Here is a 144,179-nt window from a genome sequence, read left to right on the forward strand (position 1 = left end):
ATTAAAAAAAAAAAATCAGGGTACCAAATATTTGAATTACAATTCAACAACAGTAAACAGTTAATGTCATCTGAAGTTCTATTTATTACCCTCAAAATATTACAATTTATGGTTAATAAGTAAAGAGTAGTGCAAACTCCACAGTTTTAGATCACAGATATAGGAGGAAGGAAAGTACATCAGTGCAAACGTTCCTATGATTAACAGATTCTGAGGTCACTATAGAAGACCTAAAACAAGAACTGCAAAAAGCCAGCTACACGATAGGGTGCTGTGATGACACTTATTTGCCCAGTTTAACTGTCACAGCCGTCACTACAGGTCCAGGCTGTCTGGAATGCCATCACACAGTGTCATGGGGAGCAAATTATTATCCGTGATGGCTGCCATGTAGGGGACATCATGCTAATTACAAAAATGATTGATTATGACATTAAGAGTCATGACCTTTAGTGTTAAGTCAATGTGATAAGATCACACACAGGCCTATATGCAATTCACTTTTTCACCTGTGTTTTCTCCTAGGAGATAATCTTTCATTTTCTATTAAAAAATCATTTTTCAGCACTTTGCAATTGAAAAAGTACCGAAAAGTAGGTGAAAAAGTACTATTAAAATTTTGAGTATTTTCTTGGTTGCTGATATTTTTAAATTTGTCAATAAAAAATGGCTTTGAAACTATCACCTAGGAGAAAACCGAGGAGAAAAAAGGGAATTGCATATGGGCCACAGTGTTTATCATTATTGCCTGAGGAAAGCTCATGTAGCCCAATATGGACTTGTTCCATCTAATCATTTTTTTAATCTATGCTGTATTATGTCATTTTAGAGCAGACCTAAACCACTTATTCCGTGCTCTAAAAGATTAGCAACAGAATAGCCTTTACAGAAAAACTCTTTGTTACTGCTTAAAGAGCTCCTTAGAGATGCTGCAGTGTAGTTACTTCTTGGCTTTATGGAAGCACATACTGATTTCATGGAATAACCTCCTGTGTTTACATATAGCATGTCTGAACAGCACAAACCTTGGCACAGATCAGACAGGGCTGGCAGCTCAAATTACAGTTGTTCATTACTTCTAGATAAGGGAGAATAAGGCAGGCTGTTCTCTCTACATACAAACAGGGTGGGATTCTCTGTGTTTTCTTTCTCTCCAGTGGAAGACTTTGGGTCTTTAACCACTTGAGGACCGCAGTGTTAAACCCCCCTAAAGACCAGACCATTTTTCATTAAACTTGCCACTGCAGCTTCAAGGCCAAGCTGCAGGGCCACACAACAGCACACAAGTGATTCCCCCCCCCCTTTTTCTCCACACCAACAGAGCTCTTTGTCCTGACCCCCCCCCCACCAACCACCACCCTCATCTTACTCCCAACCCCCCCCAATTGTTTGTGTGTGTGTGTGTGTGTGTGTGTGTGTGTGTGTGTGTGTGTGTGTGTGTGTGTTCTTTATTAAGGGTTTGTTTTTTTTATTATTGTAAACCCTCCTACCTTCTGACGGCGGTTTTGCCGTCTAACAGGCTCCGCCCACCAAGCAGGAGATGCAAAACAGAGCCCTGGGACATTACGCTGATTGCCGTTAGGAGGTCCTGGGGCTGACGGCGCGGCCACACCCTTCAGCGTGACACGGTCGGCTAGTAGTTAAGGAACGTGAACCATCTAGCAACATGGTGTAACACATTTGTACATGTTCAAATAAGACGATAAAATCAAAGTATATGGTGATCACTATAAATGGTGAAAGCATATGTTCAACATGTAATATTTAGTGTTTCTGACTTGATTATTTGTACTGTATGCAGATACAGAACTTAAAAGAAACCTGTTAAGTCCTGTGCCAGGACAAAACGATCCCCCGCCCATGCAGGTGCAGTCGTTGTCGACTTGAAACTGAGCCGCAATGGGGACTGGAGGATTGTTATGTCCCAGCATGGGCACAGAATGTCTGCAGGAGGCTGGCAGAAGCCCCAGGTAAGTAAAACTTTAAAGCCCTTACAGGTTTCCTTTAAAGGGGAACTGAAGTAAGAGGTATACGGAGGCTGCCATATTTATTTCCTTTTAAATCAATACCAGTTGCTTGGCAGCCCTGCTGGTCTATTTCTCTGCAGTAGTATGTGAATAACACCAGAAACAAGCATGCAGCTAGTCTTGTCAGATCTGACTTGAAAGTCAAACACCTGATCTGCTGCATGCTTGTTCAGGGGCTATGGCTAATAGTATTAGAGGCAGAGGATCAGCAGGGCTGCCAGGCAACTGGTATTGCTTAAAAGGAAATAAGCATGGCAGCCTCCATATACCTCTCTCTTCAGTTCCCCTTTAGGGCCCGTTTCCACTAGCGCGAATTCGCATGCAGACAACGCATGCGGATTCGCATAAGCAATACAAGTGGATGGGACTGTTTCCACTTGTCAGTTTTCATTTGCGTTTTTATGTGCAGGATTTTTCTGCACGGTAGACCCTGCAGAATTCGCCTGCGTGTGGAATGCAGGCGAATCGCAGGCAATGTATTTAATAGGGAAATCGCATGCGTTTTTTGCATGCGTTTTTTGCCGCGATTTCGCATTGAAAGTAATGTAAATTGACACAGGCAGTGACATGGTTAAAATCGCATATACCCTGCCTATGCGAAATCGCGGCAAAAACCGCATGCGGAATCGCATCCGCATGCGATTTTGTCAGCGGTGATATGCGGCGATTCCGCACCGCACTAGTGGAAACGGGCCCTCAAGCTTTATTTTCCCTATGGAAGCATTTCTTTTAATATACTTAAGTAAACATACATTTACATCCTAGTCAGAATTAGTTGCATCTCCTTGACCATTTCTAGTGATCACTGCAGGGCTCCTGATAACCAAACTGCACCAGCAATTTTAATCCAATGTCACAGACAGCACCTTATGGGGGCAGCTGTAGTTTATTGCAGCCAGCAGTTCTCTCATTGTGACTTCACAGTCACTTCAGTACAAATGTCTAGGTTTGCATAAAATTAGATCCTTTGTTAAGCTGAAGTCTCCCATTAGTTTTCTATCTCAGTGTCACTGCTGGTTACAGTTTGCGTCTGTCCATTACAGTGGCCATTACTGATGCCCTGATGATGGAAACCGTTGATCTGGCCAGCTGCCTTCTTACTGGCTATGAGACAAGGGTTCGATACTGCGCTTGATCTTTTGAGGCTTACAAAACTTCTCTGCATCTTGTGCTCCAGCATCATGTGATTTTGAGGAGGGAGACCCAAGCAAGCCCTAGAAAAAAAAAATATATATTTTAAGCAAGTTTTACATAAATACATGACGTAATTAGAGATCCTTGAGTTGGATCCAGATGAATCTAGAGCCCACTGTATACTAAAAACAAGTAGTCAACACTAAGGTTCTACAAGAATGCTATGCCATGATAAATAAAATTGCATAAAGATTAGACAAAAAAAAAGTAATTAAAGTTATGACTCTACCAGACCAAAGGGAGAGCCACCAAGACTTGGAATGGTGGGGAATTTTCCCAAGAGTGTGCAGCTTAAAGGGATACTGTAGGGGGGTCAGGGGAAAATGAGTTGAACTTACCCGGGGCTTCTAACGGTCCCCCGCAGACATCCTGTGTTGGCGCAGCCACTCACCGATGCTCCGGCCCCGACTCTGGTTCACTTCTGGAATTTCAGACTTTAAAGTCAGAAAACCACTGCGCCTGCACGCCCGTGTCCTCGCTCCCGCTGATGTCATCAAGAGCGCACAGCGCAGGCCCAGTGTGGTCTGTGTCTGCGCAGTACACTCCTGGTGACATCAGCGGGAGCGAGGACACGGGCATGCAGGCGCAGTGGTTTTCTGACTTTAAAGTCAGAAATTCCAGAAGTGAACTGGAGGCGGGGCCGGAGCATCGGTTAGTGGCTGCGCCAACACAGGATGTCTGCGGGGGACCATTAGAAGCCCCGGGTAAGTTCAGCTCATTTTCCCCCGACCCCCCCTACAGAGTCCCTTTAAACTTATTTTACTCCCCTGGAAAGTATGCCTAAAGAGCATTCAAGAAATGAAGCGCTCTCCAGCATGAGCTAAGACAATGGGCTTGATTTACAAAAGGGTGCTAACTAAGTTAACACACCTAAAAAGCCCCTTAGCATGCCTAAAGCCCTTTAGGACACAAGGTTTTGCACGCTAAGTTAGCACGCACAAAGTTTAGCGCTGCACAGTGCGCACAAAACATCGCACCGGGTGCGCCTAAAACGTTGCACCAGGTGCGCCCGAAACATTTCGGGTGCACCCGGTACGACATTTTGCGCGCTCCACGTTGCACTACACTTTGCGAGCGATCAATAGAAGCTTTGGGCGTGCTAACTGCTTTGCACCCTAGTTAGCACGCCCAAAGCTTTTAGGCGTGCTAACTGAAATAGCACCCTTTTGTGAATCGAGTCCAATGAATCAAGCTCTCATTGATGTGTGATGAAAAGTATAGGACTGGGTGACCACACAACATATTTTTTTTTTTAGAATTCAATTCAAGAATTACAATCATTTTTACAACAACAACAACAACATTGCTATAGGGCTTGTCTCCATTAGGACTCAAAGTGCTTTTTTCTGATTAATTGTAACATTAGAAAAATCTGATACATATGTATCATCTATTGAAAACTCGAAAAATGTGGTCTATAAATCAAGAAATTGACAATCTACCTACATAATTACATTCTCTACCCTACACCATTTAATTTTCATAAAAATAAGAAAAACCACCACTCCCGAACTTTGTTTTCTTGAAGAATAATCACAATAAACAAGCAGTTTTAAATTTTTCTACATAACCAATCATTTTTATCAAATTGCTATAAAAGTGGACCATTTTATTGCATTGTGTGTGGCTACCTTAGAGTGAACCAGAGATGGTTCACTAGCGCTAATTATACTTAAAGAATTTGGATTTTTGCCAGGGAGCTGTGATCCTGTCGTGCAATCACCCTTTAATTCTACAAACCTGTGAGTCGGTGCAGCCAGTATATAGTACATAAAAAAAATCTAATCTGCCTTTCCGTGCTTTGCTGGCTAATACAATAATGCTGCAGCTTGATGCAAATATTTAAAGAGGACTAATCCCCTTTTTGGGGGGGGGGGGCAGCTGCTGTATGTATGGTGGTGTGCTGTTGAGTGACAACTAGGTGGCCTGGGTTTGGGTGCATGGAGCGCTAGTGTCTACGGACGGACTCCATGCACGCAAACCTAGTGAATATCAGGGGGATATGTGGGTAGGCTCCGGTGGTTTTAACATTAAATTTTCTGCGCAGAAAAAGTTTTTAATTGCTAACTGTGTAATGGTTCCTTAAAGGAGCCTTTCTGTAACCTGATTCCTGAAAGTGCAATAAAGATATTATTGATTGAACCAAGATGAAATGGAGCTTAAGGCTAATTATACTTACCTGGGGCTTCCTCCAGCCTCATAAGTACCGTGGCCTCCCTCGCCATCCTCGGACAAGCAGTCACTTCTGCGCATTCCCGGCTGCACACCTTGTCACGCTCCCGTTCCCTGGAGCATTGTGTACCTGCGTAGTAATACTACACTGGCGCAGAATGGTCCAGAGGACCTGAGGGCTTTGGGTCGGTGGGGGTGTAGAAGGCCTCCACTGGCAGCGACTGACCGGATTACCGGTAGTCATAGCGCCAGAACAGAGGGGCTGAAGAGGATGGCGAGGGAAGCCACAGTGCTTAGGTTTCCCTCTGTCTACACTACACTACGCACAGCTAAGGAGATACAAAACCTAATCTGACTTGAACTGTGAGACACACAATTTTGATCAAGCAATTCATAAAGAAATATTTAGTAAGGTTTTCCTTCAGGCCCTTTTTACACTGCACTGGTGTGTCACCTAGCAGTACTCTCATCTCCCTTGCAAGGAGCTGCAGCGAGGCAAAGTCTATAGAGATTTTCATACTTACTCGACACAGCGGTGCAACGGAAGTTTTGATTGTGCCACAATGCTGTACAAAATCAACAGCTACCCCACGGATAATGCAGTAAAGCAAGTCAATGGGCGACACAGTCAGCATAAACAGCAGAGTGCGATGCGCCGGGGACAAACATGAATACCAGTGACGTACTTCCTGCCCAGTAAGGAGTTGCTGAGTGGGGGGTGAGCCTATGCATATGATGCTGTTGCTGCACCGTGCTGCCATCTGAAAGAGGGCTAAGCAGGTGGACTGGAAGAGAACATTGGCATTAACAGCATCAGCTATGCACCTAACCTACACCATATTTCTAAAAGTAATAGAAAGTCTGCCTTTACTCACACATGAACTTCAATGAAATGGCATTGTTAATCCATAGGCGTAAAGTTGAATCAACCTTTGCAGCTATAACAGCTTCAGGTCTTCTGGGATGACTTTCCACATGGTTCATAAGTGTTAATCATGAGGCCTGGCTCACAGTTTCTACTCTAAGGGAGGGTTCACACTTACCTCTTAAGGCAAGTGGTTTATCACTATTTTTCACTTGTAATGCTTCAATGTGCACGTCATCCGACAACCAACTGTTGGCTATGGGACACTGATGTGTAGGAACTGCATTAACATGTAAACAAGCCAAATGACTAAAATGTGTGGTCACAGCTAAAGCACTTCTGCATGCACGGAAACTGCATGTGATTCCCTCAAGTGTGACCCCTGCTACTTCATTCCAAAAGTGTTCTATACAGTGGCGTAGCTAAGGAGCTGTGGGCCCCGATGCGAGTTTTACAATGGGGCCCCCCAGGCACTCTATGCATAACAATTGATACGGCGCACCAAAACCTGCCAATGGCAACTACAGTGTCAAAGGTGCAAGAAGGGGATGGGGAAGAGCTTGTTAATGTTTACCACTACTCAATGTATATATAGAAGTGATTATTATGAGCACAGGACCAATAGAGAACTAATACTGTAGTTGAGGAAGGGCCCTTCGGGGCCCCTCTGGCCCAAGGGCCCCGATGCGGTCGCTACCGCTGCACCCCCTATTGCTACGCCCCTGGTTCTATAGGTTTGAGGCCAGGGCTCTGTGAATCCCAGTCAAAGTTTCTCCACATCAAACTCGCTCATCTCTATGCTTTGCTTTGTGCATTGACGCACAGTCAAACTGTTCCCACAAAGTTGAAAGCATGGAATTGTCAAAATATCTTAATATTCTGAAGCAAAGGAGTCTGTATCAAGGGCAAAAATTGGCACTACCCAATATAACAAAATGTTCCTAATAATGCACCCCGTGAGCATAAAAAAAACAAAACACAATAATGCTCATATGCAACCTCCTGGCCGCAATAGCAGCATAGGGGGCGATATACAGGCTGGGAACGCGAAGAATCACTCGCGTTCCCATGCCTGTCGGCCGGTGACGGCCAAACCGGAAGTATTCGCCGGCGGGTGCAGAAGCATCTGAGCGGGGCTGCGAGGGCACCGATCGTCTGCAGGGGGCTGAGGGAAGCCCCAGGTGAGTTAATCTCATTTTTTTTTTTGTTCACTTTAGGTTCACTTTAATAAATAGACCCTGAACTATCATGCAGCAGATCAGGTGTTTGACATTGTCAGATCTGACAAGATTAGCTGCGTGCTTGTTTCAGGCGTTATTCAGACACTGCTGTTACTCAGACACTGCTGCAACCAAATAGATCAGCAGGGCTGCCAGGCAACTAGTATTATTTAAAAGGCAATAAATTATGGCAAAGCCTCCATATCCCTCTCACTTCAGTTGTCCTTTGAAGCAAACCTGAAAGAAAAATAAAATAAAACTAAGATACTTACCTGAGCAGAGGAAAGCCACTGGATAGTTCAGAGGCCTCACATGCACTCAGTGATCTAGCACTGGAACCCTCTGTACATATCCAACAAGTGCTTGTTGGATTTGTTCTCGTGGCCTCGCTCCCCTCTGTGTAGTGATATAGGTTTTAGCTAAAGCATGGTCATATCTTGCTCATATGCACATACACCCCTTGCATTAAATCACATCTATGGTTTACTTTACTCTTCTCATGTAAGTAACTTTTTCCTCACAGGTTTGCTTTAAAATAAAGCTTGAAGAGAATCTGTACTGGGAAAATCTTACATAAATAAAAGTACCAGCCTTTTTGTTGTCTTCTCCTAGCCCCCTCTGACATTTTCGCTGCTCCCACTGCTTTCCTGGTGATAAAATCACTGTTTTATTCATTGTTTTTGTAAACAATGTAGATGGCCGCCAAACAGGAAATACATCATCAGAGCAGGTGCCCGTTTGCAGAAGCTGCTCTGAAATGTGACTTAATTGCTGGAATGTTACTCCCACGTGTTGCCTTAGCTGCTTGTCTGAGCTCTGCACTGATCTCTGCACTCACAGCTGTTTGAAATGTCTCCGCTCCACGAGCCTTGCAGAGACGCTGGCTTTGAGCAGAGACAAGCCTGTGACTCACACACAGGACAGCCTGCAGGGCGCGTGCATAACTTCTCCCTATCACAGCAGAGACAGTGCATTCCTCTTTGTCTTGACAAGCCTTGACAAGAAAAGAAGATTAGATCTATTACAGAGACAGTGCAACTAGAAAAGGCTGCAGTAATCCAGACCATATTAGAACAGGTATAGGAACTTATAGGATAGAAGAAATGAGGCAGAAAATTTTGTTACAGTCCCTATAAAATTACCAGTTTGTACCAGACTCAAAAACAATTTTGAAAAGACTTGTAGTGAAAAGAATGATTACCTTAGAATGTTTTCTATACAGTTTCTCTGCCTGAAAAAGGCATTTACGACTGGCGTTCCCTCTGGCACAAGGGGAGCCTTGCACAAGAAGCTGAGAACACATAGGACGCTGTGGAAAGTCTGAAAGGCTTGATCTTGCTCAGTACAGAAAGTTATTCTCTGACAGAGTTCAGTGAGGATCACCAAATCTAAAATAATCGGACTGGCAAGCAGAGAGTCCTAAAAAAGAAAGAAACAGTCATAGAACATATATTCAGCTGTATTGTTAAGATATCACATGGTTACAGAAATTACATGTAACAGGTCGGAAAGAAAATATTTAACTAGACTGCTGGTAAAGTGGGCTTTTGTTCAAAATAAACACAGAACATTTATATATTGCGCTTTTCTCCTGACGGACTCAAAGCGCCACAGCCGCAAGGACGCGCTGTATAGGCAGTAGCAGTGTTAGGGAGACTTACCCAAGGTCTCCTACTGAATAGGTGAAGCTTACTGAACAGGCAGAGCAGAGATTCGAACCCAGGTCTCCTGTCTCAGAGGCAGAGCCCTTAACCATTACACTATCTAGCTACAAACAACATCCTTCCCAGGGGTAGGCAATTTATGGCCTACTGGCCGTATCCCCGCCAGGCTATTTCATGTAGGTGAACTGGCGTTGTGGTGTCCGATGGACACCATGCCAGTTCACCGGCCATGGGGTGCCGCCAGTTCCCATTCATTGATCTAAGTCCCCGTGTGAATGACGGCAGCCGTCTATGAGATGGCGCCGCCATTCACAAAACCGATACTTACACATCCATGCATTACTTCTGCTTTGCGTACAAATACTACGCATACGGAATCTGTGCGCGAGGACATCTTGTGGCCAAATAGTAAGAATTACATCAAAACCCTTTTTTTTAATGAAATGACGAGATAGAGATAGACATACAAATAGTTACCTTAGGGACTGTCCCCAGTACAGTGCTGCCTTAGATTGCAGCGCTGTACTATGTTAATACATGGCGACGGTTTCGCCGTCTAACAGTCTCCTGTGGTGATTGCCGCTGGGAGACTGAAGGCGGAGGAGAGCTCCGCCTCCCAAGCGGAGATGCACACGCTGCGGCAAGCGCAATCTCCTGTAAACCACTGCTCCAGGACCTTACGGCAATCGGCGTTAGGTGGCCCTGGGGCTGCCGCCGCGTCCACGGCCATCGACGTGACCCGCTCGGCATGTGGTTAAAACCGCTAATCTACACAATCGCTGGCAAAACACTTTACACTTTTAAAATTGCTTCCAAAATCGCCCCGAAAACTTACAAAACGCTCATTAAAAACGCTCGCGATTAACGATAGCGTTTTGCAGTGGGTTCCAGGCCTAAGTTACTGTCATTTACTTGTTGGCCTCCAGGAAACAAGAGGCAGAGTTAAGACATACGGCCTAGGTGGAGATTTAATCAGTCACTACCTGGGCTAGAAAGGAGAACAGCATAATTCAGTTCATAATGATATCTCCAAAGAGCTCTAAGCAGTTTTGGAGATTTAAAATAAATAAATAAATAAATAAAAAAAAATGACCCATATATATATATATATATATATATATATATATTTTAAATCTGCGAGTTATTGCATTGTCATAACTATATCAAAACATAGCATGGGTTGTACAAGGGGGGGGGGGGGGTTACATATTTACTGGGGGACATCTGATTATTAAATCCCCCCCCCCCTCCCCTTAGTTAATTTGGCACATCTGGTCACCTGGGGGGAGGGGGGGGGGGATAACCAAATACTAGGGGCACATTTGGCTATAATGAGGGGCAGCGCTAATCCTGGGGGTACATCTGGCTATAATGGGGTAATCCTGATCCCGGAGACACATCTGGCTATAAAGTGGGGCACTATTCCTGGGGGTGCATCTGTCAATTCTGGGGGAGGCAAACAGGGGACACATCTGGCTATGCTGGGGGGGCTGATGTTGGGGACACATCTGGCTATACTGGAGGGGGGGTTGATACTGGGGACACATCTGGATATCTATACTGGAGCGACTTTAACTGGTAGCACAGTTTATATGTCAGTAGCACTTTTTATTTTTAAACAGGAATTGGTCAAAATTGAGACATAATGCAATTTTTAATATTTTTTTCCACTTTTTCCCATTAAAATGCATAGAGAAGAACATTTTACTTGGGACCAAATACCCCCTAATGAAAGCTTAGTTTGTCTTGAAAAAACCCGATATATAGATCATTTAAGTGGCACAAGTACCGATGAAGTGATTGCTGATTAAAAAGGGACACCGCTAAAGCATCAAAAACTGCTCTGGTCCATTAGGGGAAAACAAGGTCTGGATGCGAAGTGGTTAAAATTAATTTGACTTGTAAATGTATATTTTTCTTTGAGGCATTTCACTTCTGGATCTACTTCAGAATTAGTATTTACTAATTTAGAAGGGCACTTGAATTGCATCATATTATCTTTCATATAAACAATCACCCACAGCCTACACTGCACTCAAACTGTGTGGTAAGATTGCTGCAGTACATTGTAATGAAGTTTGCAGAGAGAAGGACTTAGATTTGGACTCCTAACATAGCGGTTTGTCTAAAGGCGCTTATTAACGGTACAATTTTTTCACTTAATGTGATCTTTCGATGCAATTTGTATGATCGAAGCTAATCTGAAGGCAGTAGTGGATTGTTCACATTTACTGAATGATTCTCTCTGAAAGTTGGATTTTATGATTGAATTTGAAGATTGATTTTATCCTATTAAGCAATCGACCAAAGAATCGTTCCTTATCGATTGCCTTCATAAATGGCAAATTTTCTATACATCCAAATCACATCGAAAGGTTGTATTTGGTGAAAAAATTGTACCGTTAATGGGCACATTTAGTGAATCCTCTGCATGCGATATAGGCTACATATGCCTGGTTTACAATGGCATAAAAAAACGGAAGGTTTAGCGGACCGTAACGGAAGTGATCGGATCCAATGTTAACCAATGGATCTGTTCACATTGGGGCTTTCAAACAGACCGCAAGTATTGGTTCTGCTCCGATTTTTCTGGACCAACGGATCCAAAGCATTGACCCTGCGCATCCGTGACCCTCTGGATCGGAGGGTCACGGATGGAAAGCTGAGCCTTTTAAAAACTGCCACTGATCAGTTTCTGCACAGATCAGTTTCCAATCCGTGCCTGTGGGAACTGAGCCTTACTAACAGCATTACACATTTGTTCTCTATGAAACTGCTTACTTTCCCAATCTTTTGTTTGGACTTTGCTGAACGTCTAGTCCTCTGTGTACCGGCAGAGGTGGATCCAGTGTCAGATTTCCTTTCAAGGGAAGGGATCAAGACCTATTTCACTCCTCCTATTTCTTTCTCCTGCATGGCTCCAGCTAAAATTATTTGTATGAACATTTGCATGTGAGTGTGCAAAGGGTTAATTTCTTTTTTTTGCCATTTTTCTGGCCACACTCCCTTTAGCACCTCCCTATCCTTAACAACTTATTTAAATATCCTAACTGGAGGGGACGTGAAAAAAAAAGAGTTAATTTTACTGAAAAATAAGGGTGCAGAGAAAAAATGTATATTCTGTGCACAAAAGTTCTGATGACTGCAACTGCTGACCACTGATAAGGAGTTTAGTAGACATCGATTTCCACCAAGTCCCTTTTCATTGTTATCTGGCGATCTCCTGCTCTGTGCACTTCTACTGTCCCACCCCTCCCTGTGCCAGAGAGGAAAAGAAAACACAGCTGAAAAGGATGTCTGTTGGAGGAGGTAACAAGGCATGCAAGACATGCCAGGAGTGCAGATCTCCAAGCTAGAGAAGAAGATCAATCCCCAGACAGTTACATGTTACTTGCCACTGACCGTCTCCCCTGCCATGCTATCTGTCCTTTGCAGCACTTGGGATATTTGTATTTCCTCACCAGACCCTGATCACCTCCTGAATGTGATGGCTTCCAGACTCTTCTGATAAGATGCTGTGTGAATAGCAGGAGGACTGGCTAAATTAAAAGCGGAAGTCACTGATGCAGCACACAAAAGGTTAAATTCTGGCTGCAGCTCAGGGGGGGGGGGGGGCACGTCAGTGGGAGAGCAGGTCATCAGGATGTGAGTAGAGTGACGTGCTGTATAAGGGGTTGCTCAGGCTGCCTACAGATTGTTTGTCAACTATCCCTTGACCAAATCATAGACTGCACTCTGGGGAACTACAGGTACCAGCATGTTCTACTGTGATTATGTATGTGTCATGTATGGAATTATAGTTCATCTTCACAAAGAAATGATGGTAATTGTAGATCTCCCAGTGGGTTATAAGGTTCTTCTATAGGTACAATAATGGATAATTGTTCATATACAAGTGATAATTATTACCGTATTTTTCGGAATACAAGACACTCCGGCATATAAGACGCACCTAGATTTAGAGGGCAAAATTCAGGAAAAAAAAATAAACTAAACCTAGGTGCGTCTATGGTGCAGGGGCTTCTTATGGACCTCTAACTCCCCCAAAACTGTTTTTATCTAAGCTACACTGCCCATCTATACTAACACCTGCTACACTACACTTTACTTACCCCTGCTGCCCCCACCAACTACACATTACTTCACTAACCCCTACTACCACCACCACCAACTACACTACACTACTCTATACTACACTTCCCTCACTAACCCCTCCAGCCAACCCAAACTACACTTCACCCCTGCTGCATCTCACCTGATCCTGTCGCCGCGATCCTCCCCTCCTCCATCTGCCTATCACCCGAGAGTCGCAGCAGTCGTCATCTGAGGGTCCCATTAGGTGTCATCAGAGGGTCCAGCAATCCCATCCAGTATTCCAGCTCTTTAAGTGTCCAGGTTGCCGGCTCCTCTTCGCTGCAGTCATGCTTGAATGCAGGCTCGCGGTGATTACGCGCTGCCGGGGCAGACTTCCTCCATAGTTACAGTGTCCTTTTCTTAGATACAGTGCCCCCTTCTGCGTGACGAGCGATGCACGTGCGCCTGACGTCATGCGTGACCCCGGCGCACATGCGCAGCTCGTCACACAGAAGGGGGCACTGTATCTAAGAAGAGGACGCCGTAACTATGGAGGAAGTCGGCCCCGGCAGCGCGTAATCACCGTAATCACCGTGATCACCACGAGGCTGCATACAAGCATGACTGCAGTGAAGAGGAGCCGGCAACTTGGACACTTAAAGAGCGGGGATACTGGATGGGATTGCTGGACCCTCAGATGACACCTAATGGGACCCTCAGATGACGACTGCTGCGACCTTGGATGACGGCGGACAGACGAAGGAGGCGAGGATCGCGGCGGCAGGATCTGGTAAGTATGTTATGGGGCGAAAATACTGTACCTTTGGAATATAAGATGCACCCACCTTTTCCCCCCAGTTTTGGGGAAGAAAAAGTGCATCTTATATTCCGAAAAACACGGTAAATATTTCTATAGCACTGCTATCTCCTGCAGCACCATCTGTCCTCAGAGGAGCTCACAATCTAATCCTACCACAGTCGGTTTAATATCCTACCATATTATTATTACTACTACTAGTGATTTAGCCCGTTTAGCCCACACACGCCTCTTCTGGCCCCCGTCCTCCTCCGGCTCTCCTCAGTGTCTCAGTGCTTTTTTGCACTGCGCATGTGCAGCGACAGACACAGGGACGGACGCAGGGACATTGGGGTTTTATTATATAGGATTATTATTATTATTATTATGTATTTATATAGCACTGACATCTTCTGCAGCACTTTACAGAGTACATAGTCATGTCACTGACTGTCCCCAGAGGAGCTCACAATCTAATCCTACCATAGTAATAGTCTAATGTCCTACATTATTATTATTATGTATTTATATAGCACTGACATCTCTGCAGCACTTTACAGAGTAATGTCACTGACTGTCCTCAGGGGAGCTCACAATCTAATCCTGTCATAGCCTAATGTCCTACCAGATTATTATGTATTTATATAGCAGTGACATCTTTTGCAGCACTTTATGGATCACATAGGTATGTCACTGGCTGTCCTCAGAGGAACTCACAATCTAATCCTACCATAGTCATAGTCTAATATTTTCAATATAGGAATGTTTTGGGGAAACCAGGTGAAGTTTTAGGGATGTTGGGGAGTATGAAGTGGCTAAATGAATTCTGGGGGATGATAGTAACTCCACGCAGATTTTGCCCTAGCCAATGTTCAAACCTAGGACTCAGCACTATAATACAATAGTGCTATCCAGTATGCGTCTATTCTGTTCATATCTATCTGCTCATGCAGGTCATCAATTCTGACCCTCTACCACCCTTCCTCCCTCCATTCTACTTCTCTTATCTTGTCTCACCACTACAAACACACTGTTTATTTCCAGAATGGGTTATGAATTACTAAAATATTGTACCATATGACTATGATAACCCTTTAATGTTATGATATACCCACTCCAGTCCTATCCTAACAGGCGGTAACATATCTGCATATCCCATAATGTTTGTGAAAAAGTATGCTGGAACCAGGGGCGACTGATCCACCAGGCCATACAGGCTGTCACCTGGAGCGATGTGCGGGGGGAGGGGACTGGGCCACCACCCAGCCAGATAGTGTACCCCCCCCCCCCCCCCAGTTGGTAAACTGGTTTGCGCCATCTGATAGACACAGCACCAGTTCACCGGACGCAGCCCGCAGCTCACCTTCAGCCTGCGGAGTCTGTGGCAGGCAGAACAGGGCAGGCAGCCACATCACAATTATTTTCATGAGGAGGCACCACGGGTGCCATGGGGAGGGGGGTCCACCACAGGTTTTCTCACCTGGAGTGACCAGATGGCTAGAGGCGCCCCTGCTTGGCATCTTAGTTTTCATAAAAGAATGGTGCTATGGCAACTAAGGCATACTGAAAATTATTTGACTTTGTGTGTTGTAAGTGTTGGTTTCCTAAAATGAGGCATCTGTGACTTATAATTATTTTCAGACACATCAAGTAACAATCTTTATTTTCTTCCAGAAATGATCACTGGGTGAGTTAGATCAGGGGAAATGCTACTGGGTAGGTTGGAAAACTTTGTTGAATTGCTACTGTTTGATAAGCAGCATTAGCAGTCTATACACTAGTTTTCTACTCCCTCTCCCATTAGTACAAAGGAACCACAAGGCCAAATTCATAATTACTCCTGGGTAGTTCCATTCTCACTGAAACCAGCCACAGATGTAAACAGACATTTGGACAATCAAAACGAGCTAGCATCTGCTAGGCTAAAACAAAAGGATATACATATTTCCCAATGTATTTTTAAATACTCTTTGGCCTTGATTCATAAAGGGCTGTGTGATTAAAAAAAAAAAAAAAAAAAAAAAAAAAAAATCAAGTCTACCTGAATACTGTATTCTGTATTTTAGACTTTTGTTTGCCAATTCATAAAATGTTCACATGTGCGGTAGAAGTTCTGTAATTTACTGGCTTCAATTGACAAAAACCTGTTCAGTAACAGCAGTGCAGAGTTGCCTTTTTTTTTACATGCTGTTCCCTGTAGTGATGGCATTACACAAGTAAAACAATTTCCCAGAAATCCCTTTAGAATGTACACGTTTGTTATACCTCTATTTTTTCTTTATATCCTTGTTATACCTCATGTTTGTTTGTTATGCTTCTGCTCGCTCGGAATCTGTCTATTAGTCTTTCTTAACATTTTATTTTATTGCCACAGCTTACATGAACTCGAAGGAGCATTAAACATGCCATGCTTAGGCGATTTCCACACCAGCTCCTCTGCATCTTCAGATGTTTAACCCTTTAGGTTCCTGTTTGAAGGATAGCAGCATAGTAGGGAACGTGAGGAGCAGTTCCATTTCTTATGTAATCTAATGTTACACTTTTGGCATCTCAATCTCTCAGGCTGTTGCTGTGCAAGTTTTGCAAAACCGTGAAAGAAGAGTCACTGCTCAGAAAAAACATTTTGCTAGAGGTATTTATAGGTAGCAATCTTTTTCTCATATATGTACCTGTGCCAATTCCCCCGAGAGAGAAAGTCTCGGTCGGGCATCAGAGGCTGCTGTTGCGGAGGACTGCTTCTGCTCCATGGCAGCGTCGCTGGCGTCCCATGTGTAGAGAGCGCGGAATCCGCGCTTCTCTTGGCTTTTGAAGACACCGCCCCACTTCCTGTCCTCATTGGCCAAACAGCGGCTAGCAGAAGTGACACCTGTGGGACCAGGAGATCGTATGTCATAACTTCTGACATCTCTAGCTGCTCTGTAACACATGGACGCAGCAAGAAGGGCGGTAATGGCGGCGATCCTTTTGGACAACCTGCAGCCAGGTAACATTCCGCCCCCACCGCACACAGGTTAAAACTGGGGCATCCTACTCACAGTTTCCACCGCCATCCAGGAAAAAACCCTGCCTAACAACATAGGCGCCCCAGGCCAACCTATGCCTTAAAACAAGAAATGTCTACAGGTGTATCCTCAGGTGATGGGAAACAAACAAAAACTGAGTTGGTGAGGGAGGAGGAGTCCTTATATAAGGGCGGGTTCTTTTAAATTGATTACTCTTACAGGTGTTTCCGTTTGGGGAGGGGACAAGCAATGTCTCAGCAGCAGCAGCCATCCTGGAGGACGATGGGAGAAACCTCTATTGTTCCGTTCTCTCTCGTCTCTGCTGCCGGGGGGGGGGCAGCTGGACTTGCAGGAGGCAGGGATGGTTTCTATTGGATCTCTGCTTCTATCAGTCATAGGTAATCCCTCTCTGCTTCCGTGAGTCGCGGCTCCAGCACAGTCTCCGCACTGTTTCCCACATACCAGAGTAATGTTTCCGGGCTTTACCGCATGTTGTAGTCTTTATGAATTGACATTTACTGATGTGTTGAGGTATTTACTGCACAAGTCGGTAATTTACCTCACTGCTCAGTAATTTCAGCTTTTAATGCGGTAACAGCCTTTATGAATTGACATTTTAAGTGCTCAGTAAAGTCATCTGTTTTCTGCATTACCTCATGCAATAATAATTTATGAATTGAGGACTATTTGGGAAACTGATCACCAATCTAAATTAACTATAAAAGATGTGCACAATTTTAAACCGTACTCCTAAAAATGATCAACTATGAGGAACAACTGTCGTGCTAGGTACACAAGATACAATTTCCTGGCAGATTTACCTGTCAGATCGATTTTTACCAACATGTCCGATCCGAACTCTATTTTCCGATCGATTTCCGTTCACTTTTATGGAAAACCGGTAAAGAAAAAAAAAATTGATCTGGAAGGTAAATCTGCCAGAAAATTGTATGATGTGTAATTAGCATCAGTTTTACTCACAACTATTGGACCTATCCAGGCAGCCTTTGCCTTTCTGCAGAAGTTTGTCAGTCCCCACAGCTTTGATTTTAATTGTTTTTATGATCTTTTGGTACTTAATAAAGCAGTTATTAAACTGCAAATTGTGGACTCATTGGAGCATTAATTCCAATATGGATGTATTGTCATTTTGTGTGCATATTTAACTTTCATCCATGGCGGCACTTAGAGACTATTTTGTTAGTTTATTGGATCTCATTTTTGGTGGTTTTCTGCAGAAGTTCTCGTTGTGTAGTTGAGCAAAGATCTGCAGCACTGAGAGAAGAGATTGACCTCGCTCTGTTTTTGAGTATCATATAATGATGGCCAACAGCAATCAACAGACTTGGCTATGACATGTTCTAGCTCTTTCGATATAAATTTATCATTTCTCGCCCTATAGCCCTCCTTCCAGAAATCAACTTTACTTTCTCTCCAGAAACTGCTAAATAAAGAGAAAAAATACAGACCAGGAATATGACAAATGTTTACAAGCATGGCAGAAGTGACACCTGGCAGTAGTGGCAGTAGTATGGGTGCATTTAGTAAAGATTTGAGGTATTTAGGTCTATAGTGTTCTATTAGAAGTACAGACTTTTATACAGGAAAAAGAGAAACAGCATTTTAGCTTGTACAGTTAAGAAAAAAAGACACAAATAGATTGAACATAAAAGAAAAAAAAGCAGTTGTACCTCACAAGTATTGTGAATAACAATAGTGTTGGTTCCTCCCATCATTATTTCAGATGTGTACTCATCCATTGCTCTCTTACTGTCTCCCACATATGGGACATATTTAATAACCACCTGAAATAAAACAAACAAAAAAAACATTTAAAATTGACAGAAACCAAAATAAGTCTCAGATTTTAGGTTTTTAAATGTAAAGAAAAATTAAATCATGGTATGCCATTGTTGCAGTAAACTACTGTAAAAATAAATAAATAAATAAATAAATTAAAAAATAAATAAATCAGGATTAACATTAAGGCCCATACACACGTCGGATTTCCGTGAACGATGGGTCGTTTGAACGTCCCGTCGTTCACCCGCTAAATCAGGCGTGTGTACAGACTGTCGTTCGCTTGATAAGAGTGAGTTTGAGCGATCCGCCGGGAGACCATTGTTCTGCCTGGTCATCCACAGCCACCAATACAATACCCAATACCAATACCTCACTCACAATCTGCCATTTGAATACAAAATGTAGTGTGTATTTTTTTTAGATGGCCTAAAGGTAGCCATACACTGGTCAATTTGCCATCAGATCCGACCAACAGATTGATCAGATTCGATCAGAGAGGGATCTGAGAGGGATCGTATGGCTGCCTTTACTGCAAACAGATTGTGAATCGATTTCAGCATGACACCGATCACAATCTGTAGAGCTGCAGCCTCCCGGGCCCCCGCATACATTACCTGATCTGGCCGGCGCGTGTCCCCAGGCTCCGCTGTCCCTTCTCCGTGCTCGACTCCAGCTTCACTGAACTTCCTGCCGGGGAAGTTTGAACAGTAGAGGGCGCTCTACTGTTTAAACTTCCTGCCGGGACAGGAAGTTTAGTGAAGCTGGAGGAGCCGAGCACGGAGAAGGGACAGCGGTGACACGCGCCGGCCGGAGCAGGTAATGTATTGCCGCTAGCGTCGGTCATTCGAGCGCTGCTATTGACACACTCCCGACCCGCCGGCGATCGAAAGTCGATCGAATCTGCTGTTAAATCTTTGCGCAAATGCTGACAGAACGATCACAGTGATCGAATCTGCTGTATATCGGCGGGAAAATCGTTAGGTGTATGGGCCCCTTATTAAAGATTTGTATACCAGCTCCACCAGCAGTGGAGGTTGCTATCCTGAAAGGCAGTTTATCAGTAAATCACAGCAATGCGTTTCCTGATTTAAACACCACTTCCTCAGTTCTGAGCCTAGTAGATATGGCGAGGCACTAGATATGTAACTAGTATATACAGTACATGTACACATACACAAAACTATAAGCCCTTCAGTGTTCTCTCTAGTGGTTTAGCCAAGCTTTGATTTATCTTATTTTAACTGGCCACGGCTGGTGTCACTCTCTACCGCGAGATGTAAAGAGACAAAACACATGGTCAGCAAAGAGGAGAGGGGAAGGTGTGGCAACAGTGAACACACTTAAGTCATCTGACACGTGGGGAGGAAGGGTGGTGCAGGTTGGGGTGGTGAGGAGATCTGTGAGCCATACTGCTGAAGCCCAGAGTTGCAGCCTATGGCTGGTCTTTCAGCACATCCCTTCCTATCTGTTGATATTCTGGCCTTTATGTACATGCATGACAAGATGGACTGGGAGTGTGCCAGCTGGATCAGATGAGAGCTCCTGCACTTGTAGTTACTGTAGCTAGGGGTGCAGTAAGGGTTAGTGGTGGGTTAGTTAGTGTAGCTGGTAGGGCAGAATGGGCTAGTTTAGGGTAGTTAGTGTAGCTGGGCAGTGTAACTTAGAGACAGCTGGGGGGGGGAGGAGGGGAGGGGGGAAGCTAGTCACAGTAACACAAGATGCTCCTGCACCATGGACATACCAGGCTTACTATATTTTCCCCTGGTTTTCGTCCTCTAAAACTAGATGCGTCTTATGGCTAGAAGCGTCTTATGGTCTGAGTGTGAGAGAATCTACAATTATGGGGGGGGGGGGGGGGGGGGGGCTGAAAATGTGTCTTGTTGACCCTTTTAGGAATATAGTATTGGAGTCTGGAGGAAAAGTAGTACTGGAGAATATGTGTATCTCCCATACCTCTAGAGCCTTATTCTGGCCATATACTGATAAAGCCATGAGGGCCTCCTTGGTACTGCAATAATGGTAGGTCCATGGGTTTAGTCAATTTAGTGGACTATGTGCTCTTGTCTATGAGAGGTTAAGCAAAGTTAATGGAGACCAGCTAGACCAAGAATTGTCATTCTTATTGCACCAGAGACCAGCTTTGTGGAAGTCATGGGTGATCACCAGTAAGCATTTCTGTAAAGTAGGTCTTTTCTTTTATGAAGGCTCTGAAAGATACTATCTTTCCTAGCCAGCTTTCTAAGCATCAGATTGGTCAGATGCAGTCCATTAGTACTGGCTGTAGCATGCTTCATAGCCAACCATAGCAGCTGTGGCTCTGAACATACTATTGAAAGCTCTAATTAGAAACCAGATGATAGGTCTATTAACCACTTGCCGACCAGGGCTGTATTGGCTGATCTGTGCTGCGTGAGCTCTCCAGCCCGCAGCACAGATCAGTATTATGCCAGGGCGATCAGACTTTCCCCTTTTTTCCCCACTAGGGGGATGTCCTGCCGGGGGGGTCTGATCGCCGCCGGCCATCTGCGTTTTTTGCGGGGGGGGGGGGGGGGCTCCTCAAAGCCCCCCTCCGCAGCCATTTCCGCCCTCTGGCTCCTTACCTCCCTCCCTCCCTCTCTCCGTAATGCGCAGGACGGAGTTCCGTCCTGCGCATTGAAGGATAGGCTTCCGCCTATAAGATGCCGGCGATCCCCGGCCAATCAGAGGCCGGGGATAGCCGATCTGCCTTACGGCGCTGCTGCGCAGCAGCGCCGTATGATGTAAACAGCGGGGATTTCTTCCCCGCCTGTTTACATTTTGCCGGCGAGCCGCTATCGGCGGCTCTCCGGCTGTTCACGGAGACACCCTCCGTGAACGGACATGGAAAGGCCGCTCGATCGAGCAGCCGTTTCCATGGTAACCCGCAGACGACCAGTTTACGCCGATCGGCGTTAGCTGGTCGTCAAGAGGTTAACAGAAGGTGAGTTACATAATTTCAAGCAAAAAGGGAGATGAGCGCTCCGTAGTGTGATATTGCTTAATGGATAAAAAAGCGCAATACAAATGCACTTACTGGATATATGATAAAACAGGCAGAAAAAGACATGAAGCCCTGTAGTAGTCATCCAGCAGACGAGCGCCCTGTGAACTGCAGTGGCCAGCAGCAGTAGGCGTCCCGATGGTAGAGTGACCCTAGGTGCCCTCTCTGGTGCAATCGTGTGCCAGGGACATTGTGACATGTTTCGGCGTATCCACGCATTCTTCATAAGTTGAAACACTGTGCCATCTCTGTCCCCTGTAACTTCTCTATGTACCCCTATGCTTCCAGTGTCCCCCTCTGTCACCTCTGTTTCCCCATGCCTTCAGTATCCTCCTCTGTGCCACCTCTGTCCCCGTGTGCCCTCAGTGTACCACTGCAAAATGGAATTTTACCCAAAGAAAAAAAAAAAAAAAAAACCACAAGGTCTTTTCAGAATCTTCTTTTTTCACATTTCTCAGCATCCAAGATCAGAAGAGCAGATCTTGGATGCAGAGAAAGCTCTGTCACACAAGTATCCTCGAGTCTCACTTGAATAATCTGATATACTGATGAATGTGCTGGTGCAACCATGTTAAAATGGTCACCAGCATTCCCCATCAGCAAATGCAAACTACTAGATGTAACAAGCTGTAAATCACAGCTGTAATAATTAGGCATAGATTATGTGCAGGGACACATCTATGGTTCACAGGGCCCCTCTGCAAAGCTTTTGTGGGGCTCCCCTTCATTCAGACACCCCCGCTGGAGCTCTCATCTCTTCCTTCCTCCGCCACCAGGGCCCTCCTCCCTTGCTCCCCTAGCTGTCTCCGCTCAATCCTCCCTTTACAGACCCACAGATCAGTGCAGTGGCAGTGACGGGTCTTACCTCTTCTACATTCAGGTTTCTCCAAAGCTCCAGCTGCAGCCACTAGGTGTCCACTGCCTTCCATTTTCTTTGTACACACCATGACTTCACGTGATGTGCGGTAGACTAAGAAGCTGGCAGAGGAAACCAGGTGGCTGCAGCAGCAGCACCAGAGAGACTCGACGGTGGAAGTAGTAAGCCCTGTCAATGTTGCTATGCTGACCTGTGGGTCTTTACAGAGTAAATTGAGCAGAGACTGCAAAAAGAGCATGGGAGGGGGGCCCTGGTGGAAGAAGCAGGAAGAAGTCCAGGCACTCCCTCCCTGCCTGGCCCCCATGTGGGGGCTGCCTCCCCATAGTTATGCCACTGGGTTTTGGAGCCATTGCACAGGAATATTTTTCCCATGCTGGCATAATAGCAGGCCTTAGTTGGTTCAAATTGATCTAATACTTCCATCAGCATGTTGGACAAGGAAACCTGGTTTCATTAGAACAAGTAATCTTTTCCTACTTATCAAAGTATCTAATTGCAACGTTTCTGGGCCCACGGCAGAGAGGAGTTTCTTTAATTTTATGATATCAAAAGCACCCTCTATCCCAATCTGGGACAATGTTTTTACACGATTAGTTCACATATGCTTTTTGGTGCTCCTGTTACCTCTAAGATTTGTCCTAGACGATGATGGACATAAGACTAGGGTAGGAATAAGATTATGAGCCAACCTGAGGGACACTTAGGCTTCAATCCATAAAGCATTACCGCATTCGGTAATGCAGAAAACAGCTGACTTTACGGAGCACTTAGGAAAATGTCAATGCATAAAGGCTGTTACTGAATCCAAAGCAGATATTACCGAGCAGCGAGATTTTGTGTGGTACCGATTTGTACCGATTTACCGATTTGTGTGGTAAATACCTCAACACGTCAGTAAACGTCAGCAAATGTCAATTCATAAAAACTAGAACATGCAGTAATACCCACGATAATTACCGGCACCTCTGGTGTGGCCTTAACAATGGGAAGTTTGTGTGAGTCTGTGCAGGGAAGCGTGACTCACACAAGCAGAAGCAGAGACAGTTGCTGACTGACAGGAGCAGGGGGCCAATGAGCCAATATAAACAACCCGTCTCCTGATTTTGAAAGGACCCGCAGGCTTCTCCAGCGGGACAAAAAAAACTTTTCTAACCCCAGGTAGCCAGCAGAGAATCTGAACAAAACAGATTTCCCCAGATACCCTTCAGTGGTGTAACCCATTCAGTTCCTGTTTGAATATGCGGAGGAACTAGTGGGTAAAATCACCTAAGTATGACATATGTAAAGTCTCTTGGAGTTCATCTAAGCTGTGGAAATCAAATAAAATGCTAAGAAAGACTAATGGACAGAGATTCAGAGCAAGCAGAGGCAGTATAACAAACGTGCATTCTAAAGCGATGTCGGGGATGCCGCTTACTAGTTTAATGGCCTCTCTGCATGTAACAAAAGACAGACAGCTCCACACTTCTGCTGCTCAATGGGCTTTGGTAATTTACCAAACTTCAAAGGCACCTGTGAAAATCTTTATGAATTAGCACACAAAAGTCTAAAATACCGAATGCGGTATTTTTAAACGACCAGAATTTATCGCACAGCCTTTTATGAATCGACGCCTTAGTGTTAAGAATGAATATATATATATATATATATATATATATATATATATATATATATATATATATATATATATATATATATATATATATATATATATATATATATATATATATATATATATATATATATATATATACATATACATATACACACACACACACACACACACACACACACACACACACGCACACGCACACGCACACGCACACACGCACACACACACACACTCTCTCTGTAAAAAGTGCTGTGGACGATGTCAGTGCTATATAAATACTAAATAATAATATGATCAAAGGAGCATTATTCTGAACTGATACCGATGATTTAGCAGCAAGTAAATGTGAACAGTTAAATAAATGCAGAATATAAAAAAAAAAAAAAAAAAAATCACAATTATACACTTGTCAAATCTGGGAGCACAATTTAAAATACACATTATCAGGCACTTTAAAGTAAAAGAAGCAAGCCCACCAAGTCTATGTAAGCTGTACTTACACAGTGGTCTGGTTTCTCATCTATTCCATAAAGAATGTGGTTAGACCGAACCATGTCATCTACCACATTACTTTTGGAGATCTCCTTGGAGCGGAATTGCTGTGGAGCAGAGAGATTCTTCCCATCATTATTGCCCAGGTGGTTATAACTTACAATAGAGGTTGTCTGGGAATAAAAAAAAAGCAGAGGTCACCTAACAGGAAATAAAAAGGGTTACCATATCAAAAGCCTTGCACACACACAGTCAATAAAAGTCTTCGGGAATCATCTGCCAAGATTGATCCTTAACACAATGTCAAAGGACACACTGTGCTGATGCTACAGTTTTGTCTGAGACTACTGTATCATAAAGAGAGCTTCCAATGACAAATGTCTAGGGTGTTTACTAGTTAATAGGAGATATCTTTAAAATGTGCTGTCTGTCCTTGCTTTATAGGGAGTTTAAAATGAATGAAACATCTCAGTGTTGCAAATATATGATGGGATTTAGCTAACAAACAGTTAACTCTCCTGCCGGGATATGCATACTGGAGACTCAAAATAGAGGCCTGCAGTGGATCGGGTACCCACAGGTTACCCGAAATGCGGATCAGATGCGGGTACCCAAATTGATTCGAGCTGTGGGTGTGGGTCAGGGGTAGCGAGTTGCGGGTCGGGTGTACCCGAATGGATTTGAGCTGCGGGTGCGGGTTGTGAGTTGCGGGTGACGGGTTGGCTCGCGAGTAGTCAAAACAAGCTTAAGAAAATGGAGTATCTTTTGCCTTCCCAAAATCTGTGATGAATGCTGGCACCAGAATACTTTCTTGCTTACTTGTTTGCTGCTTCTCATCTTTAAAGAGAATCTGTATTGTTAAAAGCGCACAAAAGAAAACATACCAGTGCGTTAGGGGACATCTCCTATTCCCCTCTGTCACAATTTCGCTGCTCCCCGCCGCACCTCTCATGCACTGAATAGTGACAGCCAGGCTGATCATTTCTTCCTGCAGACAGCTCTGCCCTGTCTAATTCCTCAGTGTGTGTCAGCCAGCTCCTTTCACAGCCTAACAGAGGAGGATTTTTATCCAGCTCTCTTTCACTAAGAGAGAGCAGAGACGCTGCTGGCTTATGTAAATAACACACACACTGGAGTGTGCATAGAGGGGCCTGGAGAGGGGTGTGCATAACAGATCAGTACGGAAGAGTTGGCAGCCTTCCAGACACAGCGCGACAAGTCCGACAGGGGAAAGGTACATTGATTTATTACAGAGGCGGTGATAGTAGAAAGTGCTGCAGTAAGCCAGAGCACATTAGAATAGGTTTAGGAACTTATAGGATGGTAGAAAAAAGGATGACATTTTTGTTAGAGTCTCTAATGCCAGCAGACTCTTTCCTGCTCTCAAGCCGACACCTCCCCTCCCCTCATACTAGTGCATATAACTGCGAACAAACCAGTGTGAGAATGAAGATGTGTTTTTCCTAGATGGCCAGATATCACTGGGGCATGCTCTGTTACAGGAAAAGGTTTGATAGGAAAGCTCTGTCTGTTAGTGAGGGCTGAGACACACCAGAAAAGCTCCCCAAACGCTAGAGGTTTCAAAAGCTCTTCCAAATGTAATGCTATGTTTGGTTTTTTTTTACAAAACCTCATCGCTCCAGTGTGCATAGGAGAATATTAGCAGTAGGTTTCAAAAACTCAAAACGCTCAGAAAAACTCCTCTGCTGTGCACCAGGCCTAACTGGGGATATTTGATAGGACAAGAGCTAGAGGATGTTCTGGCATGTTCTCTAAAGCTGGAGGGAGGAGGCAAAGCAGCACATGGCAGATAGAGAAGCACATGCCACATGTGACAAGATCTGCTAGCAGACAAGTGTAGCTGCATCTACAGCCACCTGGCACACAGATATGCCATTGCTGCATATGACTAGAAAAATTAAATACAGGATTTTATTATCAGACAGGTACAAGACAATGGGGCAAATTTATCAACACAAATGCATGCAAAATGGAGGGAAATCTATTGCAATAGTGAAACAATTGAGTTGTGTGCTGCTTTGTTTTCTTTTGGTTGTGATAAATCTGCTCCAATTAACTTTGATTCTGCGTGGTAAGTCCTGAGTAGGTGTGGATATACAGTATATTTGTTCTCCCTGCTTAAAAGCCTTGTTGTACTCATGCAATTCCGATTTTCTTAATGAATTATCGTTTATTTTGCTGTTAAGTTACTGTAATACAGAAAAACGTAATTTAGGATGTACAGTATATACACATCCAATGTGGATTGGCCAATTATCTCCCAATTTTACATCTCCCATGTAGTATGAGGAGGGGGTACAATTTCACTAGATGTAGTGTAGATGGGGAGCAGCCTACAGCATACAGGGACAGGGATGTGGGTGCTCTGCTATTTGTTGTTTGAGCAGGACTGTTACTTCTCGGTTTTCATTCATTTAAATAAGGGTTAAAAAAAAAAAAAAAAAAAAAAAAAAAAGGGTTTTATTTACTTTACAGCTCCCCAATGTTGCTTTAAATGTGTACTTTAGAAGAAAATAGAAAAGTGGGTTGCGGGTCGGGTAGCGTGTTTGGGTTGGGTGCTGGTAGCGGGTCAGCGGGTGTGGGTCGGGTATCAAATTCACCTGGAAGCAGGTTGTGGGTCGGGTGTGGGTAGCGGGTCTGCGGGTGGGGGTTTGAAAAATTGGACCCGCGCAGGCCTCTAACTCAAAATCAAGTGAGCGCTTACCTACATCCTGAGAAAGCCTGTGGTGGGCTATAGAATCATGTAGGTGGGTGGGGCTACAATTCACATCAATGGTGGAAAGGCTGCCTGATTGGTGTGCCCAGCCACCTATCTGTTTTACTACCAAGCAGTATGCTTGATTGCCTGAAATGGTAGAGCAGACCTAAAGGGCTTAGAAAGCACTGAGCTCTGGCACTATCTAGTGTGTATATAGAACCATTGAGACCCTGAATTTATCGGGAACCTGAAGTGAGAGGAATACAGAGGCTGCAACTTTCATTCTCTTATGAACCATGCCAGTTGCCTGTCATACTGCACTTTCGGCTTTAGCAGTTTCTGAGTCACACACCTAAGCATGCAGCTAGTGGAGTCAGGCCACATGCTCATTCTGGGCCAGAAGGGACGTGTGACATGATGAGAAAAACAGTAGGTGTATATAGTACTAGTTCTATGTAATTATCTGAAGTCCCTTTCTGAAAAAAACAAACAAAAAAACATTTGTAGGCTCTCGGTGGTATATAAAGCAACACTGGTTATCGAAATTTCAGATCTCAGTATGCAAGGCAATGACACCGATCTACATTCACCAGCACAAGGACTAGGAGAAGATACCAGTCAAACATCACAAACTGACCGACAAAGAGGTCAAAGCTGGGCTGGTTTACACTGCAAAAGCCTTTTCTAAGTGCTTGTAATCACAAAACCTCTTGGTAATGTAATGCTATGAGTTTGTTTTCACTTGACCAAGATCTAGATCCTGGTTTTTGCTTTCTAACCCAGGTGCGGCTTAGATTTCGGAGCGTCTTATATGGCATCAAATACTGTTCTTTTTTACCGGATTTTAATAGTTTGTTATCCCAACCTTATATACTCTGGGATAGTTATCCAATTTGGTATGTTTATTGGGAAAAGTTGTGTTTTGCTTAACAGCGGTGTTCATGCCAACAGAACTAAGCAGAAAGTTCTCATGGAAACAGGGCTCAGCTACTGTAATGAGAATATCCAATTTATTTCTGCATGAAACAGTACTAGTGTCAGCAAAACATAACAGAAGTTTCAGGCAAGTAGCTTTCCTTTAAGTGCCCCTTTAAGCACTATAGGAAGGACTGCGTTCTTAATACATCTGCTTTGTGCCACAGAAGGATACACATTCCATGCCAGTTAATCGGGCAACAAGGTAATTCCCATCATAGCAATAGAGGTCTACTGTCTCTTATATTTAGTAATTGCACAGTTGTTCATTCACATTTCTAGAGCCAGTGTGTGAGGATGACCTCCCTAGGACATTCTGGATAAGCACTCATTCAGACTTACAGTAGTAAGCACTAGTGTACACACACACACACACACCTTACTTAAATACTGATCATCTGTCTTCTGATATAATACAAGTTACCTTTAAGCCAGCACTGACAAGAAAGTCCACCAGCACTGATTTAATTTTAGTCTGTCCAGACTTAAAGTCATCCCCTCCGATGAAAACGGATTGTCTCACTGCCAGCTCTATAGCTCCAGGAACAAAAGTATTCTGCGGGGAGCCATTGATATATGCACAACCTTCCAAGATGCTAGCCACTGCAAACATTGTGGATGGAGACACTTCAAGCCCGAGCTGTGTAGAAGAAATGAAAAAAAAAAATGATAAAAATGTACTCATTTGTTGCACTAGGCATGCCAATGCTATTGATCTACTTTATTTGTATGCAACAAGACAAACAATCTAAGCAAACTTCTAGGCAACAGTAAAGAAAAAAAATATAGATCAGAAAGTTTTGCAAAACTAAAGCTATAAATACTTATAATCCATAAAGAAGCTTCGTACAAAATACAGTAAACAGGAACAGAAAGTGCAGTCATGAATTATGTTGGGTGACTGCAGTTGGAGCCAGAGATGCTCATCTATAAAGAAAGGCCTCGAATCTCAGCATCAAGGGAGCCATCACCTGTTACACTGTCAGGAAAAAAAAGGGAGCATAAACTTGTCGCCTCTGGCAGGTTTTACATTTTCACCAGAATTCTACTTTTATGTGACAATTTGTAAAACAAAAATACTGAAATGTGCCAGCTGTATAAGAACTGATTTCATCCCTTAGCAGCACTTAAAAAAAGGGACTCAGAGCACCTCTCATGGGTATGCCTTTAAGCCAGACGACTTCCAACAAAGTCGTGCTATGACCCCTCTGGAGGAGCCTGTTGCAATGGCCATGCGTGTCACTTCCGCTTCCTGCTTCATTCAGTGATGCACTTCTCTAACAGAGAAGACAGGGGAGGTTAAAACATAGCCAAGATGGCAGACACGATTTTTATACTGAAATCGAACGAAAACTGGTGTAAAATGGCGATTTAGGCATCAAATGAAAGAGGAGAGCACAAGCTACAGAAAGGTATGCATCTTTAAATACTTTGCAGTACTTTGGAGTCTCTTTAAAGGAGTTATCAGGCTAAATAACAAAAATGAGGTTTACTCACCTGGGGCTTTCTCCAGCCCCTTGCAACCGGCTGTCCCACGAAGACCGCTCTGCTCCCAGCCGCTGTCCCGGTCTCGCTGCATTGGGTCGGCCTTACTGCGTCTGAGCGACCCGCCGCTGGCAATCATCGCCACGTGGTCCGCGGCGCATTGTGCTGTAGTTCTGCGCCTGTGCAGTGCGCCGAGGACCACGTGGCGATGATTGACAGTGGCGGCACGCGCAGGCGCAGTAAGGGCGACCACGCGGTCGGCCTCTGCACCGTGCAGCGAGACCAGGACAGCGGCTGGGAGCAGAGCGGTCAGCGTGGGACAGTTGGCTGCAAGGGGCTGGAGAAAGCCCCAGGTGAGTAAACCTCATTTTTGTTATTTAGCCTGATAACTCCTTTAAAGAAATACCTGAGAGGTGCTCGGAGTCCCTTTAAAGTAACAGCTTTAAAAATTTGTCTTGAAAACCACATATTGGAAGTTGGTACTTAGAAAATCCAAATCTCTTGATCAAGGCATTCACCTTCAAAGACAATTGGGGCAAATATCGTATTTACTGGAGAAAAACACCCCAAGGAGTGTCCATATGTAAAAATAAATAAATAAATAAATAAAAATAAATAAAATATGATTCAAGAACATATTTTTAAAAATCCCTGACAGAGAAGGGGAAAAATAAAAATAATCATCCTTAACTGTCAATATACAACAACACATTTTTAAATTATAGGTTAAGTCCCACAAAGTCATTTTTTATCACTTGTGAAAATTCTGCTTCAGATTATCAGATTATATTGAATGGGAATGTTCTGCGCCCCCTTCAGCCCATTCTCACTGCACATGTTCCAATCCACATTTTGGATCTCTTGAGATTAGGATATGCAGGGCCGGATTTGTACATTTACTGCCCAAAGCCCACTGTCACCAACTCCCCCATAAAAATTGTTGCCTTAATAAATCCTCCTGATGCCCACTATTCCTGTGCGGTGACCCTCAGAACATTTTCAGACCCCTCACTGCTGCTTAGGACCCTCTTCTTCCTTTTGGCTGGAAACTCATCTCTGTGCAATCATACTAGGTCTGTGAGCATATGGTCCGCACATGCCTAGTAGCACGAAGCCTTTTGTGCAGGTTTCCTCTGTAGACAAGTGACTTTGTGCTAATGGAAATGTGAGGACCATACTTGTGCATGCCCAGTACAGTTACACTTGTACATAGGAGCACAGGCACCAGAAAAAGTCTCGGGCAGCAATGGGGGGCTGACCCCCAGTATAGGTAGCCAGATGCTATGCCCCCTTTAGTATAGGTAGTCAGGTGTTCTCCCCCTCCACAACTTAGTGTAGGTAGGCAGATGCTGTCCCTGTTGCCCCCCCCCTTTAGTATTGGTAGCCAAATGCTGCCCCCCTCCTTAACATAGGTAGTTAGAGGCTGCCCCCTGTGCTCCCCCCCCCCCATTATGACAGGGGGGGGGGGGAAGCTATCACTCCCCCCCCCCCCCATCATAAGTGGCCAGATGCTATCTCACTCCTTTTGAATATAGCGGGCCAGATGCTGTGGCCCCGTACCTTTTTAGGGAGACAGATGTTGTGCCACCCCCTATAGGGAGACAGATGCTGTAATATGTCCCGCTCTATAATATGAAGCGGCTCCTCTCGGGGCTGATGACAGGTGCAGTCAATCTGTCACCACCCGCCCCTCAGATTCATGTGGATTATGGCGCTCTATGTACGGGCCTTGGTGCCCCCCCCCCCCCCCCCCCCCAAGTCCAGCCCTGAGGCTTTTAGCTAAGTGTACTCCCCAAGTTTATCTTCTGCTGTACATGTCCCAATGTGAATACTTTCACTGTAGAATAGAACTGCAGTACACAAATAGCCTTAACAGTGTTTTTCAGCTTTCCATATATCAAGAGACCGATGCAGCTAGTTTCTCTATATCGTTATTTGTTAGAATACTCAGAGACAGGTGCTTTTGCTGACTTAGTGGGACTAAGCTTTGGTATTCCTATTTAGTTTGTAATTAGATTTCATAAGGGACACAGCACACAGGTGAATATATAACTACAACGATCTTCATTGGAACATTCTAAAGTTACAATCACTTATTCCTTAACAGGAGGCGATTCACCTTGCTACAGAAAAGTAACACTGCAAACAGAATAAGACATATTGGGCTAATAAGCTTTTATGACAACTTCCTATTTACCCTGGGATGACTTGTGCTTTCATTTGTGCCAAGTACTGATTACTCTGACAACTCTGATACTTAACTCGGTTAATAGTCTAAGTGGTTACTATATAAAATCGGGAATGCTCCTTCCACAGGGAAGGGCAAAAACAGAAAGTCCTTTTACGGGTGATCCACTACATCCACATTCAATACTTGTTTCTATAACCAGTTTCAGACCGCGTCACGCTGATGGTCGTGGATGCTGCGGCAGGCCCAGGACGCCCAATGCTGATCGGCGTGCAGTCCCCCCAGGACTGCACCCAGCGTTGTTTGCAGGGGATCGCGCATGCCGATGTGCACGCATCCCTGCTTGAATGACGGAGCTCCACGATCGCCACTAGGAGACTGTTAGTCCGCGAAACCGTCGTCTAACAGTGTACAGCGCTGTGATCTACACATGTGACACGCTGTCCCCCTGGAAAGAAAAAAAGTGATCCGCTGTCATAGGCTGAAGCCTATGACAGCTGATCTTGAAGATTGGCTGGCGGGGAAGCACAAAAATTAAAAAAATACACCAAAAAAAACAACCAAACAAACAAACAAACAAAAAAACGCATTGGGGGAGCGATCAGACCCCACCAACAGAAATCTCTGAATCCCTTGTGTGCAGAGTTGTACGGCCCTGCAGCGAGGCCTTAAAGCTGCAGTGGCCTATTTAGAGAAAAATGGCCTGGTCTTTAGGGGGGTTAAACACTGCGGTCCTCAAATGGTTAAAAAAAAGACAAATTTTCAATTAGATGCTGTAGCACAGTCTTGCAGTACAAAATTTGATACAACTTTATTGCCATAAATACAAAAATTTATGTATTCAGAAAAACAACAACTTTGAGATCATAGTATTTCTGTCCTCACTCCCGCTGATGGCACCAGGAGCGTACTGCGCAGGCCCAGTAGCTCCTGGTGACATCAGGGGAGGCGAGGACACGGCTACGCAGGCGCAGTGGTTTTCAGACTTTAAACTCTGAGATTCCAGAAGTGAACCGGAGGTGGGGCCGGAGCATCGGTGAGTGGCTGCACGGGCACAGGATGCCTGCGGGGGACCATTAGAAGCCCCAGGTAAGTTCAACTCATTTTTCCCCGACCCCCCTACAGTATCCCTTTAAGGCTCGTACACACGCCGTACTAAAGGGAACGACGGGTCCGTCAGACCCTCCTGCTGGGCGGGCGTTCCAGCGACAGTACAGCGTGTGTACAGTCAGTCTGCAGACTGATAAGGCTGTTTCTGAACGATCTGCTCAGCGGATCGATAGGAAAAATGATTGAATTCAGAACGGACATATTGGAAATAATTGATCTGGCAGGTTAATCTTCCAGAAAAATTGTATGGTGTGTACCTAGCATAATACTTTCAGCCATTAATCCTGAACGCAGATACTGATAAGGTACACTGACATAGGTTTGATCATACTGTCTGCATTCTTGTTTTAAAGTGTACTGCAGCCAAAGCTAAGAGGGAAGCCTCAGGATCCTGTAAAGGTTTTCCACGGCGTCCTCCAGTTCTCAGATGCTACCCCCCCCCCCCCCCTCGTCCAGAGATTTCCGAACAAGGGCTTGTCCGTAAGCTGATCAGGTTTGCACTTCTCTTCACCATGCCTGCGCAGTAAGTCGGAGCCGCGTGTTACGGCATAGGCACAGTCATGCTCACGTGGGTCAAGCACAGCCCTGCTTGTGCTTGAAGAGGAGCAGGGCCTGGATCTTCTGGAAGGTGATAGGGAACAGCGAGAGGAGCGAGAAGGACCCGGGAAGCCTCTATAGCACGGGTGCCCACACTTTTTCGGCTCGCAAGCTACTTTAAAATTTTCCGAGCCCAGGAGATCTACCAACATTTAGGTAGCTAGGTATACGTGCCTTCAGTATAGGAGGATAGGTATAGGTGCCTGAAGTATAGATAGCTAGGTATAGGGGCCTTCAGTATAGTTAGCCAGGTATAGTGTAGTTAGGTGTAGGGGCCTTCAGTATAGTTAGCCAGGTATAGAGTAGTTAGGTGTAGGGGCCTTCAGTATAGCTAGCCAGGTATAGTGTAGTTAGGTGTAGGTGCCACTGACCTCCCTCCAGTTCCAGCGGCGGAGTCTGGGGCTCCTCCTGGTCTCCCCTTCTTCGGCCGCGCTGGATAGTGTCAGTGCAGATGCGCGGCATAGAAGAAGTCCCCGGTGAGCGAAGGGGGCGGCAGGCAGCGTGCGTTGACGCATTGTGCCCAGCGCCGTCCCCAGCTATGATGTCGCCGTGTCCTACATTCCCGCTGCGCGGCCCCTCTCCTCTCCGCCTCTTCCGATTGGCTAGCGGCCGGCAGCAGAATCTGACAGCTGCCGGCCGCAAAATTTAACATGACGCGGCGGCGGTCGCGATCTACCGGTAGATCGCGATCGACCTATTGGGCACCCCTGCGCTATAGGATCCAGAGGCTTCCCTCTTCTTATGTAAATATTTTCTATTTGACCAGAGCTTAAACTAAGGTTTATTATAAACATATGATTCAGACACTACTTACGGTAAGTCAAAGAAATCTGCAGGACAGAAAGTCGATTGGCATTGTTGAAAAGGTAATATGCAGCATTCTAGATCCCTCACACTCCAGGGTCACTTTCAGGGCTCGTTCACACCTTGGGCATTTTTGCCCTTTTTTCAAGCGTGGGCAATTTAGAAAGATCGCCCTAAAAAGCGTGTGCAATGAGTCCCTATGAGAGTGTTCACATTTGAGCGGTTTGTTTCCGATCCGCTCAGCAAAGCACTGCCTGTACCATTTTCTGAGGGTTTTTTTGCCAATGGAAGGTATAGGGAAATCGCAAAGAGCTTGAAAAAGCGCTTTGTATAGCGATTTCCCCAGTGCTTTTAAGAATAAATACATTGTATTTATTCTTTTCCGGGTCAAAGACTTCACTTCCTGACGCGCAAAAGCACTTTATACAAAAATCACAGCGCGAGGCTAAGCGCCAGGAGGAGAGAAAAAAAAAAAAAAAAAAAAAAAAAAAAAAAGAAAATCGCTGCTGTTAGCGAATTCGATTTTAGATGTGAACAAAGCCTAAGGGTTAAAATACTGAACGTTGTAAATCATGCATGTTCAGTGCATAGTACTAAGACCACACACAAGATAGCAAGAAAACAAAAAACAAAAAAACAGCAGAAGTCAGCTATGGGAAAGTAGTAACAGTAGAAAAGCATGCCTGTTACTTCACGATATTGATGTCACTTTTACAGTACATGAAATATAACTTAATTAAAAGTTTGCATTAAGCTTTTCTAACATAAAACAATATCACAAAACCCATTTTAAACCTACGTTTACATTTTCCCATAGATTTCCTGTTTAAAATGCATCTGAAGTTGCTATATGAAAATGCGCAAGTGAAGCAAATCTGTTAACTGTTTCAAGGTAACACACTTGCATAAAACAAAGCAGACCTTTGACCAACTGCCTCATACGTAAAGCACACAATGTACAAATATAACATTTCTATACTGGTTTTTTTGTTGTGGTTTTTTTGTTTTGAGTTCTCAGTCACCTTTACTTCATGCATTCAGCTGTGACTCAGCAGAAAGTGACATGTTGGAAGGTAAAGGATGAGAAGTCCAGAGTACTGTGCTATGAACAGGATTGCTGACAAAAGCCCTTTGTAAAAAGAAACTCATATAGATAAGTGGATATGGTGTCATCACTGTGAACCAACCTGCTCACTGAAAACCACCAGGTGAGAGGGATGGAAGAAATGCTCATTCTCGTTACACAATTGCCATATCTAATCTGGCCAAACTCTCTCTGTAGCTTTGGAAGACATGCAAGTAGTGTTACCTAACTTACTGGTGCAACAAAATCAGAGCTAAATATACATTATGTGTATAAAGTTTATTTGTTTCAATTGAAATCCCTCATCTATTACTGCCTCTCTGCAGAAAATGAGATTAAAGCAAGAAAACTTGGAAAGCGCAAGGATCTGAGCGATTTTGACAAGTCAAATTGTAATTGCTAGACAGTTGGGTCAAAGCATCTCTAAATAGCTGCCTATCAAAAGTCATAGGATGAACAAACTGGTGAACCAGCAAAAGGGGTACAGGTGACAAAAGCGCATGGTGCAATGTACTAAGGTGGTGAGCAAAAGGCAGCTGCCCTGCTCCCATCCCACAGAAAGGCTGCTATAGAATGAATTACTGTCCCCCCCCAAAAAAAAAAAAAGAAAAAAAAAAGATAAACGGAAACAAAACCTGAGAGAAGGCTGACATAACAAACGGATTTCTGCATATGGGGCTACCTGTAAAGTTAACATTAGCAGTGCAGAAAAATGCGTATTTAATGCTAAGATGTTGTAGCATGTTTCCTGTTAATTTATCCTTGTTAATTTATACAGTACTAATACCAACAGGATTTTGGACTGAGACTTCAGGTATTTTAGTCTGTTTCCAGAAAAATTCATTTAGGTTTTCAAGCATTTCAATCCCTAAATATGTAATTGCTTTTATGGCACCAGAAAAGGGAAGGCTCCTTGTGCATTAATGTGGGATTATGTTCCATGTTAAAGTGTACCTGAGACCAAGTACAGTACATAGAATTTATATACTTACTAGGGGCTTCCTCCAGTCCCATGAACTCAGTGGGTTCCCTCGTTGTCCTCCTGGGCGGCTCCATTTGGACGAACAAAGCCCCCCGGGATGACGGTGAGGAAACCCACGGATTTCATGGGGCTGGAGAAAGCCCCATGATGTGCATGAAATAAAGGCGTGAGGATAAAAGGGTGCAGCTCGATAACAAATTGGCACAGCTCAATAAAGCTCAACACACACCATACAATCTTGGTTGTACAGATTTACCAAATGTATGTAGTATAAGGGCCAACAGATTGAAAATAGCTTGAATGACTGATTGAATAAGGTCTTATACTACATGAAAGTGGTAAGATTGAACAACCAAGATTGTATGGTGTGTGTTGAGCCTAACGGAATCTCATTAACAAAAAAGTTCATTTTCAAGTGGATGCAGAGTGAAACGGAAAACATGTAAACGATAAGTACCATTTTAAAACAGATGGGAAATCAAAACGAAAATATATTTACTATAAAAACCGTTGCATAATTCAAGAATACAGCTAACCCTAACCCTACTCTCACACAGAACCCTCCCCTGGTGGTGCCTAACTAAGACACCCCCCACCCCCGATGGTACCTAACCCTAACGGGGGGGGGGGGGGTGCCTAACCCCAACCACCCCCTTGGTGGTGCCTAACCCTAACCAAACAAAATAATATGAAAAAAAACTATAACGTTGCAAGTTTCTAAAACGATTACATATTTCAAAAACTTTGAGGCTCCATGCACACTGCAAATCCGATTTGCAATTCAGATTTTCCCTGAGTGCAATCAACAGAAAAACGGAGTCAAAAACGCAGCATGCAGTAACAATTAAAAATCTGATTGGATGTAAAAAACGATTAAAATAAAATCGGAATCGCATGCAGGGAGCCTGAAACTGATCTAATGTTGAAAAAGGTATTTATTGCATGACCATTTCTCTGCTTTGGGCACCGTATTACCGATAAATGCATTAGAGTCTATGGTGGCGCCCAAATCATCCATTAGCCACCAGCCCCTTTTCTCATGCTACTTCCAGGCAAGTATAAATTGTTCTATATACATGGTCTCAGGTACACTTTAAGAACTTAGAATAACCTGTATTAAGAGTTATGCCACTTGAAAAATAAGCTTTTCTCATAGCCGAGGTAGACATAGTGCTAAACAAGTGTCCATCTAACTCTTGTCTCCTGCATCTAGCCACTGCACTGTTTTAACAATAGAGAGATAAGTAATCTGTATGTACACATCTATATTCTCACTATTAAAATCAATAATTTTGAGATATCAGAAAGGTTTTCTCTCTCTTTTTCCTGAAGTTCCATTCCCATCTGATTGATGGAGTTTAGTATCACGGATTTACCTGCAGCTGGCACTGCAGATCATATGTCGTTTTCATTGTGAAATATACATGGCAGAAGGTAACTCTGCTACTCCGCTACAATAGACTCTGTCCTAATCTCTTCCATCCTGGTATGGTACGCCAGCTCCTCTGCCAGCGACAGACTCAAACTGCAGAGGGTCATCAGATCAGCGGAGAGGATCATCGGGAGATCCCTTCCCTCACTGGACCTCCTTTACCACTCCAGGCTGTACTCCAGAGCATTAAAGATCACCAGCGATCGCTCACACCCAGGCCATTGCTTCTTTAGTCAGCTCCCCTCGAGCCGGAGGCTCCGGTCCATCTTCACCAGGACCTCAAGGCATAAAAACAGTTTCTTTCCCTCGGCTGTTAACCTTCTGAACTCTCTCCAAGTAACTGCCCATCCCCACACCACCACACCATGTCTGCACTGAGGCACTGTGCACATGGATAGACGGCACCCTAGCTCAAGCTGAGTTTTTTTGGGTGTTTGAGTTGTAGCTATGTTCTGTTCCTTTCTGACTGCTTGACTTGTCCTGTATCTATATCCTGTATTAGTACCGTGTACGTGCCAAGACCAATTCCAGGCACGACCCAGTCGTGCTTGGTGAAAATAAAAGTTTCTGATTGTCAACCACCGGAAACAGCAAAATTACTTTAAAGCATACCTAAAGCAAAGGATGGCCATAAAGTTAGATACTTACCTCTGTAGAAGGAAGTCTATGGATAGTCCAGATGCTTCCCAGATTATCCTGTTACCCACCTATCAAGCACTGAATGTCTAAACATATATTTAACAAGGGCTTGTGGAATATACCGTATTTTCCATCGTATATAGAGGACACACACACGGAGACAGGGGCACACATGGGGGAGACATGGGGCGCACAGGAATCAGGAGGAAACCATGAACAAGACTCCTGGAACATGGACGCACCATGTTTAGTATTTTTCCCCTGGTTTTTGCCCTCTAAACCTAGGTGCATCTTATATTCGAGCGTCTTATATGGCAGAAAACACAGTACTTCTGTGGCCACACATTAGTTTATGTACAAGCATGACTGTACTGCCCATGCAGGAGTGCAGGAGTACAGGAGTACAGTCCATGCAGGACCAGTAGCATGAAGCCACTTGTACACAGCTTTTTTTCTCTGTACAGAGGAAGTGCTAAGCTTTCTGTCCCTTGTCTTCTACAATGGAGAAGGGGCATGATCTGCATGTGGGGGTAAAAAAAAAAAAAAAAAAAAAAAAAGTTTACCCTCTCCAGTTTTGAGGAAGCGATACTTAACAGTAAGAATGGTTAAAATGTGGACTATCTTACTACAGGAAGTCGTTATGGCAAATTCTATAGCTGTATTTAAAGGCTTGGATGCTTACCTTGCACTGAAGGACATCCATAGCTACAATTACTAGGTAATTACTATCAGAGTTGATCCAGGGTTTTTGTGTGACTGCCACCTGGAGTCAGAGGATTTTTTTCCCTTAGAGGGCTGGTGCACACCAAAACCCGCTAGCAGATCCGCAAAATGCTAGCAGATTTTTAAACGCTTTTTTTTATTTTTATGAGGCGTTTTGCGGATTGCTGCTGCGGTTTTCAGTATAGTAGATTTCATATATTGTTACAGTAAAGCTGTTACTGAACAGCTTCTGTAACAAAAACGCCTGCAAAACCGCTCTGAAGTGCCGTTTTTCAGAGCGGTTTGCGTTTTTCCTATACTTAACATTGAGGCAGAAACGCACCCGCAATCCAAAAAATGCCTCACCCAGGCATTTTTCGTTTCTGCAAAACGCCCCCCGCTCTGGTGTGCACCACCCCATTGAGATACATTGACCAAGCAGATCCGCAGCCGCAAGCGGATCTGAAAACGCCCAAAAAGCCGCTCGGTGTGCACCAGCCCTAAAAGTGAATTCGCCAAAGCCTTGTAAGGGGATTTTATTTTATTTTTTGCCATCCTCTGGATTATCTGGTATACTATACAGGTCCTTCTCAAAACATTTGCATATTGTGATAAAGTTCATTATTTTCTGTAATGTACTGATAAACATTAGACTTTCATATATTTTAGATTCATTACACACAACTGAAGTAGTTCAAGTCTTTTATTGTTTTAATATTGATGATTTTGGCATAAAGCTCATGAAATCCCCAAATTCCTATCTCAAAAAGTTAGAATATTTCATCCGACCAATAAAAGAAAAAGTGTTTTTAAAACAAAAAAAAAAAGAGTCAACCTTCAAATAATTATGTTCAGTTATGCACTCAATACTTGGTCGGGAATCCTTTTGCAGAAATGACAGCTTCAATGCGGCGTGGCATGGAGGCAATCAGCCTGTGGCACTGCTCAGGTGTTATGGAGGCCCAGGATGCTTCGATAGCGGCCTTAAGCTCATCCAGAGTGTTGGGTCTTGCGTCTCAACTTTCTCTTCACAATATCCCACAGATTCTCTATGGGGTTCAGGTCAGGAGAGTTGGCAGGCCAATTGAGCACAGTAATACCATGGCCAGTAAACCATTTACCAGTGGTTTTGACACTGAGCAGGTCGTGCTGAAAAATGAAATCATCTCCATAAAGCTTTTCAGCAGATGGAAGCATGAGGTGCTCCAAAATCTCCTGATAGCTAGCTGCATTGACCCTGCCCTTGATAAAACACAGTGGGCCAACACCAGCAGCTGACATGGCACCCCAGACCATCACTGACTGACACTGGACTTCAGGCATTTTGGCATTTCCCTTTCGCCAGTCTTCCTCCAGACTCTGGCAGCTTGATTTCCGAATGACATGCAAAAGTTGCTTTCATCCAAAAAAAAAAAAGTACTTTGGACCACTGAGCAACAGTCTAGTGCTGCTTCTCTGTAGCCCAGGTCAGGCGCTTCTGCCGCTCTTTCTGGTTCAAAAGTGGCTTGACCTGGGGAATGCGGCACCTGTAGCCCATTTCCTGCACACGCCTTTCTGGTTCAAAAGTGGCTTGACCTGGGGAATGCGGCACCTGTAGCCCATTTCCTGCACACGCCTGTACACGGTGGCTCTGGATGTTTCTACTCCAGATTCAGTCCACTGCTTCCGCAGGTCCCCCAAAGTCTGGAATCGGTCCTTCTCCACAATCTTCCTCAGGGTCCGGTCACCTCTTCTCGCTGTGCAGCGGTTTCTGCCACACTTTTTCCTTCCCACAGACTTCCTACTGAGGTGCGTGGATACAGCACTCTGGGAACAGCCTATTCGTTCAGAAATTTCTTTCTGTGTCTTACCCTCTTTTGCTGAGGGTGTCAATGATGGCCTTCTGGACAGCAGTCAGGTCGGCAGTCTTACCCATGATTGCGGTTTTGAGTAATGAACCAGGCTGGGAGTTTTTAAAAGCCTCAGGAATCTTTTGCAGGTGTTTAGAGTTAATTAGATGATTCAGAGGATTAGGTTAATAGCTCGTTTAGAGAACCTTTTCATGATATGCTAATTTTTTGAGATAGGAATTTTGGGTTTTTATGAGCTGTATGCCAAAATCATCAATATTAAAACAATAGAAGGCTTGAACTACTTCAGTTGTGTGGAATGAATCTAAAATATATGAAAGTCTAATGTTTATAGTGAAGGACAAAAATGTACCTTTATTTTTTTCCCTGGTTGAACTTCATGGATGGGTGTCTTTTTTTCAAGCAAACTAAATATTTAACTATGCAACCAGCAGAAAAAAAAAAAAAAAAAAAAAAAAAAAGAAGTTTACTAAGAAGTACTGCTGCCATTTCTTGCTCTATAAGGCTGGTTTCACAGTGGGACGTTAAAGTCCCACGTTACAGCAGCCAGTAACGCAGCCTAACTCACAGCACTGTAAAATCAATGTGCTGTTCACAGTGCACACGTTGCGTTACATAGTAACGTAGCACGTTTAAACAAAGTGCTGCATGCTGTACGTTATACTGGGCTAAGCCACGTTAGACTGTTTGCACATGCTCAGTAATGTTGGAGAAGAAGGTCTCCCCTCCTCCTCCGCGGCCAGCCGCAAGGCTAATTAATATTCACTGCACTGTGGAGACTCGTGGTGGGACTGTAGTGTTGTCCGGATCATGAACGAATCGTTCATTTGATCCGGATTTTTTTGGGGAGTCGAATCATCCAGATCTCCACAATGAAAGATTCGGTTCAGGAACATACAGAATGTACAGTGCAGGGAAAGTCCTGTCCTGCTAGTCATTTCACCCAGTCTGCTTCCCTAGTAAAATGATTCAAATGATTTGGTTCAAAGATCCGGATCTTTTCAATGATCCGATTCAAATGATCCGAATCCTTAAAAAGATCCAGACTTCCTATCACTAACCTGGAGCGGCTGCTTTGAGAGCTGCATAACGCAGCTCAATCTGACGTCCAACTTCAACACCACCATGCGTTGCTTTAGGGGCACGTTATGCGACCATAACGTCTTCTAAAACGCAACGTCTTGGTGGGAAAGTAGCCTTAAGGTTTTCTGCCTACTGCAGCCAGCTGAAAACCATGTTATTTTAATATTCATGGCAGGGTTGGAATGCAGCTCTGCCTAGCCTCTGGTGGTAGCACCCACCTCCCTCTCTGGTGTGTCAATGTACACACAATGTACAGCACAGAGAAAGATATGAGCAATTACAGCACTAAAATGCAGTGCACCAACAAATCTCAGGATTAAAGTCAGTTTTATAAAGCACTCCATGAAGGGAGACCACAGCAGAATGTAGAACTGTTCATCTTCCTACTGCATTCAGTGCAAGGAATTTTGCCAATGTTTGTCAATTGTTAAGTGGGATTTTGACCAAGACGCACTTCACATACCTCAATTGCTTTTAGCAAATTATCTGCAGTGTCATTTACTCCCTTGACAACATCGCAGAAACGTTCTGTGTTTGCAGTCCACAACACAATAACCTTTTCCACTCCACTCGTTCTCTTGAAATCTTGAATATCTTCACGAATTTTCTGAACCTATAAAGGAGACAAAATAAATTCTTTCAACAGAAGCCATATTGGTAGACTGACATGGTGCCAGCAAACATGGTCGTATCAGTGAATCTGAAGCAGCATCTATGAAACAAATACAGATTTTTGATAATAAAAAAAAAAAAAAAAAAACACACCTTGACTGAAAGTTATTTTTTAATATAACAAATGCTTTTATTCAACTTAAGCTGTTTAATATAGTTAAAGCTGTTTGAAATATCAATGTTTCAACACAGTTTTGATTATTAATAGTATTAGCAAAGGAGAAACTAAAAGAAAAAAAAAGGGACACACTAAGCACGAGTGGTAATAGTCCCCTCCAAATGGTGCTATAGGAGTTAATTGTTGGGGAAGCGAACTAGCATGATGGTCTCCAACACAGGGTTTTCATTGTCTCGTTGGTCAACCTCTTCAATAAGCTTCCAAAGTGGAGTGTGGGGTGTGACGCCTTCGATGTGTCATATCGAACATGTCATATCAAATGCGTCATTTGAGTCACAAATGTACACTTCATTGCAAATACCAAAATGACGACATTTTAAATTAACTATGTTTCTCCTTCACCAAATGGCTGGAGGAACCTTTGCATGCAAAGGTATTTAGGAATCCCTTAGCAGAGGTTCCTCCAAGCGCCCAAGTGTGAAGCGCTTGCTCCTAGTTTACAACGCTCCCAATCTTTAGCGTTAGTCTGCTCACTGTATTTCTAGCCATCGGATGTGACTAATTCCTGAATGATAATGGTAGCAGATTAGACGGAATTGGCGAGCTTTGTCACGTTATCATCTGTGATCCAGCATCCGGTCTTTTTAACGTCATTTAGACGGGACCGCGGTACTGGATTGTCACATGGGGTATGTCAGCTAGGATAGAAGCAGCCTCATTTTCTAGCCCTACAGCTTGGACTACATCCCGCGACAGATAAAAATTGTGTACAGCTCTGAGGGTATAAATATGGCGCCGTATTGACTTACAATATATAACGCTATTTAGCGTTATAAGTGTTAAAAAAATGGTGCATGCAGTGCGACTTACACTTGTAATGCTAAATAGCGCCATAAGTGTTAAAAAATGCAGGGGGCTGGTGTTAGGCCGCAGGGGGGGGGGGTGTTTAAGCGCATGCGCAGTAGCGAAAAGCACAGACCCAGCTTTACAGGAACAGCGTGACACAGGGGGTTTTATTATAGAGGATTAATAGCGGTTTTTATAAAATGGCGCACAGTTCCACCGATGTGTGATAAATGTATCTAAAACGCAATTTACCATTTTTATGTAAATGCATTAATATTGATACATTAAAACGATAGTGTTTTATGATCCATTTATCGGCGGAACGGTGCGCCATTTACAACTGTATGCGTACATCTATGCTATTTGTTGGTGCCCCTTTTCCCATATACTACCACTAGATGAAGAAAAAAGCAGTTCAATATTAATTAAGAAAAACAAATGTATATTAGCATGAGGTAAAGCTTACAATTCAAAAGATGTGGATTCAGTTTTGTATTGTTCAGTGATCACCTATAGACATACCTGTTCTGCTTTAGTTCCATGGATGACATGGTCAGCTCTATCCTCCTGATTAGCAGCAATAAATTCAGGTATGTAGATCGAAGGTCTAGGCTTCATCTTCTCCATGAAGGGCCTAAGCTGTTCCTGGAGTTGCCAGTCTAAAACCTCTGCTCTTCTTGTAGCATCCGCCAAGTTCATAGAGGAGATATCCCACCCTAACAAAATGGTACGAAACTTAACAATGCATCATAATCACAACAGTGAAGTTATTTTTTATGTTCTTCCTATTGCAAAGTTAAATAGGCCAGAAATACCTTCCTCCCACTTCTGGCATGCATACATTTCAATCAACTAGTTTAATAAACCAAAAACCAGCAAAAAGCATATTAAGTGAATAATACATTTAAAGTGAACCAGAGACGAAGCACCCCCATGTATTTTACCATATATATCAGTGGGAACATTAGAACACCTACCTGGCTCTCTGTTTCACTCTTAACTGCTCAGCTTGCTCTTGTTATCAGCCCTGATAAAATCCCCGACTGAGCATTCATTCTGGCTTTGCTCAGGAATTATTATACAGAGTCTGTCTTCTCTGATGTCTTTTCAAGCCCGCCCCCTTCTGGCTTTGCTAGAATGACTCCGCTATAATGATTCCTGACTCCGCTATAATGATTCCTGAGCAAAGCCAGACTGAATGATCAGTTGGGGATTTTATCTGGGCTGATAACAAGCAGGCTAAGTAGTGAAGAATGAAACAGAGAGCAGGGTACGTGTTTTCTCGAGTGAGAGTGTGTGTGTGTGTGTGTGTGTGTGTGTGTGTGTGTGTGTGTGTGTGTGTGTGTGTGTGTGTGTGTGTGTGTGTGTGTGTGTGTGTGTGTGTGTGTGTGTGTGTGTGTGTGTGTGTGTGTGTGTACACACACACACACACACACACACACACGAGGGCGCTTCATCTCTGGTTCACTTTAAAGAGACTCTGGAGCGTATAGAAATTGCTATTTTTACCTGGTACTTCGCTTCAGGAATCTCAGTAGAGGTAAACTGCCGCATCCCCGCGGCAAAACGAGGGGATTATAACCCCCCCCCCAAATCCCAGGGCAAACATCCACGACTTTCAAAGCCGTGGATTTTGCTGCCCAGGGAGGCAGAGCTTTGAGCTGTAGCTCTGCCTCTACTGACGTCAATCGCCATGCGGCTCTCCACCACTCCCGGCCCCTCTCTATGAAGGAAGACCAAGAGGGGCGGGGAGAGGTGGAGATCCGCTGCGATTGACTTCAGTAGAGTCAGAGCTACAGCAGAAAAAAACTCTGCCTCTTTTAGGAAGCGCTCCCCAGATTTTCCACAGGGATTTGGGGGGGGCGCTAAAGACCTCGTTGTGCCGCGGGGATGCAGAGGTTTACCTCTGAGACTCCTGAAGCGAACTACGAGGTAAAAATAGCAATTTTTATTCACTTCAGTCTCTCTTTAAAGAGGCACTGAAGCAAACTAATTTTGCCCAGTTCACCTTATAATTCGCTTCAGTACTCTCACGACAAGTAAACCGCCGCAAAACGAGGGCTGCAGAGCCCCCAAATCCCCGGGGGACAATCCAGTCGGCATTTCTTGGAAGGGGCAGAGCTTTCAGCTTCAGCTATGCCCCTCCTGATGTCAATCGTGGCGGATCGCCACCTCTCCCCGCCCCTCTCACTCTTCCTTTACAGAAAGGGGCGGGGAGAGGCGGCAATCCGTGCGGCGATTGACGGCAAGAGAGGCAGAGCTACAGCTTATAGCTCTGCCTCTCGGAGCAGCAAAATCCACGACCAAGTGGGTCGTAGATATTTGCAGAGGGATTTGAGGGCTCTGCAGCCCTCGTTTTGCAGCGGGGACGCGGCAGTTTACTTGTCATGAGAACACTGAAGCGAATTATAAGGTAAAATGGGCAAAATTTGTTCGCTTCAGTGTCTCTTTAAGACTGGATTCACAGTGGTCAGTTGCATAATGCTAGTGTTATAATATGCGTGAACTGCAATTGAGACTGGACATAGACGTTCATACAAACTGAGATAGAGTAGGCAAAGCAGAAGAGAACTAATCACTACTCAATCCTTTTCAGATTAGGAAACTGGTGGGGATGGAGGCACCCAGAGTATTAAAAAAATAGTTTTCTATTGGCATAAAAAAAAAAAAAAGCAAAATTTTCTCTTACCTCTCTAGAAGACAGAACACCAGTTCAACTAGAAAACCTTTTATTCAAAACACAGATAGAGACCACGTTTCAAGGGTACATAAAGTTTCAAGTGTGCATAAAATATGGGCACCTCTGATCAGAGGCACCCATACTCTATGCACATTGTTAGAAGACACTGTGTATTGACTTGAGAAAACTGGCTAGTACCCGTGAAATGCATTTGATCGATTGCTACATCGGATTATTACCGACTCAGTTATGACAGGCTCAACCTCCCTGGCGGTAACCCAGAGCTGAGTTTGGGGTAGGAAAAATAGCCAGGAGCGGTAATCCTGAGCTCAAATAAGGTAGCTAAAAAAATTGCAGCTAATAAGGTAGCTAAAATTGCAGCTGTGCAGCCGTAGCTGGGTCCCGTGTGCGATCGGCACTGTCCAGCAGGACTCCACGCTCCTATTGCCGGCCACCGGGATTCCCATCTCTTCTCTGCTTCCTGGATCCCGGTGGCCAAAATGGACCCGATCTCTTCCTCAGCATAGAAGGTAAACAGAGAGAAATGCACCCTGTATGTAGAGAGTTTAGCCTGTCTAATTCCTCCTCATTTGTCTCTAATCACAAGTTGTAATTTGATCTCTCCCCGTGTTACATGACTGCCATGGCAGATCAGCTCATTTGAAAGTACAGGATGTCAATATAGCCATTTGGTTCCCAACTGCTTCTGAGCTAAGTGCTTTTGCTGATCTGCCTGACTGTTACTGATTTTTGCATGGATTTTGACTACTCTCTGCCTGCCGCCTGCACCCACCTCTGCCTGCCTCCTGCACTGACCTCTGCCTGGATTTTTACTCTCTGCCTGTTGTCTGCACCGACCTCTGCCTGAATTTTGACTACTCTCTTCCTGTCGCCTGCACCGTCCGCTGCCTGGATTTTGACTATTCTCTACTAGCCACCTGCACGGATCTCTACCTAGATTTTGACTACTCTCTGCCTGCCGACTAAGGTCTCTATTCATAAAGCATTCCCGCATGCGGTAATGCTCAATACAGCTGACTTTCCCGACCATTTAGCAAAGTGTGCATTCACAAAAAGCTGTTTCCGCATGAAAAACTACAATTCCTGAGCAGCGCGGGAAATTACCGCCTTGTGCGGAGATTATCACAACACAGGTGACTGAAGGTTAATTCATAAAGATTAGAGCAGGCGGAATGTGAGCGGAGAAACCTGGCTGTTTAGATATTGCGATAAGCCAGCGGAAACAGCAAAGCTAATGGAGAGGCAGACCTCCCAGGCAGCTGCAGTGAGAACAGAACAAAAAAAAATGCATCCCGGAATACCAAGGCTGTGTTTTTTAACGCCTTGGGTACCGGTTTTCAGATATATTTCACATCAGAAAGCCTGCATGTGTAATATTTCTTGAAATTCTTCTAAGCTGCAGCAATTAAATAGATGGTTTAGAAGACTATTAAACAGATTCAGCGCAAGGAGAAGCAGTTTTAAAAAGAATGCACATGTAAAGGGATGCTGGGGCTGCCTCCTTTATACTAACTGTCTCTGCACAGAGAAATGTATTAACTCAGCCAGCAAAAGAAGTACAACTTTTAGACCCATAAATCCAGACAGGAATGAACCACCAGGTGAGGTTAAAGAATGTTACATGCAGCAGAGATTTTTTTTTAAATGGGAATGAGCTTTAAAAAAACCTTTAGCTCAGTCTGTATACAAAAATCTGTATAGAAATGTAAATGTCTGTGCACTCACAGACTCTAAACATACAAATTTGTTCTGTTTGAGTAGTTGAAAAAAATTTAAATTATTATTCATTAGAGAAAATTAAACAAAGGTTAACATTCAGAATATCTTCATTTAATCCAATTTTCTTAAAGTGGTATGAAACTTAGCATTTCTTTTTTGCTCTAAGATTCTTTACAACACAAACCATAAAATTAGTAGCAGAACAACATTCAGTTAGTCCTCGTTCCTATCATTAAGCGCAGATGGCCGTGTGAATGGGGCAGTGCTACGATTCCCGAAAAATGCATGCAGCAGCGTAATAGCGCATCGCACTGCTGCACATCGCATATGATGAGAACGGCTGAAGAGCAGTTTATGTACTTCACCCATTCTTGCATGTTACACACTATACATGCTGCTGAAATGCGCATGGCAGGGCGTAGCATGGGAACTAGGCCTTAAGCCTCATCTACATGCGTAGATGAGGCTCCGATGCGGCAGCTCGATTAGCCGCCGGATCGCCTCTTCCGCGTCCCCGCTCGCCGGATTCAATGCCCGCGCCGCTTATCTTCCGCTCGATTCCCTGCCATTGTCCCCTCGCTGGGAATCGGCGGTAGCAAGATCCGACCTGTCGGATCTTATCAATCAAGCCGCATCATCGGCTCGATTGATAAGGCACATTGGAGCCTCATCTACGAGTGTAGATGAGGCTTTAAACAAACCTCTTGTTCAGTGGGAAACTTAAATCTAAAATTGAGGAGGTGATTAGATTGTCTTGTTTAAAGTTTCCTTATCTGCCACTATTTGTAAACATTCCTGGCAGTGTTTTAGCTGAACACAAGCAGAAAGTGTACAAATAAGACACATTCTCAATGGATACACTATAATATATAAATACAGCAGCTATGCAATAAGTTACAATGGCAGCTTTCAGAGCAGATAAACTGTACTTTGGGGACATGTACCATAATTTGTAAACGGACAATACTACTTGTGCACAAAAGCAAACATGAAAACTGTATGGGTAACAAAGCGTAAGAAAACACGTTTTCATTGAATGTTATGTAAGAGAGTTTAAGCCTATTCAGTAGTTGTACTTCAACCTTATGGAGTATATTACCAACTCAAATTTTAAAATGTGTGGCATTCAGATGGGTTGGTTAGAATCTGTCATTTCCTCTGCAAAATACTGGCATTCAAATATTTAACCAAGTCTTACCATCAAAGACAATATCATTTGGATGGACCATAGGAATAAGATCACGAAAAGGAATATATACATCTCCGTCAGGTCCAGTACCCAAACAGACTGTGGATGACTGAAACAACGATCCATAATAGTTGGCAACCTGCAATGTTAAAAGTAATAAATACGTAAAGATATTTATGCAATGCTATGCACTCACTAACCCTGTGTAAAACATGATAACCTGTATCTTGGTGGAGGGCTGCTTTCACTTCACTGCTGGGAGATTGTGAGCTCTGATTATATTATATTGCTGTTGTTTGTAAAGTGTGTGTGTTGCTGCTTTGATATCTGGGGCTTGTGCATAGCGATTCATCAGATATCTAACAGCAAGTGCTTGTTTTAAAAGTACAATTTTTTTTTCTCTGTTTGCAGCAGGCTGTCAATCAGCTAGGGGGAGGGATTAGCTGTAACACGAGGTATTTGGACAGCTTCAGGTCTCAGTACTGAGCTTGCTCAGTCTGTGGCTTGCTCACTAAGTGGCTTCGACACAAGTGGCATAGGCGTTAAAAAACAGGCGTTGAACACAGGCACAAAGAGAGAAGGGAGAGGAAACAGGTAAGGACTAAAAAAAAAAAAAAAAAAAAACCTTCAACCAATATTGCGGTTTTTTTGCATTGGTTAGAATGTGCTAACACGTTGTGGTGTAGTCTTTAAGTTTTGAGGACTCCACCCCAGCTTCACTCACTCCCCCTCCCCTCCTCCCCCTCCTCCCCCCCACCCCAACTTTACTCACTCCCCCTCCTCCACCCCTCCCCCTCTTCCACCCCAGCTACACTTACTCCCGAACGTCACTCACTCTCCCGTTTCATCTTTTACCACCATAGTTTACTTTAAATAAATTTTCCCCACACAATAGTCATCATGTTGGACAATGCAGTACAGTGTACATCCTGCAGCATGTATGCATGCCTTGATCAGCGGATTGAGGGTGTTTACTGTTGCCCTGGATGTGTGCGTGTTGCTCGGTTAGAGGCGGAAGTCGCAGAGCTAAATAAGCATCTCGCAACACTGAGACGCATACACAACATGGAGATGAGCTTGGATCTCACGATCCAGACACTTGATGGAACCCTTGAAGATGAGGTGGGTGGAGTAAAGCCGGAGCAAGAAGCAGAGGTAGCCGCTAGTTGGGTCACAGTTAGAAGGGGTAGGGGAAAAAGTGGCAGGGAGGCTAGTCCCGAGTTGTCCCTCACTAATAAGTATGCTTGTTTGCGTAATATTGGTGAGGACGACTCTGGAGTAGCAATGCTGCAGCAGGATGTGCTCCTTAGCAACCAAGGGGCAGACTGCTGTAACGAGAAAGGGAATAGGAGTGCAGCTAAGGCTAGACAGGTACTGGTGGTAGGGGATTCAATTATTAGGCGCACAGACAGGGTAATCTGTCGAAGAAACCGTGAATGCCGTACAGTCTGTTGCCTCCCGGGTGCTCGGGTTCGGCATATAGCGGAAAGAATTGACAGATTATTGGGTGGGGCTGGGGAAGACCCGGCTGTCATGGTACACATTGGCACCAATGACAAAGTTAGTGGGAGATGGAAGGTCCTCAAAAATGATTTTCAGGTACTTGGAGATAAACTTAAAGCAAGGACCTCCAAGGTGGTGTTCTCTGAAATACTGCCAGTGCCACGTGCTACATCTGAGAGACAGAGGGAGCTTAGGGAGTTAAATAAGTGGCTGAGAAATTGGTGTAGGAAGGAAGGGTTTGGGTTCCTGGAGAACTGGGCAGACTTTGCAGTCGGCTACAGGTTCTACAGCAGGGACGGGCTGCACCTTAATGGGGAGGGTGCAGCTGCATTGGGGGAGAAGATGGCTAAACGGTTGGAGGAGATTTTAAACTAGGATCTGGGGGGAGGCGGGAGGATAAAGTCTCAACATATAGACAAGATAAGGTAAAAAGACAGTGGGAGCCTAACATTATGGGGGGAGGAGAGGGGGGTGGGGACAGTGTAAAGATTAAGGAGGTTGGTAAAACTTCAAGTAGCCCATTTCAGGTAAACAAAATTGGTAAATGTGGTGGTAAAAATATAAAGTGCATGATAACCAATGCTCGGAGCCTTGCAAATAAAATAGATGAACTAGAGTTCATTCTGAATGACAAAGGCTATGACATTGTGGGAATAACCGAGACATGGATGGATGAAAGTCATGACTGGATAGCCAATTTAAAAGGATACAATGTGTTCAGGAGGGATAGAACAGGGAAAAAAGGTGGAGGGGTTTGTCTCTTTGTTAAGAATTCTTTTACAGCTGTCCTCAACGATGAGATGGAGGAAGATTGCGAAGATGTGGAGTCCGTTTGGGTAAATATTCATGGTGGAAATAAAAGTTGCCAATTGCTTATTGGGGTATGCTACAGACCACCTCATATTAATGAAGCTGCAGAACTGCAATTACTACAGCAAATTGAAAAAGCGGCAAGTAAAAATGAGGTCATAGTTATGGGCGACTTCAACTTTCCAGACATTGACTGGGGTATTGAGGCTACCCATTCTGGTAAAAGCAGCAGATTTCTGGCAGCACTACAGGACAATTACTTGACTCAAATGGTAACGGAACCAACTAGGGGGAATGCGTTACTGGATCTGATCATTTCTAATAGACCAGATAATGTATCAAATGTGCAGGTTCAAGAACATTTGGGAAATAGTGATCACAACATGATAACGTTTGATCTGGTGACTGATAGGCCACGGGGCAGCGGGACCACTAAAACTATGAATTTTAGAAAAGCAAAGTTCAATCAAATTAGGCAGGCACTAAGTTTGGTGAACTGGGATAATGTACTACAAGGGGAGGACACTGAAGGGAAATGGCAAGCTTTTAAACGTATTCTCAATCAATATTGTAGTATGTATATCCCATATGGAAACAAAATGTCTAGGAATAAAAAAAGGCCTCTATGGATGAATAGAAAGGTTAGAGATAAAATGAAGAGGAAAAAGAATGCCTATAAGGTCCTAAAACAGGAGGGGTCCGAGGCTGCACTCAGCAATTACAAGGAGTGCAATAAAAATTGTAAAAAAGAAATTAGGCTAGCAAAGATCGAAGCTGAAAATCAAATCGCTAGGGATATCAAATCTAACCCAAAAAAGTTTTACAAGTACATCAACTCTAAAAAAAGAAAGGTTGACTGTATAGGACTCCTAAAGGATGAAGGTGGAAACTCAATGGTGGATGACCAAGGTAAGGCAGAGTTATTAAATGCTTTCTTTGCTTCTGTCTTTACAAAGGAAACAGCACTGTTGCAAATTACAGAGGCGGAAGAGTCTCAATCTTCTAACTGTAATATTAAATACTTAACGCAGGAAGAAGTAAAGGCAAGACTAAATAAATTAAAAATAGACAAGGCACCTGGCCCGGATGGCATGCATCCTCGGGTCCTAAGGGAATTAAGTTCAGTTATAGATAAACCCCTTTATCTTATCTTTTGTGACTCTCTTGCAACTGGCAGAGTCCCAGTGGATTGGCGTACAGCCCACGTTTTCCCATTATTTAAGAAGGGCAAAAAATCAGATCCAGGAAATTATAGACCTGTAAGCTTAACATCAGTTGTATGCAAACTATTTGAGGGGTTACTAAGAGATACTATACATGACTTCATAGTAGAAAATAATCTTATTTCTCAGCATCAACATGGGTTTACTAAAGACAGGTCCTGTTTGACTAACATGCTCAGCTTTTATGAGGTAGTGAATGCTAATATGGATATTGGGAATGCTGTAGATGTGATATACTTAGACTTTGCTAAGGCCTTCGACACTGTTCCCCACAAAAGTCTGGTGCAAAAGATGAGGATGCAAGGACTGGGGAAGAGTCTGTGTGCTTGGATAGGGAACTGGCTAATGGACAGAAAACAAAGAGTTGTGGTCAATGGATCATACTCAAAATGGGAGACTGTTAGCAGTGGGGTCCCACAGGGGTCTGTACTGGGTCCAGTGCTCTTCAATTTATTTATTAATGACCTAGTGGATACAGTAGTGAGCAATGTTGCTATTTTTGCAGATGATACAAAATTGTGCAGAATCATCAACTCTAAGGAAGATAGTGTTATATTGCAACAGGATCTGGATAGGATGGCTATATGGGCACATACATGGCAGATGAAATTCAATGTTGACAAATGTAAAGTCATGCATTTTGGTCGTACCAATGGTCTAACACCATACAAAATAAATGGGATACAGTTGGGGACATCAAACTTGGAGAAGGACTTAGGAGTACTCATCGACAACAAGTTAAATAATCGTACTCAATGCCAAGCCGCTGCAGCTAAAGCTAACAAAATTTTGGGATGCATTAAAAGGGAAATAAAAACTCGAGATGCTAGCATAATATTGCCCCTGTTTAACTCTCTAGTAAGGCCACATCTGGAATATGGAATTCAGTTCTGGGCACCACATTACAAAAAAGATATTGCAGTTTTAGAGCAGGTGCAGAGACGAGCAACAAAATTGATACGTGGGATGGAAGGTCTCACTTACCAAGAAAGGTTAGATAAACTGGGTTTATTTAGTCTAGAGAAAAGACGCCTTAGAGGAGATCTAATTAACATGTATAAATACATCAGAGGGCAATATAATAGCTTGGCGGATGAGCTTTTTGTCCCTAGGCCTTCTCAAAGGACTAGAGGACATGATCTGCGCATGGAGGAAAAACGTTTTAGCCATTTATTTAGGAAAGGGTTCTTTACAGTAAGAGTGATTAAGATGTGGAATGCATTGCCACAGGAAGTCGTTATGGCAAACTCTATACCTGCATTTAAAGGGGGCTTAGATGCTTTCCTTGCGTTGAATGACATCCATGGCTACAATTACTAGGTAATGCCAATGATGTTGATCCAGGGATTTTATCTGATTGCCATCTGGAGTCGGGAAGGAATTTTTACCTTGTAAGGGTTTTTTCGCCTTCCTCTGGATCAACAGGGATATGTGAGGGAGCAGGCTGGAGTTGTACTTTGTACTGGTTGAACTCGATGGACGTATGTCTTTTTTCAACCAAAGTAACTATGTAACTATGTAATCAGTGATGAAAATGTATCGGAAGTAAAGAAGTGAATGACAGAAATATATGGGTGTGATAACTTTCTTCAGTCAGTAAGAGCAATAGAGCAGATCACTCCAATGTGATTAAAACTTAAAATAAATATATGATATAATGAATTGGTTGTGCACTATTGCTAGAAGATTAGCAGCAAAGAAAATATTCTCATATTTTTATTTTCAGGTATATAGTGTTTTTTCTAAACATTGCATCATTCTATAATATGCGCAGATTACACAACCCTCAGCATTCAAAATGATTCTTTCAGAGCAGTCTGAACTAATGACCTCTCCTCTGGGAGAGAAAAAGAAAATTGTTCACTAAGGCTTCTTGCACACCAAGACGTTGTGTTAGGTGCCACGTTAAGGTCGCATAACGTGCACCTAACACAACGTATGGTGCTGCAAAAGCCGACGGTAGAGTGAGCCGCGTTCGGCGGCTCGATTCCTATAATGTCTCCCAGAGTGGCGCTGATTGGCCAGCGGGACCACGTGATGCGGAGCGAGACACTCCGCATCACGTGGTCCCGCCGGCCAATCAGCTACCGCCAGTGCAGTGAATATTAAGTAGCCATGTGCGCGGCTACTGTAGCTGGCTCTCCCCGCCTCCTCTCCGCCCCCCACTGCGCATGTGCAAACAGTCTAACGCGGCTATAGCCGCTCCAACGCCGTAGCATGCTGCACTTTGCACCGAACGTGCAGCGTTACATGTAACGCAACGTGGGCTGTGTGAACAGCCCACTTGTGTTACATTGCTGTGCGTTGGGGGAGCGTTACAGGCGCACTAACGTGCGCCTGTAACGTCTTGGTGTGTAAGCAGCCTAACAGTTGAGATAATAAAAAAAGTCAGAAGACAGCCCTCTCCACCACTTTGAAAGTCGTGGAGCTCAATGGCTTTTTTGCATAGAGATAACTGGAGTTTCTTAACTCTTCCTGTACTGGAAACAATTAGACTGATGTATCTGATCTTAATGTTTTATTTATTAGCTGTACTACACATAGAAATCATATCATCATAATTTTTTTTTCGCTTCAGTGTCTAACCTTTAATCTTTATAGCCACATAAAATACAAATATTGATAAAGCACACAAGATGACATATACAGTACTTAACTATACATATCACTGCATCAAGAGGTAATGAATTTGCATTATTTTCTTTGGTAAAGAATACTTTACATACTGGTTTTTAAGTTTTGATTAGGGAAACTTCTGCTCACTTCCTGTCCCAAGGACAAGGACACTGAAAATCGAAAATAGGTGAAATATGTCCAAAAGGAATGCAGACAGTAGATTAAAAAAAAATACTTTAATAGTGTGGAGAAAAATTTACAGGAGGGGCAGGGAATTTAAACCCTGCATTCTCACTGTTTGGATGCTGTCACAGCCACAGCTTTCCACCACCGTTCCCCCTTCCCTTCCAAGTCGTTCCCCTTTTGGATTCTCTTTGGCCCAGGATCCCCTCCTGGATTTCCCCTGGTGGCTTTCCCTATTGCTACACATTGCCTGCATGTCTGCAATCCTGATTATACCTAATCCAGGATCCCTGTCAGTCAGCATTATCCATCCCTGATCCCTGCCTGGCTGATCCCTTCTAGGGATCTCCTCATTAGTTCCGTGCCTATCACCTCCCTGTCCGCTGAACTCCCGGGATTTCCCCCAGCCTGCCAGTTCCCCTCCTGGGAACTCTCCAGTCATCCGAAGCCATCCTGGGCATTCCCCCTGCCTGCCAGTCCCTCTGCTAGGAACTTTCCACTCATCTGCAGCATTGCTAGGTTTCCTCTGCCTGCTACTTCCCCTCTGGGAACTCCCTCCAGTCACAGCAGTATTCCAGGGTTTCCCATTAGCCTGGCTGTTCCCCTCCCAGGATTCCCCCTGCGTCCAGCAGTCAGCTGCCTTCCCAGGTGTATCCTCCTGTCTGTACCCATTCTGGGATTCCTATAGGTTAGGCCTTCCTGCCCAGCAAGCCTGTCCTGGCCCTATAGCTCAACGGTCTGCTCAAAACCCCTCCTATCCTGTCAGGTACCCTCTCTGTTCTTCCCATCACTGGTGCAGTACAGGGCAGCAAAGTAGTCAGTCACCCACTAGGGGTGACGGCCCATCATTCCTTGTGGAGTGCGCTGGTGAAAACCCGTGCTTGCTTAGACCCCACGCCCTGGGGCTGCTCGCCCCTTGATAGTAGTGGCGGGATCAATAGAATCCCGATGATTCACAAGAACCCTGACACTGGTCAATGTAGACATTTCAGTTAGGAATGTGAAGGGTGCTTGTCAAAGAGAATCGCCTGCAGAATCGAGCGGGGAATCGATCGAGGGGAAGGAAAAAAAAAATTAAAAAAATAATATTGGAGCCGTGTATGTATGATCAGTTCAAAAGTTAACACCTGTGGGGATGGTTAGGAGGTCATAGTTTTGTAGAATATGCTTTGAGGAATTCTGTATAAGTGATACATGTGCCAACTATTAGAATATGGCCTGTTACACATGTAATTACACTTCAGTGAATGAAAAGTTAGTTTTGTGAAATGTCAGTGTGATGACTGAAAAAGGTTTACCTTCTTTCCGGTCTTGGTCATCCACGAAAGACCCATTTGATTGGCCAGCACTGCTGCAGTTACAGTGGTTCCATTGTTTCCACCCCAGCCAACCAGCATAACTCCAAGTTTGGGTACTTTTCTCACTGTCCTGAAAGTGAACTTGGTGGAACATGGTTTAACCTTTGGGGCCAGAGGAAAAAAAAGAAAAAAAAAAAAAAAAGTCATTCAGCAATGTATCACTTTGTCTAACAAATTAAATTTCAAGGTAAATACATCCTTAATTTGTATTGCGCATTTTTCTGCATATTTACAAATCTTAGAAACACTTCACAAGTACTCATCATATAAGAATCCAGCAGACTTCTTCACCCGCTATAGGCTAGAAAGCTGACAATGCTCAACTTTTTTTTTTTTTATTATTCAATGAACAATATCAGAAACAACCGATTTTGTTCAATGAACAATATCACTGAATCTGGTTTGTACTTTTCCCCACTACTGATGGCACTAAGGGCTCTTTCACACTAGGAGCTGATCCGAGCGTTTTGATGGATTGCTCCTAGTTTGCGTTTAGAAAGGTATTGAAAGTCTATTTGACTTTCATGTTAACTTTCACATTAGATGAAGCGTTCCAGAGCGTTATGTTACAACGCATCTGGAAGCTCCGTAACGTCCATAGTTATTTGGGTTGAAAAAAAGACTTACGTCCATAGAGTTCAACCAGACATAGAGTTCAAGCAGTCCAGCTGCGGCGTTTTCCCGTTGGGTAAATCAGAACTCCCGCTGCTAATCAGCATCCCACCGCAACTTCCCAATGTCATGCCGCAGGCCATTAACGCAGGCAGGAAATCGGCTCCTGCACGCGTTTGGTAATGTAAAAGACCCCTTAGGCTCCTTGCCCACTAGGTGCTGTGCCGTCCGTTCTGCCGAACCGCACACAGGATATGACAAATGAGGTAACATAAAAGTCTATTGACTTTCATGTTACCGTTCACATTAGTTAAAGAGTTACAGAGCGTTATGTTGTAACGCCATCGGGAAAATTTAGTCGCATGACCCCAGCGTTTTACCATCAGATGAATTAGAACTAGTGCTGCTGACAAGCGTTGAAGTGCAACTGCTCAACATCATGCCGTGCGTTGTAACATGTGCACGAAATCGGATGAGTTAGCTAGTGGGAAAAGGCCCTCAGACAGTGTAGCAGTCCTCACAGCTCAGTGAGCTGGGAGTTATATTCAGAGGTTAATTGCAGACTTTTCTTACCACCTTGCTCTATTCTGATGCAAGCACAGAATCTCTAGCCAGGTCACTGATTAATATGCACCACATGATGCAGACAACCCAAAAGTGGGGAGCACAATTTCAGCCATTCCAGTGGCAATCACATTATGCAGGGCAATCTTTCAGCCTTGTCCAGAGAAACGCAGCAGAAAGCAGCACAAAAAATAACAATTTTATGGCCTTTGATAAAAATAACCCCAAAGGTCTTAATCACACATCTGAACTTTACAGATGTGGTTATAAGCAAGTTATCATAATTCATATGCATCCTACACATAGTAAAGCAAATTTAAAGTGAAAATAAACCGATAGTCTAACTCCCAAATCAGGACTTTCCTGGAATTTCATGGACATATTTTGTATATAAAGGTTTCAGATCCTTTCACACTAAATACAGTCTGTTGTGGTACTATTGTTCTACAATCGTAGTGCAATGGTCCCGAAAGGTCACACCACACATTACCGCTGCAGTGTGACCATACAGTGAGTCATACTATACAATGAGAGTATGTCTCACTTCTGGGTGAAACACACACAATGCACAAATACTCCATCATCCGGACAGCACCCACCACTCTGCGATCAAATGTGATAGCCCTATAGGGCTATCACTACTTCTGTAACGGGATGCGGTGTATAAGTGCGACACAAGGCAAGGAATGTGGTAAGTGTGAAAGGACCCTTAAACCCACATGCAAATGTTTGACTGACTGGTATATGAAGGCAGTTTTTTTAAATGACAACTGTAATGAGAGGCATGTGAAGGCTACCATATTTATTTCCTTTTTAAGCAATACCAGTTCCCTGTCAACCCTGCTGATCCATTTGGCTTCAGTAGTGTCTGAATAACACCAGAAACCAGCATGAGGCTAATCTTGTCAGATCTGACAATAATGTCAGAAACATCTGATCTGCTGCATGCTTGTTCAGGGTCTATGGCTAAAAGTATTAGAGACAGAGGATCAGCAGGCTACCCAGGTAACTGGTATTGCTTAAAAAGGAAAGTAGTATGTCAGCCTCCATATACTTCTCACTACAGTTATCCTTTAATGTTATCCAACTCCTATACAGACTAGGGTTGCAACGGTATGAAATTCCAAGGTATGATAGTCGTTTAATACCACGGTATTATACAATTATTTGGTTCCAGGCCCCGCCCTTAAATTAAATAATGCCCCCCCCACACACACCGCAGTGTGGGGTGTCCCACTCCCTCTGCACACATATGATTAAGCCACCAGGAGATTTGGGGCACTAGGTAAACCGGCTCACCCTGCTCCTGCAATTTAATGAGCTTAGCTAGCTGCGCATGCGGTGGCAGTCAGCTGACACGGGCAGAGATCAAGTTTGCGGTTGTGCTGCTCAGTCACAGAGAGGGCATTAGAAAGACAATTTGCCTCTAAATACATGCAGGGCAGCAGGGAGCATTTCTCTTTTTTTATTCTCTCCTCACGAAGGGCTGGTGCACACCGGGCGGCTTTTTGGGCGTTTTCAGATCCGCTTGCGGCTGCGGATCTGCTTGTTCAATGTATCTCAATGGGGTGGTGCACACCAGAGCGGGAGGCGTTTTGCGGAAACGAAAAATGCCTGGGTGAGGCATTTTTTGGATTTCGGATGCGTTTCTGCCTCAATGTTAAGTATAGGAAAAACGCAAACCGCTCTGAAAAACGGCACTTCAGAGCGGTTTTGCAGGCGTTTTTGTTACAGAAGCTGTTCAGTAACAGCTTTACTGTAACAATATATGAAATCTACTATACTGAAAACCGCAGCAGCAATCCGCAAAACGCTAGCAAAACGCCATAGAAAAATAAAAAAAAGCGTTTAAAAATCTGCTAGCGTTTTGCGGATCTGCTAGCGGGTTTTGGTGTGCACCAGCCCTTAGTCAGGTCACAGGTGGTGACACAGGGAGGAGATCAAATTACAACGTGTGCTGCTGGTCCAGCTGTGTGAGGTAGAATATTAGATAGGCTAAACTCTCTCTATACATACAGGTAGGGCGCAGTTCTCGGTTTTCCTTCAATCTGTCCCATGCAAGAGTTCAGGTGGTCCACTTTAAAATTGCAGGTGGCTGGTGCAGTGGTGTGGCCCCCTCAGCTGTGCCTCAGGCAGGCAGGTAGGCCTTCAGTGTAATTGTGTCAGACTCCTCAGTGGGGGAACTTAGAGGTCGCTGAGTGGGGGTTGGATATACTAACCTTATGGCATGACGATGGTGCTTGCTTTCTGCCTCCTAATCCGCAGCATATATTGGCATCCCTGCCTCTGCTTTCCCCTTGTACTCCTCTCTGCCCCCCTCCAGGTCCGTTATTGTTAACATGGCAGCGGCGCTCATGCTTCTTCTTGATCTGACTTGGAGGATTGTAATGTGCGTGCTTACCGCCGGGAACGAGCATCCCTGATAACACGACACACCACTACGTTTGCGCTCCAGCCGCGGCCAGGAGCGCTCTGTGTATGCGCTCGAGCCGCATCTTCTCAGGACGTGCGTCACTATCTGGCACCTGCTCAGACTGTTGGCAAGCCGCCGCGGCTTGCATCTGTAATAGAGGGGGACAGAGAGCCGGGAGCAAGGCAGGGGGGGGAAGCGCAAAACCAGTATTTTGAAAATGTGCATGGTACGATTACCATGCACATTAAAACCGTGGTATACCGTGGCAAACCCTAATACAGACCAATCTTGGATACAACTTGTCCTTTGTAAAACATGATGTGCAAGGCATTCATAATGCATAACCTCAGATCAGTGAATAAATAGGTAGATCTTTCCCTGTCCCGAAAAGCCAGTTGTGCATCAAGACATGTTGGTTTATAGCATGCCTATTCATTTTACAGGGCCTCAACCCAATTTGCAGACAGCTTTTTCAAACTTTTTTTACCTTTGTCCGTATAAGATAAGGACTGACAGGACTCCCTGATATTCATTCCACGTAGAAGAGGAATCACTTCCATTAAGGATGCAGGCTTTACATACAACACTGTAACAGTTGACATCAGTACCTATGCAGTCCAAACATGGCCCATTTTAGTCCATAACTTGCACTGAAGACTAAAACAAGACTTAAACAGCTGTCTATAAGGTGGATTATATGGCTAATTAGATACTCAACCAATGACAAGATATATATATATATACTGTAAAGCGCTGCGTAATATGTCGGCGCTATATAAATACTAAATAATAATAATAATAATAATAATAATAATAATGTAAGGGTTTTTCGCCTTTCTCTGGATCAAACAGGGATATGTGAGGGAGCAGGCTGGTGTTTTACTTTGTTCTCTGGTTGAACTCGATGGACGTATGTCTTTTTTCAACCCAAATAACTATGTAACTATGTAGAGGGAAGGGTCTGGATCTTATGGGGCCTTCTCGGTCATATCTCCATGACCTCCTGAAAGGTTGTAATAATGTGCTGCTTAAATCACCCCGATATTAAAATATATACAGCACATCACAATTTCTTAAAAATGACATCATTGCTTCAACTAGTCAGCAGCACATTCCTCCAGACAGTGCTTTACAGATACATTAATAATTAACACTCTAGAAGTTCCAGGCACCTGAATACAAAACCTGTATTTCAATACCCAGTTGGTATATTACCATACAAGCCACTGTGACAGAGATCTGAAGACTCAGACCTATTCATGCATTGTTGTTAAAAAACCTGGTCTATTGAGAAATTAACACATGTAACAAAGTCTACCTCTGCCAGTTGTTTACAGAATAACAAATCCTATTGTCTCTGCTGTCTGTACCATGTCTATGCTATTGTTTCAAATATTTTCTATGTGCACTCCGGTCTAATCTGGTTTTTCCCCAACATCAGTGGGTATATAAGATTGACCTGTAAATAAAGATTTCAGATGCTGTTCCACCAATTTAAGTGTTTGTGGTTCTGTATCTCCCAGCTGGAAGAGAGGGTATTCACTTGGATTGGGGGAGAACTTTAACCTGGGTTGCAGATTATTCTGCTAAGTCATCTTGTAGCTGCCTCCGCTGAAATTGAGCTAACAGTTTGGTGTCGAGAAGTTGGATCCGCCATATACAGTATCGGGTGAGTAATTCTATTTTTTGATTACCACCCTATACTGTCAGAGCGGATTAATAGAACCCGGAGGGAAAGTGCTTCTGTAGCGCCTCTCCCAGGAATCTGATATTCCTAAAGTAAATAGCGGGTCTGATGCCCCAATTAAGAAAGCAGTACTGTGTGTCTAAGTGAATATTCTCTCTAAACCTTGTATATTGTTGTATAGTCGCTTAAGTGAATTTTAGTTATATAAGATTGCATGTTACTGTATAGATTTGTGTAGATTGTATGTGAGGTTAAGCTGAGATTGAAGGTATAAACTTGTCCACAGAGGATAGTTAAAATTCAAACCATAAATCGGGTGTAGATAAACCTGATTAGAAACTATAGAAGAATCACATAAGCTGGAGACCAGGTTTGCCAGTAAAGTCTAATACTGACGTCACCATCCCTAGATAAACCTTCAAACTCAGCTAATCTCACTCTATTTTTTTTTAGCTTAGCATAATGGGAAAGTCTCAAAGGTAAGGGGACTCCCAAGGGTTATTTTTGATTTATGATGTATTATATTCTGTGATGCTGTTTAATGCGGATATATAGATTTGTAAGTTTTAGAAAGAATCATGTTCCACAATTTGCTTTGAATCTTATTTCTGACTAACTCTATTTAGGAGTTTCATTTTTTTTTTCTCGGAGACACTCAGCAGTTGCAGGTGTCTCTCTGGACCAGGACATTTTGAATGGGCATTGCGGCCGCAGGATAACTTTTTTTATCAGTCCCTCCAAAATGTTCTGGCCTGGCTACTAGTTGTTTCTGAGCCTTTTCTTCTAATTACTATAAATGTGTTTGTCTATCTCCTCTCACTGTAGTTTCTGTGGAACTGTGATTTAAATTGCTTGTGTATGACTGGTTGCACTTTTTCAGCTAGGTTGTACTTTAAATATGCATCTCTGGACATCTGCTCAGAGTTGTTGCAGGTTTCTACCCCCTCCCTCCATGTATTGGGAGAGACTTGTGTTAATGCTTTTGTTTTTTCTCTTTCCTCTTCCCTGAAAAGACTGGGGGCAATGAGGAGAGTGTCAGGAAACAGAAACAAAAGAAGATCCCAGCTATTTGTTGTTTGTCTGTTTGTGTATGTGTCTGTGCACAGAGAGTATCCAAATATTTTTTTTAGAGTTAGGAATAAACCTCTTAATTTAATTGATCGTTTTTTCTACAGTCAGAAAAGTCAAAAGCTAAATTATTGTTGGAGTCTAAGGTATGCGGACTGTGGTTATGTAAATGTGCATGTGTTGTCTTTCTTTGTCTACTATAGGAGAGGGTTTGTAAATTGTCTTGAGGCAAGGCAGGTGAGATTGAATGTGTAATTGGTTTTCACCTCATATAATGAATGACCCATGCACAAAGTTGCTGGCCATTGTGATGTTTTGAATTTAGTGTTTTGCAAAGGAAACAATTTATTTCGGGTGAACCAGATGTAACATGTCTTAAAATTTGTAATTTAAAGTTGGTTATAAAAAATTAACATACGGAAAGGCATGTTCCATCTGAAGTTTTTTGTTTTTCATGTGGGTTTTTTTTTTGTCAGGTATTTTTGCATATACCTGAGAATTCAAAGCACACAACAGTTTTGCTGTCAATGGGTGAATTAGGTTTGTAAATCTTCCAGTAGGAATTAAGTTGCTGTGAATGAAATGTAATCATTTTAACTTGAGCTTGCACTCATGCCGATATGAATGTAATGTAGAGATTGTGTCCAAAATCATATTGCTCAAATTACTAGAAGTTATGCTCATGCCAGGTTTTCTGTTCATATTGCCAAGAATAATGCAAACAATTGTGTGAATGTTTGGGTACGTGTATAATATGAATGGTGATGAGTCCCTTAAGCAAAGTGACATACTTATATTTTTTTCACTTGTAATTGTGTAAAATTCTAACAAATGCTTTTACAGCAATTTCTTTGTTGGTTTCTGGTCTGTCTCTGGTTACAATCTGAGGGGTGTGGGAAACAAACCCTGGTGTTGGTGCATTTGGGGAGGGTTTTGAACAGCAGACGTTGACCCCCTGTACCACCTACTGTGCACGGGGTGAGATGGGGGGCCAACTAAACCTGCAAGTGGCTGAATCACACAGCCTCATAACCCGGCCCACATCAGTGTTCTAACATGCCTGGAGAGGGTGGAGACAAATATGTCATGTAAAATACTTATTGGTTGATTTGATTGTAATTGTCTCCATATGTCTGTTTGTATTGATACTGTGCTGTATAAAGCAAGGTCAGAGAAATGTGTTTAAAGGAGTACTATCGATTGAAACGACTTTTTTTTTTAATACTGTATATTAGTGTACACATTACCACTAGTGCTAGGGGCACTTTATTTATTCACCCAGGTCTCTCTTTTGCTATCCCTGCTTAAAAATTCATTTCTCACACAGCTCATAGTAGTTTGGGTGACCCTGAGCTGCTTGGTTACTCTGTCACACAGCTCACAAATATATTTCACTGTGTCACTCACAGCATGCAGCAGACATGAGGAGAAATAGGCTGATCTGAGGTGGTAACAGGTAACCAAATGAGCTGGAATATTGCTGGAATATAACTAGCTATACCACGACTCTGTGTTTACACTCAGACTGGCTGCCTGCTTGAGGAGATTCACTCCAGGCTGCATCCACTTTACAAGCTGCTGAGAGGGGCAGACCACTGTCTACAATTAGCATTATTAGTATCTTTATCAGTCAAGAGAAGCAAAGATAATAAACACACATTGCTAGAATCTTTAACCCCTTACCACCATATCAACAAGATTCTTTCAGCAAGGTGATAATTAAACTAGAAACTGAGGAGTTGATAGCAACTCCCCTGTGCAGACATGGGCTTAGCCCTCTGGGAGCCCTAAGCATATAGATACATTTGTATCAAACACTGACGGCCAAAACTGACGGAGGATTTTACAGCTGAGAGGAACAGCTGTGTGAGGAATCAAATTGCTCCTAGTACTTGTCCTAATGTGTGCTACAACATACAGCATTTAAAAATAAATGCATACATCGATAGTATTCCTTTAAGTGTCAGAACTCTATAGTACTAGGATTTACAGACAGTATGATGTTAGTAAAAGAAATTTGAATAGAGAGAGTAACCTTTGTCAAAAATATTGTTACATAGCTACGCATGTGGTAAATAGGTTGCACACACCCACTAAGCTGTTTAACTTCTTATTACCATTGAGGACCTCTACATAACTGCTTTGATTGAGACTGAGCTATCAATTACTTGGCTCATGCAGTTTGACAAACCTTGAACTCTTGTCTGATTCATCTTTACTAATTTGCCTGCACAAGTGTTCTTTATTACCTGTTCACTTGGAGACCTGCCTGTGATATCACCTGATTATGGAATACTTTGGAGATCATCTGATATGATTCTCCTGCACTGATGCAGCCCTAGAAGGATGACCCTCTGCTGTAAGGATGAGCCCTTCCTGCACCTGCCCTCCTCCTGTGTTGGTGATGGCTGCTTCAAGCCTTTCTTTTGTGTCATCCTTTGGGAAGAACTCCGCCTCTGCTGTTGCAACTGTGAGGTTTCTCAACTGGGATGAGAAGTTGAGTCTGCCCTTCCCTGCCTTCTACAACCTGGCTGCAATTGCTACATCCTTGTTATAAATCTGTTTCCATTTCTTTTGTGGGTGCCCAATGCCATACAATGAAACTGCTAACAAAAAGGCACTGGGTGTAGCCACGGTGATTACACGGCCAGCTCTCAGCCGCCACTGTCTGTTTGCCCCGAGACAGTGAGAGCTTGGCAGAAAAACATCTGCATTCATCATGAGGGCTTGTGGTGATGAATTCACCGTCCTCCTTCACCCTTCGAATGAACAATATTCTACTCTGCAATAATGAACTGACATTTCCTGGACCCACTCGAGGATCATTTTTTTTCCAAAATGCATTAAGGAGTTCTAACCTTATGGGTGAGGTGTGGCTTTAGGCAACCTGTTACAGTTTACCACATTCAGTTTTCCATTAAGTTATGCAGGGCTAGATTAGGATGATATACTAGCAAAGCTAACTACTGTTAATTCATCGTGTAGTTGTGTAACCCTTTAAACTGTATATTGTATTTGTGTACCAATGACAACACTAACTCATTGATCTCTAACATACATAGAGCTGTGCATAGTATCTAAGTGATCCCGCCCTTTCCTTTAGAAAAGGTTGGGATCAAAGGTTGGGTTGAAAGGTTGTAATAATGTGCTGCTTAAATCACCCCGATATTAAAATATATACAGCACATCACAATTTCTTAAAAATGACATCATTGCTTCAACTAGTCAGCAGCACATTCCTCCAGACAGTGCTTTACAGATACATTAATAATTAACACTCTAGAAGTTCCAGGCACCTGAATACAAAACCTGTATTTCAATACCCAGTTGGTATATTACCATACAAGCCACTGTGACAGAGATCTGAAGACTCAGACCTATTCATGCATTGTTGTTAAAAAACCTGGTCTATTGAGAAATTAACACATGTAACAAAGTCTACCTCTGCCAGTTGTTTACAGAATAACAAATCCTATTGTCTCTGCTGTCTGTACCATGTCTATGCTATTGTTTCAAATATTTTCTATGTGCACTCCGGTCTAATCTGGTTTTTCCCCAACATCAGTGGGTATATAAGATTGACCTGTAAATAAAGATTTCAGATGCTGTTCCACCAATTTAAGTGTTTGTGGTTCTGTATCTCCCAGCTGGAAGAGAGGGTATTCACTTGGATTGGGGGAGAACTTTAACCTGGGTTGCAGATTATTCTGCTAAGTCATCTTGTAGCTGCCTCCGCTGAAATTGAGCTAACACCTCCCTCCATCACTGTACTCCCTGTTGAAGTTATTTGAACTGCAGGTCAAATACAGTGATGTGAAAAACGATTTGCCCCCTTCCTGATTTCTTATTCTTTTGCATGTTTGTCACACTTAAATGTTTCTGCTCATCAAAAACCGTTCACTATTAGTCAAAGATAACATAATTGAACACAAAATGCAGTTTTAAATGATGGTTTTTATTATTAAGCGAGGAAAAAAAAAAAAAAAAAAAAAAAAAAAAAAAAAAAAACTCAAAACCTACATGGCCCTGTTTGAAAAAGAAATTGCCCCCTGCACCTAATAACTGGTTGGGCCACCCTTAGCAGCAATAACTGCAATCAAGCATTTGCGATAACTTGCAACAAGTCTTTTACAGCGCTCTGGAGGAATTTTGGCCCACTCATCTTTGCAGAATTGTTGTAATTCAGCTTTATTTGAGGGTTTTCTAGCATGAACTGCCTTTTTAAGTTCATGCCACAACATCTCAATAGGATTCAGGTCAGGACTTTGACTAGGCCACTCCAAAGTCTTCATTTTGTTTTTCTTCAGCCATTCAGAGGTGGATTTGCTGGTGTGTTTTGGGTCATTGTCCTGCTGCAGCACCCAAGATCGCTTCAGCTTGAATTGACGAACAGAATTTTTTGGTAGACCGTGGAATTCATGGTTCCATCTATCACAACAAGCCTTCCAGGTCCTGAAGCAGCAAAACAACCTCAGACCATCACACTACCACCACCATATTTTACTGTTGGTATGATGTTCTTTTGCTGAAATGCTGTGTTACTTCTATGCCAGATGTAACGGGACACGCACCTTCCAAAAAGTTCAACTTTTGTCTCGTCGGTCCACAAGGTATTTTCCCAAAAGTCTTGGCAATCATTAAGATGTTTTTTTAGCAAAATTGAGACGAGCCTTAATGTTCCTTTTGCTTAAAAGCCGTTTGCGCCTTGTAAATCTGCCATGCAGACCGTTTTTGCCCAGTCTCTTATGGTGCAGTTGTGAACACTGACCTTAATTGAGGCAAGTGAGGCCTGCAGTTCTTTAGATGTTGTCCTGGGGTCTTTTGTGGCCTCTCGGATGAGTTTTCTCTGTGCTCTTGCGGCAATTTTGGTCGGCTGGCCACTCCTGGGAAGGTTCATCACTGTTCCATGTTTTTGCCATTTGTGGATAATGGCTCTCACTGTGGTTCGCTGGAGTCCTAAAGCTTTAGAAATGGCTTTATAACCTTTACCAGACTGATAGATCTCAATTACTTTTTTTCTCATTTGTCCCTGAATTTCTTTGGATCTTGGCATGATGTCTAGCTTTTGAGGTGCTTTTGGTCTACTTCTGTGTCAGATAGCTCCTATTTAAGTGATTTATTGATTGAAACAGGTGTGGCAGTAATCAGGCCAGGGGTGACTACAGAAATTGAACTCAGATGTGATAAACCACAGTTGTTATTTTTTAACAAGGCGGGCAATCACTTTTTCACACAGGGCCATGTAGATTTGGAGTTTTTTTCTCACTAAATAATAAATAATAAAAACCATCATTTAAAACTGCATTTTGTGTTCAATTATGTTATCTTTGACTAATAGTTAACGGTTTTTGATGAGCAGAAACATTTAAGTGTGACAAACATGCAAAAGAATAAGAAATCAGGAAGGGGGCAAATAGTTTTTCACATCACTGTAACTTTTTGGGACTCCTTGGAAGGGTTCAGAAGTATTTGTGTCCTCGTGCACTTCCAAACATGAGAAGATCCCTACTGAAGTCCAGCCTCATGCATGTGCAACACTAATGTGCACAAGTTTGGAAGCACTTGGGGACGAGAGTGCCCAGAAAGCCTATCCGAGGAATCCTGAAGGTGAAACATTTGAACAGGAGACAGCGGTGTAATGAGGGAACATAGCAAGGAGTGGGAAGTCTCTATGGAATCCAAAACCTTCCCTCTCCGTAGGCAAGTATCTTATTTTTTTTTCACTCATTTCAAGGATGCTTTGTCAGCTGTAAGTGTGCAATAAGCTTTAATAATCTTTAAGTGTGCAATAAGCTAGTAATTCTACAGGTCCTTCCAAAAAAAATTAGCATATTGTGATAAAGTTCATTATTTTCTGTAATGTACTGATAAACATTAGACTTTGATATATTTTAGATTCATTCCACACAACTGAAGTAGTTCAAGCCTTTTATTGTTTTAATATTGATGATTTTGGCATACAGCTCATGAAACCCAAAATTCCTATCTCAAAAAATTAGCATATCATGAAAAAGGTTCTCTAAACGAGCTATTAACCTAATCATCTGAATCAACTAATTAACTCTAAACACCTGCAAAAGATTCCTGAGGCTTTTTAAAAACTCCCAGCCTGGTTCATTACTCAAAACCGCAATCATGGGTTAGACTGCCACCTGACTGCTGTCCAGAAGGCCATCATTGACACCCTCAAGCAAGAGGGTAAGACACAGAAAGAAATTTCTGAATGAATAGGCTGTTACCAGAGTGCTGTATCAAGGCACCTCAGTGGGAAGTCTGTGGGAAGGAAAAAGTGTGGCAGAAAACGCTGCACAACGAGAAGAGGTGACCAGACCCTGAGGAAGATTGTGGAGAAGGACTGATTCCAGACCTTGGGGGACCTGCGGAAACAGTGGATTGAGTCTGGAGTAGAAACATCCAGAGCCACCGTGTACAGGAAATGGGCTACAGGTGCCGCATTCCCCAGGTCAAGCCACTTTTGAACCAGAAACAGCGGCAGAAGCGCCTGACCTGGGCTACAGAGAAGCAGCACTGGACTGTTGCTCAGTGGTCCAAAAGTACTTTTTTCGGATGAAAGCAACTTTTGCATGTCATTCGGAAATCAAGGTGCCAGAGTCTAGAGGAAGACTGGGGGAAAGGGAAATGCCTGAAGTCCAGTGTCAAGTACCCACAGTCAGTGATGGTCTGGGGTGCCATGTCAGCTGCTGGTGTTGGTCCACTGTGTTTTATCAAGGGCAGGGTCAATTGCTTGCTATCAGGAGATTTTGGAGCACCTCATGCTTCCATCTGCTGAAAAGCTTTATGGAGATGAAGATTTCATTTTTCAGCACGACCTGTCACCTGCTCACAGTGCCAAAACCACTGGTAAATGGTTTACTGACCATGGTATTACTGTGCTCAATTGGCCTGCCAACTCTCCTGACCTGAACCCCATAGAGAATATGTGGGATATTGTGAAGAGAAAGTTGAGAGACGCAAGACCCAACACTCTGGATGAGCTTAAGGCCACTATCGAAGCATCTTGGGCCTCCATAACACCTGAGCAGTGCCACAGGCTGATTGCCTCCATGCCACGCCTCATTAAAGCAGTCATTTCTGCAAAAGGATTCCCGACCAAGTATTGAGTGCATAACTGAACATAATTATTTGAAGGTTGACTCTTGTTTTAAAAACACTTTTCTTTTATTGGTCGGATGAAATATGCTAATTTTTTGAGATAGGAATTTTGGATTTTCATGAGCTGTATGCCTAAATCATTAATACTAACAATAAAAGGCTTGAACTACTTCAGTTGTGTGTAATGAATCTAAAATTTTTCAAAGTCTAATGTTTATCAGTACATTACAGAAAATAATGAACTTTATCACAATATGCTAATTTTTTGAGAATGACCTGTAGATGTACATTTAGCTTTTTAGGTACACGGTAGATACAGTGATTTGCATATTGATTCATCAACTTAAAGTGATGCATTACAGGAGTACTGTATTGGTAATTTGAATGCTTGCAAATGCCCTTTGCTTTAGGAAGGAAAAACTATACTAAGCTGAAAGATATGTTGAGAATTCCGGCACCCAAATGAACCGCCTAACCTTTACTGAAGAGTTATGCAAGTTTGATGACTCAATGTTTGTTTATAGAACAAGGCCACAGATCATACATAAGGTATGCTGTTAATAAAAAAAAAAAAAAAAGAAAAAAAAAAAAAAAGAAGAAGAAGAGCACACCCTTTAGCACCTGAGAAGCCTAGTGATGCAAAATAGTAAAATATGTAGCTGAAATAAGTAGTAGCAGTAGGGTATTGTACAGTGTTAGCCATCAGTAAAAGCTGAAATAAGGTTCTCATTACTCTACTTTTATAACCACGGGTATAAAGTCAAATGAACCAGCCCAAAAAAAAAAAAAAAAAAAAAAAAATTGTAAAGTTGGCCTTTTTGCATTGCCCTTACTACTTTACCGGTTCAATTGCCTGGTGCTAAGATTATGCAACCACATCCTCAAAATCTGTGCAAAGAAACATTTCCATTGCCAACCAGCACTGGTTCTGGACTTGCCCAGAGTTCCCATGTCTGTGTAAGTTACCAAATATCCAGAGGATCTCAATCTACTAGCTCTTAAGGCATCACCATGCTAATGTGGATATTGGGAATGCTGGAGATGTGATACACTTGGACTTTGCAAAGGCCTTTGAAACTGTTCCCCCCCCCAAAAGTCTGGTGCAAAAGTTGAGGATGCAAGGACTGGGGAAGAGTCTGTGTGCATGGATAGGGAACTGGCTAATGGACAGAAAACAAAGTTGTGGTCAATGGATCTTATTCAAAATGGGAGACTGTTAGCAGTGGGGTCCCACAGGGGTCTGTACTTGGTCCAGTGCTCTTCAATTTATTTATTAATGATCTAGTAGATGCAGTAGAAAGCAATGTTGCTATTTTTGCAGATGATACAAAATTGTGCAGAATCATCAACTCTCAGAAAGATGGTGACATATTGCAACAGGATCTGGATAGGATGGCTATATGGGCACATACATGGCAGATGAAATTCAATGTTGAAAAATGTAAAGTCATGCATTTTGGTCATACCAATGGTCTAGCACCATACAAAATAAATGAGATACAGTTGGGGACATCAAACTTGGAGAAGGACTTGGGAGTACTCATCGACAACCAGTTAAATAATCGTATTCAATGCCAAGCCGCTGCAGCTAAAGCTAATAAAATTTTGGGATGCATTAAAAGGGAAATAAAAAGATGCTAGCATAAATATTGCCCCTGTTTAACTCTAGTAAGGCCACATCTGGAATATGGAAGTTAGTTCTAGGCACAACATTACAGGAAAAATATAGCAGTTTTAGAGCAGGTGCAGGGACGGGCAACAAAATTGATTAGAGGGATGGGGAGGTCTCACTTACCAAGGTAGGTTAGATAAACTGGGTTTATTTAGTCAAGAAAAAAAAAAAAAAAAAAAAAAAAAAAAGGCCTACAGGGGATCTAATCACATGCCAATATAAAAGCTTGGAGGATGAGCCTTTTTGTCCCTAGGCCTTCTCAAAGGACTAGAGGACATGATCTGCGCATAGAGGAAAAACCATTTAGCCATTTAGGAAAGAGTTCTTTGCAGTTAGAGTGATTAAGATGTGAAATGCATTGCCACAGGAAGTAGTTATGGCAAATTCTATACCTGCATTTAGTTTCAAAAATGTTATTGAAATTTTAGATAACAATATAAATTATGGAATAAGGTTGCCCTTATAGGACCAAGATTACAATGATATGCTTGGAAGATAGGAACTAAATGAAAGTAAAAGAAGGTTGACATGGGAAAGAAGTGGGATTGCTGGGGACAGAATCAACAGATATAGAAGCAATCTTATGCTGGGGATACACGGTACGTTTCTGTACCGTGTATCGACCAGCTGATCTGGCCAGCTGATAATATTCAGCTGGGCCGATCAAGCTGCTCGACCCGCGCCCGCTGATAAGGACCACTGGCGCGGACGAGCGTGAATCGATCCGCGCGAACGAGCGGGGATGCGGCGGGGGTCGAGCCGCCGGATCGACCCATGTATGCCCAGCATTAGTCAAATACAGACATTCAAGATAGAGGCTTATATGCTTAATACTGAGGCTCTTAATTGTTGGGTTTCGGCCAGGGATAGCCATGGCTGCCAGGTTCTGATGAAAGGTAGAGTAGAGTCATTAGCAATTGCCAAGAGGCACTCATTGATTAGGAGATCATTTATAATTTCCTTGGTTTGGGCTAGAGAAAGAGTTGGTTGAAGCCATTGTCTGACTTAATGTATTCTGGCAGCCTTGGCTATGTGCTGAGCCAATCGATGTTGAGGATATTTCCAGCCTTTTGGTTTGTGGCCCAGTAGGAGGAGGAGCGGGTCAGTTGGTAGTGCCTTTTCAAGCACAGTTTATAAGGGCCGATACTTGGTCCCAGTAGTCGCGAGCAAATGAGCAAAACCACCATATGTGGGCCATGCAGCCAATTCGACCACAGTTTCGAAAACAGTATTTGGACCTGGATGGGTCAAAGTTATGGATTTTATTTGGAGTTTGGTAGGTACGGTGAAGTATTTTCATGTTGGTCTCAACGGGAGAATAATAGCTACTTCCTTTTGTGAGAGTCAGACAGCATTTTGACCATTGTTTTAAGGATAAAGTTACGCCCAAGTCTGATTCCCACTGTGCCATGGTGTTTAACATGGAGGGCTCTAAAGGCTGTGAGAATATTGAGTACAAGTAGGAGATTAGACCCCCCTCTAGTGGTGTATTTAGACACCAGAGTTCAAATATGGTCCTGGGAGGGGATCCTGACAGTGGCGCACGTAGAGATTTTATGTAATGGAAAATTTGGATAGGGGAGAAATATTCTGAAGGTGGGAAGGAAGTTTTCTCTTTAAATTGGTCCCAAGAAGGGCATTTATCATCTATAAGAAAATGATTGATTAGGAAGTAGCCATTATTCTTCCACCAGCGAAATGACTTGTGCTCCAAGCCGAGGTTGAAGTCTGGGTTCCCATATAATGGGTTTAGTTGTGGGAGGTCAGATTTCAGTCGTTTAGTAGTTTTAAGTTTATTCCAGAGTGTTAGGGAATGGACCGAGAATGGAGATGCAGATTTGTAGGATGAAGGAAGTTTTTTAGTTGCCCACATTGCGCTTGTAATATATCTGCATTTAAAGGAGGCTTAGATGCTTTCCTTGTGATGAAAGACATCCATGGCTACATTTACTAGGTAATGCACAGTGGTGTTGATCCAGGGATTTTATCTGATTGCCATCTGGAGTCGTGAAGGAATTTTTTTTCCCCTTTTGGGGCTCATTGGACCATGCCCTGTAAGGGTTTTTCGTCTTCCTCTGGATCAACAGGGATATGTGAGGGAGCAGGCTGGTGTTGTACTTTGTTTTCTGGTTGAACTCGATAGACTGTCTTTTTTCAACTCAAATAACTATGTAACTATATGTAACCAGAGAACAGATAAGCCAGTAGACTAAAGGTGGCCATACACTGGTCGATTTGCCATCAGATTCGACCAACAGACAGAGCCCTCTCTGATCGAATCTGATCAGAGGGGGATCGTATGGCTGCCTTTACTGCAATCAGATTGTGAATAGATTTCAGCATGAAACCGATTACAATCTGTGGTGGTGCTGGTGCTGCCTTCCCCCTCCCCCCCCCCCCCCCCCATACATTACCTGCTTGGGCCGGCTAGCGTCACTTCTTTCTGTCCAGGGAAGTTTAAACAGTAGAGGGCGCTCTACTGTTTAAACTTCCTGCCGGGACAGGAAGTGAAGCCAGCCGGACCGGAGTGCAACACCCAGCGGAGAAGACGACATCGGTGACAGCGGGGATACGTGCCGGCCGGAGCAGGTAATGTATTGCGGTCGTCAGGCATTCGAACGCCACTATCGATGCACTCCCGACCTGCCGGTGATCAAGAAAAATCTTCTGCACGGATGGCTCAACGGAAACGACTTTGGACGGAAATCGATCGTTCTGTCAGTGCAACGATTTCACAGCAGATTCGATCACAGTGATCAAATCTGCTGTATAACGGCGGGAAAAATCGTAGGTGTATGGGCCCCTTAACACATTAATTCCATCTACCCCTGTATAGAAAACCAGGCGCCACACAGGCCTTCCCTACTATCAGAGTGCAACTGTAATGATCCGCCCAGCTGTCTGCACAGGCAGACAACTGTTTGACCATTCCTCAAGTCTGAAGGCTGCGGGTCTCTGGAAAGGAGACCTGTCTTCACTTTGCAAGGTTCGGACTTACTCTGCTACTGAGGAATTTGCATACACTTGTCATGCAAATTGCCTAGCTGCCTCCTTTGAAAGAGAGTCTGAAGCGAGAATAAATCTATAGCGAGAATAAATCTCGCTTCAGACCCCATAGATAGCAGGGGCATGTGTGCCCCAGCTAAACCGCCGCTATCGTGCCGCTAAACGGGGGTCTCTTCACCCCCAAATCCCCCTCCGTGTAGCGCATCCCCTGTTCCTGGTTGGGGCAGGGTTAACCGCTGCAGCCCTGCCCCACGCGCGTCTGTCAGCGCGTATCTCCGCCTCTCCCCCGCCCCTCTCAGTCTTCCTTCACTGAGAGGGGCGGGGGAGAGGCGGCGATGCGCCGCTGATAGACGCGACTAGAGGCAGGGCTGCAGCCGTTAGCCCTGCCTCCAGGAACGACCAATTCTACGACTAAGGTTTGCGGGGGGTGGGTTTGGGGGTGAAGGGATCCCCATTTAGCGGCGCGATAGCGGCGCGATAGCGGCGGTTTAGCAGGGGCACACATGCCCCTGCTAACTATGAGCTCTGAAGCGAGATTTATTCTCGCTTCAGAGTCTCTTGAAGGCTGGCAGTATAAATACCATGTTCTCCCACGATCCTTTGCTGGTCATGATGGTTTGTTCCTGCTAACACCTGGAAAGTCAGCCTTTGCTATCGTTTGCTAAGAGTATCTTAGAGTAATTCCTCGGGACTGCACTAGGCATCCCTTCTAGTGCAGTCAGGTTGTATTATCTGTTTTGTCTATGCGATTGCATGGTCGCCAGCGGTTGGCGATTGTGAATCGTTCTGTCTTGTCGCCAGCGGCGGTCGACAGGAAATCATTCTATACTCTGTCTGGGAGTGTAGGCCAGCGCTGCAGTTGCGACTGGCCTGCTCCATCTGTCTGGATTGCATTCGCCCTAGTGGTAGTGGCAGTGCTTCCTTCTGTATTCTGCCTTAGGGGTGCTAACCAGAGCAGCGGTTGCTACTGGTAGCCTCATCTGTTTGTCTGTCTGGATCGCATCCGCTCTAGCGGTAGCAGCGGTGGTTCCTGCTATTCTCCCTTAGGGGTTCTAGCCAGAGCAGCAGTTGCTACTGGTAGCCCCATCTGTCTGTCTGTCTTGTCTGGTACGAACGCTTGCTGTAGGCTCGGTGAGGTAACAGTTTAGCAAGCGCCCGCGTTCTCTATTTCGTGTTTGTGTTGTGTTGTGTTAGTTAGTTAGGGTGGCACGGTTATCACTGGGTGCCTAACGCGCGGTGATCGTGCTTAAATGCGTTCGCTGTTGCGAATGAGTGCGGTGTTCGCGTTTAGCTAGCGTTATTTTCCTTTATGTTCTGATCATTGTTGTTAGGTCTTTCCTGCTACACTTGTGCTCTGTCTGATCTGGTCTTGTGTCTATTGGCAGTCGCCACTCTTGCGATTGCGTTCCCACTTCGTTTCCGTTGTTTGTTCACCGTCGCTGGGTGGCGACTGGATTGGTGGACACACATACATTCCTTCTCTGTGCTTATTCAGTCTTGCGTGTTGCTGTTAGCAATCGCCATCTCTTGCGATTGCTTGCCTACTTGGTCTTCACTGTTGTGTGTTCATCGTCGCTGGGTGGCGACTAGATTGGTGGACACACATGCATCCTGTCTCTGTGCTCTCTCTCTTTAACCTTCCTGGCGGTAAGCCCGAGCTGAGCTCGGGCTATGCCGCCGGAAGGCACCGCTCAGGCCCCGCTGGGCCGATTTGCATATTTTTTTTTTCCTGCACGCAGCTAGCACTTTGCTAGCTGCGTGCAGTGCCCGATCGCCGCCGCTACCCGCCGATATCCGTCGCGCCGCAGCCGCCCCCCTCCCCCAGTGCCAGGCAGCTCTATGGGGTGGATCGGAATCCCCTATGACGTCACGACATCGTTGACGTCATCCCGCCCCGTCGCCACGGCGACGGGGGAAGCCCTCCAGGAGATCCCGTTCTTTGAACGGGATCTCCTGATCGCCGATGGCGATTGGAGGGGCTGGGGGGATGCTGCTGAGCAGCGGCTATCATGTAGCGAGACTTTGTCTCGCTACATGAAAAAAAAAAAAAAAAAAAAAATGATTTGCTGCCCCCTGGCGATTTTTTAGCAAACCGCCAGGAGGGTTAAGGGCCCTGCATTGCTACCCCTCGTACAATTCCTATCTGGCATCTGTGGCAGTACAGAGGGGTTGTTCCTCTGTTCTCCACAGCTCCATCTGCCGGCAGGAATTCCCCTCTACAGGTGCATAGCACCATTGCTGGGTTCTCTCAGATTATACGTTTGTGGAGGATTTCCGTAGTGTCAGCGCGCATCCTGTGCGCTGACCACGGAAATAATTACACAATCGTTACAGCAACATATTAATTTTTTTTTTTTTTAAAGTTAATAGTCCCGTACAAAAGGGGAGTGCAGCTTGCATCAGGTAGGTATAATAAACACAAAAAGACTGAGGCCAGGGTGGGCCTCTTTAAACTTGTGGCTTGTGTCTCCATGGAAGAGAGAAATAAAGCTCACTCCATTTAGGCTGTCCTAGAAGACAATAGGAGAAACAATCACTAAAGATCATTTCAGCCTAGAGAACAACAATATGGACTTGCAAATGTCTCAACTTTAAGGACCTAATTGATCTCTAGTGCACAGACCGTTAGAGCCAGCAGAAAAATACATTTCTGACTTCCATATAACAAGTCTGGATAACCAGTTAAATAATGTTGGCACCAGTTCTGCATTAATATTCCAGAACTAAATAAGTGGGCCTGGCTAATCCAGCTCTGGTTCCACTGAGGACTGAGGCCCATTGGTAAGATGGAATCTACTCAGTCTCCTCAACATTGTTCTGTTTCAACTTTCTCAGCTCTCATCTCTTTATTCCTGCAGAGCCAAGAAAGATCATGAAAACCTTGGCCATGCACTCTGGAGTCTGCACCTGCTTCCTCTATGTTACCACATAGATGCCATTCAGATTCAGAGGCGTTCAGATGCCATTCCAAAACTTGCTCTCTGTCTATTCAATTCACCAGCTGGTCAGCCATCAAATCTGGGCTAATTACCAAAGAGATCTACACTCTGCTTAAAACTATCCTAAACGCTCACCAAGAGTTACGTTTCTCCAGAATTCTATTCCATATGATGATAACTGTATCCTTGCGAGAGGTGCACAATCCCATAATAAGCTTGTCATCCAGGAAAAATTGCTTTTCATGTAATTCTTGACAGCAACTCTCCAATCCAAGAACCTTTCTTTGAATGTATACAAAACTAAAGGACTCGATTCCACGACCACACATGTATTCAACAAGGAACACAACTTGCTTTAGGAATATGCCAAACATTACTGCACAGGAAAAACTTCTGCCTGGAGAAAAGATACTTTTTGGCCAAATCTACCAGCTATCCCAACCAGAACTATCTATCTTCAGGGATTATATTAACCTCCTTGGCGGTAAGCCCGTGCTGAGTACGGGCTATGCCGCGCAGGAGGATTTCTCAGGCCCTGCTGGGCCGATTTGCATAATTTTTTTGCACCACGCAACTAGCACTTTGGTAGCTGCGTGTGCACTCCGATCGCTGCCGCGCCGATTAGCAGCCGCTCCCCCCCCCCCCAGACCCCATGCGCTGAGGGGTGGATCGGGACTCCCTTTGACGTCACATCGATGACGTCATCCCGCCCGTCGCCATGGCGATGGGGGAAGCCCTCCAGGAAATTCCGTGCCCTAGGCTCGCTACTTGATTTACAAAAAAACTGCTGCGCTGCCCCCTAGCATTTTTTAATAGACCGCCAGGAGGGTTAAGGAGAATAGAATAAAAAGGTCATATTTGTCCCTTCAATTCCTGTACTAGGACCATACACTGCATCTTTGCAGGGCAGCCATCGGGGGGGGGGGGGGGGTATAGGCAGCCAGATATAGGTGGTGCCCCAGCTACCTATGCTGGGGCACCACCTATACCTGGCTACCTATACTGGGGCACCACCTATAATTGGCTACTTATACTGGGGAGCCAATAGCTTGCTACCTATATTGGGGACACATGTACCTGGCTAACCTGTACTGGTGCACCATATACTGGCGGCCACTATACCAGGCTACCTATACCGGGGCACCACCTATAGTTGAATACCTATACTGGGGGCACCTGTATCTTGCTGGCCTATACTGGGGCACCAGCTATACCAGGCTACCTATACTGGGGCATCTACACCAGGCTACCAATACTGGTACTGGGGAACCACCTATAGCTGGCTACTTATACTGGGGGGAACCTATACTTGGCTACCTATACTAGCGGCACCTATGCCTGTATACCTATACTGGGGGCCCCTATAGCTGGCTAGGGCAGGGGGATGAGTTGAGACAGAAGGGGACAAGAGGTAACACAGGGGGATAAAAGAGGCACAGGGGGAACAGTGGCAGACAAAAGAGGCACAGGGAGAAAAGAGGAGAACATGAGGTCACACAGAGGCACAAACTGAGGTGAGAGAGGGGGACACAAGAGGCACAGGAAGAAAAGAGGGGGACAAAAGAGAACGGATAAAGGATAAGAATAGACCTATAAGTCCCTATCTCATTTGTTAACCGGGGACTACCTGTATTTTGCTAGTATTTGGCACCACCCACAACATGCCATGGTCACGCCTACCTTTTGCCACATCACGCTGTGCATGCTGCTTTCTTCAGTGTCTGAGCCATGCACATTTTTCGCCACAGTGCACTTCGTGCACGGACACGGAGGTGGGGTGGCTAGTGGGTGGGCACAGCAACCAGTGGTTGGGCCCAGGCCTGATGTGTGAGGGGCCCCAAAATTTCTAGTGGCGGCCCTGCATCTTTGTATCAACTATCAGGATCTTAATAGGTTAACAGTGCAAAATCATTATCCCCCTTCTATTTCCCTATAACTCTTTCATGCCACTAAGATCTTCGCTAAACTTGACCCCAGAGGAGAATACAACCTTTTAAGAATTCAGGAAGGGAATTAATTGAAAACTGCCGTTTGGCCCATGTCAAAATGAACACTAATGCTCCCGTATTTCCTGGATAACATCTTCAGAGATTTCCTGGTCTTATTTATGGTGGTATGTTTAGATACTCTATTTTAATTTTCTCCTGTAAAAAAAAAACCTTAAAACACAGAGAACATGCAAGAAAAAAAAGTCAGGGGCTTCCTCCTTTTTCACAGGTTGACTGCCGCGACGGAGAAGCTAATTGATAAACACAGGATGTTAACAATAGGTCTGCTTCCATGAAAGCAGGAAGTAGACAAACTGCAGATTTATTGCAGGATTTGTATCAGCTGTAACAAAGAAATGTTTTTCTTTAAAGGTTATTATGCTGTTGCATATCTTTTAGAGCAGAGAGGGTGTTCTGAGTTCAGGACCACTTTAAACGAGTACTGTGGGGGCGGGAGGGGGGGGGGGTTGTCAAGAAAAAAAAAAAAAAAGAAAAAAAAAAAAAAACCCCTCGCCTGGGGCTTCTAAAAGTCCCCCACAGACATCCTGTGTCCACGCAGCCACTCACCAATGCACTGGTCCCCGCCGACTTTAAAGTCGGAAAACCACTGCACTTGCGCGGCCATGTCCTCGCTCCTGCTGATGTCACCAGGAGTTTATGGCGCAGGCCCAGTACAGTCTGCGCAAGAAGAAGAAAAGCAAGAACGTCTGGCACTGTAACTTTAATAGAGGCAGCGGGTGTACAGCAGATGAATCAAACATCAACACAAAAACACATGTCCGTGCAGTAATGTGGTACTTATCGAGCTCTGCTGGAATGGGGAGGGAGCCGTGGGCGCCAGAGGGTGCACGGCCTTACGACCGTTTCGCAATGGGGTGAGCCCTGCTTCTTCTGAGGCTGACGTGCACGTCAGCCTCAGAAGATTTTTCGGCTCAGTTCCAACAAAGTAGTTGGTGCCCTCCTTAATATAGTAAATGGATTGCCCTGTGTTTTTTTTTTCCTGTGCTTTTTTTTCCTGAAGTTATAACTTCCAAGGGTATTCCATTATGTCATCTCTCATTTTAAATTTGAGTTGATTTGTTGACATTCTTTAGATTTCATATATTGTGTTGGTTCTTATACAGTATGTTTTTTCCCCCTAATCTTCCCTTTCATTCTGAATCGCATTCCCCCTTTTCCTAATTTTCCAGAGACTTCTTCTGGGCTCTCGGATTACAGAACTTTTGATTGGTTCAGAGACGGCCTTAGAGTACACGGGGCGTCATATGTGGGACTTGGGAACAGGTTGCCCCCTCTCATACAGGTATCCAGGAGGATAGGCAGCCAGTGTATTCACTCTCCTCCCCTTCCATATAGGAAGCCAGAAAGTTCTTTACACCCCCTCCTGCCTCCTCAGAGCCTTGGGCGATTGCGTTACTCGCCCCCCTCAAAGGCCGCTACGATTAGCTGATGTGTAAGCTTTCTTGCACTATTCTATTATATGTAGTTAGGTATGTTTAATCTACTATACCTGTGGTTTTTGAGGATGTCTTCATAAGGCTATAATGGCTATCAATATCCATGTTGCAATTGCATCAATTTCTGAAAATCTGTTTTGTCATGATACCTTTTAGATACCTTTTAGTATTATTAAATACTAAATAATAATAATAATAATAATAATAATAATAATAATAATACCTGCAGAATAAAGGCGCACATTTCGTACTGGCATGTGATTTTGGTGCAGGGGCAAGCTAAAAGATGGCTCACCCAGTTTCTGAATGAGCTCCTGGCTCATGCTAAACACTATTCCCCCTCTGAGTGGTAGCAACTCGAGGGGGGCACACGTACCGTAATTCAGGCACTGGCTATTGCCAGAAGCCGAATTACCCTTTTTAAATTAATCTGTGCAGCGCATGTCTGAAACTCCGGGTGCCCAAATCAATCACGCTGCACTGGCATCAAAACAATTGGTGCAGAGCTGCTCCAAGATCAGGAGCTTCAGGAAGAAGAGTATGGTCTCCTTGTATTCATTTATAGAGATACAGTGACTTTATAAAAGTGTGAAGTTGCAAGCTGACGTTTTTTTGCATCATTGTTGACAATACACCTATAAAAACCCTAAATCCTTGACAGAATGTCCTTGAGCAGTTGATCAGGTATTGGCTTTAAAGGATCAAGAAGATTACAGTCCTCAAATACTGCATAACATACAATTCTATATAACGATGTGCTCAAACTAAAAGCAGGTGTGCATTGCTCTGCACTACCTCTTCCCTATCACTCCAGTGACTTCCAGTTTGCTTATATGGCAGTGTTCACACATGGCCTGAAATAAAACCATGAAAAATTCTGCAGCAACGCATTATATATATATGAACAGGCCTTAAAGAGAAACTCCGACCTAGAATTTAACTTTATCCCAATCAGTAGCTGATACCCCCTTTTACATGACAAATCTATTGCATTTTACAAACAGACCATCAGGGGGCGCTGTATGACTGATATTGTGGTGAAACCCCTCCCACAAGAAGCTCTGGGTACCGTGGTACTCTGGGCAAACTGCCACAATGTAACAATGTTCACAGACAGGAAATAGCTGTTTACAGCTGTCTGTAACAGCCAGAACAGCTAGAAACAGCTACATAACCTGCCCACAGTAACAATGTCACCATGTAATACATGTCAGAATGTGAATCTGGGAGAGGAAAGATTTTACAAGGAGCAAACACTGACTAAATCATTTATACATAATTATTGTAAAAATGAAGCACTTTTTTTATTACATTATTTTCACTGGAGTTCCTCTTTAAAGTGAACCTCCAGACTTAAAAAAAAAAAAAAATCGACTCAGCAGCACTGAAAAGGCCTGGTGTTTCTTTAACAGTTTCACAGCATCAGAACTTTGTTTCTCTTTTACAAGGCTCATTTTTAGCTGCACAGAAGAAAACTGCCTGGGCAGTTTCCCCCTTATGCTGTGCAAAGCATGATGGGATTTCTGATGTTCTCGTTCTGCTGTTTTGGTGCAATTTTTTTTTGACATTTTGAATTTGACATTTGAAGCCTAGTGTGTGCAGCTGGGAGGGGTTATTAGGACACAGGACAGTTGTAACTGTGTCTCATGCTCCCTGTCACCTCCTTTCAACCAAAAAGATGGCTGCCCCCATGACAAAGATGGCAGCCCCCATGAATCACAAACATTTGCCTGTTCTTTTAAAACAGGGTGGGTAAAAGATTATATTACCCATCTATTCTAATTAACATAACTAATGTAACTTAATAACAGTATGTTTGTTTAGGCTGAAGTTCCCCTTTAACATTTATTATACCATCAAAACTGAGGTAAATTGTTTCAGCATTGCTTTAGGAGTATTTTTCAAAAGAAAAAAAAAAAAAAAAAAAAAAAAAAAAGCTATAAAAAGAAGAAAAAGCTCTTTTACTGTCACTCCTACATTACCTTGGTAACACCATTTTCTTCATATACTTGTGTTGTATTGTAGTTGTAATCAGCTTCTATTACATCCTTTAAATATCGCACATTAGGATTCTCGACCTTGAAATTTACAGCCATGAGTAAACTATGGAAAAATACAGAAGTTGATATTTAAACACCTAAAATAACAAATAAAACGTTTTTTCCAAGCAAAAAGAAACAACATTGAGAAAAAGAGGTGGATATTGTAGGTTTGTTGCTATGCAAATGAACTAATAAATCTCATGGGTGGACTAGGCTTCACACAAGTTGTAAAATCTGCTATCCACAGAGGAGGGCATACGCTAGACTTACTGTTCCACCTTGGAATGGACATTAGTAACATAACAGTAACCCCAGTGGTGTGGTCAGACCATCACATAATACAGTTTACTATTGAACATCACCCTATCAAGCAGCTCCCTAAAGAAACAATCAAAATCCGCCCCCTGAAAAAATTAACACCAGAGAGGATAACTGCCAACCTGGATTTTACAAATCTGCTCCACAGTCAAATGGACCCAAACACTCTAGTAACCCAGTACAACAACACGATATATGAAACACTGGACAGTATTGCCCCATGGCGCACCAAATCGGCAACCAAAAAGCAGAAAGCTAATTGGTTTGACAAAACCATCATGGATCTAAAAAAGAAAGGGCGCAGACTTGAAAGACAGTGGCGTAAATCGGGGTCTGAGGAGCACAAATCTAGCCTAATGCAACACCTCAGACAATACCAACAAGCAATAACCAAGAAAAAAAATCAGACTTTATCTCGCAAAACATATCTACAGCCAACAACAGAGCTGGTCAACTCTTCCACACAGTGGAATCACTCTGCAATCCTTCCTGCCTAAAAGCCCCAACCACATTTTTTCAGGGAAAGGTGTGAAGAATTCTCTGCCTTCTTCACAAACAAGGTGTCTACCATCCGTGCCAGCATTACACCAACATCAATTGACCACTGGACTTTGCATCTGCCTACTACCGTACCACCATGGCAAGTCTTTGAAAATCTGAGTGAAGAAGATTTTGGAATTCTCATTCAAAGTCTCCGCCCCACTACCTGCGACCTGGATCCTGGCCCAACTGGATCCTTAATGCAGTGCCCAGAGCTGATCAGGCCAGCACTTCACAAAATCACTCAGTGCTCCTTGCAAAGTGGACTTTTCCCAGAAGAACTAAAGCAAGCGATCATAAAACCCCTCTTGAAGAAACCATCACTAGATCCTGATTCTGTAACCAACTACAGACCGGTGGCGAACTTACCATTCTTATCAAAAGTTATCGAGAAAGTAGTCGCCAACCAGCTGGAAGCCAGGCTTACAGATAACAACATCTTTGATACTTTTCAGTCAGGATTCAGGAAAAGGCACAGCACTGAAACGGCATTAGTCCGAGTAATGAACGATCTACTTACTGCAAGGGACAAGGGTGATTGCTCAATTTTGATTCTTCTTGACTTGTCTGCAGCATTTGATACTGTGGATCATGAAATACTAATCCAGCGACTGAAGAATTACTGTGGCCTAAGGGGTACTGTTCTTAGCTGGTTTCAGACCTGCCTATCTGGCAGGACACAGCAAGTATGTCTGGGCACACACTACTCTAATCCAGTGCCACTTCCCTATGGAGTTCCACAGGGTTCTGTACTATCACCATTACTCTTTGCAGTCTACATGCTCCCACTGGGCAAAATAATACAGAACTATGGCCTAGGATACCATTGTTATGCAGATGACACACAACTGTATCTGTCCTTCAAGCCTGGCACCCAAGACCCATCAGCATCCATAAATGCGTGTCTAGTGGATTTACAAAATTAGATGAACACCAGCTGGCTGAGGCTGAACTCTGACAAAACAGAGGTGTTGGTGGTAGGTGGTCCACACATGATGGATAAAGTTCAAAACGCTCACCACCTCAAACTAGCAATTGGGGGAGATACTGTACAGTATAAAGACTCTGTGCGAAACCTTGGGGTGATCCTGGATGGAAATCTAAAACTCAAACAGCAGATATCAGCTGTCGTCAAGTCTTCCTTCTTCCATCTAAGAAATATAGCGAAAATCAAACACCTTATCCCAGTTGAAGACCTACCTGCCCTGGTTCATGCATTTGTATCCTCCCGCCTAGACTACTGCAACGCCCTGTTCATCGGATCTACAGAAAAGGTTCTGCACCCCTTACAGCTAGTACAGAATGCTGCAGCCAGACTCCTAGCCAATGCCCCCCCCCCCCCCCCGCAGCTCACACATCACCCCAGTACTGCAAACTCTTCACTGGTTGCCTGTAAAATGGAGAATCAATTTTAAGATCTGCCTGCTGACATTCAAGGCTCTACACCACATGGGACCCAAATACATAGTGGATCTATTGGAACTTTATGCCCCTCCACGCACCCTCCGCTCTGCCAACAAGATGAAGCTGGTTATTCCCAGGGTACACTTAACATTTGGTGCTCGGGCCTTTTCCTACGCAGCCCCTACTCTATGGAACTCACTTCCACAATCAGTACGAGAGGCTCCCTCTCTGGACAGCTTTAAAAAAAGGCTAAAAACTCACCTCTTTTCCCTAGCCTTTGAGACTGCATAATGCAGGGTCACAGCGCTTTGAGTCCCCAGGGAGAAAAGCGCTATATAAATATTATTGTTATTGTTGTTATGCTATGTCACAGTCCAGCTGTGCTGATAATCCTAGATCAAATAATCCCTGGGTTGCAGAGTCTGTGCCAGTCCATTTGTTAAATGCCGCTGCTCCTTAAGTGGACCTGAACTTTTGCACAGGACAGAAGGAAAACATAGAAATGCACCCTGTATGTATTTAGATAGTCTTGACTGTTTAATTCCCCCTCATTTGTCTCTCAATCAAAAGTTGTAATCTTATCCTCCCGTCAGCAGAGATGGCAAATAACCCAATTTGAAACATGAATCAGGAAGTAGAAATAGTGCAGATTTATTTTAGGATTTGTATCAGCTGTAACCAAAAAATTATTTTTGTTTTAAAGGTTATTATGCTGTTGTGAATTTTTTAAAGTAGAGAGGAGTTCAGGTCTGCTTTAAGACTCTGGGGTTCCTGACTGGCTGCCTGGGCAGAGGGGGGCCGCCTGGAGCCACTGAAGCAGACTGTATGTGTGGGGGAGGAACTGCCACACGTTCTAGTGCCTGTTGTGGTAATGGGTCTACCGTCTAGTTCTACATAATGGTGTGTATCATCTGAGAAGATGATAGCATTAAAGTGTACCTGAGATGAAGGAAAGACAAGCATTTATACTTGCCTTGGGTTTCCTCCAGCCCCCTGTAGGCCGTGGGCGGTCGGTCACATACCATCCATTGTGCATCTGGTTCCACTTGGTTTGCCACCCTATCTGCTTCACCTGTCGTTGTCTATTTGGATCCTTTGCTGCTGCAGGCACCTCCACTTGGGTTCTCTGCATGGGAGAAGGGGAAGTATACATAGCCCCATCAGAAGCATCAGGCTCCCATTGGATTGCAAAAGACTAAAGGAAGTCTTCCCTGAGCACCGGGAAGGATTCTCATTGGTCACATTTTAGGGAACCAAAGAGAATCATCCCTGGGGAGAGAGGAATCCCATTGGTCTGTTGCAAACCAATGGGAGCCTTATGCTTCTGATGTTTTCGGATGTGTACACTGGCGCTTCTCCCGTGCAGAGGACCTGAGTGGCAGAGCCAGCAGCAGAGGATCCGCATGGATGGCAGAAGGTAAGCCATTTGCAAAATGTATGTTGCAACTAGCCTAATAAGAACTAAGGTGGATGGGGGGGTAATTTGCGTATCTTTTATAGATGGTAAGTATATGGACCATTAGGTTACAGGCAGAGGGCCCACTTGGGTTTAATGAGAGGCTGGATATGGCTGTTTTTTGTAGAGTAGCGGTGGGATACCAAGGATCATATACAGGACACAAGTTGTGTGTACACAGCTTGCAGTAGCCCAGTGGTGAGGTTAATACCCCATTTGGCTCTTTGAAATTTAGGAATTCATAAACATAACCTTTCTGCCTGTCACTGTTCTTCCTCCCCCCCCCCCCCCCCACACACACACAGATCTTGCATTTGATGTTCCTCTCTAATACTGTTCAGGGTGAGAACTTGGATGTACAAGAAGATGGGAGGTTACCTGCGATCAATTTTGTCTATGGCAGTTATTTGAACAGTTTCTTTGGATGTTGGTGAGATGACCTACCTTATACTTAAGTGATTTTTTTCCCCCCAGGTTAGGCATCTTATCTCTATTGTTAGTGTACAAGAGGTAGAGTGGTAAATCTGGATGGTAACTGAAGTGGGGCCTTTGTTCATAATGGCAGGTTTTAGTTAGGAAAATCTTCCACTAGAAATCGCAAATCACAAACGCCAGCGATTGCAAATTTTTCATAATTTTGTTGTGTGATTGCGATTTTTCTCATTTGCATTGCATTCTTCCAAAAAAAAAAAAAAAAAAAAAAAAAAAAAAAAAAAAAAAAAAAAATCGCTCCAGAGAGCAATTGCAATTTGCGATTTGCAAGTCAAAATCACTATAATGGAAAATACTCACGATTTTTCTACGATAAAGTAGCAACCCTAGTGATTTAAAAATCACTAGCGATTCAGCTGTGCAGTGGAAAAAGGACCTAAGCCAGTACAGAGTCCTTGGGTAATACTCCCTAACACTGCTACTGCCTACTGAGTGCTCCCGTAGACTCAAGTGCTTTTATTGAGGATGTTGGAATTAGTATTATAAATTCTCCTGTAATAGTACATTTTTGATGTAATTTAATGTAGTAATAACGAGGAGAGGGCCAGCGCATACCACAAAGGCTGCATCTGAAATGACAACCACATCATGTGTGCAGCACCTCTAATAGGCTTTCTGCACACTTTGCATTCAATTCAGATGCAAATCATATGCAAAACTGCTACTACTTATCATGCAAACAGGAAAACCAGCTGCTCCCAGCCCATCCTCCTGAGTTTCCTGTTTGCATGATAAGTAGTAGCAGTTTTGCATATGATTTGCATCTGAATTGAATGCAAAGTGTGCAGAAAGCCTATTAGAGGCGCTGCACAAATGAGCTGGTTGTCATTTCAGATGCAGCCTTTGTGGTATGCACTGGCCCTCTCTTCGCTGTCCAACAAAATGTAAGTTACACATTATTTTGCTTAGCTGCTCCCAAGGTTTTACATATGTTTTAATTTAGGTTAGGTCACTTGCCCGGAGGTTTGCCTCACCGTGGCGCAAGTGTCTAGTACATTATACTTTGCATGCAAACCATATTGGAAGCTAAAGTTCCTCCTAGTGTAATAAATGTTAGCACTTGTTTTTGATGCAGGGCATGTATTTTTCAGTCTAATAGAGGTAGTGTATGCCTATGCGATTAACCATTCAATTGCAGCATATGTTTAGTGATGCGCAGCCTTCCCCCCACTTTTTCTTAAAGGGGAACTGAAGTAAGAGGTATACGGAGGCTGCCATATTTATTTCCTTTTAACCATTTCATCCCGCAGGGGTTTTTCACCTTATGCATCAAAGGCATTTTCACCTCCCATTCATTCGCTAATAACTTTATCACTACTTATCACAATTTATTGATCTAGATCTTGTTTTTCCGCCACTAATTAGGCTTTCTTTGGGTGGTACATTTTGCTAAGAATTTATTTATAAATGCATTTTAACAGGATTAATAAGAAAAAAAAAATGGGAAAAAAAATCGTTATTTATCAGTTTTCGGCCATTATAGCTTTAAAAATAATCCATGCTACCATAATTAAAACCTATGTATTTTATTTGCCCGTAAGTCTCGGTTATTATACCATTTAAATTTAGTCCCTATCACAGTGTATGGTACCAATATTTTATATGGAAATAAAGGTGCATTGTTTGTGTTTTGCGTCCATCACTATTTACAAGCTCATAATTTAAACATTTTTTTAGTATACCCCCTTCAAATGCATAATTAAAAAGTTCAGACCCTTAGGTAACCATTTTGTCTTTTTTTTACCATTAAAAATTTTATTTGGGTAATATTTTGGTGTGGGACAAACAGTTAATTTTTAATGTTAAATGTGTAGAGTGTAATGTAAAAAATATGTAGATGTAGTTTTACTATTTGGTCACAAGATGGCCACCTTCATTTTTGTTTTCCCTCCTTGTACTTCTCGCTAAGCGGAATGCACTATGTTCTCAAGCTGACCACAACTTCTGCTGGCATTTTCTACCAAAAGATGGTAGTGCAAGGGTCTGGAGGGCTGAAGTGCAAGCGTGCAATTCCACCTACTGGATGTGGTAGCAAATCAGGGACATCAGTGACATGTGTTTAGCTCTTATGACGTGGAGACGCCATTGACTTTTTCCCCAGCACATGCATTGGATTTTGGTATGATTACCTCCTGTCTAGGAGGAGTAATGTCTGTATACATATCCACCCATTTAAACTTATCGATGGGGTGGTAACTATCACCATTTGTAGCTAAACATTTTTTTTAACTACAAATAGTGATAGTTACTTACCACCCCATCGATAAGTTTAAATGGGTGGATATGTATACAGACATTACTCCTCCTAGACAGGAGGTGCTAGAAAAAATGGATATGACACATCTATATCTCTCCATTGGTTAGGACATACAAATTAGATTAAATGAAATAACATTAAACCACAAATATCAATCTCCATAATACAAAATTGCAATCCAGAATTAGCCCAATCTGTAAAAATAGAGGAAGTCTTATAAAGTGTCCTCAACACAACCTCAAAACTAATGGGGAGTGGAGAACACAGAATCACTGGCCCCTCATTGGAAACAGGGTAGACATATTACTACATTAAAGGGGAACTGAAGAGAGAGGTATATGGAGGCTGCCATGTTTGTTTCCTATTAAGCAATACCAGTTGCCTGGCAGCCCTGCTGGTCTATTTCTCTGCAGTAGTATCTGAATAACACCAGAAACAAGCATGCAGCTAGTCTTGTCAGATCTGACTTTAAAGTCCGAATTTTTTAAATGTTACAATTAAATCAGAAACATTGGTTGGGATTCTTGAATAGAAAATAAATACAAATTGGTATGTGTGGTCCACCTTTGCTCCAGAGATTAGTAAAACCTTGTTTATTGTGGATTCATTCCTGTTTTGAGACTGCCTAATCTAGAGATGTGTGTGCTGGTGTTGATGCAGATGTTGAATGATGGTGATAGCACTGACTACATGCAAGAGAATCTATGGGGTGTTTGTAGAGTTTTAATATCTAGTGTTACATTATAAATAAAGCATTATCTAATTCTCTATGAACGACTACAAATTGTTTGTTACAGTTTTGTGAAATCCCGAACACATAAGGGTTGAACGGGAGTCTTTTGTAGAATGCTATATATAAATATATAATAGGGTACGCTTATTTTAAATGGACACGTATCCTTTAAGAGAATTGAACATTTGAGGGGTGGGAGTTAGCACTACACGTGTGACATCACAGCACAGGAGCATCATTCAGACTACCTGTGAGTCAAAAACGAGAGACCACAGCTGTCGGTGGAATCCTAAATAAATTAAGAAGAGCCGCGACAGCTAACTGGCTAGTGCAATCACCACAGTAATCCGAAAGGCAGGCAGCCAGCCAGCTGCGTCTGCACTCTGCATACGAGATGCTGTTGGGCGCGTCTCTCACGTTACGAATGTTATAAATGAACTGCAGACAAGAATAAAGAACACTACAGTGATAGAGCACATCCTGACACATCGTACGTACACACACACACACACACACACACACACACACACACACACACACACACACACACACACACACACACACACACACACACACACACACACACACACACACACACACACACACACACACACACACACACACACACACACACACACACACACACACACACACACACACACACACACACACACACACACACACACACACACACACACACACACACACACACACACACACACACACACACACACACACACACACACACACACACTTCAGTACTCACCTGTCTTTACAGGAGAAGCCGGGAGAACTAAGAGTAAGCAGCTGACTGGATGCTTCCTTGGATTCAATGACAGAGCTTAGCTGCAGCACTGTCATTATAACCCCACGCTTCCGATTCTCCTCCCACACACCTCTCTCCACTCTCTAGCCGCGCCCACCGCCCGCCTCCGTTACATTGTGGCTGCTTACACGTTGTTCTACACACACGCAGCTCGGGGAGAGAGAATACTATGGATCCTCCCAGATGATGCTAGAAAGCCGAAGAATGTCAGTGGGGCAAAGGTGCGTCCCTCTCGTGCAATGCTTCTCTCCAGTAACTTTTTTTAATAGAAGCTCAAGGAAACTCTTTGTTACCGTCTAAACATTTTCTGATTACAGTCAAGAATTATCAGATAGCTTTAGGCCCTGTTTTCAATTGCAGGGTAACGCCTTGTTAACATCTACCTAGCGCAGATGGCCGTGCGATCCGAACGCAGCGCATACGATCGCACGCCATCTGCACCGCTGCGCTGCTGATCCCATCCATTGACAGTCATGGGATCAGCTCTGCGCTGCCGTGCAAAATGCATGCAGCAGTACGCAAGCGCTTCCTAGCGCATCGTACTGCTGCGCAGCGTAGTAGATGTGAACGGTAGAAGGGCTGTCTATGCTCTTTTGCAGTTCCTACGTTTCAGCACATCATACGCGCTTCATGTGCATGGAAGCGCGTATGATGTGAACGAGTCCTAAACCTGTGTTGCGTTATCCTATTTTACCACAGCTGCAAAACCACTGAAAGTTTATGGAAACTTTCACTCATCGTAGGCTGTTGCGGTGCGCCGGAAATATATGATCCTATGCAAAGGCAACAGCATGTTACCGCAAGCACCGTGCTGAACGCATAGTGCTTGGGGTAATGGAAGTTTATGGGGGAGCGATGCGAGTAGTGATGGGCGATGCTGTAGCACCCCTTGAATTCTCATTAGCACCTGCAAAGGGGGTGCCGGTGCTAGGGTGGCCACTTGCAGAACCCCAGAAAGGACATCACACCCTGAAAAGGAGGACATCGCACTGAGGACAATGGCGCACAATAGTCCACATGGTGGAGGGCCGGCCGGCTGACCACAAAATGCAATCAGATTTGCATAAGATTTCCCCACAAAATGCAATCTTATTGGCAGCAGATTTCCCCACAAATGCAATCTTATTGGCAGCAGATTTCCCCACAAATGCAATGAGATTGGCAGCAGATTTCCCCACAAATGCAATCAGATTTGCAGATGATTTCCCCACAAATGCAATCTTGATGGCAGCAGATTTCCCCACAAATGCAATCTTACATTATTAAGCAGACCACCATTTTTAAGCAATATGAGAAAGAAAAGTGATCTCGCTGCTGCTGAAAAGTGTAAAATAGTTGAATGTCTTGGATAAGGTATGAAAACCTTTACACTTCTCAAACTTAAAGAGACTCTGTAACATTAAAAAACGCCCCTGGGGGGGGGGGGGGTACTCACCTCGGGTGGGGGAAGCCTCGGGATCCTAATTAGGCTTCCCACGCCGTCCTCTGTCCCACGGGGGTCTCGCTGCAGCCCTCCGAACAGCCGGCGACAGACCCGACTGAATATTTACCTTTGCAGGCTCCAGCGGGGGCGCTGTGGCTGCTGTCGGCTCCGAAGTGCACGGAAATACCCGATCTCAGTCTGGTCCGCTCTACTGCGCAGGTGCCGGAGAATTGCGCCTGCGCAGTAGAGCGGACCCGACGGCGATCGGGTATTTCCGCCTACTTCGGACCCGACAGCCGTCAGAGCGCCTGCGCTGGAGCCGGGAAGGTAAATAATGACGTCACCGCTGTACGGAGGGCTGCAGCGAGACCCCTGAGGGACGGAGGATGGCGTGGGAAGCCTCATTAGGATCCTGAGGCTTCCCCCACCCGAGGTGAGTACCCCCCAGGGGACGTTTTCACATTACAGTTCCTCTTTAAGCATGATCATCATACTGTTGTGGCTGACTCAGGCCACGTTCACATCATGAGACACAGATGGCCGTGCGTGTGGAACGCAACGCGTACGAACGCACGCCATCTGCGTGTCTATGCATTGCGTGGCTGATCCCATTCACTGAAAGTGAATGGGTCAGCCGCACGTTTTGGTAAAAAATGCGTGCAGCATGCGTTCCCGGACTGCACTGGTCCGGAACGCATGCAGTGTGAACATCAGACAGTGCAGTCTATGCACTGTCTGATGCCGTGCGTGTCTGCCTCCTGCACACGTTACCGAAATACGGACGGCAACGCATGCAGTGTGAACGGGACCTCAGAGTACACACGGGATTGTGCAGATAAAAGCAAAATGAGGAAAAGTTCTGCCAAACAAATACAGTCGCTTAAGAGAGCAGTTGCTAAAATGCCACAACAAAGCAGCAAACGGGTGTTTGAAGCTGCTGGTGCATCTGGATTCCAGTGAACATCAAGGTGGACGATCATATTGCAGTTATGCATAAACCTTCTATTTAGCCTCCCCTAACCAATGCTCACAAGCAGAAATGACTACAGTAGGCCCAGAACTATAAGAAGAATAATTTTCCGTCTTGTTTACTGGTGAGTGCCGTGCAACCCTAGATGGTCAAGATGGATGGAGATGTGGACGGCTGGACGCCCACCATGTCACAGTAAGACTGGGACATTAGCAAGAAGGTGGCAGTAATAGTTTGGGTCGGAATCATGGGGAGAGAGCTGGTCAGCCCCTTTGGGGTCCCTGAAGGTGCTAAGACGACTTCTGACAAGTATGTGGAGTTTCTGACTGTCCCATTTTCTTCCATGGTACTTTAAGAAGAACTGTGCTTTCTGTGACAAAATCGTCATGCTTGACAATGCACCAGCTCATGCTGCAAGGAATGCCTCTGCACCATAGGCTGCTATCAGCATAAAAGGAGATAAACTCATAGGGCTGGTGCACACCGAGCGGCTTTTTGGGCGTTTTCAGATCCGCTTGCGGCTGCGGATCTGCTTGGTCAATGTATCTCAATGGGGTGGTGCACACCAGAGCGGCAGGCGTTTTGCGGAAACGAAAAATGCCTGGATGAGGCATTTTTTGGATTTCGGATGCGTTTCTGCCTCAATGTTAAGTATAGGAAAAACGCAAACCGCTCTGAAAAACGGCACTTCAGAGCGGTTTTGCAGGCGTTTTTGTTACAGAAGCTGTTCAGTAACAGCTTTACTGTAACAATATATGAAATCTACTATACTGAAAACCGCAGCAGCAATCCGCAAAACGCTAGCAAAACGCCTCATAAAAATAAAAAAAAGCGTTTAAAAATCTGCTAGCATTTTGCGGATCTGCTAGCGGGTTTTGGTGTGCACCAGCCCTTAGTGTGGCCCTCATCCTCCCCTGACCTTTATCATACTGAGAACCTTTGGAGCATCCTGAAACAAAATATATATGAGGGTGGGAGGCAGTTTACATCCAAACAGCAGCTCCAAGAGGCTATTCTGACATCCTTCAAAGAAATTCAAACGGAAACTATCAAACAACTCACAAATTCAATGGATGCAAGAATTCTGAAGCTGCTGTCAAATAAGGGGGTCCTATCTTGACCCATAACTTGACCTGTTAAGATGTTTTGATTGAAATTGCTTTTGATTATAGTAAATATGACCTTCTAATGCTGCAAATTCAACAAATGCCCATTTTCAGATCTTTGCAGCCTATAAAATGTTTTAAAACTATGTTGAGTGTTATAATTATGCTCTTATGGTTGATGACTGCCACTTGCATCCACTACTTAGGAAAATCAGAGGGAAATATCATTTGCATAATAATTTGGAACGTGGTGTATTTGCTGCAGAACCTTTGTGTACTTTGCTTTGAGTACTAACTCATTATATTGCCCCTCTAATAAGTGTCCCCATTATTACTACCCTCTTCAAAGGGACCCCCATTGGTGCTCCCTCATAGTTTGCCACTTTAATTCACACTGATGGCAGGGATATACACAAGACCGGTTCTTTCATGAAGTATCGTGAATCACGTGCTTCAGGGTGGCAGCAATTTGGGAGCAGCAAGAGGCAGCTCCCATTTCCAAATGTCCCCCTCCTTACACTCCCTTGCTTGTAAATAAAGCATGAGGCTTGCTTTTTTTCCACCCCCCTCCCTCGTAGCAGCAGAGACACCATATAGCATAGTAGCGGAGTCTTGTCACTCACGACTTGCCGGCTGAGGAAGTGTGCTTATCACTTTACGGGGATGACACGGAGGAGGAGGGACGAGGCTGCCAAATGCCAGGTATCATTATTACACACGGATGTGCAATATTGGCTCCCGCATATTTCTGGCAGCGGCATTATAAAAGCCTAGTTTAGTTTATACAAGAGGATGTAAGAGCAGCGATTTACACATCCCTAGGAGTAACTCAAGGTTTATCATCTCGAGCCCCTTACATGCCATTATCTCATGTCACATTTCTTCACAATCTCCAAATCTATACATATCCTTGAATTTGGAGGCTTTGCACACCAGAGGCAAGAATATCAAGTGAATGTCTTATTTGCTTGGGGAAGGGCATGTTGGGGGAGGGGGGTCTCACAATGTTTGCTTAAAGAGAACCCGAGGTGGGGTTCTGACAATGCTATCCGCATACAGAGGCTGGGTCTGCCTATACAGCCCAGCCTCTGTTGCTATCCAGATCCCCTAAAGATCCCCCTGCGCTCTGCTATGCTCCATAAATCACAGCCGCGCTGTGCGGGCTGTGTTTACCTATGTACTGTCAGTCTCTGCTGCTCCCCCGCCTCCTGCATAGCTCCGGTCCCCACCCGCATCCCTTCCCTCCAATCAGCGGGGAGGGAAGGGACGCGGGCGGGGACCGGAACTATTCAGGAGGCGGGGGGAGCAGCAGACTGACACTACAGAGGTAAACACAGCCCGCTGCGACACGTTGCCATTCGCGCGATCGCGGCACTTTGCGAGCGCAAAAGTCCGTGAACGGCACTTCACGTGCTAACTGTTTAGCACACCGGTGCTAAACAGTTAGCACGGCTTTGTAAATCAAGCCCCTGGATGTTCGGGTCGGTTCGGCCGAACATCATCCAGATGCGTATCTGACCGTGGGGGGCTGCAGAGCTGGAGGGGGTAGCAGGCAGGACGGGGGTATTGAGCAAAGCGGCAGGGAGGGGGGTCGGATTCCCCTCCCCCCCTCCCTCACCTGGGTCCCCTGACCTCCGCTCCCCTCCAGCTTTAAAAAGTTAAGTAGCAACGGCTACTATTAAGAGGTAACGGGCGGGGATCACTCATCTCCTCCGCGTTCCAGCGTACGCTCCACTGACGTCACTTCCTGCAACGCCGTCCACTTACAATACAGTTGACGGCGTTGCAGGAAGTGACGCCAGTGGAACGCAGTCTGGAACGCGGAAGAGGTGAGTCATCCCCGCCCGTTACCTCTTAATAGTAGCCGATGTTAACTTTTTAAAGCTGGAGGGGAGCGGAGGTCAGGGGACCCAGGTGAGGGAGGGGGGATCCGACCCCCCCCCCCCCCCTCCCCGCCGCTTTGCCCTATGCCCCCGTCCTGCCCTCTACCCCTCCAGCTGGGCGGCTGCCCCGCCCACCGCTGTTCGGCCGAGCACCATGAGGTGCTCGGATGGGTTCGAGCAGAACCCGAACACCCCGATATTCGGGGAATAACGAACAGTGGCAAAAACTGTTCAAACAACACTAGTCTAGACCAGGCATGGGCAAACTTGGCATTGCAGGAGTCTGACAGCCACAGCCATGACTCATAAAGGCAAATGCATTGTTGGATTTTGTAGTTCCTTAACAGCTGGAGGGCCAAGTTTCCCCATGCCTGGTCTAGACTCTATCTTAGAGGTCATCCCTGAAGCCAATAACAAGTGATTCCAGTGGACATTTTTATATGTTATTAACATATCACAGAACACTCAGGAGATAAAGTTAATTGTGCATGGGCCGCTGTGAGGCTAGGGACACACCATTGAGGAAGGTGTTCTATATAAATCCAGACATTCTTATCTCTCAGCTCCCTCTCACATGTGTAGGAAGGATAAATTGTGTGGGTTGGAACTAGCTGCTCCAATGAATGGTGACCAGGAAAACAGCTGCAGTAGTGGAGCAGTGAGAGAAGAATTCAAATTCAAAACATACATGAACACATGAGATCTGATTGTAAAGGTTGCAGGAGATCTGCAATCAACGGATCGCTCAGAAACAGCCTTATCAGTCCGCCGACAGCGCGTACACACGGACCGGTCGTTGCCTCCCGTAGGACGTGTGTACGGGCCTTATTGCTGGGAATACACGGGTTGTTTTTGCGGCAGATAGATGGTTAGATAGATAATTTCCGACCATGTCCGATCTCCCGTTCGATTGTTTTGCCGCTCGATTCCTGATAGAGGTGAATGGAAAAAGATAAGAAAAATGAGCAGAAGATAAGAGAATTGAGTGGAGAATCGAGCGACAAAATCGATCAAGCGGAAAAAACGACCTGTGTATTCCCAGCATATCTCCTGAATACACTTTAGTGTTACAACCATTTGCAGCAGGGACGCCAGTCAGAGCATTTTAGAAAGTTGCTGTCATCAGAGGAGAATAACAAAAAAAAAAATAAAAAAAAAATGGGCCCCTGTTTTAGGCACAATAGAGCAAACCAGTAACTCCCCCCTCCCCCCCCCCCATTTTTTTAAAGATTGGTCTGCCCCCCTCCACCTGTGCTTACGCTGCGCACGCCACAGAACCCCTCCCCTTTCTTACTGCAAGCAGTCATTACAGCAGCAGTTATAATACATATGAGCAGTACTGTGTCCACGCCATACAACTGCCTTTTGGTTTAGATTATATCCTCCCTCTCCTCTCCTGTGGATATGAGTGGACATGGCAATGACAATCTACACTTCATACATAATGAGGTGTACAGTGCAGTTACTCCATGAACAGATGCAAAGTTTGCAGGGAAGCTACAGTATGTCCCATTCCTACAGTGTCTTATAATTAAAGGAAATCTCAAGTGTAGTAAAAAAAACTATTTTAAACTTACCTGGGGCTTTTTGCAGTCCCCTGGAGTGATCCTGTTCCAATGCCGTCCTAAGTCCCTCTGGCCAGCAGCCGCGACCCCTGCAAAGCTGGGTGGTCGCTGCCAGTCGGCTGCTGTTGCGCATGTGCGGCCCCAATTCCATGCGCACCATGATCACACTGCAGGGAGAGCTCTGCGCATGTGCAGTAGCATTTTCCACAGCGCGGTGAGGAGGTGCGTGGCCAGTCAGCCTTGCGGGGGTTGCTGCTGCTGGCCAGGGGGACTTAGAAGGATCACTCCAGGGGACTGCAAAAAGCCCCAGGTAAGTTAAACTAATTTTATTATTACCCACAATTTTCCTGATGGTGTGCTACACAAGGTACTTTCTTTCAGGCTGGTTTTATACTAGAAAGGTACGTTTGTGGTGCGAGCCCCCTTCCCCCAAGCCCCCCCCCCCCTTCTCCTCCGCACACCCCTCGTCTGTAGTAAAACAGGGTTTACAATGCAAATGTAAAAGGGGCCTCAACATACAATTTATCACTTTTTCTTCTTTTCAAATGTTCAAAAGTAAGGCTGTACATCTTTGCAGAATGATGCTATCAATGTATGCCTCTGCTTGCCCTCTCCTCTCTGTTGCTGACCTACAAAAAATAAACTGCACAGACCGTATTACTGCTTTTTATGTATGTTAGACAGGCACTCCACCAGGTGTCAGTGATTACACAGTGCTCTCACTCTGTGCTGGACACAAACAAACAAAACTCTGATTTCCAGGAGTTCACTAGAACCTCAAGAATACAAGGTGGATTAAGCGCTTTAAGATACATTCCAATCCACAACAAGATTAGAAGTCTTCTCTCTTTTAATTTGTTTTTTTTACTACAGAAAAAAACCATAAAAAAGAACAACACATAGCATAAAACAAGTGCCGTCAAGTGCACACTTACGCTTTCAATAATTTTCAGTGGCGTATCACAGTGTAATGGCGGTTTCCGCCCAGACTCTCAAATGGTCAGCATAGTCTGCGGCTACTATCTCCCTCTGTTGTCAACTCCCGGGTTCTGAGGAGAACAGGAGTTGGGAAGTGGGAGAAGAAGTTGCCACCAGCAGGAGATAGTAGCGAGCAAGAAGCTGCAAACTACAGTGATCGTTTGGGTGCATGGGTGGACACTGACAAAACATTGTTATACATGATTGAAAACCCATGGACACGCAAGTGTACACTCAAAGCAAGTCTGAAGCGAAAATTAAAAAAACATACTCTCTTAAGGAGAGGGAAGGCTCTAGGTCCTATAGAGCCTTCCCGTTCTCCTCATGGTGCCCGCATTCCAGCACTGGATCCCCCATTAGCAGTCTACGACTGATCAATCGGAGACTGCTCACTTCTGCCGCTGTGGAAGGCTTCGGCAATCTTTGGTTGCTGAGTGCACCCCAACACGGGCCACTCTGTACTGCACATGCGCTTATGACCCATCAGTCGGAGACCGTGAGGAGAACGAGAAGGCTCTATAGGATCCAGAGCCGTCCCTCTCTTTATGTGACTATCTGTTTTTTTATTATTATTTACACTTCAGACTTGCTTTGAACACAGATAGTGTCCCATATGCAATTAACTTTTTTCCTGAGTTTTCTCCTAGATGATATACGGCCCGTTTCCACTATCGCGGTTTCCGCCGCGATTCCGCAGTTTCCCCGCACATGAATCGCACGGGGAAACTCTGCCATAGGGGATAACGGCGCCTCGGCCGAATCGCTTGCGGGAGCGATTCGGCCGGAACCCCCCCGCAGAATTTGCGGCGGAGACTGCGAATCCCATAGCCGTGCATGGCACAGCTCATGGGATTCGCCTGCGATCCAGCCTACCCACTCAGTGCCGGCGTGCGTCTGCGAGACGCACGCCGCACTAGTGGAAACGAGCCCTTATTTAAACTTGCCAACAAAATGCATTTTAAACCAATAGCAAGAAAGAAAATACTAATAATTTTGATAGTGCTCTTTCACCTTTTTGATACTTTTTCAATTGCAGAGTGTTAAAGCTCCCTTACTAAAATGCTAAGAAAAACAAAAGTTTGCTTTCTTAAAACAGAAAGAATTTGCGATAATTCAGGTTTGGGTGAGCTTGAGATGTCTCCCAGTGCATCACTGCTGAATGTATGCAAATTTACTATTGTTGCCCTTAGAAGCTAAACACACCTCCAGAACCACTGGAATGCAATGATGTGTCAGCTTGTTAATTTGTACAGAGCAGGGGTCGAGTCCTGCGTGAACGCGGGGGGACGACCAGGGCTGTGGAGTCGGTCCAAAAATCCACCGACTCCGACTCCAACTCCTCAGTTTAGGATTCCTCCGACTCCGACTCCACGACTCCGACTCCTCTAATTTGCATATTACAATTTTGTTGATTAAAAGTATGGAACATGAAATTCGTCTCTTAACTGCCAACGCTTAGGAATTTTACAAGACAACTGAAGTGAGAAGGATATGTAGACTACTATATTTATTCCCTTTAGACTAAAACTAGTCCTTGGTAAGAGTACTTGTAAAAGGTACAAACCGGAACAAAGAACATCTATCAGGCCCTAGGCAATGTAAGTGTGGGTACATGTAAGAATGATGTGCAGGTACTCTGCAGGGGAATGAGGAGATTGAACACAGAGGTGTTGTCTGTTTACAATGTGGACAGCATTCTCAGTGGATTCCCTGCAGCTCTGTGGGGAGTGCATATGTAGAGTATAGTACTACTGTGTAACAAAGTAAACCTGAGACAGATGAAATTAAAGTTTTTTTTTTAAACATACCTGGGGCTTCTTCCAGCCGCCTTCAGGATAATCAGTCCCTCTATGTCCTCCTCCACCACCTGGATCTTCTGCTATGAGTCCAGGTACTTGAGCCAGTCAGGCGTAGTGCGCATGCACACACTCTGCCGCCAGGAGCATACTACACCTGTGCAGCACTATTGCGCAGGTGCAGAATGTTCCTGGCTGTGGGAGCGGCATGCGGCCGGACAGCGCTGACTGGCTGAATTACCAGGACTCATAGCAGAAGATCCGGGTAGTGGAGGACAGCGAGGGACTGATTAGCCTGAAGGGGGCTGGAGAAAGCCCCAGGTATGTATAAAACTTTACTTTTCATCCCTTTAATTTGTAGTCACCAAACCAAATTTTAATAACATATCACATTATTTGATTTCATCAGCAAAGGGAGTGCATACATTTGCATAAATCAGCATCAATGCAGAATTATTTCCATCTCGTTGACCATCTCTATTAGTGACACAGCTACACATCAGGCTTTATTCTTACAGCATAGATGTTATTTAGTATATATAAGAGATTCCTGTGTACACATCATATATACAGTCACAATCAGATATGTATATCTGACCTTAAAAATACGGGGACTGCTTTACTGAAGCAGCACAAGTAACGAATTTTGACTGGTTTATTTCATTTTTGTAGACTAAGCACAGCTATTACTGTATATATACTGTATATATACATTATTTTTAATGACTATTCTCTGAGAAATAGAACATTTTATCATATTTTCTATTTTAATTACAGTTACAAATTCATTAGGAGTCGGAGTCGGTGCATTTTTTCCCGACTCCGACTCCAGGCACCCAAAATTGCCCGACTCCACGACTCCGACTCCACGACTCCGACTCCACAGCCCTGGGGACGACGTCCACTCACTTTTCTTGGAGAGTGGACGCCGTCCCCCCTAGCACCCTGGAGGGGAGCAGCGCAGCAGAGAGGAGCATTGGGCAGAGCAGCGGGGAAGGGCGGACGTTTCCCCCCCCCCCCACTTCCCTCACCTTGGGGCTCCTCTCCCTGGCTCTCCCCTCCAGAACAATGCGGTGGCTGGCAGCGGCGGCGGTGGCTGGCGGCGGTGGGCAGGACTTACCACCTCCAGTGTTCCGGCGAGTGGACGCTGTGCGTGCGTGCGTGCGTGCAGCTAGTCTAGTCTTCACTAGACCAGACTAGCTGCACGCATAGGCACAGCGTCCACTCGCCGGAACACTGGAGGAGGTAAGTCCCGCCCACCGCTGCCAGCCACCGCCGCCGCAATGTTATGGAGGGGAGAGCCAGGGAGAGGAGCCCCAAGGTGAGGGAAGTGGGGGGGGGGGGGAAACTTCCGCCCTTCCCCGCTGCTCTGCCCAATGCTCCTCTCTGCTGCGCTGCTCCCCTCCAGCTGGGGGGCCACTATACACCTGGCTACATATACTGGGGCCACTATACACCTGGCTGCATATACTGGGGCCACTGTACACCTGGCTGCATATACTGGGGCCACTGTACACCTGGCTGCATATACTGGGGCCACTGTACACCTGGCTACATATACTGGGGCCACTGTACACCTGGCTGCATATACTGGGGCCACTGTACACCTGGCTGCATATACTGGGGCCACTATACACCTGGCTGCATATACTGGGGCCACTATACACCTGGCTGCATATACTGGGGCCACTATACACCTGGCTGCATATACTGGGGCCACTATACACCTGGCTGCATATACTGGGGCCACTATACACCTGGCTGCATATACTGGGGCCACTATACACCTGGCTGCATATACTGGGGCCACTGTACACCTGGCTGCATATACTGGGGCCACTGTACACCTGGCTTCATATACTGGGGCCACTGTACACCTGGCTTCATATACTGGGGCCACTATACACCTGGCTTCATATACTGGGGCCACTATACACCTGGCTTCATATACTGGGGCCACTATACACCTGGCTTCATATACTGGGGCCACTATACACCTGGCTTCATATACTGGGGCCACTGTACACCTGGCTTCATATACTGGGGCCACTATACACCTGGCTTCATATACTGGGGCCACTATACACCTGGCTTCATATACTGGGGCCACTATACACCTGGCTTCATATACTGGGGCCACTATACACCTGGCTTCATATACTGGGGCCACTATACACCTGGCTTCATATACTGGGGCCACTATACACCTGGCTACATATACTGGGGACACCTATACACCTGGCTACATATACTGGGGACATATACACCTGGCTATACTGGGGATACCTAGACACCTGGCTACATATACTGGGGACACCTGGCTACATATACTGGGGACACCTGGCTACATATACTGGGGACACCTGGTTACATATACTGGGGACACCTGAACACCTGGTTACATATACTGGGGACACCTGGCTATACTGGGGACATCTATACACCTGGCCACCTATTCTGGGGACAACTATACACATGGCTACTTATAGTGGGGACACCTATAGACCTGGCTAGCTATACTGGGGGTACCTATTTTGGGAGAACTGCTGTCAGATATGTATTTTTGCTGTACCGCTGCCAGATTGTGTATGTTGGGGGACCACTGCTGCCAGATTACATGTATTTTGGGTGTTACGTGTATTTTGGGTGATCCACTACCAGGTTTCACGTATTTTGGGGAACTGCTTCCAGATTATGTGCATGTTGGGGGAACTGCTGCTGCCAGATTGTCTATTTTGGGGGAACCACTGCCATATTATCTGTATTTTGGAGGAACCTCTGCCAGATTATGTGTATTTTTGGTGAAATGCTGTCAGATTACATCTACTTTTTGGGGATACATTACGACAGAGCTCAAACTTCCCCTGGCAGACCTTTTATACCACTGCTAAGGTCATGTATAATTGGGCCCACCCATGACCACGCCCACGCTATGCTTAACCACGCCCATTTTTCGCCGCTATGCGCGGCGCAGAGGTTTTTAGGGTGGGTCCACTCCCTTCTTTTTCCAGGACTAGACCCCTGGTACAGAGCAATAATAATCCAACATGCATACAGACTTTCGGATTTTTTGATCCTCATCAGTGCATGGCATGGATTAATTTGGCTCTATGGAGTAGGGCTTGTAACACCGAGAGGTACAGCCTAACCAGCAAGCTCATGGTGAACCAGAACTCATTGGAGTGTGTGAGGGGCTACAATGGTCCTAAAAGCCCCCTTACTAATATGCTGTTTTAAGAAAGCAAACTTGTTTTTCTTAGCATTTTAGTAAGGGGGCTTTTAGGACCATTGTAGCCCCTCACACACTCCAATGAGTTCTTGCTTGCAAGCCACCGCTGGGCTGTATCAAATAACAGTTACCCCCGGTAGTGTAACACAGTCCAAGGTTATCGGGAATCATTTCTACTGTGGACAGACAATCCTCGCTATGCATGGGCCAACGACCAGGAACCCAACATTAATTCCCACTCACACCTAATCGGTACATTGACATGACATTAATTGTAAGCGTGAATATACAACATCATACCATATATGCATCACCAGAATTTACCAGGTCGCAATATCTTATCATGTGAATTAAGCTTAGTTGGTTCTGCAGGTTTATTGGCATCAACTTATACCTTTATGACAAAGACACATCATATCCATGGATTATCCATTGCAACCTGATATATCTCTCAATGAGTTTGTTTGTGTATGTAGGTTGTGCACATGAAAATATAATAAAAGAAAACTATGTATTGTACCATTGTAGGTCATGCGGTATTCATGTAACTAAGGTGGCCATACACTGGTCGATTTGCCATCAGATTCGACCAAAAGATAGATCCCTCTCTGATCGAACCTGATCAGAGAGGGATCGTATGGCCACCTTACTGCAAACAGATTGAATCGATTTCAGCCTGAAACCGATCACAATCTGTGGAGCTGCCGCGCCCCCCCCCCCCCCTGCATACATTACCTGTCCCAGCCGGCGCGAGTTCCCTGGTCCACCGCTGTCTTCTCCGCCTGGTCCCGGCATCTTCTCCCATCACCTTCCGCATCACACATCCGGCATTCGCGTATAACTTTCTGTCACTGCAGTGACACAGAAAGTCATACACTGATGCCGTGATGCGGAAGGTGATGGGAGAAGATGCCAGCCGGGAGGTGACAGCGTTGACTCGCGCCGGTGGAGCAGGTAATGTATCTCCGCTGTATTGCGTCGGTCGTCGGACATTCGAACGCCCTATCGACGCACTACCGACCCGCGAAAAATCTTCCGCACGGATGAATCGACGGGAGCGATGGATTTCGGACGGAAATCCATCGTTCTGTCAGCGGTGTGCGCGGCGATTTCACGGCCGTTTCGATCACTGAGATCGAAACGGCCGTATTTCGGCAGGAAAATCGTTAGGTGTATGGGCTCTTAAGTCAGTACTCGACTAATCTCGCTGCAAAACACATTTACATTTCAGTACCTACATTGTCTTGTTTTCAGTGGATTGGGCACAAAATATATATTCATGGAACAAAAAGGCTTAACTTCTAATCAATTATCAGTACCTTGATTCTATATCATTTGTGTCAGGACATTACATTACCAGATACTACCCACCCCCATAGTATGTTGAATGGGTGGGCTTAATTATCTAATTAACTAGACAAAGGTTTTACACAAAAACATTTGTTGAGGTTATTAAGGGCCGGTTCACACGGACGCTTGGCGGCGTCTACCGTCAAGCGTTCGGGACCCATCGGCTAAACTCTCCCATTCAAGTGAATAGGAGCGTTTAGCATTGCGCGGTTACCGTCGATTACCGTCGATTGCATAAACGCGGCGTTCTGATCCCGATTTAACGCATCGTTTCGGCCGTCCCTAGAAGCCGCATGCAACGTCCAGGGACGGCTAGCCGGCGCGGCTTCATGTCCCCCTGCGGGGACGAGAAACGCTGATCGCGACGATTTCTGTACCGCCGCCACCGAACGGGACGTCACAGGACGACGCGACTTCCTGGCCGCCCCAACGCCGCCTGCCGTCTGTGTGAACCGGCCCTTAGACACATTCTTTGAAAATTTTGCTATGTATTTATTCAGTTGTGTGAATTTACATACATTCTTTCGGTTGTAGACTTTACCCCACCCTGTGGGCTAAATAACCATTCACTTCCTTTGATGAGTCCTTCTACAATCTATCTGTGTCAATGAATCTATACCACACCCTACATAACAATGAGAATACTCTCTGTAGCCTTCCAACCTTGGAGGAGACTATGTGGGAAGGCATTTTACTGTAGCAATCATCCCCCTTTCCTTGGTCACTTATAAATTTCAATTAAAGAAAATAAATATCTCCACTACTGATGTGTGCTAATACCTCTGCACACTGCCAATCTGATTTGCAATTCCGATTTTCCCTGGGCGCTGTTGACATAAGAAAAACGCATAAGAAAAAAACTCAGCATGCAGTACCGATTCAAATTTGCAACTCACAAACGCATGTAAAATCGCGTCCAAAATTGCCAATCGGAATTGCATGTAGTGTGTAAGAGCTCTCAGGAAAATATAACATACCTGACACTACGTCCTACAAGAGAACAAAATCTTTCATCTTAAATACTGCTGTAAGTTGGCCATACACCCATAGATTTTTATCCAATATTCCAAAATGATAAATTCCTTTGGAAAATAATGGATTCCGAATAATTCGATTCCTACCAACCACTGAACAGCAATTCCCATAAGATTCCAGCCGGGAATCTATTACTAATCGATCGTATTGCAGAGTTGCGGTGCCCAATGCAGTGCAAATTTATTGGCCATTAATTTGCCAAAGTTGTTGCTTTTGATTGTTTTTACTTTCCAACTTGTCGGATCGATTTATTCACTTTCCAAAATTGATCGATCTGACATTTGGGGAATCGATTCCTAGCAGCTGAATTTGCAAGGAAATAACTGAGAAAATCGATGAGTGTATAGCAACCTTTACCATTACTTTCCTTGATTGTAGATTAAATTATAAACTTAAAGGGAAGATCCGCGCTGCACATAAAAAAACAAACTGCACTTTCCTGGGGCTTCTTCCAGCTCCTGGCATTCGATCGGTGCCCTCGTAGCAGCTCCTCTCCCTCCTGGCGTCCAGCAGTGAAGAAGCCGACCTCGCCAGGTCGGTGTGAGAGAACGGGAAAAGCCGCCGCGTGTGCTGCTGAGGAGGCGGCTGATTCTGCGTCCAATGCGGCGGTTTGCACGCGGCAGCGTGTGTCTGGTGTGGCTGAGTCTGTTAGTGCATACAGGCTTAGGAATACGCGCGCGCTGAGGCAGAACTCTTATACTGGGCAAGGAGCGGTCAGCTGATCACGCCGATCAGCTGACTCCAGAGTAGGATACTATTGGTTGATCAATTATAGGTGGTGCCTGAGAGCACTACTCCATATATAGTTACTGCTGGCCAGTCTCAAGTTGTCTGCCGTTGCGAACACTACGTGGTAGCACTCAGACCATAGTCAGATCCAACAGTGTGTTTGAACCAGGTGGACCTGGAAATTCACACTGAGCCAGATTACTTGTACTGTTATTCTGTTTATGCTTTGACTAGTTCCAGGGTGTAGAGACCACGGACCTCACACCCAGACTAGGGAACTTGCATTATCAATCTGTTATACTTCAGACTAGTTCCAGGGTATAGAGACCAAGGACCTCACACCCAGACTAGGCATTGTTGATATCTGTTATGACTTACTGCTTTCCTGACTATCCCTCTGATCTCTGATTCGGTACCTCGCATATCTGATATTCCGTTGCCAGACCCTGCTTGCCTTGGATACTGAATCAGCCTCCTGTCTTTGTACTTTATCTGTCCGTGTGTTGCCGACCAGGCGTGCCCGACCTCGAGAGCTATTTCTCCTCTTAAGAGATAGTCTCCAGATCAGATAGTGACATCCACCTTCAGGTGTCACTCACTCTCTGGTCCTTCCTATCTCTAGCCTGACTCCACCCCTTGGAGAGTCTTAGGCTGCTGGAAGGTTCCTGTGCCCTCAAGAGCAGTATTCCTTGCTGTTTCTGATCACCTGCTCAGCAGGTGCATTACTCAAAGTATTATTATTATTATTATTTTTTTTATTATTTATTGTATTTAGAAAGCGCCAACATATTACGCAGCGCTGAACATTAATTTAGGTTACAGACAATATTTAGGGGTGACATACAGCAATATGACAATACAGGAATACAAGAAAACCAGATCACACAGCACAGTATTAGTACAAGGTAATGCTTAGTCACTGGATGAAGCATGGAGATTAGGCAAGTTAGGTTCACTCAAATGCATGGCATGGGTTCACAGTAATGGAGGTGCCAGATCAGGTAGGACACAAAAGGAGGAGGACCCTGCCCAAAGGCTTACAATCTAGAGGGAGAGGTAAGGACACGAATGTTAGGGGACCAGAGTTCAGCTGTAGGTTTAGAGCACTTGTGAGGGGTAGTAGGCCAGAGTGAAAAGGTGAGTTTTGAGGGCTTTCTTGAAGATGTTGAAGGAGTGGGCTGCCCTAATGGGTGGAGGTAGGGAGTTCCATAGTGTTGGAGCAGCTCTTGAGAAGTCCTGGAGGCGTGCATGGGACTGGGTGATGCGGGGGGTGGTTAGGCGAAGTTCATTGGAAGAGCGGAGTGAGCGGCTAGGTGTGTACCTCTGAGTAAGATCGGAAATGTAGGTTGGACAGGTTTTGTGGACAGATTTGTAGGTCAGACACAGTATCTTGAATCTGATTCTGGACTGGATAGGAAGCCAGTGGAGGGATTCTAGGAGGGGATCTGCCGTGGTGGAGCGATGGGAGCAGTGGATAATTCTGGCTGCCGCATTCATGATGGACTGCAGTGGGGCTGTTCGGGTCATAGGGAGACCAGACAGCAGGGCATTGCAGTAGTCAAGGCGGGAAATTATGAGGGCATGGATGAGGAGTTTGGTGGTGGCAGAGGTCAGGAAAGGGCGAATCTTACAGATGTTACGAAGGTGGAAGTTGCAGGACTTTGTGAGGTTTTGGATGTGGGAAGTGAAGGAGAGTGTGGAGTCCAGGGTGACACCCAGACAGCGGGCTTGAGAGGTAGGGCGAATGGTAGTGTGGTTAACAGTGACATGCACATCTGGGAGGTTCGTGGATGGCCGGGGTGGGAAGATCATAAATTCCGTTTTGTCTAGATTTAGTTTCAGGAACCTAGCAGACATCCAGGAGGAGATGGCGGATAGGCAGGAGGAGACCTTGTCCATGGTAGTGGTGGATATGTCAGGGGTGTGGAGGTAGATCTGGGTGTCATCTGCATACAGATGGTAGTTAAAACCCATGGAGGAGATAACCTTGCCAATGGAGGATGTGTATAGGGTGAACAGTAGGGGGCCAAGGACCGAACCTTGGGGGACTCCCACCGAGAGGTGGTTGGGGGTGGACGAGGACTCATTGAATGTGGTCGTGAAGGAGCGGTTGGAGAGGTAGGATGAAAGCCAGGACAGGGCGAGATCGTGAATGCCCAAGGACTGGAGGGACTGGAGGAGTAGGGGATGATCTACTGTGTCAAAAGCTGCTGACAGGTCAAGGAGGAGGAGAATGGAGTATTTACCTTCAGCTTTAGCTAAGGCAAGGTCGTTGACCACTTTGGTGAGAGCAGTTTCGGTTGAGTGGGCAGGCCGAAATCCAGATTGGAGTGGGTCTAGCAGTGAGTTAGCATTGAGGTACTGGGTCAGGCGTTTGTGAACCAGACGTTTTGGTGTACTACTGTTACACCAAACACTCACATACCTAGGTGTCTAGAGGTTAGCAATATATCTGTATTATCGGTGATTCTGCAGATCATCAATAATCAGGTATATATCTGCATTCTTGGTGATACTGCAGATCACCAATAATCAGATTCTCTCTGCGTGCTGACACCAATCGTTACAGAACGGCAGACCAAACCCAAATGGACGCACTCCGCAGCCATCTCGATGCACTCACCACTACGGTGGAAAATTACACCCGAGTGCTGGACAGTCACCAGACTCAAATCAACGCTTTGTCTGGGACGGTACAAGTTTATCAGACTGCTGTGGATACCGTGCGATCTCCTCCTAGCACAGACATACGCATATCTGTACCTGAAAAGTTTTTTCTGGTCACAGATCTGACTTCCGGAATTTTAGAAACAGAGTGTTATCATACTTTGTGCTACGGTTCCTGATGAATTAGGCCTTAACTCAGAGAGTAACCTTTATTAAGACTCTATTGGCAGGGGTATCCCAGACTTGGGCATATAGTCTTCCCACGGGGGATAAGGCCCTGACCTTGGTGGAGGAATTTTTTAAAGCAATGGCTATAATTTACGATGACCCGGACATTGCCTCTACCGCAAGCGGAAGCTCAAGTTGTTACGGCAGGGCAAAGGTCCGGTAGAAAACTATGCTGCGGAGTTTAGAAAGTGGGCAGTGTCAGCTAGATGGAATTCATTCGCTCTTTTAGACTGTTTCTTATCAGGGTTGTCAGACGCAGTTTCTGATCTGATGTTGGGCCATCCTGAGCCCAAATCCATCGATGAGGCCATTTCATCGGCCATCAGAATTGATCGTCGTTTTACGATACCAAAGACAAACCCGGGGTAGGAACAATGTGAGATACTTATAAAACGGGATCCCAGACTTATATTTAATTACTCCTCACAAGCTATGAAACTACGGAAGATCGTAGGGAAACATTGGGGGATACTGAAGGAGGATTTCCTACTTAGCGATATACTTCCAGAGAATCCAGGAGTGATTTTTAAAAAATCACGGAATTTAGGTAACATTATAGCTCCTACAGTTAAAGAAATTAGGGGGAAGACTAAGGGGGGCTATTTTAAAAATTGTGGATTTTGTAGAATGTGTAGGGAATCACGGATGCCAGTTGAACGAGTGAGTGAGATCATCTCCACTGTAGAGGGTAACAGTTTTTCTATCAAAGACATCATGAATTGTGACACCAAAGGTGTCATTTACGTTATTATTTGCCCATGTCAAAAACAGTATGTAGGGAGGACGAAACGCCCCCTTAAAGAACGCTTAGGAGAACATTGTGTTAATATTATTAAAGGGAATAAGAAGCATCCACTTTCTGATCATTATAAACAACAACATAATTGTAAAGTTAGTGGTACTCGATTTTGTGCTATAGAACTGGTGAAGAGACCATGGAGGGGAGGAGATTATATCCTTGAGATGTCCAGACATGAAACGAACTGGATTTATAATCTGAATACCCTTGTGCCGGCTGGCTTAAACAAAGACTTGGAACTGTATGCTTTTGAATAAATTTAAATAAATTCCTTGAAGTTTTGGTGACATCACAATCCCCTTAAAAGACAGACCCCTCCAACCTGCGGCCAGCTTTGAGAAAGGACGCTACCTTCGAAACGCGTCAGCGATTGGCTAAACCTCTAGTGACGTCACGACTATCGAGGAAGGAGGTGTGTCTCACTAACACACTACGGAGATCCGGGGAGCCGTTCCGGAAGCAGACCAAGGGACGTTGCATTACCCGCACTGGAGCCGGGCAAACCTGCCCGATACCGCTGTCAATCCATCTTCAGTGGGTTCTAGACTCTCCAGTGCAGTTACCGGCCGGGACACACTGGATTGAGCGGCTCCAGATACCATCACCTTATCCACCCAGGGGATCGTGAGTATTACCTTGCGAAGATGACTCTTCACTATGGATAATTCTGCTGCACATATTGTTTACTTCCAACTGCTGCTAAGTGTGGAAATTTCCACTAAGGACATTATACTTCAATTTATGTGGAACCTGCAAGGATTATTTATGCTACGCATGCTGAAGATAATTTCTGTCCAATTAATTAGACTGCCAATCAATTATGAAACAATTAGTTGTTATGCTGCTATAATCTAGCTATATTTTTATATTTTTGTATTTTTATATTTTTATCAGTGCACTCACCAAATTTTTCTACTGCAGTAGGTGTGTGGAGGTGATTGGTGCGTGGATGTGTATGGTATTTGCTACATACAATTACTAATGAATGGGAATGCCTATTGAGCTATTATATTGCTAATTCGATTATTCAGTTTAATACGAATAAATAATTTTTTTCACTTAGCGCTGCCTAAATATATTATATAATGTGAGATACTTGTCCTAAGCAGCATCTCCTTCTGTTCCATCTCCTCCTGCTTCACCTCCGCCGGAACCAATGCAGATTGGTCGGTCGAGATTGTCTCAGGTGGAACGGAGACGCAGAGAAACAGAGCAGCTCTGTCTATACTGTGCAGAGGGGGGTCATAGAGTGCAGGATTGTCCCAAGAAGTCGGGAAACGCTGCCGCCTAGGTGTAGTCGGAGGTAATACCCTAGGCACGCAGTCATTACCTCTAGATGATAAACGTTTTCTTCTCCCTTGTACTATATCCTGGCAGGATAAGACAGAGACTACTGAGGCCTTCATAGATTCTGGCTCAGCAGCTAATTTTATGGATTATGAATTTGCTAAGAAATTGGGGATTCCGATCTCCCCACTAAAACAGATCCGGGTCACTGCAGTGGATATCCCCCCCCCCCCCCTGCAGAGTAACCACCCTCTCTCCCAGACCCCAGACTTGGGGGTCACGATAGGGGTGTTGCATAAAGAAAGTTTACCATTTTTTGTGTTACGAATGGCAACCTCCACGATCATTCTTGGCATGCCATGGTTACAAATTCACTCGCCTCAGATCAATTGGGCTACGGGTCAGCTAACTAGCTGGTCTGCCCATTGCTATCATCATTGTCTAGCGAAAGTAACCTTTGGTAAAACCAAGATTCACATGGAGGGATTGCCAGATCAGTATTCAGAATTTGCGGACGTGTTTTGTCCCAAGTCAGCAGATGAACTTCCTCCACACCGTCCTTTTGATTGGCCCATTGATCTCAGGTCCGGTTGTATGCCCCCTAGAGGTCATCTCTATAATTTATCTGGGTCAGAGAAATTGGCCATGCAGGAATACATCCGAGAGAACTTAGCTAAAGGTTTTATCCGCCCTTCTCGGTCCCCAGCAGGGGCAGGGATCTCTTTTGTGAAAAAGAAGGATGGAGGCCTCTGTCCATGCATTGATTATCGGGGCTTAAAATTACAGTAAAAAAAACGCTATCCTTTGCCTTTAATAGACAATTTATTTACTCAAGTCACCAATGCTAAGATTTTCTCAAAACTGGATTTAAGGGGTGCTTACAACCTTGTGCGGATCAGGGACGGTGATGAATGGAAGACGGCCTTTAACACGCCCGACGGGCACTACGAGTACCTGGTGATGCCCTTCGGGTTGTGGAATGCCCCAGCCGTCTTTCAAGAGCTGATTAATGAAGTCTTTAGAGAAGTATTGGGCAGATTCGTCTTAGTATATCTAGACGACATACTAATCTTCTCGTCCAACCTCTCAGAGCACAGAAAGCATGTTAAGTTTGTGTTACGGAAGTTGAGACAAAATATGCTGTACGCTAAGCTGGAGAAATGCATTTTCAAAGTGACCACTGTTGCCTTTCTGGGGTACATAATTTCAACCTCTGGCCTCTCTATGGACCCTGGAAAAGTTTCAGCTGTTTTGGAGTGGCCCCAACCTGTGGGACTGAAGGCTCTCCAGAGGTTCCTGGGGTTCGCCAACTACTATAGGAGGTTTATAAAGGGGTACTCTACGGTGATCTCACCTCTCACCAGTCTCGCAAAGAAAGGGGCAGATACTCATCACTGGTCCCCTGAGGCCCATGCTGCTTTCTCCACTTTGAAGAAATTGTTCTGTACTGCACCCATTTTGAGACATGTCGATACCACCTTCCCCTTTATTGTGGAGGTAGATGCCTCAGAGGTAGGGGCTGTGCTGTCTCAGCGTTCTGGGTTGCAGGGAAGATTACACCCCCTGTGCCTATTTCTCACGTAGATTTTCACCCGCAGAGAAGAACTACGATATAGGCAATAGGGAACTTCTAGCCATTAAGTTGGCCTTCGAGGAATGGCGACATTGGCTAGAAGGTGCAGAACATACCATTACTGTCTATACTGACCACAATAATTTGGAGTACATTGAAGGCGCTAAGAGACTTAGCCCCCAACAGGCCCGGTGGTCATTATTTTTCTCGAGATTCAGATTTGTAATCACGTATACCCCTGGTAGTAAGAACATCAAAGCTGATGCCTTGTCCAGATGTTTTGAGCCCGAGACAGCACAGCCCTCAGACCCAGAAACCATTCTTCCTCAGAAAGTGGTTTTGGCCGCCACTGAGACCTGGAGGGACTGTGTTGTTGCCATCATATGATTCCATCCCATGAAGATACGTGTTCATAGTAGTTGGGCCCTTCTACAGTCATTAGCTTACTGGCCAAGGACCTTGGTTGCATGTGTGTGTGGAGTGATTGGATGTGAGGAGCGCTCCAAGTCAGCAGGCATTGTTTTTAGGGGGGAGGTATTCTGGGTATGGGGTTTTCTATGGGCTTCAATCAATAAACTTATGAGAAGTTGGTTCCTTAATTTTCTATACGCAGCATTGTTCCGATTGCTCCCCCTTATGGGGTTATGCTTATTTAAATAACCTGTTCACCAGAATTTTGTAGATACCTGGAGGGACTGGACAGAAACGTTGGGTCCGTTCCAACAAGATGTACCAGAGGGGAAGCCTGAAGGGGTCATGTTTGTACCATTGCCTTTTTGTCTACAAATACTGCAGTTGTTCCATTCCCACAAGAATGCTGGGCAACTCGGGGCCACCAGAACTCAGCACCTCGTTGCGAGATGTGCCTGGTGGCCATCATTGGCAACTGACTGCAAAGAGTATGTAAGAGAATGTGCAGTGTGTGCTAGGAGCAAACCCTCCCGTCAGGCACCTGTTGGGACATTGCAACCATTGCCAGTCCCGAGTGAGCCATGGACCCATCTGTCCATGGATTTTGTGGGCAAACTCCCCAGGTCTGAGGGCATGACTGTCATTTGGGTGGTAGTCGATCGATTCAGCAAGATGGCCCATTTTGTCCCCCTGAAAGGACTCCCCTCAGCCCAGGAGTTGGCCGATCTCTTCATCCAACATGTTTTCCGGCTGCATGGTATTCCGGAAAATATAGTGTCAGATCGGGGAGTCCAATTTTTGTTTCTAGGTTTTGGAGGGCATTCTGCCATCAGTTAGACATGGAGCTATCTTTTTCATCAGGCTACCACATACAGACCAATGGCCAGACCGAGAGAACCAATCAGTCTCTGGAACAGTTTCTGAGGTGTTATGTGGCAGATGTTCAAACCGACTGGGTCAAATTCTTGCCATTTGCAGAATTTGCACACAACAATTTGAAAAGCTCCTCCTCAGGTTTTTCCCCATTCCAGGTGGTGACAGGAAGGTCACCTAAGTTCACCCCATTACCAGTGGCTGCCACTCCGTTTCCAGCCCTGGAGGATTGGCAGAAGTCCTTAAGGGCTCTTTTCCACTACGAAATGCGATCGCGATTCCGATCGCAATCGCGTTTCAATTTCCACCATGCAATTGCGATTGAGCTACTATACTCATTATAGTCCAGCTCAATCGCATACAATACGTGGCAGGACAACGATTGCGATTTGACCAAAATCGCATCGCAATCGGATCGCACTAATGGAAATTGCTGCTGCAGTTTCCATTAGTTTAATGTACCTTGCGATTTGCGATCAGAAGCAAATCGCAAATCGCAGGCTAGTGGAAAAAGGCCCTAAAGCAGGTTTGGGGAATGGTAGAAAGGAATTTGAGGAGGGCTTTTCAGAGTCAGAAGAGACAGGCTGATAAGACGTTCCATAGAGTGGGAATTCTTTCCAGGAGACTTGGTTTGGGTGTCCACATGACATTTGGCTCTGAAGCAACAGTCTCCCAAGTTAGGTCCCAGATTTGTGGGTCCCTTTCCAGTGACCAGGAAAATCAATGATGTTACTTATGCCATTGATCTCCCTACCAGCATGCGAGGTGTGAGATCATCCCATGTGTCCTTGCTCAAGCCGGCAGTGCACGTGGATTCCGCTCCCCCCCCCCTGTGTTGATTGATGACCAACCTGAGTATGAAATTGAGAAGATTCTAGACTCCCAGCTTGTGCAGAACTCCGTGCAGTATTTAGTGCACTGGAAGGGGTATGGCATTGAGGAGAGAACTTGGGTGCCAGAATGTCGCATGCACGCAGAGGAGTTGAAAAGAGAGTTCCATAACTTGCATCCTGAAAAGCCGGGCAGGAGATGTCCAGAGTCCACTCCCTGGGGGGGGGTACTGTGAGAGAACACGGAAAAGCCGCCGCGTGTGCTGCTGAGGCGGCTGATTTCGCGTCCAATGCGGCGGTTTGCACGTGGAAGTGTGCGTCTGGTAACGGCAGAACGCGGAAAAGCCGCCGCATGTAACAGTAAGGTAGCTGGTTCCGCGTCCAGCGTGCGGTTTGCACGCGGCAGCGTGTGTCTGGTGTGGCTGAGTCTGTTAGTGCATACAGGCTTAGGAATACGCGCACTGAGAGGCAGAGCTCTTATAGTGGGCAAGGAGAGGTCAGCTGATCACGCCGATCAGCTGACTCCAGAGTAGGATACTATTGGTTGATCAATTATAGGTGGTGCCTGAGAGCACTACTCCATATATAGTTACTGCTGGCCAGTCTCAAGTTGTCTGCCGTTGCGAACACTGCGGGCAGATTACTTGTACTGTTATTCTGTTTATGCTTAGACTAGTTCCAGGGTGTAGAGACCACGGTCCTCACACCCAGACTAGGGAACTTGTGTTATCTATCTGTTATACTTCAGACTAGTTCCAGGGTGTAGAGACCACGGACCTCACACCCAGACTAGGCATTGTTGATATCTGTTATGACTTACTGCTTTCCTGACTATCCCTCTGATCTCTGATTCGGTACCTCGCATATCTGATATTCCGTTGCCAGACCCTGCTTGCCTTGGATACTGAATCAGCCTCCTGTCTTTGTACTTTATCTGTCCGTGTGTTGCCGACCAGGCGTGCCCGACCTTGAGAGCTATTTCTCCTCTTAAGAGATAGTCTCCAGATCAGATAGTGACATCCACCTTCAGGTGTCACTCACTCTCTGGTCCTTCCTATCTCTAGCCTGACTCCACCCCTTGGAGAGTCTCAGGCTGCTGGAAGGTTCCTGTGCCCTCAAGAGCAGTATTCCTTGCTGTTTCTGATCACCTGCTCAGCAGGTGCATTACTCAAAGTACTACTGTTACACCAAACACTCACATACCTAGGTGTCCAGAGGTTAGCAATATATCTGTATTATCGGTGATTCTGCAGATCATCAATAATCAGTTATATATCTGCATTCTTGGTGATACTGCAGATCACCAATAATCAGATTCTCTCTGCGTGCTGACACCAATCGTTACAGAACGGCTTCCGGGTCGGCGTCATGTGCGTTCCACGGCGCGGGTCACATGGTGTACGTGACTTCATCGGGTCTCTACTGCGCAGGCGCAGTAGTTCTGCTCCTGCGTAGTAGAGACCCGATGACGTCCCTACACCACGTGACCCCCCCGCTGTGGAGCGCACAGTAGCTGACCTGGAAGCCGACCTGGTGAGGTCGGCTTCTTCACCGCTGGACGCCGGGAGGGAGAAATGCACCGATCAACTGCCAGGAGCTGGAAGAAGCCCCAGGTGAGTGCAGTTTGTTTTTTTATGTGCAGCGTGAACCTTCCCTTTAAGAGGTTTATTCGTAACAGTACAATTGCATTTGAGTACTCTTTATGAATATATAAATAGGCAAATAAAACTCTCACAGCTGTGTTTACTCTTGCCTTCAATATCTTGTATATATCCCCCCTTTGGTACCTCAAAGCATAGGTACCACTTTATCAATACTTCTATGTAAGCAAAAAAAACTACAAAAGCAAAAACAATTAAAGCAAAATAAAAAATGGTGTTTGGGGAAGCAACAAAAAATCCCCACAACTGAAAAACAAAAATGTATTGCGAAAATAAAATTATAAAATGATTCAAAAACTGAACAGGGAGAGAAAAAAAATTACAACCCTTTGGTTGTTACTAATTAAACCACAAACAAACACACAGAAATGTACAGGCCTACTTCAGGACACACACATAAGTTAGTTACACACAGGTCTGAACAATTAGTACATTGACACAAAGATGCTGATATCCTTTGGAGTTTGTTTTCTTCAGTACTGGGCCATCTGTGTCAATAGGAACAACAAAGAAAAGAATCAATACAGACTGTATAAGTTAATTGTTAACCACCTTTACTTCAGTTTCACTCATTAAACCTTCAATTAGGATTTTAACTCATGAGCTCATGGTATTTTCTGCAGACTAATTGTTAACCTTAATTTATTATGGGTGCACCCAGATCCTAACCAAATTCCATGTAGATGCCCTTGGCTAAAGAGGAGAGAAAGAAAAACACAATACATGAATACAACATAATCAAATGTTAGATGGCTTGACCTTTTTTTTTAACCACATACATTTTTCCTTTCAGAGATATCTGAAAAACAAAGCATAATTATGTTAATATCCTCACATTAAGACACCATCGTTACTTCTCAATCTGTTAGGGCCCTTTTCCACTAGCAATCACTAGCGTTCGCGCTGAACGCTAGTGATTGCGATTCAGCAAATGCACAAAATTTTGCGGCGATTTTCCGATGTTTGCGATCGCGATTTTACTATGCACTGCAGAGCAAAATCGCGGCAATAATCGTTCTGCCGCTCGATCGCGATCAGGTAAAAAACGAATCGCGGTAGTGGAAATGACCTACCGCGATTCCTATGTTAAAAGCAAACTGTAGCGATTTGAAAAATCACTAGCGGTTTGCGATTCAGCCATCGCAAACGCCGCAGTGGAAAAGAGCCCTTAGGGCCTGTTTCCACTACACGCAGATTGGATGCAGAAAAACTGACTCCAATGAATGCCTATGGGCCTGTTTCCACTAAACACAATTTTTCTGATGCAGATTTTCCCATAGGTATTCATTGGAGTCTAAAAGGGCCTGTTTCCACTACATGCAGATTTGATGCAGATTGGATGCAGAAAAACTGACTACAATGACTGCCTATGGGAAAATCTGCATCAGAATAATCACGTTTAGTGGAAACAGGCCAATAGGAATTAATTGGAGTCAGTTTTTTCTGCATCCAATCTGCATCAAATCTGCGTGTAGTGGAAACAGGCCCATAGTCTACCCCTATACTGTAAACCTGTTGAGACAACTGAGTGTATTCCATTTGCCACACATTATGACACATTAATTTTTGAACACTGCCATATATCCCAAGAAAAAAGGGATTGTAATGTTTGACAAACTACAGATTAGCCAATATGGCATACTGGTTAGTGGGGCATAAACTGGAATGTTTGGCCAATGTCCTTGGGCACAGTATGCAAAATTATCATATTCTTTAGATTTTGCTTGTTGGCCACAATTCCAGATTCTGTTTCCTAGCTTACCTGGGCTCTGAAATGCACCCGAGTTATCCTTTCACAATTGTGAGGGGAGATAGTGCTCACAAATTTGGAGATCTAACTTGAGTGCCTGTCATTAACATTGCGTCTTCTGCAATACCGCTTCCTATGGCCAGGTTTATGACATCGATAACATCGGAAAATGTTTCTCTGTGTATCGTTATATGCCACAGATACATTGGATGTCTCTCCCTCATTGCCCTCCTCACAACAATCCCTCAGTATATTAATGAATTGTTGATACGAGATGGCATTTTTAAGAGCAAGTTTAACTGTGTGGCTTACCATACATTTATTTGCCATGGAATATAGCAGCTTCCCATCATCAGATGATATATCTTGGTAATTATGGACCACTCTATACATTGAAATGTGCTCATGACAAAATATTACAGGATCCATTCCTATCATGAATCTCATGCTTGCCAATGCTTGCACGCCTCTTTCATCGCGGCTTCCCAATATACACTACTTCCTGTTTCCTACCTCCTGCATCTGCTACACAACCACCATTTTCCAGAACTATGCGAGTGGCTAAGGGCCCCAGCAACCAGGCTCATAAAAGTGCACATGCATCTCCATCATTTAAACTGTACTGACATACCACTGCCTCAAATTGATTATTAGACAACCTCACAGGCGATTCTAGGGACTCAAAATTGCCCAGAATCTGACATAAGCGCAGTTTGTCCTGAACTGTTAGCACAGTACGACGGCTGGACACATCTGCTAGTTGTACTCCACTGCAGGTACGGTCATCAGTAATAGTGCAGACAATTGCAGAATCACAAGTTTTTGCTTTTTGTTCACATATTGATAATATGTAATTCTCCTTCTGTATCAACAATGAGTTGGTATGTAACAGTTCTCTTTTTAAAAGAGGCAACCAGCTCTTGCATCTGGGTTAATTTCTCATTGAGTGAGGGAATTAAGGTTTCATTTGAGGCGCATTTGACCTTGTGCTGTTCTATTTGTTTCTCCAATTCACTATTCTTTTCCTTCCACTCATCTGCCTCTAATTTCAACTCCTGCAAATCGGCTCTCGATGAATCTGCCATAACTACCAAATTATCCTTAAAATTATCCAGGTCCTTTCTGATTTGCTGTCTGTCTGCAGTCCAATCTCTCGCTCTCTGCTCTGATATGACCCTCATCCTAAGTAAGATAGAAATCACATTTGCAAGCTTTATCTTCTGTACTTTCTTTCCAAAATATGTATGCTGCAATCCATTACATTTCTCACATTTTTCTACAAATGAAGCAAACTGTTGCTCCAGGGATTAATTTGCAGATGTATTCACATCAACCGTGGCATGGCCCCTAACATACTTCTGTGCGATCTCCATTATCACCAAACTGTACACATGATACAATGACCAACACAAAAGGTATTGTCCTTGTAAAACATTCACATTCACTTCTAAACGCTTTCAGATTATGTGATCTACACTCACATTGGCTGACTAAAGTATATACACAAATACAGCAACAACAGGAGATGACGCTTTTGCTGCCTCTCACAGACCATTCATATTCAATCCACACAATTCCTGAAACTTACATTCCTACCATAGAGTGCAGGGGGGCGTGGCACACTGGGTGACTGACAGCTAGGGGGGTGTCGCCACGACCCCCCACAGCAGCAGAACAGGAGGTGGAAGCAGCGCTAGAAGGAGGGGCAGTGGGGGCAGCGGCGGGGAGGGAGGCCAGGATTCCCCCCCCCCCTCACCTGTGACCCCTTTTTCTGCCTCTCTCCCCCTCCATAGATTACCGGCAAGTGCAGGCTGGGCAGGGAGGCATGCGGAGAATAACTCACCTCATCTCCGCGTTCCAAGCGCTGGAGCGCAGCGTCATGTTGTCACAGGTCTCCGTCTTCAATGCCGCCCACTGTGCTTCCTGATTAGCGGAAGCACAGTGGGCGGCATTGAAGGCGGAGATCTGTGACGACATGACACTGCCAGCACTTGGAACGCGGAAGTGCCTACACTTGCCTGTAATCTATGGAGGGGAGAGAGGCAGAAGGAGGGGACCCAGGTGAGGGAGGGGGGTTCTGGCCCCCCTCCCTGCCGCTGCCCCCACTGCCCTTCCTTCTAGCGCTGCTTCCCCCTTCTGGGGCATCTATACAGAGGGGGCAACTGTACTAGCTATAGTGGGGGCAACTGTACTAGCTATACTGGGGGCAACTAAACTAGCTATACTGGGGACATTTAAACGAAGTTTACTGGGGCAACTATACTAGCTTCACTGGGGGCAGCTATACTGGGGCAACTGTACAAGCTACACTGGGGGCAACTGTACTAGCTATACTGGGGGCAACTGTACTAGCTATACTGGGGGCAACTATACTGACTTCACTAGGGGCAACTATACTAGCTATACTGGGGGCAACTATACTGGCTATACTGGGGGCAACTATACTAGCTATACTGGGGCAACTATACTAACTTCACTAGGGGCAACTAGCTTCACTGGGGGCAACTATACTAGCTTCACTGGGGGAAGCTATACTGGGGGCAACTGTACTAGCTATACTGGGGGCAACTAAACTAAGTTCACTAGGGGCAACTATACTAACTATACTGGGGGCAACTATACTAGGTACACTGGGTGCATCTATATTACCTACACTGAGGGCAACTATACTAGCTATATTGGAGCAACTATACTAACTTCACTGGGGGCAACTATACTAGCTTCACTGGGGGAAGCTATACTGGGGGCAACTGTACCAGCTATACTGTGGGAAACTATACTAGCTACACTGGGGGCAACTATACTAGCTACACTGGGGGCAACTATACTAGCTATACTGGGGCAGTGGCAGTGCCAGGGGGGTGCTGAAGCACCCCCTAAAATTCTCCGAGCACCCCCCAGCGTGAACTGACGTTTTGGCGTCTAATAGATGCTGTGTCAGTTCACTGACAGCAGCAGCCCGCAGCTCTGACAGCGGCAGAGCAGGGCTACAGTAAAATGGCGTCTGAAGCCCTGCTCTGGAGACTTTGAGTGTGCAGTGAAGGGCTTCGGACGCCATTTTCCTGTAGCCCTGCTCTCAGCGCAGGAGTTTCAGTTGCTGGCTGGCTGCAGAGGCCGGGACAGGAGGTCGGCTGCTGCTTCAGGTGAGTAAATGTTTATTTTTATTTATATTAGCAGGTGTATCGACTGTTCTGGCCAGGGTCTGCTACATGATTGAAGTGTTTTCTGGTCAGGTTTGCCACATGATTGCATGTATTTTCTGGTCAAATCTACCACGATTGCATGTATTTTCTGGTCAAATCTTTCACATGATTGCATGTATTTTCTGGTCAAATATTCCACATGATTGCATGTATTTTCTGGGCAAATCTGCCGACATGATTGCATGTATTTTCTGGTCAAATCTTCCACATGATTGCACGTATTTTCTGAGCAAATCTGCCGACATGATTGCATGTATTTTCTGGGCAAATCCGCATTCGCTAGCTGTGCCCTGAATCCATTATCATCTCACGTCTATCAGCGTGGCAGGAGAGAGAGAGAGCTCCCCAAAAACAAGTATTTTTATCTGGACACCACAGGTATGTAGAACCCTCCTCTGTGTTAAAAATCAATAGTTCCTGCCCTTAGCAGCTGGGGGAGGAGAGGGACCTGTTAGGGTTGTTGTAGCCAGTCCACTTACAGTTAGCACAGCCCTTTGCCATTCCAGATTGAGGGCTGGTGCACACCAAAACCCGCTAGCAGATCCGCAAAACGCTAGCAGATTTTTAAACGCTTTTTTTTATTTTTATGAGGCGTTTTGCTAGCGTTTTGCGGATTGCTGCTGCGGTTTTCAGTATAGTAGATTTCATATATTGTTACAGTAAAGCTGTTACTGAACAGCTTCTGTAACAAAAACGCCTGCAAAACCGCTCTGAACAGGCGTTTTTCAGAGCGGTTTGCGTTTTTCCTATACTTAACATTGAGGCAGAAACGCATCCGAAATCCAAAAAATGCCTCACCCAGGCATTTTTCGTTTCTGCAAAACGCCTGCCGCTCTAGTGTGCACCACCCCATTGAGATACATTGACCAAGCAGATCCGCAGCCGCAAGCGGATCTGAAAACGCCCAAAAAGCCGCTCGGTGTGCACCAGCCCTAACAAACTCCTCAAACCTGGTTGTAGAAATTATTTGGTTTCAGTTGAAAGAGGACATGTCCTTCCCAGAAACTCTTGTGTTGACAAACCAGATAACTCAGTTTCCTCTCAGCTTGGGTAGCCATTTCCTCAATGGACATTCGGGGGGCTGGGGTCAGTGTCTGAGTATGCAGCCATTGTATTTGCTGTTTGTTATTTACTCATATGCAGATGTGTGTGGTTGTAAAAAGTCATTTATAAAAGACAGGCTTTGCTCCAGGCCCCGGCTGATCAACTAGATTCACTGCAAATCTCTCATAGCAACATAAATGTCCAGACATGCTTTTCCATTAAGGCACACATGGAAATACACTGTTTATACTGATAAAATACAACAGTCCACCTCTCACATTTTTGTAAATATATACTTTATAATAAACTCCACGGGAACAGGGTAAATAGTTTACTATATCAGAATTTTACTATATCAGGATTCATCATCATACATTGTATATTCATACAGGCGCATGGTCGGGACCTGGGGACTGAGTTTACGATAGCCAGAGGTTTACTATCTCAGAGTATACTATAGCGAGATTCTACTGTATATCTTTTCATGGGACAACACTGAAGATATGACACTGATAACAATGTAAAGGAGTTGGTGCATAGCTTGTTTTAACAGTGTAGATTTGCTGTTCCATCAAAATAACTAAATACATAGCCATTGATGTCTAAACCACTGGCAACAAAAGTGAGTAATCCCCTAAGTGAAGAATGTCAAATTCTGCCCAAAGTGTCAATTTGTGTGGCCACCATTATTTTCCAGCACGGCCTTGTAACAATGGGTGTCAGCACACGAAATATTCAGATTATTGGTGATCTGCAGTATCACCAATAATACAGATGCTATACCTGATTATGTGGTGATCTGCAGAATCACCAATAATACTAGTATAGCTTGACACTGGACAGCTAATGGCAGGACGTGTAGAAGAGAGGGTCCACCCAAGGAGCGGGTGACCCCAATTGGACTGCAGCCGGGGTGTTCACTTTATGGGCGAGTGAGACAGACCTTACTGCAGCTGAGAGACGTAATGTGTAAACCCACCAGGAGAAAACACAAGGATGCAGTACAGCTGATCACCTGTGGAGCAAGTGATTCAGACTGTACTGCAGACTGGTAGTGTTTGGTGCACAGTACAAGGAGAGGAACCACAGATAGGCTAACCACTGTTCCCCTGGAGGGAATAGGTGGTATTGACTGTTTTGTAGCCTAGGCGTAGTTGATACTATTGGTGCTGCTGCCTAGTGGCACTAACAGTACTGCAGGCTACGATACCCAATGTGCTGGTATCACTAGTATATGATAGTGTCCTACACCTGAGGTGTAGGAACTATAACCCCTCACCAGTGGCAGAGCCCACTGGTGCGGGTGGCGTAGTCAGACAGGCAGAGTTTGGCAACAAGCGGACAGATACAGTACAGGAGCGAAAGGCTGATTAAACGTCAGAGGCAGGCAAGGTTGGCAACGTGAATCAGATAGGCGAAGGTACAGAATCGATAATCAGAAGAATAGTCAGAGGAAGCAGAAGGTCATAACAAATAATACAATTCGAATTAGTACTTTAAGCTATCAACAGATGTGACTAAGTGTGGATTCCCAACTCCGGTTGGTTCTAGCACACTTTGGGAACTGTCTAGGGTCTGAGCGCTAACACACTAAAACATTCGCAACAGCAGACGTGGAGGCACTGACAGGCCTGCTCTATATATACCCAGCCACGCTCCACAGCGCCGCCCCAGTCCTTCAGCCAATCCGTTAAACAGCGCAGAGCTGTTGTGAATCCACTGACAATGTTTTGCATTGAATGCAGAGGTGTTGTCTGTCACCGTTTAAGTGGACCTGAACTCCTGCACAGGACAGAAGGAAAACATCGAGAAATGCACCCTGAATGTATAAAGAGAGTTTAGCCTGTCTAATTCCCCCCCCCCCCCCCCCCTCATCTGTGTCTAATCACAAGTTGTAATTTGAATCTCCTCTGTGTCAGCTGACTTTCATGGGAGATAAGCTAATTTGAAAGCACATGATGTTAACAATATAGGCTCGTATACACGCCTGACTAAAGCCAATGACGGGTCCATCAGCACCTCCCGCTGGACGGGTTTTCAGCAGACAGTACAGCGTGTGTACAGTCTGTCGGCGGACTGATAAGGCTGTTTCTGAACGATCCGACAGTCAGACGTGTGTACGAGCCTTATGTCTGCTTCCATGAAAGCAGGAAGTAGAAACACTGGAGATTTATTCTAGATTTGTATCAGCTGTAACAAGAAATGATTTTCTTTAAAGGGAACCTGAGACAAAACTTCCTTAAGCCCCCTTGAGGCTGCTCGTCCCTCACTGTCTTCTGGGGTGGCTCCTGTCACTTGCAATTCAGCCTTGCAAAAAGCCTGGCCTAGTCGTGCTTCAATGCGCATGTGTGGCCTGGCCAGGCACGCTCCCCAGTTGCGCTCCAGTAGTACTGCGCAAGTGCAGAACGCTCCCAGCTGGCTTGGCCGCGCATGCACAACGAAGCGCGACTCAATCAAGCTTTCGGGTTGAATTGCAAGTGACAAGAGCCACCTGGGGAGACGGCGAGGGACGAGCGGACATAAGGGGCCTTAAGGAAGCCCCAGGTAAGTATGGTACCTGGACACTTCTCATCTCAGGTACACTTTAGGGTCGGTTCACACTTATTTAAAAAAACGTATCCGTGGTTTTTTTTTTTATGTTAAAAATAGCGGCAGTCTTCACACACTTTAAAGCGAACCTTAAGTCTACTAATAGCAGCATAGGGGGCGATATACAGGCTGGGAACGCGAACAATCACTCGCGTTCCCATGCCTGTCGGCCGGTGACGGCCAAACCGGAAGTGCTCGCCGGCGGGTCCTGGGACATCGGAGCGGAGCTGCGAGGGCACCGATCGGCTGCTGGGGGCTGAGGGAAGCCCCAGGTGAGTAAATCTCATTTTTTTTTTTTTTTTAGTAGACTTAAGGTTCGCTTTAAAAAACGGATCCGCGGGATCCGGTTTGAAAAACTGAACAGAGTCCAGATTTGCAACATTTTTATGGAGCCCGAATACCCGCGTAGGCAATGAAAGGCATTACAAAAACAAATCTCCCTCTACACAGTCTACTTTGCAAGCAAAAACTGAGGGAGAAGTGGATTATTATTTTATTATTATTATTTATTGTATTTATAAAGCGCTAACATATTACGCAGCGCTGGACAATAAATGGGGATACATACATTGCAACAAGGGGTGACAGACAGAGAGGTAGCACATGGTTATACAACATAGCACAAGGTTATACATGCAATCGGGGTATAAAATGCGTTTTACAGAGACCAGGCAAAACAAGTCCGAGTTAGTCCATGAGAAGGGTGTCATTGCTGGGGTAGTAAAATGAAGGGAGGGGGAGGCCCTGCCAAAGGCTTACATTCTAAAGATTGCCTACTTCCTGCTCCTCCCCTCAACATCATCTTTGCAGACCTCTATTCCCCCCCCCCCCCCCTCCATAGGTAGTATAATTTTCCCCAGGTAGCTTAGAGGGGGTAGCAGCCAGGAAGGGGGGCAGCGGGCACTGTAGCAGGGAGAGGGGTCTGAACCCCCTCCCTCACCTGAGTCCCCCCATCCCCGCCTGCTCCCCCTTCAGCTTTTTGCGCCACCACAGCCAGGGCTGGGGCACGTTTTTTAAAAACGCAAACTGACTAGAACCGTATGCTGCAAAAAGGCAGCACAGATCACTTTGCATTCAGTTTTTTGGAAACCGGATCACGGATTGCATTCAGCAGCCGTACCTAGTGTGGACCGAACCTTAAGGCTGCTTACACACAGGGACGTTACAGGCGCACGTTAGTGCAGCCTGTAACGCTCCCCCAACGCACAGCAATGTAACAGAAGTGGGCTGTTCACACTGCCCACGTTGCGTTACATGTAACGCTGCACGTTCTCCCGAAAGTGCAGCATGCTACGGCACAGTGGCGGACATACGGCCGTGCAGGCCGTGCCGCCGCACGAGGGCCCCTGAAGTTCCGCTGCTTCAGGGGCCCATTAAGTATTGCTGGGGTTTTTTTTTTTTAATTTTACCTTTTATTTTTTTTTAACCTGGGGGCCCCGACTCCTGTCCTCCCCCCTCACCTCGGGAGAGTGGAGAGCGGAAAATACAGGAAGTCTCCGGCCGCTAGAGGCAGCTGCCGCTTGGTCTCCCCTGTCTTCAGCTCTGTATACTGCTCGCTACTAAACCAGGAAGTAGCGAGCAGTATACAAAGTTGGAGACATATCGGAGACCAAGCGGCAGATCTAGCGTCTGCAGTAGCCCCGGCCGGAGACTTCCTGTATTTTCTGCTCTCCCGCCGGCCGCCGCGCATACCGGGAGGGGGGCCCCGAGGTGAGGGAGGATAGGAGTCGGGCCCCCCACCCGGATAGCTACCCACCCACCCACCCGGCTACCTTACCCACCCACCCGGCTACCTACCCTGCTACCTAACCACCCACCCGGCTACCTACCCGGCTACCTAACCACCCTGCCGGCTACCTACCTACCCGGCTACCTACCCACCCACCCACCCAGCTACCTACACACCCACCCGGCTATCTACCCGGCTACCTAACCACCCACCCGACTACCTACCCACCCGGCTACCTAACCACCCACCCGGCTACCCACCCACCCGGCTACCTACCCGGCTACCTAACCACCCACCCACCCGGCTACCTAACCACCCACCCGGCTACCTACCCACCCGGTTACCTAACCACCCACCCGGCTACCCACCCGGCTACCTACCCGGCTACCTAACCACCCTACCGGCTACCCGGCTACCTAACCACCCACTCTGTTACCTACCCACCCGGCTACCTACCCGGCTACCTAACCACCCACCCGGCTACCTACCCACCCGGCTACCTAACCACCCACCCGACTACCTACCCACCCGGCTACCTAATGGCTACCTACCCGGCTACCTAACCAGCTACCCACCCACCCGGCTACCTAACCACCCACCCGGCTACCCACCCGGCTACCTACCTACCCACCCGGCTACCTACCCGGCTACCTAACCACCCACTCGGCTACCTACCCACCTGGCTACCTACCCGGCTACCTAACCACCCACCCGGCTACCTACCCACCCGGCTACCTAACCACCCACCCGGCTACCTACCCAGCTACCTAACCACCCACCCGGCTACCTAACCACCCACCCGGCTACCTACCCACCCACCAGGCTACCTACCTACCTACCCACCTGGCTACCTACCTACCCACCCACCCGGCTACCTACCCACCCACCCAGCTACCTACCCACCCACCTACCCACCCACCAGGCTACCTACCCACCCGCCTACCCAGCCACCCACCAGGCTACCCACCCACCCGGCTACCCAGCCACCCACCAGGCTACCTACCCACCCAGCTAAGGGCTACCTACCTACCCACCCGGCTGCCTACCTACCCACTCACCCACCAGGCTACCTATCCACCCAACCACCCATGGGAGCTGCGCGCCGGATGGAGGCTGGGACAGGAGGTCTGCTGCTGCAGGTGAGTAAATGTTTTTTTTTATTATTTATTTTAGCAGGTGTATGTTCTGGGCAGGTCTGCCACATGATTGCATGTATGTTCTGGGCAAATTTGCTACATGATTGCACGTATTTTCTGGGCATATCTGCCTACATGATTGCACGTATTTTCTGGGCATATCTGCCGACATGATTGCACGTATTTTCTGGGCATATCTGCCGACATCATTGCACTTATTTTCTGGGCATATCTGCCGACATCATTGCACTTATTTTCTGGGCATATCTGCCGACATCATTGCACTTATTTTCTGGGCATATCTGCCGACATGATTGCACGTATTTTCTGGGCATATCTGCTCACATTATGTGTATTTTCTTGAGAAAACTTGCACAATTATGTGAATTTTCTGGGGAAAGGGTCACCAAAACTTGGGCCCACTGTCTTTGCGTTGCACTTTTCAAGGGAACCTGAGGTGAGAATAATATTGAGGCTGCCATATTTCTCTCCTTTTAAGCAATACCAGTTGCCTGGTTGCCATTCTGGTCCTCTGCCTCTTATTCTTTCAACCATAGACCCTGAACAAGCATGCAGCAGGTCAGGGGTTTCTGACAATATTGTCAGAACTGAGAAGATTAAGCTGCATGCTTGTTGCTGGTGTAATTCAGTTTATTACTGCAGCCAAATAGATCAGCAGGGCCGCCAGGCAACTAGTATTGTTTAAAAGGAAATAAATATGGCAGCCTCCATATCACTCTCACCCCGGGATCACTTTAAATTAGTTAGCTCCGCCCTTATCCGGTCATTGCCACGCCCATTTTTTGCCGCGGCGCTAAGCGCCGCACGTTCTATCCACACCCATTTTTTGCAGCGGCGCGCGAATAGCCACGCCCATTTTTTTGCCGCGGCGCAGGTCAGGGGGGGCCCGCAATTGATATTTTGCACAGGGGCCCACTGCTGGTTGTGTCCACCACTGCTACGGCATTACAGTGGCTTAAGCCGCGTTACACTGTTTGCACATGCTCAGTCAGGTTGGGGGGGAGCGGAGAGTGGCCAGGCACATGGCTAATTAATATTCACTGCACGTTGTGACGTGCAGTGTTTACTTCCTGGTGCGGCCGCTCTGTGCGGCGATTGGCCGGCGGGACCACGTGATGCCGCATGCGTCCAAGAGTACGCATCACGGCATCACGGACGCCAGAGTGAGCTGCACAACGCGGCTCACTCCGACGTCCACATCGAAGAGCACCAGGCCTTGCGTTAGGTCCACGTTATGCGATCTTAACGTAGCACCTAACGCAACGTCTTGGTGTGCAAGTAGCTTTAAGGTTATTATGCCATTGCATATCTTTTAGAGCAGAGTGGAAGTTCTGAGTTCAGGTCCACTGGTTCAGATCGTGTATGAAGAAATGTATTAGAGGAGGACCCCCCTCACTCTTCTGCAGTGGACCTTCACATCACTCTTAGATGTAACTACAGTTAGATTGCTTAGGGCTCAACTAATGTTCTTTGTTCCTGTCTGCCCCCTCTACAAGTACCAAGGACTAGTTTTGACTTCTATTTAAAAGCTACTCTCCAGCTATAGCCTAAGTTTAGTTAAAGAGAACCCGAGGTGGGGTTCTGACAATGAAATCCGCATACAGAGGCTAGGTCTGTCTATACAGCCCAGCCTCTGTTGCTATCCAGATCCCCCCCTAAGCCCCCCCTGCGCTCTGCGATCACCCATAAATCACAGCTGCACAGCCGACACGCAGCATGTCACAGCGGGCTGTGTTTACCTCTGTACTGTCAGTGTGCCGCTCCCCCCGCCTCCTGCATCGCTCCGGTCCCCGCCCCGTCCCTTCCCTCCCTGCTGATTGGAGGGAAGGGATGCGGGTGGGGACCGGAGCTATTCAGGAGGCGGGGGGAGAACCGAGACTGACAATACAGAGGTTAACACAGCCCTCACAGCATGGCTGTGATTTATGGGTGATCGCAGAGCGCAGGGGGGGCTTAGGGGGGATCTGGATAGCAACAGAGGCTGGGCTGTATAGGCAGACCTAGCCTCCGTATGCGGATTCCATTGTCGGAACCCCACCTCGGGTTCTCTTTAAAATCCATATCTGGTGTAAATTAAAAAAAAACGCTAATGCTTAAAAGTTAGAATGTCCCAACACATTGCTTAAATGCAGGAGAGGACAACATGCACGACGGTAACGTGTACTGCTTGTTTCCCAGTTAAATGTTTCCAAAGACTCGGGTATTGCTGTGCATTCCTACAAACACGTGCTCAGGACTGAAAGGCAGATCCATTGGAATTTTGTATAGTGAGATGAATAGTCAGGCACTGCGTTCTTGTTCAGGTAAAAGAGCTTTATTTTGTCGGCTCACATGCACACAATAGAGCTTGCTGCACCAGCATGACATATAAAGTTCACATACCTGTTATTGAGTTACTCAGGCAGTGGGGCATTGTGGGAGTCCATTTCACTTGTTCAGCATCTTCAGAGGCAAATGTGTCTGTTTAATATGATTCACTCTAACCCTATGTCAGCTGGTTTCCAATGCCCAGATGGTCCTAGCCTTTTCTCTATTAGACACAGAAAAGGTAGAGGTCTTTTTCTGCAAGGTGGAAGCTGATATAGGGCTCCATTGTATCTTTTAATACAGATGACATGCTGGGGCATTCACATCGGCAATGACAGGCCAGGATGGCTGACCAGGAGCTATTTGTTCCTAAAATCAGATGCCATCTTAACCTAGCTTTAAAATTTCTAAGCTTTGACAGTGATGAAATGCCTTTTATGTTACGTACTTTCAATCAACAAGATTGTTATATGCATATTAAAGGAGTCAGAGTTGAGGAGTCAGAGTCGGTGGAATCCTAAACTGAGGAGTTGGAGTCTGATGATTTTTGTGTCGACTCCACAGCCCTGTCAAAATGTAGCACCACTCCAATATTCAATAATATATATCTCCCGGGTTCAGACACACGATGCGCTTTAATCTGAGCACATCTATGTGTCATATACTATGAAGTACCAGGTATTATAGTACAGCATACTGCATAACACACCCATGGGGATTGGCTGATGCCAGATAAGTTTGCTTTCTGGTTGGATGAGAATCGATGTTAAAGTGGGCCCAAATTAAAAATACAAGATTTCAGAAATAAAATCTATTTTCTAAATTATAATAATAAATAGCAGCCTTTTTTTTCAGCTGCATGATGACAAATATAAAATTATTTTACATTTATTGGAGGAACCCCTTCCTTCCTTTCAAATTGCCGGAATTTTTCCGGCAAACTGGTGGAGTAGATGGTGTCTGGCAATGGAGGAATAGCTAATGGCTGCCCCAGTATAATCCTAGCTATGAAAAGAGAAGGGTGAAAAGCATGCACTGAAATGATCATAGGCTTGAGGGAGTGTTCATTTATCTTTGTATGTGTCAGAGTTTTGCAACTAAATATTTTTAATTAAAAAAATGTTTGGTTTGGGTCCGCTATAAAAATAGGCCTAGCTGATACTGTACTTTACCCCACTCTATATATAAATAACATCAACTCTGTATTAATGTTAAAATAATTTGAGTACGGTATATAAGCACAAATAAAGACAAAGTTAACTTTAACACCATGTTATTAAAGTGTAGAACTGTACTTGTGTCTGCTGGTGGCCTGTATCTGCTATTGGGCTGCGTCCTGCTGGTGGCCTCGCCTGTCTGCATGTCCTGCTGGTGCCTGTGTCCTCCAGGTTAGTTCTGTCCTGCCTGGTGGCCTCTGCACACAAGCCTGGTGCCCGGGAGCAGTCAGCAGGGCACAAGGAAGATGCTAGCAAAACAAAAGCAAAACAAAAAATGTGTCAATTTAGAGCTACTGAGCCTGCGCAGTACAGCCCGGAGGACGTCCGATGACGTCAGCACGCCGGCGTGAAACGCATAATGGAGCGCAGGAGAAGTCTGACCTGGCCGCCGGCCTGGCCAGGTCGGGTCGGCCACCAGGAGCCTGCGGAGCGGCGCCGAGGGCACCTCCTGCCTGCCACAGGCTGAAGGAAGCCCCAGGTAAGTGGATTTGGATTTTTATTTTTTTTATTGTCCCTGAACCTTCCCTTTAAGGATATCTTAGGGCTGCACAGTCAGGCACTGGTACGGTAACCAGGGCTCCTTAAAAATTGTAGCTGTCACTGAATAGAGGCAACCACTCGCTTCCTGTGAGTGGATCCGATACCTCTGTGAGTGGGACTTACAGAACGTGTCCTGCAAAACATTCTGCTCACACTTGAGCCAATCACAAAGCTTCTCTTCAAAATGCAGCCAATCATAATAAACCACTCCCATCTTTAATGCGAGTGGTTCTGTTAACTTAGCGGGTAGGACTTGGCACTCTCCTCTCCACTGTCCTTAGTTTTGCAGCGAGAAGGCCTGCTCTGATCTGCACTACAAGTGAAAGTAGCCTGTATTGCACTCCACACGCTACCAGGAGCATTATCTCAAAAAAAGGGAAGAAATAGCCGGGACTGCATACAATCCCGTGGGAGGACTGTGACCATAGGCGTCTGCATGTATGGCAAATTGGGGCGACTGCCTCCCCCTGGTCGCCCGCTGCGAGCCCCCCCCCTTCCCTCACCTTGGGGCTCACCCTTACTCACTCCTACCCCCTTCCCCGCCTCCATAATGCAGCGGCGGGCGCAGCAGAACACTTCCTCTATTCCCTGCTCGCGAGGAAGGTTCTGTGCGCAGGTGGTCTGGTCAGTGATGTCAGACCAGCGGCGCACAGATCTCCCTCGCGCAGGGGAATAGAGGAAGTGTTCCGCTCTACTGTCGCCCACTGCCACCTGCCAGCCGCTGCATTATGGAGGAGGGACTGAGGAAGGGTGAGCCCCAAGGTGAGGGAAGGGGGGAGACTCACTCCCCCCCCCTTTCCCCACCACTGTCACAACTGGGAGGGGGGGTCCCTGTGACTAGCTGAACTGGGGGGGTCCCTGTGACTAGCTGAACTGGGGGGGTCCCTGTCACTACCTGAACTGGTGGGCTCCTGTCACTACCTGAACTGGTGTTCTCCTGTCACTACCTGAACTGGTGGGTTCCTGTCACTACCTGAACTGGTGGGCTCCTGTCACTACCTAAACTGGGGGGGTCCCTGTCACTACCTGAACTGGGGGGGGTCCCTGTCACTACCTGAACTGGGGGGGTCCCTGTCACTACCTGAACTGGTGGGCTCCTGTCACTACCTGAACTGGGGGCTCCTGTCACTACCTGAACTGGCGGGCTCCTGTCACTAGCTGAACTGGGGGGTCCCTGTCACTACCTGAACTGGTGGGCTCCTGTCACTACCTGAACTGGGGGGGTCCCTGTCACTACCTGAACTGGTGGGCTCCTGTCTCTATGTGAACTGGGGGGCTCCTGTCACTACCTGAACTGGTGGGCTCCTGTCTCCTACGTGAACTGGGGGGCTCCTGTCACTACCTAAACTGTGGGGTCCCTTTCACTACCTGAACTGGGGTGGGGGGCTCCTGTCACTACCTGAACTGTGGGGTCCCTGTCACTACCTAAACTGGGGGGCCCTGTCACTACCTAAACTGGGGGCCCTGTCGCTACCTAAACTGGAGGGCACCTGGCGCTATCTAAACTAGGAGGCACCTGTCACTACCTAAACTATCCCGGCCAGCCAGCCCAGCATCACCGCCAGCCAGGCCAGCCCAGCATCACTGCCAGGCCTTTCGGCACACACACCATCCCCAAGCCAGCCAAAAACAGTATAGCCAGACCAGCCAAGCACAGCAGCCAGTAGAGGAGAATTCAGAAGCCAGGTGAGAAGGGGGCATTCTGCCTATTTATGTGAAATGCTGTCTATTTCTGTGCCTCATGATTGCTGAATTTGTCTTGTTGGGGGCCTCATGATTGCTGAGTTGGTCATGTTGGGGGCCTCATGATTGCTGAATTTGTCTTGATGGGGGGGGCCTCATGATTGCTAACTGCGAGACTATGGAAAAATCTGAATCATCATATGAGACAATAGCATTAAACCTACTTGTCAGGAACCTTGTGTTGCCGCTTTCTGCCTGCTGGTGGCGAAATGGAGCAGGACTGTCATGAAGTTACATCATGCCACCAGCAGATGGCTCTGATGACTTTGCATTTTCCTGAACTTCCACCATTCACCAGCAGGTCTGTGAATACTATTTTCCATGTTTCCATGGCAGCACAGTCGGGTAAATTCCCCGTCCACTTGACCCCCTAGGACCCTGCCTATAAATTTCTCCATAGCCCCCCCCCCCCCCCCCCCCCCCCCATAGTCTTTTTTTTTTTTTTTTTTTTGTCCTCTACATCACCGACCCTCAGGACCTTGGCAAGCTGAACATTAAAAGTGACATGGTAAAAGAAAGCTTCCTACCGCCCCATACAGGTTCAGCCTCTCCTGTATGAAAGGCCTCAGTGTAAGGTCTAAACGACTACGAGGTGGGCGACTCCATTTCTGGCCATGGAAGTGTTTGGCATGTGAAGTAAATCTTCCGTATTGCCCATATAGTTAATAACAGTATGACTGCTGTTACCGTGCTGCTAGATGCGGCTAGCGCAGCCTGTTCCTCTCAGCGTGGGTGTGCGTGTCAGCGTGTCAGCGCGCGCTCCGGCACTAAAGTAACTCTGGCCGGCGGGTGTCTTCCGGGTTACGCGGCGCATCACTTCCGGTAGTGGGCGCCGCCTCCTCCGATACTCCGTAAGCCCTATGGGTAGGGAAACCTAGCTAGCCCTCGCTCCTCATTGGTTAATGAGCGGAGGAGGGCTATATAAGCTAGGTAGATGTAGCGGCTGTGCGGATTGTTCGCCTTTTTTTTTTCTTCAACAGAAAGTAAGTTAAACTTCTAAACTATAGGAAAGGAATCCTGCTCTCCTTCCTTTTTTACACTATTTCTCACGGCTACCTTTGTTTCTTCTTTTACAGCAGAGGCTGTAACTATGGAACAGGATCTGCAACATCATATTGACCAGTTACAGGTTATTAGGTAGGAAGCTAAAATCAATTGGTAAGTCTCTTTTTTTTTTTTTTTTTTTTTTATAGGAAAGGAGTGCTGGACTAATTACTGTTGTTTGCATCATTACAGCCTACCTGAAGAACTACTGGTGCAACAACCTGGTCCATCCTGGGCAGTACAGGCTGAGAGACCGGGCCCCTCAAAAAGGAGATCAAGCTCAAGATCTCGGTCTAGAGGAAAATCTAGCAGGAATCGATCCAGAAGCAAGTCACGGTCTCGCAGACGATCACCACATAAAAGAAGACGTCACAGCAGATCGTCAAGCAGGGAACGATACTATCAAAGACCTTCGGAAAGTAGATGCTGGGCCTGCGGAGATAAAGTTATACCCGGCAAGAGAGTCTGCCTTTCCTGTTTTAGTTCAATAGCTAAAGATAATGAGCAACCCAAGGACATTGCATTAATGATCAAGGAAGCTGTGCAGGAGTCGATGACCCAGTATGTATCATCATTATCCCTTCCACATCCATCACAACCTGAGGATTCATCCTTGGACACCGGACATACACAATCTCAGCAGACGGAGACCGATCAGCCTGAAGTTGGTTTCAACTTTAATTTGGTGCAACCTTTCATTGCATCTGTAAGAGAGGCTATAGAGTGGCAAGAAGAAGAGCCCCAAACATCCTCATCAACGAATCAAAAGGAGTATTACGCTCATCTGAAAAAGTCATCTAAGCCCTTTCCGCTTATCGCTGCAATCCACCAGGTTATAATTGACGAGTGGAAGAAAACAGATAAAAAGACTGTCTTGATGAATAAGTTGGGCAAACTTTATCCGATGGAAGAAGGCAAACTTAACTCCTTAGACGAACCCCCTAAAGTGGACGCCTCAGTGGTAGGATTGGAGAAGCATATAACCTTGCCAAGAGAAGATGCGGTGTCATTTAAGGATCCCCTAGACCGCAGAATAGATGCAGAGTTTAAAAAGTCATACATATCGTCAGGGGGAGCTTGTAAACCAGCAATCGCCCTAACATCCATTGCAGAAGCCCTCAAAGTATGGGTAGATAACATAGAAGAAGCTCTACGTACGGACGCCGATAAAGAAGCAATAATCACGGCACTTGATGATATAAAACTTACTGCTAATTTCATGGGAGAGGCCGCAGTGGATATACTCAAATGCTCAGCCAGAGCAATGTTGCATTCAGTGGTAGCAAAGAGAGCCCTATGGCTTAAAAGCTGGTCAGCAGACGCCACCTCCAAACAAGACTGGTGTAAAATACCGTATGGCGGTAAAAGTCTTTTTGGAGAGGAGATGGACACCGCGATACGTCGTATCACAGGTGGAAAATCTGGAATCATTCCACAAGATCCCAAACCTAGAAGACCAACCTACCAAAGAAGTACATTTCAAAATAGATACAAAAATAGAGCTATAACCCGTCCTTCCAGGAACTATAAACAAAACTGGCAAAGCTCTCAATCTTCATTACTGAAACTAAATAGGCAGAAGAAAGCATCTCAACCAGCAACTCAGATGAAATCCTTTTGATGGACAACCCATCCAGATGTGTCCAGTAGGTGCAAGGTTACGGAAGTTTGGAAACATCTGGACGGAGAACATTCAAAACCACTGGGTAATTGATACAATTACACAGGGACACCGATGGAAATTTACAAAACATCCACCAAATATCTTCACACCGACAAACATTCCAAACAACATGGAGAAGAAATTGATACTAGTAGAGTATGTACAAGAACTAATCACGAAAGAAGCTGTATGTGTGGTACTTACTGCAGAGAGGGGTCTGGGCGTTTACTCACCTCTATTTTTGGTAAAAAAGAAGACCAGTGATGGATCTCAGAGAACTAAACTCATTCATACATCTACAATGATTCAAAATGGAGGCCTTACAAACGATCCTACAAGTAGTAAGACCAGGGGATTGGGCAATCTCGATAGATCTGGAGGAAGCATATCTCCATATACCTATACATCCACAATACCAGAAATACCTCAGATTCTCGGTAGGGGAGTTACACCTTCAATTCCAGTCACTTCCGTTTGGAATCTGTACAGCACCGAGAACATTTACAAAGGTGGTACTAGCGTTGGTAGAGTTTCTGAGGCTCAAGGGCCTCAGACTCTACCACTACCTGGACGATTTATTATTACTACACCAGGACAAGAATCAGATTATTGAATACAAATACCTATTGTTACACCAACTACAAACATTCGGTTGGAAAATAAATCTCAAGAAACGTCGGTTGGATCCCTCGCAAGACATTATATACCTGGGCACACGTCTCCAGACCCAAATCAACTTGGTCAGCCTGCCACAGGAGAAACAACAAAGAATAATTCAATTGGCACACAATATGAGATCCTCTTCAGTTGTTACGGCCAGACAATGTCTCAGCCTACTGGGGACTCTAATGTCTGCTATACCCATGGTCAAGTGGGCACAATGGCACTCCAGGCAGTGGCAGGTGGGCTTTCTATCCCAGTGGAAGGGGAAAGACATGAAACAATCGATTCTGATCACTCAACCCATGAGAGACAGTTTGATCTGGTGGACAAAAATAGAGAACTTATCGACCCCTCTGGACATCCAGCAGCCCTTAGGGATTATTGTTACTACAGACGCCAGCCAGAGGGGCTGGGGGACATGGCTTCAAAATCAATACATACAGGGTTTGTGGAGAAAACAAAACAACACGATTCCAGCCAACATAGTGGAAATAAGAGCAGCGTACCAAGCATTGATCACTTTCCACGAACAACTTGTGGGCAAGAATGTCGTATTGCAAATGGACAATCGTACGGTGTAGCCTACATGAAGAAGCAGGGAGGTACTCGTTCGAGAACACTACTGAGAGAAGTAACTACAATTTTTCAGATGGCGGAGAAAAGCTTCAACAGCCTGTCAGCAATTTATATACCAGGCAAGGAGAACACGACGGCAGACTTCCTAAGCAGATCAGTCTACAACAACAACGAGTGGTCACTGAACAAACAAATATTTCAAGCGATATGCAACCAATTAGGTACCCCACTGGTGGACCTGATGGCAACCAAAGCCAACTGCAAGTGTCACAAATACATATCGAGTCACCAATCGTCAAAGGCGATCGCAACGGATGCCCTGACAACCCCATGGGAGTTCCAGATGGGGTATGTCTTTCCCCCGATACCAATAATTCAACGATTACTGTTGAGACTTTGTCAAGAGGAAGTGGTACTACTAGCTGTCATACCATTCTGGCCCAAGAGGCCCTGGTTTCCCCTACTATGGGACCTAAAGATTCAGGAACCATTGCGTCTACCAAACATACCGAATCTGCTGACACAAGGGCCAATATGTCACCCCAACCCAGACAAATTAAAATTAGCAGTCTGGAAATTGAAAGGAAGAAGTTGGAGAAATTAGGATGTTCGACTGAAGTAATAGAGACAATACTGACGGCCAGGAAGCCTTCAACTAAGATGGCATACCAAAGAGTTTGGTCAAAGTTCCAGGATTTTGCAGCAATAACAGATTTTGATGCAACAAATCCATCAGTCGTCCACATTCTTAAATTCTTACCGTACAGGCAGGTCTGGAAAAAGGCTTAAGTTATCACACATTGAAATCGCAAATTTCTGCTCTATCAGCTATTTCAGATCAGAGATGGGCCCTACATCCGCTCATAATACAATTCTTAAAAGGAGTAACGAAGAAGAACCCACCAATCAAAGCGTTCTTTCCGCAGTGGGATTTACCTTTAGTATTGAACATGTTATCTGAACCACCTTTCATTCCAACAAACGACTCTTCACTTCTTCAGCTAACTTATAAAACACTTTTTCTCATCGCCATGTCATCAGCGAGAAGAGTATCAGAGCTTCAAGCTCCAGGCTGCGTAGAACCATACTTAAATTTCTTCCCGGGCAGGGTAGTAATTCGACCAATGCAACACTTAATTCCGAAAGTTTCTTCTACTTTTCATTTCAACCAACAGTGGACTTTACCTACATTTTATGAAGAGAATAACAAAAACCCACACACGTTGGATGTGGGAATGACTCTAAAGACCTATCTACACAAAACAAAGGAGATACGTAAAACAGACAGACTGTTTGTAATCCCGACTGGGTACAGAGTAGGCCAACCAGCTACAGCAAGGACCATCGCTCAATGGTTGGTGAAAGTTATTCAATCTGCATATAAGGAAAAAGGCCTTACTCCTCCTCAACAAATTAAAGCACACTCCACGAGGGGTCTAGCTGCTTCATGGGCTGCCTTTAATAAGGTGCCCGCTGACAAAATTTGTCAAGCGGCCAACTGGTCGTCTAGTCACACTTTTATGAGACATTATAAAGTTGACCCCGCAGCAAATTCGTCATTAAGTTTTGGTGCTTCTGTATTAAATGTGAAGTAACATTAAATGTATGTTCAGCATTGCACCTCATCCCTCCCTGTGTATTTATTACTAGTTATCTCCCGACTGTGCTGCCATGGAAACATGGAAAGTGGAAAATTGTATACTTACCTGACGGTAATTTTCCTTTCCAGATGTGTCCATGGCAGCACAGGGCTCCCTCCCTGAGATTCGGTGATTCAGAGTCCAGATTAAAGACTGGGGGGTGGGGGGGGGGGGGGGAGTCTAGGGAGAAATTTATAGGCAGGGTCCTAGGAGGGTCAAGTGGGCGGGGACTTTACCCGACTGTGCTGCCATGGACACATCTGGAAAGGAAAATTACCGTCAGGTAAGTATACAATTTTCCGCTATAAGGACTTACAGTTCCTTGTTTGGCCTCCAGGTGGCTTCAAGTGAACTCTCACCACCAGCTGCATCCTGTGTTTTCTATCACATGGACTATTTAAGGACTGCCTCTTCCCCCTGCTAATGGCCAGAACTTTAAGTTCCCAGGTCTGAGTTTCTGGACACCATGGTTCCTGTTCCCTGCCCTGATTCCTGTGTATGCCTTCCTGTTGCCAGACCTTGCTTTTGTCTAATCCCTGGTACCGTGCTTCTCTGATAACCTGTTGCTGACCTTGCTATCTTGCGGACTCTAATTTTCTGCCTGATCCCTTTTGTACTGCGATTCTGAATATATTTTCTGTATATATTATTGTGCACTTAGTTAGATAGATAGTCAAGTGTTGTATATATTTGTCACTGCTTCCCGGGTTATTTGTATATATTGTGTGCTGTGCATGGGTTTGCATGATATTGCATTTACGTTTGCATGTATGCCTGCATTTCCAATAAAACATATTTGCACCATATTCCTTGGTTCAGTGTCTGTATACTGCAAACTGTGGTCAAAACCCTGTTCCTCTGTTCAGGCTTGTGACAGAAAGTTCTGGCCATTAGCAGGGGGAAGTGGCAATCCTTAAAGGGGAACTAAAGTAAGAGGTATACGGAGGCTGCCATATTTATTTCCTTTTAATCAATACCAGTTGCCTGGCAGCCCTGCTGGTCTATATCTCAGTAATATCTGAATAACACCAGAAACAAGCATGCATCTAGTCTTGTCAGATCTGACCTTAACGTCAAACACCTGATCTGCTGCATGCTTGTTCAGGGGCTATGGCTAATAGTATTAGAGCCAGAGGATCAGCGCCCTGCTGCCAGGCAACTGGTATTGCTTAAAAGGAACTAAACATGGCAGCCTCCATATACCTTTCTCTTCAGTTCCCCTTTAAATAGTCCATGTGTTAGCAAACACAGGATGCAGCTGGTGGTGAGAGTTCACTTGAAGCCACCCGGAGGCCAAACAAGGAACTGCAAGTCCTTATAATAGTATTCACAGGCCCCCTGCTGGTTGATGGTGGAAGTTCAGGACAATGCAAAGTCCTCAGAGCCATCTGCTGGTGGGATGATGTAACTTCATGACAGTCATGCTCCATGTCGCCACCATCAGGCAGAAAGCGGCAACACAAGGTTCCTGACACTACTTTTTCAGCTTTTTAAAACAGAAAAAGAAACTGGGAGGTTCTAAAAAAAATAAATACATTTTTCAAGAGTAGGATGGATGAAATTGTTTATCTTCACAGTTTATTTTCAACTTGGATTTTCCATAATGTTCATGTATGAGTTAAAACCTTTGTATTTAGTTTAACCACTTCCCGACCGCCTAACGCACAGAGGCGGCCGGGAAGTGGACGCCGCAAGGACCGCCGTATAGACAAATGGCGGCGGTCCTTGTAGGGGCATGGGCGGAGCGATCGCGTCATCCGTGACGCGATCCTCCGCCTCCGCCTGGCGCCGCTCACCCGCCGCAACATCCCGCCGGCCATACGGAAGCGCCGGCGGGATGTTAACCCGACGATCGCCGCATACAAAGTGTATAATACACTTTGTAATGTTTACAAAGTGTATTATACAGGCTGCCTCCTGCCCTGGTGGTCCCAGTGTCCGAGGGACCACCAGGGCATGCTGCAGCCACCCTAGTCTGCACCAAGCACACTGATTTCCCCCCCCCCCCCCCTGCCCCAGATCGCCCACAGCACCCATCAGACCCCCCCCCCCTGTTCCCACCCCCCAGACCCCTGTTTGCACCCAATCACCCCCCTAATCACCCATCAATCACTCCCTGTCACTATCTGTCAACGCAATTTTTTTTTATCCCCCCCCCCTGCCCTCTGCTCCCTCCTGATCACCCCCCCACCCCTCAGATTCTCCCCAGACCCCCCCTCAGACCCCCCCCCCCCCCCCCATGTACTGTATGCATCTATCCCCCCTGATCACCTGTCAATCACCTGTCAATCACCCGCCAATCACCCCCTGTCACTGCCACCCATCAATCAGCCCCTAACCTGCCCCTTGCGGGCAATCTGATCACCCCCCCACACCAATAGATCGCCCGCAGATCCGACATCAGATCACCTCCCAAATCCATTGTTTACATCTATTCTCTCCTCTAATTACCCACTAATTACCCATCAATCACCCCCTATCACCACCTGTCACTTTTACCTATCAGATCAGACCCTAATCTGCCCCTTGCGGGCACCCAATCACCCGCCCACACGCTCAGATTGCCCTCTGACCCCCCCCTTATCAATTCACCAGTGCATTAATTACATCTGTTCTTCCCTGTAATAACCCACTGATCACCTGTCAATCACCTGCCAATCACCTATCACCCATCAATCACCCCCTGTCACTGCCACCCATCAGCCCCTAACCTGCCCCTTGCGGGCAATCTGATCACCCACCCACACCATTAGATCGCCCGCAAACCCGCCGTCAGATTACCTCCCAAATGTATTGTTTACATCTGTTATCTTCTCTAAACACCCACTAATTACCCATCAATCACCCCCTATCACCACCTGTCACTGTTACCCATCAGATCAGACCCTAATCTGCCCCTTGCAGGCACCCAATCACCCGCCCACACGCT

The 144,179-nt window shown here is 45.2% G+C and overlaps 1 protein-coding gene across 1 annotated transcript; it reads right to left on the reverse strand.

The window, feature by feature from the left end:
- Positions 1–1,374: 1,374 nt before the first annotated feature.
- ISYNA1 (inositol-3-phosphate synthase 1) lies at positions 1,375–92,047 on the reverse strand. Its single transcript, XM_068233900.1, has 11 exons — positions 91,933–92,047; positions 83,907–84,027; positions 57,346–57,507; positions 49,722–49,851; positions 44,626–44,819; positions 42,931–43,080; positions 28,936–29,151; positions 24,826–24,990; positions 18,706–18,819; positions 8,680–8,897; positions 1,375–3,241 (listed from the first exon to the last, which is right to left on the reverse strand). Exons 1-11 carry the CDS (start codon positions 92,025–92,027, stop codon positions 3,016–3,018), a joined length of 1,791 nt encoding a protein of 596 aa, XP_068090001.1. The 5' UTR covers positions 92,028–92,047; the 3' UTR covers positions 1,375–3,015.
- Between the last annotated feature and the right edge of the window lie 52,132 nt (positions 92,048–144,179).

The sequence above is a fragment of the Hyperolius riggenbachi genome, chromosome 1 (assembly GCF_040937935.1).
Source record: "Hyperolius riggenbachi isolate aHypRig1 chromosome 1, aHypRig1.pri, whole genome shotgun sequence".
NCBI classification, from domain to species: domain Eukaryota; kingdom Metazoa; phylum Chordata; class Amphibia; order Anura; family Hyperoliidae; genus Hyperolius; species Hyperolius riggenbachi.

What these genes read in the sequence shown, in the direction of transcription:
- ISYNA1 (XM_068233900.1), bottom strand. Translation starts at nt 92,027, where the DNA reads ATGACAGTGCTGCAGCTAAGCTCTGTCATTGAATCCAAGGAAGCATCC. An exon ending in ATGGAACTAAAGCAGAACAG is followed by an intron (nt 43,081 to 44,625) that starts GTATGTCTATAG and finishes TCTCCTTTATAG; the next exon opens with GTTCAGAAAATTCGTGAAGA. An exon ending in ATTTGCTAAAAGCAATTGAG is followed by an intron (nt 29,152 to 42,930) that starts GTATGTGAAGTG and finishes TCTTCTACACAG; the next exon opens with CTCGGGCTTGAAGTGTCTCC.